The 144,179-nt window shown below is 47.5% G+C and overlaps 1 protein-coding gene across 1 annotated transcript; it reads left to right on the top strand.

Annotated features, from left to right (window-relative positions):
- The first annotated feature begins 36,117 nt into the window (after positions 1–36,117).
- Positions 36,118–108,236, top strand: LOC146813535 (uncharacterized). Its single transcript, XM_085620306.1, has 8 exons — positions 36,118–36,301; positions 43,550–43,676; positions 44,288–44,398; positions 49,642–49,734; positions 66,889–66,999; positions 75,936–76,046; positions 77,328–77,414; positions 104,712–108,236. The coding sequence occupies exons 1-8, from the start codon at positions 36,260–36,262 to the stop codon at positions 105,485–105,487; spliced, it is 1,458 nt and encodes a 485-aa protein (XP_085476432.1). The 5' UTR covers positions 36,118–36,259; the 3' UTR covers positions 105,488–108,236.
- Positions 108,237–144,179: the final 35,943 nt, after the last annotated feature.

Below are 144,179 nucleotides of genomic sequence, written 5' to 3'. Positions count from 1 at the left end.
GGGTATGCTAAACTGCTGCATGTGTGTGACTGCAGCCAATCAAGTGTCACAATCCAATCAGGGTATGCTAAACTGCTGCATGCGTGTGACTGCAGCCAATTAAATGTCACAATCCAATCAGGGTATGCTAAACTGCTGCATGCGTGTGACTGCGGCCAATCAAATGTCACAATCCAATCAGGGTATGCTAAACTGCTGCATGCGTGTGACGCTGAGATGGAGAGGAAAGGAGAATGTGCTTATAATGCAATGGGGCTGGAAAGGGGCGAAAGTGGCGTTTTGGTGAATAAACCGGCCCCATCAACTGCGGGGACAAAGCCTGCGGGCAGCCCGTTCCACAGAGTCGCCGTTCTCACTGGAAACAGGAATATGCTCTCCTTACAGTAAGCGTTAGAACAGCAACTGTGCTTTGTTTTTATTACACCAAGAAGTTTTTTTAGTATCGTATGTCGAACGGGTGATGTTTTTCCTACTTCACTGCTCTTTATGCTGGTGTGAACCAAACACTGGAAATATGTGTTCTGTGTGTTTTGTATCAGTATTTACAACAGAGGGTGCTTTAAGCTGAGCTTTAGATAAGACAGTTTGAAAGTAAGGTTGAAATGTACACATTTTCTTTTTATTGATGTATTGAAGCCACATAAAGCTGGGCAGGCGGTCTATAGGTCAGGTTGCTGCCTACAGAGACATAATTTGGACCAGCTACTTTTCACGATTATGTCTCTGCTGGAATGTCTTTCATGAACTTCCCTTTTGAGTATTAGATTTCAGCTGTGGTTTATGTTGCACCAGCGTTTGTGTTCAAATTTGCAGCTCTTGATGCCACATCGCAAGAACCTTGAGTCTCACATGTCTGGAAGGAAGGTTGAGAATGAACTGGCTTGTGTCTCATGTGCCCTCGATCCATTTCTTGTTACAACCCGTGCTTGACGAAATTAAGATCTGTGTGGCAGTGCAGTGCAGAGACATGGGGTACAGGGCTACAGGGCTGTTCCCGTGAGCCCCGAGACCTGCTGCTGTGATTCGCCCCACAACTTTCAAATGTCACTAGCCGCCACTGAGTGGAAAGCCCCAAATTCCAACTGTAATTCCTCATTTATATGACGAAAACGCATAATTGGATTTGCCTCACCAGATAAATAACTCACTCACTTACTCACTCACTCACTCACTCCCTCTCAGTATTGGTATTCACTCGGTTTAGAAAAATCTCAACACACTTTACCCGATTTGTGGTCGATGCCAAAGTCATTAACTACATTTCCAGCAAAAAGAACTAAAAACACTGGCCGTGATTAACTACAAGGCTATCGAAAGGAAGTTTTCAACAACAATGCGCAATGACGATGCTTGTATTAACTGACATACATTGTTAAGTTTATTTTTCCCTAAAAAGTATACTATATATTATTGATGAAAAAAATGAATGTGTCCATCTGTAATGCAGCTGGTGCTCATGTAAAGCGCTCTGATACCTTTAGGTCCAGTTCGCGCTATATAAAACTACAATTAAAAAACAGAAAATGCAAGCGTTGCAGATGTAGCGCTCTTTCAGTGTTCGAGGCGCTTCTAGGTTCAAATGCATATACCTCAAGTGCTAACATTTCATCTCTGAAACACCTCTCCTGCTAAAAATAATAAACACCTGGCTCTTCTCTGCGTTATGATTTCAAGTGATTTCTGCTACAAAGTGTACTGGTTTCTTTAAGCAAATTGAGACTCTGCCTCTCACACTCCTTCACAGTTCACCTTATGCAATAGTGTTGGAGCATACCTCCAGATCACACACACAAGACCAAAACTATTATTTATAGCTGAACCTCAGCCCACAGATGTAGTAGCTTAAACTAAATAATTTAAAGCAAGACAGAGTGTCACAAAGTAGCCAGATTGGTTTTATTCACACCCAAAAACATTAGCGCCACTTTACAGACTTTCCCAGTGAAGCACTACTTTCATTTTTCCTCATCCTTGAGTAGCATTTTTTCCTCAGGTGAGGAAGTTCACCATTCCTGGAGGGACTGCGATATCTGGTTGATGCGTGGTGTAGAAAATGTTTCATGTGATCCTTATCAGCTGTTTTCCTTTTATTAGTTTATGAAATGTGTAGTGTACTGCAGCTTTGTGTTCATGGATGTGGTCTTTTAAAACCTTACTCCTTATGTCTTGTAAGGACTTAAGCAATAGACATTGAAACGAGTCCCTTCCGGGCCCTGTAGTCATGTCCTTAGCTTTTCAGGCAAAAACACTCATTGATTTCTGAATAACGCGTGCACAAGCATTAAGGCAAGCATGTTGTTCCTGCTTACATTTCACATACTTTGCTCAGTCCTGCATTCCCTGTGAGTGTTTGCTTTTTCCAGGAGGTTGTTTCTGTTTTTTCAGACAGAATCTTACTCTTGTCTAGTGCATAATTTGAATTGAGTTGTTTATAGCAGAACACAACTGGATTGCACCTAAAGGCAGTGCGAGTTTCTTTTAGTGGAAGAGTATGGTGTTCAGTAGGGGAGAAGATGTGGCACTGTGGCCAGAGCTGCCGAATTTGGAACTGGGGAACCAGGTTCAGCCTTCTCTCCTAAGGGACCACATTCCCATGCTAGACCTTAGAAGGCCCCGCTAGACCTTAGAAGCCCTGGTGTCTTAGCACCAGCATGTCCCTAGCTGCGGCAAGAGTGGGTTAACCTTGTAGGCCTGTCCACCATAATCAATACCGAAGTTCACCTTCAGTCTTGTGGGCAGCACATGCGAGAGCGACAGTGACTCTGTCACTGAGGTCACAGGACCCAGAGGCGAGTCCGCCTCACCCATTGGTACCTCCGTTGGCCTTGTTTCTGCAGAAGTAGTGCAACTCACCAGGGATCGCCAATGCAGGATTTGCACATACACCAAACTAAGTTTGCAAGCTTTAGGGTCTCTCTGCTTCATGCACAAGCACTTTTAACATGTGCTCTCTGCTTTGGTGCCACAGAATTATGCAGCAATGGAGGACAAAATGATGTCGCAGTGTTGACTAAATTATGCAGCAAAAAAGGGCTGCAGTGAAATGCGGTGCTGTTTCTGATACTTTATTAGTTTGACATTCTTTCTTACACATGCTAACAGTCTTTGCAAAGATTTAGCCTCAGTAGCGGTGTAACATACAAATGCAGCAGTGGGAAAGTTGACCAGTCAACCTTTGCAAAGGCCCTCCACTTCGCAGCAACACAAGTCACATTTTTTTGTAATTTCTGATGCATTTCAGCTACATACATTTTTTAGTAAGAAGTGCTGATGACAAATGGCTCGTGATTCCACTTTTAAGGGTATTTGGGACATTCTGTGATTGGAAACATATCCCACATTATGAATGTATTCTAATGTCAAGAACTCATATTAAACCTTAACGAAACCGGTGTATCCATTGGTTGAGTCAAATAACGTAATAAGCTGTAACTGGTCAGTGAAATGCCAAACAAATACTAAAGATTGAGATGTTTTGCTTTTCTAGCCTCACTTCTGACTCCGCCCACTGACCCAATCCTCTGCTTATTCACGCCCTCTGATGCTGCGCCCACAGTTCCCCTACTTCCCCCCCACTTCGACCACTGAGAACACTCTTCTGTCCGACAGAGTGTAGAGCCTGATCGTATTGTGTTTCTGTTGTTTCTGCAGCTAGTGCCACGAAGAGTCGGGGAGGTGCAGTGCTCCACAGATAGCCAGATGTAGGTACCTCGTCTGTAGTAGATACAGGGTACTCGTCTGGACACTGCGGCAGTGCTGCATGTTCTACAGCACAATGCAAAATGCTAATGCAGGAAGCAAATAGAGCCGTTGTCTGAGAGGAACATTTCTGGAGTGATGTTTTTCTTTTGCCGCCTTTGTCTGTATGGTATGGGAGTGCCTGCCCGCCTTGGGGTGGGGGGCAGACACAAGTGTGTGTTTCCTCCCACCTCCCTCAAGCTTCCATTTTTTAACTTGGTTCATTAGAATCCACTTTAGTGTGCCTTGTGCTACAGACAGTCTTTCAGTGGCACACAGCCAGCAATATCTGCAAAGAAGTCAGACCTGGCTGAGTCTAGGAAGATGGGAAATATATGTACAATTTAGAAGTGGCTTTTTAAAGTTTGCATAAATAAGTTAATACATGCATTTGGGTTGTGTGTGTGTGAGTGTGTGCAGAAGGAGGCCGGCATACATAACCATACATGTCCAAGCATGTATGGACATACATTTGTATGCATCGCAAATGGTAGATTTCAGTAAAAACACCAGAATCTTTGTGTGTACATCTCTTAAAATCTGCTGCCATTGTCTATATAGTGTGTGCACATATATCTACGCACACTTTCGTTTTTCAACTTTGTTTCTGCATACAGGGCTGTGTGTATTCAATAAATAGTGCATTTTAGGTGAGTTATTTAACGTTCACAGACCTCATCTTACCTATATAATTATTCATTATGCAAGGAAACCTGGTTCCCCTTGCTGGAGAAATTCAAAGGGAATTTTCAATGATCCCCATTTCGTTTTAGGAATGGATATCCGAAAAAAAATTCTAAATGAAAATTGGATGATGTAGAATCTGATATTACGGAAGCAAGAAAATAATCTAGCCATGATGAACAGGAGGAGACCGAAGAGCCAAGTGCAAGCCGTTCTGCAGGTCCACTTTCAGCTCCAACGGAATCTAGCCATGATGGACAGGAGGAGGCCGAAGAGCCAAGTGCAAGCCGTTCTGCAGGTCCACTCTCAGCTCCAACGGAACCTAGCCATGATTAACAGGAGGAGGCCAAAGAGCCAAGTGCAAGCCGTTCTGCAGGTCCACTTTCAGCTCCAACAGAACCTAGACCTGATGAACAGCAGGAGGCCGAAGAGCCAAGTGCAAGCCGTTCTGCAGGTCCACTTTCAGCTCCAACAGAACCTAGCCATGATGAACAGGAGGAGGCCGAAGAGCCAAGTGCAAGCCGTTCTGCAGGTCCACTTTCAGCTTCAATGGAATCTAGACCTGATGAACAGGAGGAGGCAGAAGAGCCAAGTGCAAGCCGTTCTGCAGGTCCACTTTCAGCTCCAACGGAATCTAGCCATGATGAACAGGAGGAGGCCGAAGAGCCAAGTGCAAGCCGTTCTGCAGGTCCACTTTCAGCTTCAATGGAATCTAGACCTGATGAACAGGAGGAGGCAGAAGAGCCAAGTGCAAGCCGTTCCGCAGGTCCACTTTCAGCTCCAACAGAATCTAGCCATGATGAACAGGAGGAGGCCGAAGAGCCAAGTGCAAGCCGTTCTGCAGGTCCTCTTTCAGCTCCAAAGGAATCTAGACCTGATGAACAGGAGGAGGCCGAAGAGCCAAGTGCAAGCCGTTCTGCAGGTCCACTTTCAGCTCCAATGGAATCTAGACCTGATGAACAGGAGGAGGCAGAAGAGCCAAGTGCAAGCCGTTCTGCAGGTCCACTTTCAGCTCCAACGGAATCTAGCCATGATGAACAGGAGGAGTCAGAAGAGCCAAGTGCAAGCCGTTCTGCAGGTCCACTTTCAGCTCCAATGGAATCTAGACCTGATGAACAGGAGGAGGCCGAAGAGCCAAGTGCAAGCCGTTCTGCAGGTCCACTTTCAGCTTCAATGGAATCTAGACCTGATGAACAGGAGGAGGCCGAAGAGCCAAGTGCAAGCCGTTCTGCAGGTCCACTTTCAGCTCCAACGGAATCTAGCCATGATGAACAGGAGGAGTCAGAAGAGCCAAGTGCAAGCCGTTCTGCAGGTCCACTTTCAGCTCCAATGGAATCTAGACCTGATGAACAGGAGGAGGCCGAAGAGCCAAGTGCAAGCCGTTCTGCAGGTCCACTTTCAGCTTCAATGGAATCTAGACCTGATGAACAGGAGGAGGCCGAAGAGCCAAGTGCAAGCCGTTCTGCAGGTCCACTTTCAGCTCCAACGGAATCTAGCCATGATGGACAGGAGGAGGCCGAAGAGCCAAGTGCAAGCCGTTCTGCAGGTCCACTCTCAGCTCCAACGGAACCTAGCCATGATTAACAGGAGGAGGCCGAAGAGCAAAGTGCAAGCCGTTCTGCAGGTCCACTTTCAGCTCCAATGGAATCTAGCCTGGATGAACAGGAGGAGGCCGAAGAGCCAAGTGCAAGCCGTTCTGCAGGTCCACTCTCAGCTCCAATGGAATCTAGCCATGATGAACAGGAGGAGGCGCTAGAGCCAAGTGCAAGCCGTTCTGCAGGTCCACTTTCAGTTCCAACGGAATCTAGCCATGATGACCAGGAGGAGGCCGAAGAGCCAAGTGCAAGCCGTTCTGCAGGTCCACTTTCAGCTCCAACAGAATCTAGCCATGATGAACAGGAGGAGACCGAAGAGCCAAGTGCAAGCCGTTCTGCAGGTCCACTTTCAGCTCCAACGGAACCTAGCCATGATGAACAGGAGGAGGCCGAAGAGCCAAGTGCAAGCCGTTCCGCAGGTCCACTTTGGTTGTTAATGACCTGAATGCGGTTCCTGATATACGGAATTCTATTGGCACAGTGAAAGCCATCATCAGGTTTTTCCGTGAGAGTCCAAAAAGAAGATCTCTTATTCCTAATCTGCCATTGCTGAGTGAAACACGATGGACAGTAAAATACAAGAGCATTCGAATGTTTAGCTCACCCTTTGAAGAGATTTTTAAGCAATTAAGCTTATTGGGCACCACAGCATCAGGGAAAACACGTCAGGATGCAGATCAGTTGCAATGTTCCTCCAGCACAGAGAGCTTTCTCGTTTGCTTGTCCATCATTTCAGATTACTCATCAAGACTGGAATCTGTAAGCCTGGGTCTCCACACTGTTCAGCTTCATATCCTCAAGGTGTGTAATCACGTGCAAGACCTTCTGACTGTGTTCCGTGATCACAGACAAAAAGGAGAAGAGCAATTTAAGAACATTTTTACAAACGGTCAAACTATGGCAGAAAAACTGAACATCGAACTTTGTGTTCCCAGACAGTGTGGCCGGAAAGTATTTTGTTCCAATTTTGGTTCCTCTTCTGTGGAAGAATACTATCGCCAGTCTATCTATGTGCCATAAATGGACTCTATCATCGCATCATTAGAAAGCCGGTTTGACAATGAAAACAAGAAAAATTGGAGTTTATTCTTACTTTACCCAAAACATATGGCAAAAATTACACTTGAGCCATACAAATGCTATATTGCAAACATCAGAGAAATTTACGACATTGAAACCTGGAGGCCGAAGCAGTCGCATGATTTCAGATCGGGTCAACGAAGGATGAGCAGTTAGACAATGGATTTCTGGATTTGCTAAACCACACAGATTTATTTCCATCAGTCCAGCAAGCAATTCTCATGGCTCTCACATTACCAGTGACCACTTGCACAGTGCAAAGGTCTTTCAGCACAATGAGAAGGGTGAAAACCTGGTTGAGGTCGACAATGGCAGATGATCGCTTATCGGGTTTGTGCATGAGGAGCATACATCGAGCAAAAATTGATGAAAACAAACAACAGCTGATTGACAAAGTAATTGATACATTTTCACAAGACTACATACGTTTACAGTTCCTTCTTCGAGATCAGTACACTATACAGCGAACAAAAACTGTATAAAACTACTACTCATTGAAAAATGTGACTGTTAAATTTCAGCACGACTGTACATGTTTGCAGTTCCTGCAACAGTTATCCGGGTTAAGTTTATATGTTCTATTTTTCAATTTGGAAGAGAATAGCTGATATTTTATTTATGCCTGTGCTTTTTCACATTTGGTCAAGAGCAACTCCTGTCTGCAGCTCTGCTTTTTTCATTGCCAATTGCTAGAAGGTGTGAATGATAGCTACCAAAGAACACAAAAGAAAAAGATGACTGTGGTACAACAAGCCTATTGTGTATGAGATCATATACGGCCTGCTTTCTGCCCCCCATGGCTCCTCCTGTTTCTTGTGCCCTACCTGGCACACATAATGTTGGAGGATGGTGAGGACATTAACATTTTGCCCCCCCCCCTGGAAAAATGTATGCGGACGCCCATGGGTTGGTGTAGCTGCTCAGGGATAATCCTTCTTTTGTCTTCAGTTTGGATTGGGGACCCAGGAGGGTAGCTAGCTAGGACATGCAAACTGTGGTGTGAGCATGCAAGCCAGCTGATGAGGCTCAGGCTCTAAAGCCCCCACTAGTCCACAGTGCTCAGCAGAGAATCAGTCCCCAGGGACTACCTGCAATCTTGAGTCAGAGAAGAACAAACTGTGCAAAAGACACAAACTGAAAAAAGCTTGCCAGGAAGACAAAGTCAATAGGCTTGGTGGTTGGCTCAACAAAAGCTGTCAGAGGCCAGCCCAGCACACTAATATTGCAGTTTCAGGCCTTTTTTGCAGAATCAGGTTGCACTGGCAAATTTACGTTCCTAAAGGGCACAGCAGCAGCTAGTTTCTCCACAACAAAACATATTGAGGGCTTGCCGAACCCCCTGACTCCCCAGAAATTGAAATCACTGGACTCTTCAACAATTCATACTGGACTGCACCAAAACTCTATAACAAAAGACGCCCCTAACAATAAAAGCTCAGAGGGGCTGCAGTGTTCCACCACGGGCGCAGGCCCACGCCCCAAACGGCAAATATTTAATGTGAGAATTGGAACAAAGACTTGCGCTAGCTCTCCGCGAACTGTCAAGGGGTATCATCGCCCAGACCCAGCCTCACTCACACGCCCTGAACTACCAGCACTCAACACCCAGAATGGATAAAAGGCCTGACCCAAACCATGCCCTTACACTTGGAAGCATTACCAGTGACCTACGAGAAGACCTGGAGTTCACCTGGCTCCATTCCTCATCAATAATGAAAAATGCAAACTCTGGGGGTTAAGACCATCGATCGGACAATCAATCATGAAGACTTTGCATTTCCACCAAGAACGAACCAGAGTTTACCGCTTCGACTACATCAAGCAGACCCAACCAAAATCTCTGAAACAAAACATGCTCTAGATCCTTCAATAATAGAAATTTCCAGTCATTTATATGTTGGCTCAACTAAATCTCCCAAGGCAACAAAATACGATACCCCGGGCCTAAAGCAGGACCAGTTGGGTGTGGCAGATGGGAACAACCATTACGCCCCGGACAACACCCAAGTAGTAATAACATAGACCCGTGCGTGGGCCCTGGTTCCGGTATGATCCATGAGCATATTTCGCACCTACACTCTTCCCTATTAAGCATCCTGCAAACTTCAATTCCAGCACTTAACATGCAGCCAGACAAACTGGACCTCCAGACGGATCTCATGAACATCAAGGCGTTGCGTGGCGCTGACATTATCATCAAACTAGAAAAGTTAACACAGTGGCCTACCAGTTCACAAACTCAATCAGCTCAAGAGGCAGCCTGCAGCTGCAGCCTCATCATCGACAGGCTCAGCTTCTGACCATTTATCTTCATTCTAAATGAATTAAGACATCATGGAAAGCCCAATACACCTACTAGGCGCACCCCAGAGGGTGTACCTCCCACCAAGCACCTACATCAGATAACCAGTTCAAAATAGAAGCAAACAATACACACAATATTTCTTCTACAACACCTGTGAACTCGAAAGCAATGAGCAGGGTCCCTTCTGCCTGAAAGTTCCTTTCCCAAGGTCACTGAACCAGGTGAAATCATGACAGTGCAGAGCAAAGACAAAGGAAGCGTGCTGGAAGGCAAGGAAGAATCCTCACTGGTCTGAGAAGAATGGTGCAGCCAGTAATCATCTATTTCCCATCTTTACTGCTAAGCAGAAAGAAAAAAACGTTGGCAACCCCAATGAGCCAACTAGGAGACACAGTACTTTATACAGTTGATGAACAAGATACGAAGCTAACATCCTGGGCCTTACTGGATCACTCACAGGCCACCCCGGGCTGGTCATCCCGGGCCTTACTGGATCACTCACAGGCTGGTCATCCCGGGCCTCACTGGATCACTCACAGGCCACCCCGGGCTGGTCATCCCGGGCCTCACTGGATCACTCACAGGCCACCCCGGGCTGGTCATCCCGGGCCTCACTGGATCACTCACAGGCCACTCTGGCTGGTCATCCCGAGCCTCACTGGATCACTCACAGTCCACCCTGGGCTGGTCATCCCGGGCCTCACTGGATCACTCACAGGCCACCCCGGGCTGGTAATCCCGGGCCTCACTGGATCACTCACAGGCCACCCTGAGCTGGTCAGGCACTCAGCAGGAGGTGCAGCCTCTCATTTCTCAACAACCTGGTGAAGGCGCATAAAGTTGATAAGACGAACAGCCTCCCCTGTCACCCCACCAAAACTAAGGACTCCCAGGATCGTGCTACCGAACAGGAAGCACGGACCAGGTCCGAGGACGGAAACAGAACATTTTTTCCCCTCAAGCAAGAGTAAAACCAGTGGGAGCATACATGCTTTATACACAGCAAAGGACCTGTTCACACGGTGATATCACAACTCGTAATCCTAAGACAGTTGTCATATATTTAGACAGTCTGTTGAGCCAGTGGTTGCACCATCTGTACTACTGAAGGAACGGATCACCAAAAAAGAAGAAAGATTTAGAAGAGTTAGAGTCTGTCTGTGAAAGAAGTGGCCTGTGTCTCCAAGTACCCTGAATGTAGTAAAAAGATGTGAAAAAGGAATGGTGGTGCCTCACGGTAGCAACACCAAGGAGGGTAAAGCAGGAAGGTACTCGTCTGGTACTTCAAGGTCTCATCATCAGCTACCACCACTCCAAAGCAAATAGGTGTAGAGAAAAGTAAGAAAAAGTAAGAAAAACCAACCCAAAGAGACAAGGTGCTAGGGTGTGAAACAAAGATGATCTGTGCATCGGTTCATGGAACAGGTTCAACCCCACAGTTAGGACCTGGGAATCAGAATATTGCTCCCCTTGTCCCAATCTAAAAACTGAGCTAGATCACACTTGCTAACAATCTTTATTCTGTGCTGTGTGTCTGCTCATTAAAAAGCCGACATGTTTCATTGCCACAGGAGAAACTCACAGCAATTTCTTCAGGGCGTGGGTCAGTCACTCCACCCTGCACCAACACTTGTCTATTTAAAAAAAAATTCTATAGGAGACACAGGGAAACAAAAGACAGACAAACAACACATAACATAATTAGTTGGCATCTGGTCACAATTAAAAACGTGATGCAATATGAGAGACTTCCCTCACTGATTTTATCATGAGATTTACCGGGATGTAGCCCACCATGGGCATACCTTTACCGTCGAGCACTTGTGTATGTGTATTCAATCACTCCTTCACTGGCTCTCCCAGTCACTTCCTATCGTGAATCTGTAAAACATGGCAGAGTATCGTGAGACAATAGGTGCTTAGCACTGCACGATTTCAAACACATATGCTCTTCTATTATGCCCTTAATCTCAAGTGGCAGCGCGCGTGCGGGTATTTATTGCGTGTGTCCCCCTGTCTCAAACACATACTCTCACTATAGCATTTAAGAACAGGAAGGTGGGATCTACCCCTTGCTATGTTGCTGCTTAGCGAGACAAATTCCCCAGTATTCATCATTATTTATCTTAGTCATTGCCCCCGCCTAGCCTGTTTGCAAAGGGGCCATACCTAAGGCAAACTTACCGTGACCGTAACAGTGTCCGGTGTCAACTCAGCACCGCATCGGCCCGGCAGTTGCCTGGACTTATTATTAACGCGCTACAGCGCGGCGCGTCACCGCGCCTAATAGGCCCCGCCTTAACAACGGGGTTCACTATACACGCCCTGCTAACGTCGACGCCATTATTAAACAGTGGAAATGTTGTTAAAATACTGATTTCTTAGTTGTTTTAACGGAAATCAGATATTTCACTATCAGTATTGGAAACATGGGAAGTGTTTTGTATCGGTACAAATTATGTAAGCTTTTTCATCTAATCATCAATACTTTTTATTTTTTTTAAAAACAAAAACAAAACATATATGCACTGCAGTATGCACCCCTGTGCAGATCCCAGTGTTCATATTTTAGATAGCTTTAACTTTTTGTATTTATAAAGCTGAAAACGGGTTCAAATATCAGAGCCCGTACTCGAGACATGGTTTTTTTTAAATTGAACATTTGGTAGCTTTATTTAGCCCGTGATGAACAATATGGCCATAGATATATTCCTCATGCGATTTATAACGTAGAGATATCTTCAATATTACGTGTAAATCAGCAACAATTAGCTCCTCCCCTCGCATGAGAAATAAATAGAATAAAGGGTGTTGAGCACGCTGCCATGGATGGATATTTAACAAACCGTGCTCAATATCACTTATAGTAACATCATTTCTTTATACATGACTTCGTAGGGTTCATGGGGGAGTCATAGGTGACTGAGAGAGTGTGTATGCGCACTGCTAGGGGACCATAGTTGGATTTGTGAATTATACACTGACCTTGTTCCATTCAATAAGGTCGTTCAATCCAGACTGATCTACACCCTCCTGATAGATCCACCGTGCCTCTCTGATGCTGAGTCTGGTTTCCATATTGTATTGGTCCCCCATTACCCTCTCAAGGACAACCCAGCGAACATCCTTAGGGGCATGTTTGTAGGTTTGAAAATGCTGCACCAATTTGGTGCTAAGTTTTCCTGCACGCAATGTGCTCAAATGTTCTTGTATCCTTATTTTGACCTTCCTTGTCGTAAGGCCAATATAGTGTAAATCACACGGACATGTCAGTCTGTAAATGACGTTGGTTGTGTTACGGGGAACAACCTTTACAACGCAACTTTTACAACGCACTACACTTACAACGCATTTTTTACAACGCAACATCCACTACAACGCATTCCATTACATAGCATGACACTACAACGCATTTTTAAAAACTACCTTTACTACGCATTCCATTACATCGCATACTACCTTTACAACGCATACCATTACAACGCATAGTATTACACTACACTATCCAACACTTACCCTACTGTTGCACCCCCTGGAGTTAGAATAGTAATTTTTACCCCTATACTATCCAACACTTACCCTACTGTTGCACCCCCTGGAGTTAGAATAGTAATTTTTACCCCTATACTATCCAACACTTACCCTACTGTTGCACCCCCTGGAGTTAGAATAGTAATTTTTACCCCTATACTATCCAACACTTACCCTACTGTTGCACCCCCTGGAGTTAGAATAGTAATTTTTACCCCTATACTATCCAACACTTACCCTACTGTTGCACCCCCTGGAGTTAGAATAGTAATTTTTACCCCTATACTATCCAACACTTACCCTACTGTTGCACCCCCTGGAGTTAGAATAGTAATTTTTACCCCTATACTATCCAACACTTACCCTACTGTTGCACCCCCTGGAGTTAGAATAGTAATTTTTACCCCTATACTATCCAACACTTACCCTACTGTTGCACCCCCTGGAGTTAGAATAGCAATTTTTACCCCTATACTATCCAACACTTACCCTACTGTTGCACCCCCTGGAGTTAGAATAGTAATTTTTACCCCTATACTATCCAACACTTACCCTACTGTTGCACCCCCTGGAGTTAGAATAGTAATTTTTACCCCTATACTATCCAATACTTACCTTAAATGCAATTTAATATTATGCGTTGTAATGGTATGCGTTGTAAAGGTAGTATGCGATGTAATGGAATGCGTTGTAAAGGTAGTTTTTAAAAATGCGTTGTAGTGTCATGCTATGTAATGGAATGCGTTGTAGTGGATGTTGCGTTGTAAAAAATGCGTTGTAAGTGCATGCGTTGTAAAAGTGTGCGTTGTAACGACATACATCCTTGTGTTACAGTTGCTAAATTTATTTAAAAACCAAGTTTTGTTGCTGGCAAGTGTAACACTCTTTGTGGGAGATGTATATTCACACACAGAACAACTCCCGCATGGGTAATGTCCCTGCGGGACACTGGTCTCTCTCAGTTCTTGTTTGGGTCTGGTGTGCACCAATCGATCGCGGATGTTGGCTGATCGTACTGGATCAGCCAACATCCGCGATCTAAATATATGACAACTGTTTTAGGATTACGAGTTGTGATATCACCGTGTGAACTGGTCCTTTGCTGTGTATAATTCTCTGAGTGGGTGAAGACCTGTTCTCTGCCCCTATAGCTCCTTATTGTGTTTGGAGCATACATGCAGCCAGATCACATTGTTACATTTGTGCACACCTGAGCAGAAGGGGATCCCACTAAGATGGTACAGCAGGAACGCCAAGCTGAAAACCCCCCATGCAAGTGACAAGGTTATGATAAAAGTTACCACACGTGCAGGGGGAGTAAACAACAGAATGCAGCGACATAACGCCAGTCCGGATTGGTCACTGAGTCCCTCAGTTTCAAGTGCTCCATCTCGGGATTTAGACCGGGACAGTGAGTCAGCAAATTGTTCTAACACCTCAATATGTGTTGCATGGCCAGCAGGACATTCTACATAGGGGAAACATCTTGAAGCTGTTTGCAGTGATACCAACACACTGCGGCACATAAAGTCAGTTAGATTTCTACCCAATGAATATCCCAGCCGCCTGAAGCAAACTCTCCCAACATGGAGATCAGAGGACACAGCCCACCTACCTATCAAGCCAAATCAAGAGTTTGAATCCTGGGGCGGAGTTTTCTCAAAGCCCATTAAACAATGATATCCATCACCTTTGCCCAGAGGCCAAGCCCCGGCTCGGGACCCTATACTGTCTATTCTGTTTTACAAAAAGCGTGCGGCTCAAACGGAACTGGCACTCAAAGGAAGAAACGAATAGCAGATGAGTCACAAGTGCAATGGTACTGGCTAGCATTGGCCTTAAATGCCCCAAGAAAGGAATGACTTTCAAACCAAGTGCAAACAATTTAGCGGATACTTCCACAAGTTTTCTCTCCTGGAACTTCGCTGGAGCAAAGCACAGACTCACTGATGGCGCGTTACTTGCAAATTGGGGGAAGTACAAAATGATATTCCTGCAAGAGACCTGGCTGACCAATCCAGTGCCGTTGGCTGGTTATGCCACCATCATGTTGGCGCAAACAAGCTACATCGACCTGGGAGGCCCAGAGGGGTGACTTGCGGTCTACATATCAACGGCAACTACCCACCTCAACTCTGGATCTACAAGTAATTAAACTGTGATTCCGCAACGAACATCTGGCAACACCGCTAATACTATAATATCTATGCACATCCCAAAACAGAAAAAAGTTCATTATTTAAGAAACTAATGCATGAGATAGCAGAAAGAAGATTCACAAACCCTCCATGGCAAATATTGGTAACAGGTCATTTCAGCACCAGCCTTATGTACACACTGGATGAAGATGACCACCTGGCAGCAGAAAATGCAATGTGGGCACTTCACCCTCAGGCCAACCATCCTCAAAAATGATCCGATCGTATTGGGAAAGAATCGGTCACCGCTCTTGAACACCTAGGCTCAAGTGTATTTAGCGGGAGAACCCCAGACGATAACTCACCCAATGTCACATACTATGGAGCAACTTCAGGGTCAATAATCGACTGTACTATTTTATCCTTGCCAGTACTTCAGCTGGTAAAGAAATATAAAATCTAAAGCCCCACCCAAAGCGACCACTCGTATCCACATTTGGCGCGAAGATTAAACCCTCTTAGACATCTTCCAGCACCAGTGGTAAATGGGTGTCTAGAAACGACTCACCTGAAGCGCCTAAAATGGCCACCAAGACGAAAGCTACATTGGAGTCCAGTATGACACCTCATGTCACTCCAATAAAAATAAGGACATTGTTTTCAACAAAACTGTTACTGCGCTGCTCAGTAGCCCAATCCCCCCCACCCCTATCAACAGGCATACAGCCTGGCAACCTCAACGTTTGATGAAGAAAACCTTAAACCTGAGAAAAGAATTGAGATGAGCAGTCAAGAAGGCCAGGAAATCCATTGTTACAGCATACACATGGGAGTAAATAAAACCTGAAAAAGTAATATAAAGAAACATCTAGACAGAGCGGAAAGCAAAATCTGATGAGCTTTGGGCAAAGCTCTTATTTAACTCCAAACAAACCAATACAGGAGTCTTCTGGGCAAGCATTAACGGCATTAGCAAAGAGGCAAGAATAATAAACAGTTCAAGTGTCACCCAAAATGTCTGGGTAGCCCATCTGACGAAGAACTTCGCTATACAAAAATGTTTCTTAGTGCAAGAGCAAAGTTAATGATGCAAAAGCCCTGGTCACATCTAGAACACGAGCCAATATTGTACAACGACAACAGTGATTATGGCAGGACGAAAAGATGGGGTGCCAGGCCCAAATGGCATTCCGCAAGCCATCGATAAATTGGATCCAGATTATTGGGCCACGTTACTAGCTGCACTATACAACGAGGTGGAGTAAACTGGTTTGATTCCCAGTAGCTGGAGAGAGTCGATAATAAACCCAATCCTTAAGCGAAGGGACCGATCCAACCCAGCGAACTGTAGGTTAATTGCGCTTATCGACTCAGAAGTCAAATACTATGCCTCATTAATCCCGGAAGATCTAGTTGAGTGGTCCAACTCCAATAATCTGGTCCCTCTCAACCAGCTAGGGTTTCAGAAAGGCTACAGAAGCACCATCAAAACATTAGCGGTAACAACAATCGCTGACAAAATGCAAGCATCTAAAGAAAAAACGATATATGTGCTTCATAGATTTTAAAGTCGCATTTGATTGGGTGGATAGAGCTCTCTTGTGGGGACGGCTACAGCGGTGGGTCCTCCGTGACAAAACCCTGCAAGCTATTGGGCAGCTCTATACACACACCTGGGTCACGACCTCCTGTAAGAATGGAGTGTTCTAATCTTAACCCACTCCCACCCGAGTGTTAACACCCCTTGGCTTAGAGTGTCTGTATCGCTTGGTGTATGTTTTTAGTTTGTTTCCTTGTAGCACTTAATGCAGGGAGGTGCCTGGCTCCCTTTAAACCTTTTACCCTTTGTAGTTTTCTTTCCATGTAGCACCTCAGTGCCGGAGTTGCCTGGCTCCTTTTTCAGACCTATGCCCACGTTCTTACCTGATCCAGCTCACAAGAGGAGGGCGTGGTGAGTGCTTTCGCCGCCCGCCCTGCTCTCTGCGGACTGGTGGGGATTGGGCCATGCCTCTGGAAGCGTCTACTTTTGAATGGATGAGGCGCGGATACGCAGTGGGTGCGCCAAAGGCAAGCCTGTCTGCGCCTGGCTGGGTCCAGGGGCCAGAACCCCTGCCAGTTTTACTATCCATTCTAGGATAACATATTCTTCTGACCAACTCAAAAGTCTAGTGCCTACAACCGCTGCAGGGGGCATGCGTCGTCCAATGTCCCAACCAAAATGTCCTCACTGTGACTTCAACATCTTACACACTGAGCCCCCTAGGTTTAAGGATAATGATACCCGCTTCCTATTGTTCAACTGTCGGTCAATGAGCAAACATAAAAACGACATTTTGAACTCATCATAGAGAAGCAACCCGATGCCCTTTTTCTGACGGAAACCTGGCTCAATGAAACCTCAGCACCTGATATTTAGATGCAATCCCGGTAGAATATGGGATTTCGAGGCAAGTCCGCCTCTGATAAAGAGGTAATCACCAAGGTGAGAACAACCAAATTAATGTCACCATCATTCAAAATTATTCCAAAATATATTTTTAATTTCAAGAGTATTTTACACACATCTTTTCACGTGTAAGTTGTATCACAATTAAAGATTGTGCAACTACACCACAAACCAATTTTTGACAAAACAAAACTTAATGACTCTGAGTCATTACAACATCAATGGACAACATCAAAAACAACTCTCTTACAGACAACACATATAACACACAAAATCATCTTTATGTTCCACAATTTTTACATAAAAAAAAAGTGTGAATTCTTAAAAATGAAGGAAAAATGTCTGCACTGCACCAATTAAGGGACATCATTTTTTCAATGTTTTCTTAACCAGGCAGAAGAAATCATATTATTGACCACACTTGTTTTTCCAAAACAACAGACAGGTCGACGCGTTTCGAACCCTACTGATTGTTGACTAGGGGTCCTCTTCAGGACCAAACACTCTTTGGCAAACTCAGGACTCAAGCAAGTACTGTCTTATAAATATTTAATGTCTACAAATCTTTGATTGTGATACATGTTACACGTGATAAGATGTATGTAAAATACTCTTGAAATTAAAAATATATTTTGGAATAATTTTGAATGAGGGTGACATTAATTTGGTTGTTGTCACCTTGGTGATTGTTTCTTCAAATAATTATCAGTATAGGCAAGATGTTTGTTGAATTTTGATAGAGGCTCAGCCTTGCTGATTAGAGCCAGACCCTCTGTTGTTTAGACTGAACGATCTGAAAAAGAGGTGGCGAGATAGCATTGTTCATAAGTTAGCTATAAAATGCACCATTAAAGATGCCAAGATTGAGAACTATGAAGCCATTTCCTTATCCCTTGCATTAGCAGGAAATGCCGCCCTCATGCAATTCTTGATTTATCATCCGCCTGGCCCCGCATCTCAATTTATCTCGAGTTTGGCGGAGAGCATAGTACAACCGGCTCTATGCCACAAAAATGTGTTAGTCCTAGGCGATCTGAATATGCACTTTGACAAAGAAGCTAACCCGCATGCTCTAGCTCTCTGTAGAGAGATGGTTATTGTGAATTTAATCCAAAGAGTAGTTACCCGACTCATCAACTAGGCCATACACTAGATCCTAATTTTGCCAACTTCCATACAATTAAAGTTATGGAACCATTGATAGTTTCCTGGTGAGACCATTATGGGGTGCCATTTACTATGCCGCTGCACAGGACAACCTCAAATAACATAGTGAATCAAATGCTTAGAAGAAGGAAATGGAATTTACTTAATCCTAAAACATTTGTCTCTTACGCAATGCTCCCCAGCTGGGGGATAATGTCCCTCTGGCTAACTCCTAGATTGAAAACTGGATATCGACAACCCTTCATGATGCTATGCCATGGACATCGGTTATAGAAATCCCAGGGCACAGAATTCTACGCCTTGGTTTACTGAAGAACTTAGCTTAGCCCAAAAAGCCGGTAAGCCCTTAAAATGCATCTGAAGGAAAGACTGTAGCCCTAGCAGTAGAGACAATTATAAAGTGGACCTTAAAACATATCACACGCTGATTAGAAGACCTAGATGTAGTTTCTACACTGATAAAATAGAAACAGCAAGTAATTCATCCAAAGAACTCTTGTCGATCCTTAAATCTTTGTTATCAGTGGACCGCACCACAGCACCCGCTCTAGCATCGGTGGAGAACTGCAACATGTTTGCACATTGCTTCTCATCTAAAGTAACTAAAGTTTATGACACTTTCCCACTAGAAGCCTGTAGTCCCATCAATCTCGATGCCTTCTGAACTGAACCAGCCAAAGAGAATGGCCTTAAGGAATTTAAAGTCCCTAATCTGGAAAAGCTAAAGAGCATAGTGTCCGGCTTCAAATCAGGATCCCCGTCAGACCCTGCCCCTCCTAAGATTCTGATGCAGGTGTTGGAGATTATCACTCCTTAAATCCAACAACTCCTCACACTCTCCTACGGCACTGGAGAAGTCCCTCGGAAATGGAAGCAGGTGATTGTCCTGCCACTTCAGAAGAAACCTTCCGCCGATCAAATGGCCCTGGAGAACCTGCGCCTCATCTCTCTACTACTGATATATTATATCAGAGAAAGGGGTAAATAGTCAACTCACTTCATATATCACCACGAATTACCTCTACCATCCTACTCAGTCGGGCTTCAGAGCCTCATATTCCACGGAATCTGCTCTCTTTCTGGCCTATGAAACCGTAAGGAAATATGCAGATGCTGGCCAAACGGCTGCTCTCGTTCTACTAGACCTAAGTGCAGCCTTCGACAGCACCTCGCACAGCCTACTCCTTTATAGGCTTAGTCAATGCGGCTTCGATGGCTATGCTTTTTTCTCCATGAGCGAAGCTTTCAGGTCTCCCAGAACCCTTTTCTATCAGAAAATCTGCCTCAAGCACAAAGGGTGCAGCTGGGCTCTATCCTAAGCCCCACTCTGTCAAACTATTCAATGGCCTTCTTGCGGTCCTTGCAGAAAGACATAATGTGACAATTGTGTCCTATGCCGATGACACACAGCTTATTGTCACTCTATTCATAGGTTCTGCTGTGCCGCAACAGGCTGCAGTGACTAGTATCTCACCCTCTGAGCATGCGCAGCACTGTCCGTAGGCCACGCTTTGCTGGGGTAGGTCGTAGTGTCTAGTATCTCACCCTCTGATCATGCGCAGCACTGTCGGTAGGCCACGCTTTGCTGGGGCAGGTCGCAGTGTCTAGTATCTCACCCTCTGAGCATGCGCAGCACTGTCCGTAGGCCACGCTGTGCTGTGTTAAACCTGGCCGAGCTCGAGAAGAGATTGGCCTGCTTACAAGATACAGGGGATTCAAGCACCCAGCTGGTCTTAATGGGGGATTTTAATTGTCACCAGTGCCCTTATCTGAAATGGGAAAGAGGAACTTGGGACGCATGCCCCTCCTCCAAGGGTTGGCACCTAGTGCACTCTAGAGAGGGCATGGAATTAAGTAAAATCCTGGGTAAGTTCGCCTTAACCCACACGATGGATCTGATCGATTGCGGGTTGTCCAATATAATAAACCCCTCCTTTAAGGGAAGGGGAAGTTATTCAATTATTGACTACATCTTTGTAACAAATGTATTAAAATGTAGGGTTACCCAATTTAAGATAGTGGTCAGTGCCTTTAGTGACCATAACCCCCTGGTATTGTCATTGAGGGACAATAATTTAATCGCCAAGGTGGGTAAAAGGACCACCGTGGGCCAATATAAGGCAACGGATCAGGGCAGGAGAATCAGATGGAGCAACATTGACGGGGTTGCATTCCATAGAGCGCTCCTTGCCAACACTGATAATCAGATATGGAGGTGCCTAGATCCTACTGTGGAGGGGAGTGATCTGATCAAAGCTTTCGAGGGCACTGCCCAGCATATAGATAGTCTTTTGAGGAGTAAAACAAAGACGCAGGCTGACTTTTGCCCCAGATGGTTTGATAAGGATTGCTCAAGGGCCCATAGGGACCTGAAGCTGGCACTTAAAACAGTCCCAAAGGATAGAGGCAAGATTGTCGCTTGCAGGACTCGTTATAAAACGGCCACCAAACTGCGAAAAATTTCCCTACAAATCCAGGCTTGGGAGTCACTGAGAGAGGCTGCCGAGCGTCGGGACATGAATAGCTTCTGGAGGGTAATAAATGACCCTTGCTTTCAGCCATCAAATAAACCGCAAGTGGAGTCCCATATCTTGCCAGAAGCATGGGTGGCGCACTTCACAAGCTTATATAACCGTGGTGAACTAGAGGAGCAACCAATTCTAGCTATAGGATTCCCAGTATGTACTCGGACGTATTTTACGGTATCCGAGGTTAAATCAGGAATAGATGGCCTGGTAGTGAGAAAGGCGCCAGGACCAGACGGGATTCCCCCTGATCTATTTAAAAGCCAGGCAGATCTTTGGGCTCCCATACTCACCAGGGTATTCAATACAGCCACTGAAGTAGGTATGCCTAGATCTTGGTCCACGGCCGCCATTGTACCCGTGTTTAAAAAGGGAAACAGGAATGACCCGCAATGCTATCGTCCAATATCCCTTATAGATGTCACGGCGAAAGTTTTGGGGAGAGTCATCCCAAACCGCTTAATGGTCTGGGCTGACGAAAATGACATTATCACAGACGTACAGTATGGGTTCCACAATGGTCGTTCAACGACAGACCAGTGTCTCAATCTCTATCACTTGGTGGCAAAGTACACTCAGGCCAGGGAGGGCACTGTGTACCTGGCTTTTATGGATCTCTCAGCAGCATTCGACTGTGTCAACAGAAGAAAGCTGTGGGAAATCTTGGGAGCCATGGGCGTGGATCCAGGACTGATATATGTCTTACGAATGCTTCATCAAAACACAACGACACAGGTCAGGTTTAGTGATGAGGGGGACCTCACGGAAGATTTCTTGTGCAGGGGTGGGGTGAGGCAAGGTTGTATCCTCGCGCCTTTTCTGTTCACGCTTTATATAAACGGTTTAGACAAGGCACTCAGAGTATTGGGGGCTGACTGCCCTCGCATTGGGAGGAGAAGTAGACCTGTCCTCCTATATGCGGATGATGCGGTCCTCCTGGCGCGCACGGGAAGGGGCCTACAGGCTCTTATCAGTGGATTTGTTAGCTTTATGGCGGACCTAGATCTAGTCCCCAACCTCTCCAAGTCATATGTCATGGAAGCTGGTAAAACGCCTTCCAAGAAATGTACCTTCACAATAGGGGCACATAAACTTGAAAAAGTAAAAGTTTTTAATTACTTGGGGATCCTATTTGACAAGGATCTTAACTTTAAACCACTAGTTAGGCACAAATGCAGCCAACATCCCAGTTCGGAGGGCTCAATTATGAATTATGCCACTAGACTTGGCCGTTGGTCACCTAACAAAATAGTGCAACTATATAGCTCGGTATGTTGTGCCAAGACTCTGTATGGGAGCGAGGTGTGGGGTTTTACAGATTTAGTAAAAATCCAACTGGAGGAAAACAAGTTCCTAAGAAGGCTTTTGCAAGTGCCCCAATGCATCCCTTCTTTTATTGTTCATGAGGAGTTGGGTATTACGTATCTTAGTGAGAGGGCATGCCTCAAACCCATTATCTGCTGGATAAAAATTTTGACAAATCCAGAGGCAAGTCTAAGCAGACATATTCTGGAGGATTGTATGAGGGGGGATAAAGGGCTTCGAATACCCTGGCTCAAAATCTGATGAGCTTTGGGCAAAGCTCTTCTTTAACAAACAAACCAATACAGGAGCCTTCTGGGCAACCATTAACGGCATTAGCAAAGAGGCAAGAATAATAAACAGTTCAAGTGTCACCCAAAATGTCTGGGTAGCCCATCTGACGAAGAACTTCGCTATACAAAAATGTTTCTTAGTGCAAGAGCAAAGTTAATGATGCAAAAGCCCTGGTCACATCTAGAACACGAGCCAATATTGTACAACGACAACAGTGATTATGGCAGGACGTAAAGATGGGGTGCCAGGCCCAAATATCATTCCGCAGGCCATCGATAAATCGAATCCAGATTATTGGGCCACATTACTAGCTGCACTATACAACGAGGTGGAGTAAACTGGTTTGATTCCCAGTAGCTGGAGAGAGTCGATAATAAACCCAATCCTTAAGCGAAGGGACCGATCCAACCCAGCGAACTGTAGGTTAATTGCGCTTATCGACTCAGAAGTCAAATACTATGCCTCATTAATCCCGGAAGATCTAGTTGAGTGGTCCAACTCCAATAATCTGGTCCCTCTCAACCAGCTAGGGTTTCAGAAAGGCTACAGAAGCACCATCAACACATTAGCGGTAACAACAATCGCTGACAAAATGCAAGCATCTAAAGAAAAAACGATATATGTGCTTCATAGATTTTAAAGTCGCATTTGATTGGGTGGATAGAGCTCTCTTGTGGGGACGGCTACAGCGGTGGGTCCTCCGTGACAAAACCCTGCGAGCTATTGGGCAGCTCTATACACACACCTGGGTCACGACCTCCTGTAAGAATGGAGTGTTCTAATCTTAACCCACTCCCACCCGAGTGTTAACACCACTTGGCTTAGAGTGTCTGTATCGCTTGGTGTATGTTTTTAGTTTGTTTCCTTGTAGCACTTAATGCAGGGAGGTGCCTGGCTCCCTTTTAACCTTTTACCCTTTGTAGTTTTCTTTCCATGTAGCACCTTAGTGCCTGAGTTGCCTGGCTCCTTTTTCAGACCTTTGCCCACGTTCTTACCTGATCCAGCTCACAAGAGGAGGGCGTGGTGATTGCTTTCGCCGCCCGCCCTGCTCTCTGCGGACTGGTGGGGATTGGGCCATGCCTCTGGAAGCGTCTACTTTTGAATGGATGAGGCGCGGATACGCAGTGGGTGCGCCAAAGGCAAGCCTGTCTGCGCCTGGCTGGGGCCAGGGGCCAGAACCCCTGCCAGTTTTACTATCCATTCTAGGATAACATATTCTTCTGACCAACTCAAAAGTCTAGTGCCTACAACCGCTGCAGGGGGCATGCGTCGTCCAATGTCCCAACCAAAATGTCCTCACTGTGACTTCAACATCTTACACACTGAGCCCCCTAGGTTTAAGGATAATGATACCCGCTTCCTATTGTTCAACTGTCGGTCAATGAGCAAACATAAAAACGACATTTTGAACTCATCATAGAGAAGCAACCTGATGCCCTTTTTCTGACGGAAACCTGGCTCAATGAAACCTCAGCACCTGATATTTAGATGCAATCCCGGTAGAATATGGGATTTCGAGGCAAGTCCGCCTCTGATAAAGGGGTAATCACCAAGGTGAGAACAACCAAATTAATGTCACCATCATTCAAAATTATTCCAAAATATATTTTTAATTTCAAGAGTATTTTACACACATCTTTTCACGTTTAAGATGTATCACAATTAAAGATTGTGCAACTACACCACAAACCAATTTTTGACAAAACAAAACTTAATGACTCTGAGTCATTACAACATCAATGGACAACATCAAAAACAACTCTCTTACAGACAACACATATAACACACAAAATCATCTTTATGTTCCACAATTTTTACATAAAAAAAAAAGTGTGAATTCTTAAAAATGAAGGAAAAATGTCTGCACTGCACCAATTAAGGGACATCATTTTTTCAATGTTTTCTTAACCAGGCAGAAGAAATCATATTATTGACCACACTTGTTTTTCCAAAACAACAGACAGGCCGACGCGTTTCGAACCCTACTGATTGTTGACTAGGGGTCCTCTTCAGGACCAAACACTCTTTGGCAAACTCAGGACTCAAGCAAGTACTGTCTTATAAATATTTAATGTCTACAAATCTTTGATTGTGATACATGTTACACGTGATAAGATGTATGTAAAATACTCTTGAAATTAAAAATATATTTTGGAATAATTTTGAATGAGGGTGACATTAATTTGGTTGTTGTCACCTTGGTGATTGTTTTTTCAAATAATTATCAGTATAGGCAAGATGTTTGTTGCATTTTGATAGAGGCTCAGCCTTGCTGATTAGAGCCAGACCCTCTGTTGTTTAGACTGAACGATCTGAAAAAGAGGTGGCGAGATAGCCATTGTTCATAAGTTAGCTATAAAATGCACCCTTAAAGATGCCAAGATTGAGAACTATGAAGCCATTTCCTTATCCCTTGCATTAGCAGGAAATGCCGCCCTCATGCGATTCTTGATTTATCATCCGCCTGGCCCCGCATCTCAATTTATCTCGAGTTTGGCGGAGAGCATAGTACAACCGGCTCTATGCCACAAAAATGTGTTAGTCCTAGGCGATCTGAATATGCACTTTGACAAAGAAGCTAACCCGCATGCTCTAACTCTCTGTAGAGAGATGGATATTGTGAATTTAATCCAAAGAGTAGTTACCCGACTCATCAACTAGGCCATACACTAGATCCTAATTTTGCCAACTTCCATACAATTAAAGTTATGGAACCATTGATAGTTTCCTGGTGAGACCATTATGGGGTGCCATTTACTATGCCGCTGCACAGGACAACCTCAAATAACATAGTGAATCAAATGCTTAGAAGAAGGAAATGGAATTTACTTAATCCTAAAACATTTGCCTCTTACGCAATGCTCCCCAGCTGGGGGATAATGACCCTCTGGCTAACTCCTAGATTGAAAACTGGATATCGACAGCCCTTCATGATGCTATGCCATGGACATCGGTTATAGAAATCCCAGGGCACAGAATTCTACGCCTTGGTTTACTGAAGAACTTAGCTTAGCCCAAAAAGCCGGTAAGCCCTTAAAATGCATCTGAAGGAAAGACTGTAGCCCTAGCAGTAGAGACAATTATAAAGTGGACCTTAAAACATATCACACGCTGATTAGAAGACCTAGATGTAGTTTCTACACTGATAAAATAGAAACAGCAAGTAATTCATCCAAAGAACTCTTGTCGATCCTTAAATCTTTGTTATCAGTGGACCGCACCACGGCACCCGCTCTAGCATCGGTGGAGAACTGCAACATGTTTGCACACTGCTTCTCATCTAAAGTAGCTAAAGTTTATGACACTTTCCCACTAGAAGCCTGTAGTCCCATCAATCTCGATGCCTTCTGAACTGAACCAGCCAAAGAGAATGGCCTTAAGGAATTTACAGTCCCTAATCTGGAAAAGCTAAAGAGCATAGTGTCCGGCTTCAAATCAGGAACCCCGTCAGACCCTGCCCCTCCTAAGGTTCTGATGCAGGTGTTGGAGATTATCACTCCTTAAATCCAACAACTCCTCACACTCTCCTACGGCACTGGAGAAGACCTTCGGAAATGGAAGCAGGTGATTTTCCTGCCACTTCAGAAGAAACCTTCCGCCGATCAAATGGCCCTGAAGAACCTGCGCCTCATCTCTCTACTACTGATATATTATATCAGAGAAAGGGGTAAATAGTCAACTCACTTCATATATCACCACAAATTACCTCTACCATCCTACTCAGTCGGGCTTCAGAGCCTCATATTCCACGGAATCTGCTCTCTTTCTGGCCTATGAAACCGTAAGGAAATATGCAGATGCTGGCCAAACGGCTGCTCTCGTTCTACTAGACCTAAGTGCAGCCTTCGACAGCACCTCGCAAAGCCTACTCCTTTATAGGCTTAGTCAATGCGGCTTCGATGGCTATGCTTTTTTCTCCATGAGCGAAGCTTTCAGGTCTCCCAGAACCCTTTTCTATCAGAAAATCTGCCTCAAGCACAAAGGGTGCAGCTGGGCTCTATCCTAAGCCCCACTCTGTCAAACTATTCAATGGCCTTCTTGCGGTCCTTGCAGAAAGACATAATGTGACAATTGTGTCCTATGCCGATGACACACAGCTTATTGTCACTCTATTCATAGGTTCTGCTGTGCCGCAACAGGCTGCAGTGACTAGTATCTCACCCTCTGAGCATGCGCAGCACTGTCCGTAGGCCACGCTTTGCTGGGGCAGGTCGCAGTGTCTAGTATCTCACCCTCTGAGCATGCGCAGCACTGTCCGTAGGCCACGCTGTGCTGTGTTAAACCTGGCCGAGCTCGAGAAGAGATTGGCCTGCTTACATGATACAGGGGATTCAAGCACCCAGCTGGTCTTAATGGGGGATTTTAATTGTCACCAGTGCCCTTATCTGAAATGGGAAAGAGGAACTTGGGATGCATGCCCCTCCTCCAAGGGTTGGCACCTAGTGCACTCTAGAGAGGGCATGGAATTAAGTAAAATCCTGGGTAAGTTCGCCTTAACCCACACAATGGATCTGATCGATTGCGGGTTGTCCAATATAATAAACCCCTCCTTTAAGGGAAGGGGAAGTGATTCAATTATTGACTACATCTTTGTAACAAATGTATTAAAATGTAGGGTTACCCAATTTAAGATAGTGGTCAGTGCCTTTAGTGACCATAACCCCCTGGTATTGTCATTGAGGGACAATAATTTAATCGCCAAGGTGGATAAAAGGACCACCGTAGGCCAATATAAGGCAACGGATCAGGGCAGGAGAATCAGATGGAGCAACTTTGACGGGGTTGCATTCCATAGAGCGCTCCTTGCCAACACTAATAATCAGATATGGAGATGCCTAGATTCTACTGTAGAGGGGAGCGACTTGATTAAAGCTTTCGAGGGCACTGCCCAGCATATAGATAGTCTTTTGAGGAGTAAAACAAAGACGCAGGCTGACTTTTGCCCCAGATGGTTGGATAAGGATTGCTCAAGTGCCCATAGGGACCTGAAGCTGGCACTTAAAACAGTCCCAAAGGATATAGGCAAGATTGTCGCTTGCAGGACTCGTTATAAAACGGCCACCAAACTGCGAAAAATGTCCCTACAAATCCAGGCGTGGGAGTCACTGAGAGAGGCTGCCGAGCGTCGGGACATGAATAGCTTCTGGAGGGTAATAAATGACCCTTGCATTCATTCATCAAATAAACCGCAAGTGGCGTCCCATATCTTGCCAGAAGCATGGGTGGCGCACTTCACAAGCTTATATAACCGTGGTGAACTAGAGGAGCAACCAATTCTAGCTATAGGATTCCCAGTATGTACTTGGACGTATTTTACGGTATCCGAGGTTAAATCAGGAATAGATGGCCTGGTAGTGAGAAAGGCGCCAGGACCAGACGGGATTCCCCCTGATCTATTTAAAAGCCAGGCAGATCTTTGGGCTCCCATACTCACCAGGGTATTCAATATAGCCACTGAAGTAGGTATGCCTAGATCTTGGTCCACGGCCGCCATTGTACCCGTGTTTTAAAAGGGAAACAGGAATGACCCGCAATGCTATCGTCCAATATCCCTTATAGATGTCACGGCGAAAGTTTTGGGGAGAGTCATCCCAACCGCTTAATGATCTGGGCTGACGAAAACGACATTATCACAGACGTACAGTATGGGTTCCGCAACGGTCGTTCAACGACAGACCAGTGTCTCAATCTCTATCACTTGGTGGCAAAGTACACTCAGGCCAGGGAGGGCACTGTGTACCTGGCTTTTATGGATCTCTCAGCAGCATTCGACTGTGTCAACAGAAGAAAGCTGTGGGAAATCTTGGGAGCCATGGGCGTGGATCCAGGACTGATATATGTCTTACGAATGCTTCATCAAAACACAACGGCACAGGTCAGGTTTAGTGATGAGGGGGACCTCACGGAAGATTTCCTGTGCAGGGGTGGGGTGAGGCAAGGTTGTATCCTCGCGCCTTTCCTGTTCACGCTTTATATAAACGGTTTAGACAAGGCGCTCAGAGTCTTGGGGGCTGACTGCCCTCCCATTGGGAGGAGAAGTATACCTGTCCTCCTATATGCGGATGATGCGGTCCTCCTGGCGCGCACGGGAAGGGGCCTACAGGCTCTTATCAGTGGATTTGTTAGCTTTATGGCAGACCTAGATCTAGTCCCCAACCTCTCCAAGTCATATGTCATGGAAGCTGGTAAAACGCCTTCCAAGAAATGTACCTTCACAATAGGGGCACATAAACTTGAAAAAGTAAAAGTTTTTAATTACTTGGGGATCCTATTTGACAAGGATCTTAACTTTAAACCACTAGTTAGGCACAAATGCAGCCAACATCCCAGTTCGGTGGGCTCAATTATGTATTATGCGACTAGACTTGGCCGTTGGTCACCTAACGAAATAGTGCAACTATATAGCTCGGTATGTTGTGCCAAGACTCTGTATGGGAGCGAGGTGTGGGGCTTTACAGATCTAGTAAAAATCCAACTGGAGGAAAACAAGTTCCTAAGAAGGCTTTTGCAAGTGCCCCAATGCATCCCTTCTTTTATTGTTCATGAGGAGCTGGGTATTACGTATCTTAGTGAGAGGGCATGCCTCAAACCCATTATCTGCTGGATAAAAATTTTGACAAATCCAGAGGCAAGTCTAAGCAGACATATTCTGGAGGATTGTATGAGGGGGGATAAAGGGCTCCGAATACCCTGGCTCAAATATGTAAGGGACGCTTTGAGCAGATTGGGCTACGCAAACTTTTTTAATGAACCACTTACACTATCTATTAGAGACAAGGGTGTTATAAAGGCAGAATTTTTGCGATATATAGCTAGGGACAGAGAGGACAGAGAAGGGCGAAAAATCACAGTAAGATCCTACCTGCTTACAAAATCATGCCCGGGCATGGAATTTTATCTTTCTAACATGTACAATAGACAGGACAGATTTTTGATGACCAGATTTAGGTTAAACCTTCTGCATCATATTTTATCAGTTCCAGCCGGGTTTGTAATTGATATAAATACAAAAGGGTGTTGCGGCTGCGATCTAAGATCTCCGCATGATACCCTTCACTTCGTTCTAATTTGCCCTTTCTATGCTCATCCTAGGTCCCTGTTTTTAAAAACCATTTTAAGACGGTCCAAAATCAGACAGGCTAAAGTGGCTCTTTTATTTCTCAAACTCTCCTCCGATCCTTTTACCTTATTCAGCACTGTACATTTTTTAAGACTGGCGGTAAAATTAAGGAACACCAGAGGAGAGGACTAGCTCCTTGGATTCATTGAGGCATGGAAGGGTCTAAGGACATCATCTAGGCTTGTCTTGTAATTTCTTTTTGTAGTCATGAGTATGATGAAGGGCTTCCCCTCTCACACCATTGGGGAAATTTTACATTGCTGAATTAGCTTGGGCCTACACATAATTGTCCCGTTTTTAAATTGTTAATATTGTTGGGTTTTTATCATTTTTTGTATATATGTGTACATGTGTACATTTGTCTAATTTATAATGGAATTTGGACTGTTTATAACATGCTTCTTTTATGGATATTTCTAAATACCCGAATAAAGATCATTGATTGATTGATTGATTGACTAGTATGTCACCAACTGAGCATGCGCAGCACTGTCCGTAGGCCACGCTTGACTGGAGCAGGCTGACGTGACCCGTATCTCTGTAATGTACTTAATGGGTGTTTACATGTGTAACGAGCTCGTGTTACCTGTAGAGCTCGTGGTTTATACTCGAATGCGCGTGATGAGTTTACACGCGCACGCATGCTATTTGATGTTATTTAAATAGGCATCTCTCGAAGATGCATCCCCGTGCGTCCAACCTCCTTTCTGAAGTATGAACGGTGTCAGTGGACAGTTGCCGTTCGTACTTCAGATGGGGAGGACGCACTCCAGTGATGTGTTGGTGTTAACTTGAATAAAGCTTCAAGATCTTCTTTCTTCGATCTCCATTGGATTTATTTAAACACTTTAATGCCTTGAATACCTGCTTTACATTTGGCGACGAGTTATTTCAACATAAATACCAACATCACAACGATTTGTGCTTCTTACCAGCTGTGTGATCTTTACGCTTATCCTCTCGCAAAGGAAACCTTCGTGCAACTTCAGGCTAATAACAGAGGAGTTTCCGGATTAGCGAGAGAACAGCCAATCAAAGGACGCCTCTCGTTTTCACTCAAGTACAAATCCCCTAACACGGAAGAGGTCCGTTTTCATTGGCTAAAGAGGCAAAAGAGAAATTTATCATAGCCGCACTCTCATTGGTTGGAAGAGTGTAGAGTTATATTCTCAGTTTTCAAACGTGCAGCGCTATTGGTTACACGTGTGGGTTGTATTTCACACTCTGAAAAGGAGAAAATTAAGGACACCTCAGCAGGAACTCGCAATTAAACTTAAGTAAGTCGAATTTGATGTGTTCAACATGCCTACAACCTTGGTTTTACTAATAAAAAAAAAATAGAAAATTAACAATTGATGCTTTGTTACATCGTTTTACAGAACTACCTTGCTAAAAGTTAAATTAAAATCAGTTGTAATGTCCTCTCAGCAAATATGTCAGCTAGAGCAGTTTCTTCCAAGACCAGGAAAGCCGAAGGAGCCCTGGAAATTATGGTTTAAATCCTTTGAGAATTACCTGGTGGCAATAGATGCAGAGGAGTATTCACCCAAACGCAGACTCGCAATTCTTTACAGTTTTTTGGGCAGTGCAGGGCGAGAAACTTTTGACAACTTACCTGTCACCATTCCACCACCAGATGAAGGAGATGGATGGAACGTTTACACTGATGCCGTTAACAGGTTAAATAAAAAGTTTTTAGAGCAGCCAAGCGTTTTGCTTGAAAGATTTAACTTTATGAAGAGGAAATAAGGTTCTGATGAATCCATTGAAGACTATATTTCAGTTTTAAGGAACCTGGCGGTGAATTGTAACTTTGGAGCTTACCTTGACTCGTACATAAGGGATCAGTTCGTGTACAGCTGTTTTCACAAAAAAATTCAAGAACGTCTTCTCAGCTGCAGAGATCCTTCCCTCGCTGAGGTTATAGATATCGCAAAAGGGATTGAGAGATCTATTATAACATCAAAATGTTTAACTGAGGTCAACCCTTCACCTGTGAACATGATTCAAAATGATCCTCACATTAACCATGTTTCTTTCAGGCCAAAATTTGTAAAACCTTTCTTTCAAAAACAGGCAAAAACTAACTCTTTTTGTTTTAGGTGTGGTTCAAAATCACATTTAGGTGATAGCCCTATCTGTATGGCACTAGGTAAGAAATGTACAAAATGTGGGAAAATGGGTCATTTTTATACTGTGTGCAGAAGCAAGAAAATGGTCAGAGTTAGCAATTTAGACACTGATAATGCTCATGGAAATACTAATGTTGAAGTTGTTCAGTCACTTGATGATAGCCTTGAAAGACTCATGCTTTCTATTGACTCTTTAGATATGTCCTCGGTCGTTCAGAAATTTAAGGAACCATTATGTGTTGTTATTGTTGGGAATGTTAAGGTGGACATGATGGCTGACTCTGGAGCACCAGTTACTATTGTGTCAGACACATTATTTGAAGAGTGTTGGTCTTTTAAGAAGCCCTTACTACCCTTGGATATCATTCCAAAAGCATATGGTGGTCACATAATTGATATGCATGGTTATTTCATGGAGTCTATTACTTGTTTAAATCGTAAAATTTTAACAAAGATTTATGTAGCTCTTAAAGGAAAGAACATTATTGGATGGCAGGATTTAGCCAGAATGGGGTTGAAACTGGTTCCTGGTTCTGAAAATCCTATTCAAATTAATGAGGAGTATACAATCACTTCCATCAATGATGACAGTCATAATAATTCCTATGATTGTACAGATATTGGTCATACCATGTTTACAGAATATCCTGAAGTTTTTACAACAAACATTGGTAATGTAAAAAAAGTAGAACATGTCATCAAACTAAAAGAAAATGCTATCCCAGTTTCTCATAAAGCGATACCAGTTCCGTTGAGCGTCAGAAATGACCTTAAAATTCTGCTTGATAAGTTGGTCAAAGAGGGTATTATTCAGTCCACAGAGTCTTCAGAATGGGTTAGTCCCATTGTAATAGTAAGAAAAAAGGACAATTCTATTCGTTTGTGTGCTGACTTACGCACACTTAACAAAAGTATTATAGTGGATTGTCACCCCCTACCAAAAATTCAAGATTTGTTATGTAACATTGCAGGTGCGACATGTTTCACCATGTTGGACCTAAGGTCCGCGTATCATCAGATACCATTATCCAAATCTTCCACTGACCTAACTACGTTTGTAACACCTTTTGGTGCATATAAATATTTAAGACTTCCGTTTGGTCTAGCATCTGCGGCAAGCGTATTTCAAAGGTTTATGGATCACATGTTAAAAGGCATTAATTCTGTTCAAGCTTATCAGGATGATGTCTTAATATTTTCAAAAAACAAAATTGAGCACTTGTCTACTCTCAGGAGGGTACTGGACAAATTTAAAGAATTTGGGGTAACCTTGGGTACAGAAAAATGTAAATTTATGGCGGATTCCATTGACTACCTAGGGCACACCATCTCTGCCTCAGGAATCAGGCCTAAGTTTTCACTCACAAGAGCGATTGATGAAGTCAGTATGCCCAAAAATAAAGATCTGTTAAGATCATTTTTGGGGATGACAGAATATTACTCAAAGTTTATATCCAATTATGCTCAAGTGGTTCAACCTCTACGTGTTTTATTAAAGAAAAATGCATGCTTCACATGGGGAATTGAAGCACAACAAGCTTTTGACTTAATAAAAAAACTCATCATTCAAGCCCCCGCTCTTTCTCCATTTTCACCTGGTGAAAAGTGCATTTTGTCGGTTGATGCAAGTCAAAATGGATTAGGGGCCGTCCTCTGCCAATGGGTCAATGGAAAGGAAAATACAATAGCTTTTTCCTCAAGATCTCTCTCTAATGCAGAGTCAAATTACAGTACCATTGAGAGGGAAGCTCTTGCTTGTACATGGGCTGTGGAAAAATTTAAGACTTTCATTTGGGGTACTCAATTTGAAATCTTTTCTGATCATAAGCCATTAATACATTTGTTAAATGGGAATGGTACAGGAAAAGCTTCCTCCAGGCTGGTTCGTTTATTGTCACGATTACATGAATACAATTTTGTTATAAAACACGTACCTGGGGGCCGAAATTCAAGAGCAGATTGCCTCTCTAGGTTATCATTAAAAGATAACTCCTCATGTTCAAGATTTGATGACGTGGAATGTGTGGTGGCGTCTATTGATGATCTTGTCAATGACTTGCCTCATGTCACACAGGATGATTGGGTGAGAGCGTCTGAAGAAGATTCCACTCTTGTTGCAGTAAAAAACATGATTGTTTCGGGATGGCCCAAAGAACGCTCACTTCCCTCTCCCTTAAAATCATTTGCACAAATCAATCAGGAACTTACCCTAGTTGAAGGTTTGATCTTGCGCGGTGATCTTGCAGTTCCCCCAACTTCACTGCGTAAGAAAATTTTTGATATAGCGCATGAAGGGCATCTGGGCATAGGTGCAACCTCAAGGAGGTTGAAAGAAAATTTTTGGTGGCCTGGTTTAGATGCAGATGTTGCCAAGTGGGTAAATTCATGTGCAACTTGTCTAGTATCTGACAAGCATTGGAAAACGGTAAAGACACCTTTGCATAATGTTCCAGTTCCGGAAGAAGCATGGTCCAAATTAGCATTGGATTTTGCAGGCCCATTTGATTTGCTTTCTCATGAAAAAAGATACATCTTAGTATTAATAGATTACTATTCAAAATGGGTGGAGTTTGAATTTTGTTCTGTACCTTCCACATTGTCTGTGATTAACTTCCTTTCTAGAATTTTTCTTTCTGAAGGATATCCGAGAGAGTTAGTTACAGACAATGGTTCTCACTTTACCTCAAATGTGATGGAAAATTATTTGAAATCTCATGCTATTAAACATTTAAAGGTGGCATTGTATTCCCCGTCAGCTAATGGTTTAGTTGAAAGAATGAATAGATTTATAAAGGAGGGAATACAGTCAGCTTTATCCACTAGTGTACCTGTGAATATGTTCTTAAAAAAAAAGATTTGGTCATATCTTACAACTCCTCATTCGTCAACTGGGGTCTCACCATTTAGATTACTCAAGAAAAGAGATCCTAATGGTACCCTTTGTCCATCATGGATTAGAACATTGTTGAAGAATGAGGATTCATGCTTGGCTTGCAAAGACAAGAAGGACATGATTAAGAAAGTTGCAGTTCAACAAGCTATACAAAAGAAAAACTTTGATAGTAGGAGTTGCAATTATGCAAATGAGTTTACAATTGGAGACTGGGTGATGATCAAGTCTCCCAAGAAAGTTAAGAAGGGTCTTTCGAAACTGTCTCTTCCTGTACAAGTGTTAAAAGTATCTAAAGGTTCTGTTTTTCTTGGCCAGAAAGGTTGGTGGAGTAAGAGAATGTTAATTAAATTGACCTCACATCAAGCAAATGAAATTGTAAAAAAAAAAAATGTTTTTAATGATGATTTACATTTTTCATACTTTGGCTCTACTTCACCAGACTCTTCAAGGTCAATTAACAATGGTGATGCAGGAGATTACTCTCCGAGATCATCATTGTCTGCTGTAGCTCAAGTTGTTGGTAATAATAATTCTCCTGTAATTGGTTCATCAAGACCTGTTCGCAATTGTACGTTTTCTTCAAGATACAAAGATTTTTATTTTCATTAAATTCAATTTTGTTTTATTTGTGAAAGGAGAAGGGTGATGTAATGTACTTAATGGGTGTTTACATGTGTAACGAGCTCGTGTTACCTGTAGAGCTCGTGGTTTATACTCGAATGCGCGTGATGAGTTTACACGCGCACGCATGCTATTTGATGTTATTTAAATAGGCATCTCTCGAAGATGCATCCCCGTGCGTCCAACCTCCTTTCTGAAGTATGAACGGTGTCAGTGGACAGTTGCCGTTCGTACTTCAGATGGGGAGGACGCACTCCAGTGATGTGTTGGTGTTAACTTGAATAAAGCTTCAAGATCTTCTTTCTTCGATCTCCATTGGATTTATTTAAATACTTTAATGCCTTGAGCGTGGCCGGGCGTCCCTGTCCCCAGGCAGGCCTCAGTGCAGAGCATTTCTCTGCGCAGGCGCGTAGCAGTAGTGTCTTTACTCTGCGCACGCTCTGTCGGGAGCGTGGCCGGGCGTCCCTGTCCCCAGGCAGGCCTCAGTGCAGAGCATTTCTCTGCGCAGGCGCGTAGCAGTAGTGTCTTTACTCTGCGCACGCTCTGTCGGGAGCGCGGCCGGGCGTCCCTGTCCCCAGGCAGGCCACAACACAGTGCACTTCCTCGGCTGCTCCTGTAGCTTCCACCCCGGGGCCCTCACGAGAGGACCGTTGTCACCCGAGCGCCGCGTCCGCAGGGAGGAGACGCCATGAAGCCCAGCGGAGCGGCGCCGCGGAGGGCAGCGGGCCAGGTGAGGCGGGGGTGCAGGGCGGGCCTGGTGCGGCGGGTGTGCAGGGCGGCCTGGGGCGGCGGGGGTCGGGCTGTGACGGGGCCGCTGCCTCGCGTTCCTGCTGTGTGCACCGGCCGCTCCTGAGCTGGGCAGAGATGATACAGGGGCATCTTCGGGCCCCGTCGAGCACAATTTAGGATTGTATCACCATGTCTCCTGCTGAATCCCATCAACGCGCGCTCATTCACTGAGCGCTCAGTGCAAGGGCCCCGCGCCTGCGGCGGGGGGGGGGGGGGGGGGCACAGATCCTTAATGTCAGACGGGGCGGAGAAAGGCCGGGTCAGAGGTAACGGGAAGCAGGGAAGAGGGGGAGCTGGTGAGCTAAGGGAAAGGGGAAAAAGGGGCAACGTTTATGTAGTAAAGGAAGATACAGAGTCCATCTGTATAATTGAATAATCCTTTACAGTACTGGGCTCATTGACCGGGTTCAGAACTATCTGTTCCTGGTATTGGGCTCCTTTGGACTCGTTGACCCAGTTCTGCGAGTCGTTCTCAGATGTTGTTGTGAGTGACGTGATTTACAGTAGCGGGTGTGGGAATAAATGAAATTCGACCAGCAACATCTAACGGACTCTGCAGATTGATAAGAATGACGCTTGTCTGTCTTGATTCCTGTCACTGTGGTCAGAACTAGATCTGATAGATTCATGCATATTGACATGTATTTTGTTGGAAAGAGTATTATATTGCGCACCTGGATCCCTGGTGCACCAGATTATTTATTACTTATTGGACTGCTACCTTTGCTTTCTGTTCGTTCTGGTGCACTCAATCCACTATCTTCCGTGTTTTTTCAAGCTCTCTTTACAATAAGAGATTGCTGTTTGATCTTCAAGAAACAACTTTAATGCACTTTGGCAGAGTTTTCCATGTTCTGCTTTAAATTTCTCCAAACTTAGATCACCAGTGGGTACATTGAGGACATACTTGTCTCTTGTCTTGTCTCGATTTTACTCGTCTGTTGTGATTGCTCTGTCCTTGGCGTTAATCGCTACCCTTTTAAAGTGCACTTATTGTCTCTTCGGCTTATGAGTAAGCCGCCCGCTCAAGTCCCCTTTGGATAGGTAAGCAAACAACTCTTGAAAGAAGAAAAAAAAACACAAAAAAAACCAACGAGGCTAGTTTTAATGGTTGGCACGAGACTAGCACTGGATGCATGTTCTTACCTTCCTGAACAGTCGCGCATCTGTCCCGATTGCACCTCAGCTTCATTCAGCGTGATCACTCACTAAAATTCAGCTGCAACGAATGATATCAGTGCAGTGAAAGTTGACACTTACGTTGACGGGCCCACGCTGCATCAACGTCGCTCCATGGCAACGCCGCTTTTGACAACACCAGAGCGTGCAGGAGTGACGCAAGGGAGCGTGTGACACCACTGTCTGGCAACGTTTCAAACATGCCGAGATCGCGCATGCAAGAGAAAGCACGCGCACCCGGCAACCGACTCACGATTTTGGTGGTGAGGTCAGGAGTGCCTCTTGAGGATTTCCGCTCTTCTCTCGACATACGCCAAAATTGCCAAACCGTCTCAAACACCACCAGGGCTCGAATTTTGCCCGCGATCCATAAATTTCAGGAGCAAGTTTTCACGAAGTTTGACCTTCACACTGGGGCCCGAACTTAGCTCCAAATTTACTCCTTTAATAATGTCAATGTCACTGCAACCACGATTATTTAGCGTCGGGGTAGACTTTGCTCTCGCTCGATACTTACACAGTGTAGGTACACCATCTTGTGGGCAACATTTCATATGACGCATGCAGTGAGGAACACAGACAGACCAGCAGTTGACTCACAGTTGTGGCGAGTTACTTGTAGAGTACTTGCTCCTTCATTTCTTTTCTTAGTTTCTTTCTTTAGTTTCTTAGTTACACCACAGTAGACAAACGCCCAGGCTACAGGCTGTCCGGATGGTACAGGACACTGGTGGGGCTGTTCAGGGCGTTTTACAGGTTGACACAGATGAATTCTCAAGTTTCAATTGACGTGTTGAAAGTCTTTGATGTCCTTGGCTACTTGTCCTTCAGTTCCACAGTTGTCCTTACTCAATACTCCATACACCATGCGTAGGTTCAAAATCGTCGCCAAATTGTAGTAAAGGAAGATACAGAGGCCATCTGTATAATTGAATAATCCTTTATTGTAGCTTGGTTCTAAGATAGGTGAGTAGGAGAGGATAGAAGGTACAGATGCAGCCCCACCAGGAGCAGGCTCCTAGCAGCTCAGCCTGAGATGATCAACTGACACTCTAAACACAGATAGACACTCTGGCATTCTATGATGTCATGATACATTCCAACAGAGCAATACAGTGGGAATAGCAGAGAAGTAGTTTACTACAGTTTACTGTCCAGGGGGTCTGTTGCCTCCTTTGCCCGATGCCCTAACACGTCTCTGAGGGAATATCCACATGTTGTATGTAATTAGTGTCAGAAATCGAATAGGTGGACCCCAGGAGGCCACACGCTATTCTAGTATTGGTGTAAGATAAAGGGAGCAGCCAGAAACGGCAGGGCCCTGAGAGTCGATGAACAAGAGTGTGCTACTGCACAGCTTCCTCTTCAGTGGTTTAATAGAGATACAATCACAGAGTATATCCTCAGACAGGGCCCATCATGATGGCAGGAAACAGCAGCTGCTGAGATAACGTTCAACAGTCCCCTCCCCAGCACTCTTTGATGATATCTCACAATCCCAGTCCCGTAGCCAACATGACAAAAATATCCTAACATTATTATTGATCGATTAATTGAAATCATTATCAAATATAATGCATACAACAGTATTCATGGTTTTAAATACAACATCTACATATGCTAATCGTAGGCAGTAATTCTGGCCTAAAACAACAATAAATATGCATGATGACATCAACCACCTAGTAGATCAGATAGTCTCTTACGATTGTATGTCGTTACAACGCATTCCGTTGCAACGCATGCCTTTACCACGCATGTGTTACAACGCGAATGTCATTACCACGAATAACATTTACCACGAAAATGCCTTTACCACGCATATCTGTAAAGGCATTTTCGTGATAAATGTTCTTTTTTTTTTTTTTTTTTTTTTTTTTTATAATACCCCTTCCCTGTGCGACCCCCCGCCCCCATTCCTTCTAATTATTTCCCCTGCCCTTAAAAGGAAAAATGTTTCCCTGTGCGATTCCCCCACCCACAAACCGTTAAATGTATCCCTTCGCTACACATCCCCCTCATTATTTTCTTAAACTAAATTCCCCCTTACCTCTCTACGTCCTCTCTTCTCTGTTAGCTCTTCCGATCTGCCTCCCACGTCGTAAAGAGGAAGCAGAAGTGTCTTTCCATTTCCTCTAACGACGCCGATTGCCTCCACATCGCAACAGAATCAGGTGTGTTTTTTTTGGGGGGGGGGGGGAGACCCCCTCAACCCCCCTTTTTGTTTTGCATGCTTTTTTGGGGGGGTGACCCCCCCCAAGCCCCCCTTTTTAATATTACCTTTAGCACACATGCCTTTACTATATATCTCGTAGTAAAGGTATGCATGGTAAAGGCTTTTCGTGGTAACCACGCATGCGTTGTAATGCATGCGTGGTTATGGTTATTCGTGGAAACGGCTGCGTTGTAGTGGCCGTTTCCCGTCTCTTACAGACATCTATGAGTTGAGCCATTTTGCGTAACGTTTTGTTGACCTTCACAGATGAACAATCACAGACTGCATCATTGCACCTTCTAGTTCCAGATTGGAAATGTAAAGGATGCAACTAAAACATGCTTTCAGTAGCTAACTTCAGGCAAGAACTTAAAAGATGCAGTAATAATTCTTTCTTATAAGAACATGGCCTACAGACTGGATTGTTTTTTAAAGGAGGCTACTTTGCTCTAAAGTCCCTTGCAGTGAACGAAGAGTAAGCGGTTTGCGAATATTTTATACCGAACTATGTAAGAAATGTGTACAGATTCCCTTGATTGGGGAAGGAGAGATAACAATCAATGCCATAAATAACGTGTTACTTTAATTCAAAGACAGCCCAGTCTATACATCTGGATACAAGTTTCAATTGCCTATTGATTGGTACCTTGAATTGAACATCAGTGGACTGATGTGCCTCTCTCTATCTGCAACATTTCGAGTTCTCCCCAGAGCATGGGTCCTCGCAAATTTTTTCTCGTGGGATAAATGTACAGTGTGGTTTGTGGCCAAGGGTGGCACCAATGGGCCTGCGGGTGGGGGCGGGGCTACTAGAGTTAAAAAAAAAAATCACCATCTTTTTAAAACATTAACTGGATATGGGAGGGAGGATGATTTCATCCTTTAAAAAGAGACGTGCAGTGACATAGGAGCATTAGGGACGGGGTCAAACTGGGACACAAAATAGAGCCCAGTACCAAAATAAAAGTGTCCCCTTTGGTAAATTAGAAAACTAAAGACGTGGCCCATGTCAACAAATTGAGACCATTTTTATTTCATAAAGACATGGTGTATACATGTTTTTAGCAAGGTATGGAAGACTGCATGGATGTGAGCTTGCTGCACACAACGTTACTTTTAATTCTGGGAAAGCAACAGAAAAACCGAAGCACAAGAAAACCTCCCCAAAAAAGGCGCAAAACGTGAAAAGGGGGCAGGGTAGAAACACCCTGACCCCCTAGGCCTGCTCAAGGGGGGTCCCACATGGACCTCCAAGGCCAAAACAATTGTAATTTATTTTTTTTTAAACGGGAGGATGCGTGCTGGATCTGCGCATCCTGCCGATACAAAAAAAAAATCAACGCGGGCTCCCGTGCTACATATGGTAATATGCCCCCGGGGGGGCCAAATCCCGGGGGCATATTTGAAAAATGAAGTGTGGGGGGGTCCCAATCCCCCCACACTGCCCCGGGTACCACCACCCCCGGGGCACGCACATAAAATAGGCGGGGGGGCACATGACCCCCCCTGCAGCCCCACGGACCGCCACCCCCAGGAGCTTCTTAACAATGGGTGGGGGGGCTCTCAGGCCCCCCCAGCCCCAGGGACCGCCACCCCCCCAGGGCAGCTTTAAAATGGTTGGGGGGGCTCTCAGGGCCCCCCCAGCCCCGGGGACCGCCACCCCCCCGGGACAGCTTTAAAATAGGTGGGGGGGTCTCAGGTCCCCCCAGCCCTGGGGACCGCCACCCCCCCCGAGGCAACTTTAACATGTGGGATGGGGGCTTCGCGGCCCCCTTCCTGGAGCCTTGTACAGGCCCTGGGGACCACCACCCCCCAGGGCCAGCTCCTGCAGTGTCCTGGGGTGCCCACCCCCGGGACACTGCTGTTTGCAATGACAGGGCGGGAGCCTCGCGGCTCCCACCCAGCCCCTTTCCTTTTCCTTTTCTACATTAATTCACTGGAATCTGTTTCACAGAGTATGGGAAGGGATTTACCCCAAGGATAGGGGAGCAGTGGGGCCCATGTATGCCGATGATGCTGTGCTGCTGTTGCTCACAGCCAATGGACTCCAACACTTGCTGGATACTTTTAATGACCTCATACTAGATCTAAAACTAATAATCGGGCATAAAAATCTTTTATAATGTAATTAGCCGGTAGAAATATGCACATTCACAGATTTAGCATTGATGGTGTGGTCATCAAAAAATTGTCCTACGTTAAGTACTTGGGTATTTTACTGAATGTTAATTTTAATTGGGCAAAACTTGTGGAACAGAGAGGGACCAAAATGAACTGTGTGGCTGAGGCGTTTATTTGGTTTCTCCAGGAAAATCAAGCAGACGCCATTGAAGGATCTGCTGTCCCTTTTACAAAGCACAATGCATTTCAGTAGGCACCTGTGGGCGGGGTTTTTGGGCTATGCTGGGTGTGACCCTCTGTAAGTAGGTGAGAACAAATTTTTTGCAAGATTGCTGGCTGTTCCAAACAGCACTGCTGTGTCTTTTATTACTCACTCGGAGGATGATCTCACTTATATCAAAGAAACAGTTGACTGGCTCCACTTCTTCTATGGGTTAAAATTTGGAGTCCCATCTTCACAACATTTTCACGTAGTGTATTAGCTGATTGTATGAAATTGGATAACAGTAACCATATTTCCTGGTTGTCATGTGCCTGAAAAACCTTTACGGAATTTGGAGCTCTACACCTGTTCCATTCCCCCAATATGATCACCGGAAATAACACAAAAGGCCACGTTCTGGACACTGTCCGCTATCATATGGATATCTTACCATCAGCCCAGGTTGAGCCTTACTTAGTCTGGATTCTGTCCCAAGAACACAGGTTTCACCTTACACATTTCAGGCTGCGCTCTGTCTGTTTCCTGGCCGCTTTGCCCTTGAAGGTAGCTGGTTTTCGTTTTTACCTCCTTGTTGTTATGATAATGTTAGTAAACACTCCACAATTCATTTCATGTTTCCCTGTAGTCTTTTTTCAGTACCCAGAGCTAAATTTCTACAAAGTCTTTTATGTTCTTTTAACTGTAGATCAGCTTGTCCGACGTAACACGGAAAATTGATTTTGAAACTGTTCTGCCTACTTTAATGGTCCGGGACGGATGCAGATACAAGTCAAATGATATCCAGAAAGTCTAGCGGTACAATACTGGCTAGATGCTTCAGGTGGTTCAGGTTCATCACACACATCCGTGTTCAGTCTCTAGTTACAGGTTTGATTTGCCCTAAAATACCGTAGAGGACTAACATACCAGGTGCATAGCTGTGCGTGCAACTAGAGTGTTCAGGCTAGTATTCATAAGAAGGTTCAGCGGGTCAATGTATTTTGTGCAGAGACGTGTAATATGAAAGGCAGAAGGTTTACTCCTGGTAAAATAGCATCTCAGTGGGTTATGCCCTCGCTGCACACTGCTAGGTATAACATGCATAACATACATTTTAATCTTTCTCAGTTTTAAGTTTTTTCCTAGGGTAGAACAATATTTTTTTTTTTTAGTTAGGTCGATGTGCTAAACATTTATTAAACAATTGTTTGTATTGTTAACTTTATACATGGTCGTTCTTAACACACACAGACCCACATACCTTTCATTTATCAAGACATCGACAAAGCAACCCACTGGCTTATCTCTTCGCCAAATTTTGAAGCATCATTCCACACAGGCTATCTTTTGTCACTTGCTGGGCTGTGGTGTCTGGCGGCCGATGTAAGTAAGCACTGATGATAAATCTCCTCTCTGTTTCTCACAAAATGTAAGCAGGTGGTAGATTTGTAATGCACAATTTGCCGTTTTAGGTCCCACAGACGTTTTGTGACGTTGCTGCTTGTTTCTCTGAAGAGGAGTGGAACCTTTTACATGAGTGGCAGCAGGAACTGTACAAGAATGTGATGAAGGAAATCCACCAAGTTTTGGCTTCTTTGGGTGATGTTATACCATTTCTTTTTTTGGGATGTGAAGTGTATGAATTGCCAACATTATATTTCTTGAAGGCTGTGTTAAACTGGGGTATTGTTGCAGTGCACTTTAGTTTTCTGATCCACTACAACTATATTACGCATTTGCTAACTTGCATGTTCATGTTTATGGAAATCTTTGATTAAAAATTCATTGTTGTGGAACTATTTCAGACATTTGAGCTGCTGTTTATAACGTGGCTAGTAAGAGGCTCTAAGGAATGAGCTAAACAAAGCCTAGAACTGCTTGCTTGGTTATTTTGATCATCTCAACTGTCCCTTTAAGAGTTGGGTGGTGCTTTGAGATCAGGTGGTCAGTTCTCCCACTATTAGGAAAGAACATTTCAAGCATTTTAATTAAAAGAACACCTTCAGGAGGTTAGAAGTGCCATAGTGCAGGTTTCACAGCCAGCAGTTTTAATGTTTATCCTGTTCTTGCTTCCACCTTCTTACATTTTTCTCTTGGTATTCCTGTTAAAAACCAGTGATTACAGAGATCAGTTGACTATTTCACGCTTTTTGTCATTTGATTGATTTATTTTCTCTTAAATACATTGCATTAATTATTTTTTGCAATAGGTCCCCTGATTGCCACCTCGGTCTTTTCACTGAGACCCAAAGAAAGGGACGAGGAACACTCTGTGGACTTTCAAGACCTAGAGATAAGGGGCAGTATGACCTCTTCCTTAAGTGAGTAGGAACCGCACAAAGAGTGTGTTAAGATCTAAGACTAGTTGTTCATTTTTCATGGTTTGCTTTGTTTCAAACTGTATTTTGTATTTTTAATTGCTTATACTGTTGTATCATAAAAGAACTGTCCCAGTGGAAGATATTGAATTCAACATTTTAGTATAAATGTGAATGCAAAATTGGTTTTTTCTTTTCCGTTCCTACAAAGGCAGCCTTTTGTGTTGTTTTAAACAGTTTTTATTGACATTTAAGAAAGAGTTATATGAAATCAAATGAATGATCTAGTAGCTATTGCAGGATCTATCAACTGAAGTTAACTGCTGTAATATCAATCATTAAATGGTGGTAGGGTGGATTAGGAAAATCCCCACTCTCGGTCTATGGTTCATGCAGATTGGTTCATGGAGATATAACAGCCTTCGTTATACCTTAGATACCAGGGTACAATTCCAGAACATTCCCCCACTGTGCTACATTTTCTTGTTTAATAGAACAAATTCTCTAGCAAAGCTAGTAACATTTTTTAAATCCAGAGTTTCTCTTTCATCTCTCCTCCATCTTTGGAGTGGAAGGCTTTACTCATGGAAATAATACACCTTTTTCTTAATTTAACCTGCTGATTTGCCGTCTCTCATGCCGTTCACTTCACTGTATGCAAGGCCTGGCAATAAATGGCCTGATTTAGAATGCGGTTTGTACTGCATCAGGATAGTGGAGTAAAATACTCCATCACCATGACAGAGTGCCTCCTTTGCATTTCAGAGATGTCCCAACGGCCCATGGACATTTCTAGTCATTGGCAAGAACCACCGTCATGGCATTTCCGGTCAATGTGTGAAAAGTTTGGACAGCTGGTACCGTCAAATTGACAAATGTTTCTTAAACTTTTAACATGTTTTTATTTTTTCAAAAACAAACTTTCAGATTGAGAGTTTAGTTTTGAAAAGTCAAAAACTAATAATGCCCTAGCCATGGGAATTTTCTCTCATAGTGTGGGGATTCATTTGAACATTTTCACTGTCCCTTACTGCCTGTTTTACCTGGCGATGAGGGAGAGTGAAAACTGGCCACTCAATCTCCCAACCTAAATAAGGCAGGCTGTCAAATCACCAAAAGTCAGATGGCCTGTACTTCATCTGGACTTCGGATCACTATCTCTGCGACAGGCTACGTTATCGAGATACTGAAGGTTCACGCGCCTTTGAATTAAGTGGGCAGACCGAATGTTTGGCAGAGTACCTGCTAGACTCTAAATCATGCCCAAAAACAATATACAGTCGCAACTTTGATTCTCAAACACATCAAAAAGTTTGCGATGTAGCCCTCAGACTATCTACCACCCAAGAACTCTTGTGGAATAGCATACCACTTTCCTGAAAATGCACTTCAGTGCCGCGTCTGGAGCATGCAGCTCTGAATAAATGTAATTTTAACTTGGTACAGCCCTATGTGTTCTTCTCTGTCCTTCCCCTGCAGAGCCTCATGTTGCCCCAACAAATCGACCATCTAAGTAACACTTCTTGTTCCCTGTGTCCAGTGGCAGCTCGCCGAGGTAGTACTGCGGGGAGGTGGGGAGGGGCAGGGTGGTGTCTAGTAAACTCCGGCATACGGCGGAACAGAGGTAAGTAAATAAATAAATAAAACAACTTACATTGCGCACTCTGCATCGCCGAGTTGGCGTTGCAGCACGCGCAATGTAAATTGTTCTATTGATTTATTTACTCACCTCTGTTCCGCCGTATGCCGTAGTTTACTACCCCCCACCCTGCCTCTCCGTCCCGCAGTACTCCCTCGGTGAGCCACCATTGCCTGTGTCAGATCTTGGGCTTTTCGTACACATAGTCAGGCATCAGTTTGCTCATAAGTTATTCCCCACAAACACCGCAAGGGTGTGACGAAAAGGTAAATGCAGAAGGTAGCAATGGGAAAATTAACTGGAATTGTCTATGTGGTTGCAAGTTTCTCACTTCCTAATTAAAAACAAGATATTTGGTGGTTGTAGGAGAGTAGGATCTGCTTCACATGTTTACCCCCACTTTTAGCTGGTGTTTCACTGTTTTTCGACTTTAGTCTGGCTGGGACCCTGCTATTCAGGGCACCAGCCTAGCTGCTTCCTCTCTAAAATGATTCCATGTACTTTAGGTACATTACAGATTGAATCTGAGGTGCCTTTTATGTCCCTAGTATATGGTATACTATGTACCCAGGGCATAGGTACCCCAGAGGCCTACCAGGGGCTGAAGCATGTATTATGCCACCCCTGGAAAGCCACCCAAAATGACACCACAGGTCTGCTACTGCAGCCTGAGTAAGGTGGAGCATGCACCCCTTACTGAGATATAGGTTCACTGCACATCCAAACCTATCAGTCACCCCTATGGCAGGCCTTATCAATCCTGAAGGCTGGGTGCTTGGTTATATGTGAGAGGGTGCCCAGGCATGAGCTGCGCCCCTCTGCAGCCTTCGGAATCTCTTCTCCGGTGTTGTCCGTAGTGCAGCCTGACCGTATACTCTTAAGTGCATTATAACCCAACGGTAAATTCTAACTTTGGACTGGCTGCACGGAAACATGTTGTGTTTGGTGTCAAACACCTTGGAATCATACCCCCACACCAGTAACTGGTGTGGGAGTATGATCCCCCCCTTCTAGAGGGAGAGACATGACAGCACTGGTATACCCAGTAGAAACTTAATAGAGCCTTGGCATCACAAAATGGATGCTGCAGCCACAGACAGGGGTCTGGCCTCCTGCTGCTGACCGAAACTCAGGCAGGGGAGGCCTGGACAAAAGGTTTCCTGTCACAGGGAGGTGTAACCACCTCCCAGACAGGCTTATGTGTATTGGGGCTGGGTGGGAGCACTCTCTGAGTGCTTCGAAGTCCTGCACTGGGGCAAATTTGGTGTCCCTGTGCATAGTCCAGCGCAAACTGGTTCAGGGGCTTCCAGCCCCTGCTCCGGCGCGAAACTGGACAAAGGAAATGGGTGTAGCCACCCCTCTTTCCAAACCCTCCCATAGGTGGGTCCCCAGAGTATGTCCAACCCCCTACCTTAGTATAAGTATGGGACCCCAGTCCTTAGGACTTTAGATTACCGTGGACGAAACTCTGAAGACGAATACTGGACCTTCGACGCTCTGCTCAAGACCAGAGGACTGAAGAAATCTCCCTTGGGGTCAAGGAGTGACTCCCCTGCTTGGCAGGCACCAACGAAGCAATTTGCCGGTCTGCATTATCGAAGCTCCCGCCGGACTCCGAAGTATTTGCAGCCCAGGAAGAGGATTTCCAGACATCTCAGAGGCCGACCCGAGTCCCCAGCAAAGCTGAGACCCGCAGCCCTCGTGAGTACCGTGGAACCGGAACTCCTGGCAACCGTGCACTTTTGCAAGTGCATTGACTTCTCGACGTCTCCTGAAGTCGTGCTTGGGCTGACTTGTAGCCCCCACCTCGAGCACTGAATCCACCGAAGATTGTCGGCCTGGTCATTCCGAGTGGGCCGCCATTTTGTGTTTCGTCTCGAGGTCCCTTCGCGATCCCTGGTCCGTTGACTGGTGGGTCCCTGAGGGGGTAACTTTGTATTTCCTTGGGCTTTCCTGGTTGCTCCAGACGTGCCCCGACTCCCTACCAAGTGGTGAGTCCCACAGACCTTGCTGGTCTGCACCAAAGCATCTTTCTCGTTTCTGCGTGGGTTGCTGTTGCCAAGGCTTGTTGTGTCCAATCCGGGCATCAACGCTGCCGCACTCTTCATCTTTCGTGGGACAGCTCGAATCCAGCTCCTGGTCATCCTCGACGCCTCCTGGTCCTCGTGGCTGAAGAGTCAAGCTTCACCTCTTTCACCTGAAATCACCCGAAATCGGTGGGCATCTGCTCATCGCCTTCCTGGTCACTGGCTAGTGACCCAGACTCTGTCCCCTCTGCTTTCAGGTTCTTCTCATCTTCGATCCAGGCTTGGATCTCTTCGGACACTTAGCATCTTCACGGCAGCAGCGCTTCTTCGCCAGCTCCCATTGAAATTGACGACGCGACCCGACACCTATGCACCCGGCTTCCCTGGGTGAGGTAACACGAGTACTCCGGTGCTCCCGTGGGTGCTAGCCCTAGAACTTCCTAAGTCCAAAAGGGTTTGGTCCTGACTCATTTCTAAGTGTCCCTAATCGTTAAAAATCTAACTGCGACTTTCCCCATAGAAGCTAACGGGAGCTCGCGGCTGTGTTCACACACTGCACACAGCCCCCGTGGGTCACCTGTGTCACCACCTTGGGTGGTTCCTTGGGGCCCCAGCGATTCTACAGGCTCTAGGCCTTGTGTCTAGTTAAGTTGTGGTTCTTATACCACTTTTTTAGTATATGATTTGGCTCGCCCCTAGGGCCTGACGTGTATTTGTGCTATTTTACAGTGATTATTGAAGTGTAATTTATGTGTTTTGACCTGTAGCCTCATAAAGAGACTAGGCGGGTGTGATATATATATATATATATATATATCTGGTGTGGATATCTTTCATTTAGTGACTCAAGAGATTATAGACTGGTATAACAAACTGCTTTACATTCCTTCAAGACTTAGCCTGAAGGCTGCTCTCCATAGCTACAACTAGGATAGCTTTCAATAAAGGTTGTCTTTAACCTATAACCAATATGGGGTTGTTTGGACTGATACAAGGTACCCACTATAACTAGTGGACAGCATATATCAGGCCAACTTCTCACAGTGGTTAAAAAGTATCCCTTATGTTTAATTTTTTTCTTTTTGATCGTTTTTTTATAGCTCCCACATGACCCATGTGGGAATCAGAGCGCTTTACAAATTTACAAAGGGCTCTTGCACCCCCAGCATTGCGTTGAGATTACATGCAGCACACACATGCAATAACTAGACATAATTGATACTGGATCATACGCTTGCAGATGCCCTTCACGTTGACTTGATGTGTTATTGAGGTCCGTAGTAAAGGAGAACTTTTATAGAATGTTCCCTTGAAATGTATGTTCTGTCTTTTATTGGTAAATGAAGACCGTGCAGTACACGCTCCTCCAGGTGCCTGTTGCCCTTTCATGTCATGAAATTATCAACATATACGAGTCTCTTTAAGGCAGTCTTTTATTTCAGCATATGTTGTTCTCCCCTTCCCTCCCATCCTGCCCATCTGCTTATTTATTATGGGTTCTGTGCGTAGGCACCGACTATCCTAGCTGTGCCAAAATACTTACATGAGTGTAAATCATGGTTTCTCGCTTTGTTTGATAGGATGTGGGACTGGAGCCTTCTTCAGAGCGAGGCAATACCTGAAGCAGTCTCCGGATATGGCTGAAGAGGAGAGCAGGGATGATCCCAGCAGAGGTCAGCAACAACGGGTGGGATAAGTGTGTGTTTGTGTGTGTGTGTGTTTGCGTCTGTGTGTGTATGCAATAACAAAACATACAGTAGAAATTATAAACTATGGACGTTTCAGTGTGAAACAGTGACCCTTTTTTGCACCACACATAGTAAAAATAAGTTGATCATAATAACTGAGTCCAAAGTTGTCGATTTACTGAACAGCTGCACAACCAAATTTTACGTTTTGGTGATATGAGCCGGGGACAGCCGGACATTTTCAAGAAATGTGAAATCGTTGGGATCCCTTGACAATCTAATAATGATTTCTAGGAGAAGATATGTCACGGTCTAAGCTGACATTAGCAGTGTGTTTAAAGGGATAACAGCGGAAACTGTTAGAATGAAGATCTGATAAAGTGTAAGGGGGAGGGGAGCAGAATGGGAGCCAGGGTCCAGACACACAGAGAGTAGAAGACGAAACACCAGAGGCAGTGATGTACAATGTAGACGAAAGGGAAGGAGAGGAGGAGATATAAGGAATGGAGGCAGGGAGGTTCCGGGTGAACGGGTGTACGTTTTTAAAGAGTTTTTTCTTGAACAGAATAGTCACTTTCAGGAGCTGGATGTCATTTCAAAATAAGAATGAAAATGGCAAAAGTCTTTGTTTTGGAGTTTTTTCTATCCAAACATTCTGGACATCCAGATCTGAATGACGGAGAGACAAAGTTTAAAGCAGTGGATGTCTTCAGATGACAGACTTTGAGGGTAGAGTTGTGTACTAGTGAATTGTTTTGTCAGATAGAAGGATCAACAGGTGTTCCGATATAATGCGTGACCACCACGGAAGGAGAGAACGAAGCACTGTGGGACCCTGCAGGTGGTGGATGTGGGTCTCCCTTAAGGAACACATCTGGACAATGAGTTAAAGACCTGTGACGAATGAGCTGAACTCATTCTCCGTCTGGATTTGAGTATTGCGATTGAGTTTTGGCTCTGCAGTGTCGATGCTGTGAAGGGGCCACAGTGGAGTAGAAGGCAGAGGACACTATTGTCAATGATGCAGGGGGAGCTTCCACCACTTTTGGTGACTTCTGCTGAGTATGAAGCAAAATGGGTAGAGAGCAGATGTGTGTCATGCAGTTGAGATGAGCTATCTTACAAATAAGTGGCTTTGGGTAAAAGCACTCGTAGTTGTGAGAAATCACGGCTCAACCATCATGGAGTCACGCCAATAATGCATCCTAGCCGGAAACTCTCTAACAAGTGTGGAGAGCGAATTCTGAAACATGGACATGATAACTGGATAATTAGCCAGATTTCCTAGGATCTGTGAAAGGATGAGGAGGAAAACAGAATGCACAACGTTTTGAGTAATTGGGGTCTTTACTGAAATACGTTTTTAGAAAAAGCATTAATTGTCTTCAGTAGTCTTGGTAAGTATCTACTTTGGTCGTGATTGTCGGATCTTGCAAGAATGTTATATACACAGGAAAGCACAGGTAAGAGTGAGAACAAGGAGACCATGATGGTCACCGTACATTGGGGCATGAATGAAAAACAACAAACCGTTAACAGCACAATGTTCTGTGGTGTGCGAGGATAAGAGGAGGTTGTGGGTGACACGTTGAACCATTTATTGCTAACAGCAATCATTTCTTCACCGTTCCAATTGGACGCGCAGTGATCTCAGCGTTCGACATTGTTAAGAAATCACTGGAGATAAATAATGTTAGAAGTCTACAGAATGTGAAATATGCTTTCAGCACTTCTATTACACAGGGCTGTCCTTCATTACTGAATAGTTACCATTATGTTTCGAACTATTGCTCCTTGCACCCCATCTATTTCTTGTACAAACCGAAACTGGAGCCTTAATGGTGCTGGCTTCTTACTTCTAGACCTCTGCCTACACGTTCAAGATTGATAGAGAACCTCGGAGCTGAGGGCGAAGCTGCAGACCCGGCTTCTTACTTCTAGACCTCTGCCTACAGGTTCAAGATTGATAGAGAACCTCAGAGCTGAGAGGGAAGCTGCAGACCCGGCTTCTTACTTCTAGACCTCAGCCTACACGTTCAAGATTGATAGAGAACCTCACAGAGCTGAGAGCGAAGCTGAAGACCCGGCTTCTTACTTCTAGACCTCTGCCTACAGGTTCAAGATTGATAGAGAACTTCACAGAGCTAAGAGCGAAGCTGCAGACCCGGCTTCTTACTTCTAGACCTCTGCCTACAGGTTCAAGATTGATAGAGAACCTCAGAGCTGAGAGGGAAGCTGCAGACCCGGCTTCTTACTTCTAGACCTCTGCCTACACGTTCAAGATTGATAGAGAACCTCGGAGCTGAGAGCGCAGCTGCAGACCCGGCTTCTTACTTCTAGACCTCTGCCAACACGTTCAAGATTGATAGAGAACCTCAGAGCTGAGAGGGAAGCTGCAGACCCGGCTTCTTACTTCTAGACCTCTGCCTACACGTTCACGATTGATAGAGAACCTCAGAGCTGAGAGCGAAGTTGAAGTCCCTGTTTCTTACTTCTAGACCTCTGCCTACACGTTTAAGATTGATAGAGAACCTCAGAGCTGAGAGGGAAGCTGCAGACCCGGCTTCTTACTTCTAGACCTCTGCCTACAGGTTTAAGATTGATAGAGAACCTCAGAGCTGAGAGCGAAGTTGAAGTCCCTGTTTCTTACTTCTAGACCTCTGCCTACACGTTTAAGATTGATAGAGAACCTCAGAGCTGAGAGGGAAGCTGCAGACCCGGCTTCTTACTTCTAGACCTCTGCCAACACGTTCAAGATTGATAGAGAACCTCAGAGCTGAGAGGGAAGCTGCAGACCCGGCTTCTTACTTCTAGACCTCTGCCTACAGGTTTAAGATTGATAGAGAACCTCAGAGCTGAGAGGGAAGCTGCAGACCCGGCTTCTTACTTCTAGACCTCTGCATACAGGTTTAAGATTGATAGAGAACCTCAGAGCTGAGAGCGAAGTTGAAGTCCCTGTTTCTTACTTCTAGACCTCTGCCTACACGTTTAAGATTGATCGAGAACCTCAGAGCTGAGATCGAAGCTGCAGACCCGGCTTCTTACTTCTAGACCTCTGCCTACACGTTCAAGATTGATCGAGAACCTCAGAGCTGAGAGAGAAGCTGCAGACCCGGCTTCTTACTTCTAGACCTCTGCCTACACGTTCAAGATTGATAGAGAACCTCAGAGCTGAGAGCGAAGCTGCAGACCCGGCTTCTTACTTCTAGACCTCTGCCTACACGTTCAAGATTGATAGAGAACTTCACAGAGCTGAGAGCGAAGCTGCAGACCCGGCTTCTTACTTCTAGACTTCTGCCTACACGTTCAAGATTGATAAGAGAACCTCAGAGCTGAGAGCGAAGCTGCAGACCCGGCTTCTACTTCTAGACCTCTGCCTACACGTTCAAGATTGATAGAGAACCTCAGAGCTGAGAGCGAAGCTGCAGACCCGGCTTCTACTTCTAGACCTCTGCCTACAGATTCAAGATTGATAGAGAACCTCGCAGCTGAGAGGGAAACTGCAGACCCGGCTTCTTACTTCGAGACCTCTGCTTACACATTCAAGATTGATAGAGAACCTCGGAGCTGAGAGCGAAGCTGCAGACCCGGCTTCTTACTTCGAGACCTCTGCCTACACGTTCAAGATTGATAGAGAACCTCACAGAGCTGAGAGCGAAGCTGCAGACCCGGCTTCTTACTTCTAGACCTCTGCCTACACGTTCACGATTGATAGAGAACCGTAGAGCTGAGAAGGAAGCTGCACACCCGGCTTCTTACTTCTAGACCTCTGCCTACAGGTTTAAGATTGATAGAGAACCTCAGAGCTGAGAGCAAAGCTAAAGACCCGACTTCTTACTTCTAGACCTCTGCCTACACGTTCAAGATTGATAGAGAACCTCGGAGCTGAGAGCGAAGCTGGAGACCCGGCTTCTTACTTCTAGACCTCTGCCTACACGCTCAAGATTGATAGAGAACCTCGGAGCTGAGAGGGAAGCTGCAGACCCGGCTTCTTACTTCTAGACCTCTGCCTACTCGTTAAAGATTGATAGAGAACTTCACAGTGCTGAGAGGGAAGCTGCAGACCTGGCTTCTTAATTCTAGACCTCTGCCTACACGTTTCAGATTGATAGAGAACCTCAGAGCTGAGAGCGAAGCTGCAGACCCGGCTTCTTACTTCGATACCTCTGCCTACAGGTTCAAGATTGATAGAGAACCTTAGAGCTGAGAGGGAAGCTGCAGACCCGGCTTCTTACTTCTAGACCTCTGCCTACACGTTCAAGATTGATAGAGAACCTCAGAGCTGAGAGGGAAGCTTTAGACCCGGCTTCTTACTTCTAGACCTCTGCCTACAGGTTCAAGATTGATAGAGAACCTCAGAGCTGAGAGAGAAGCTGCAGACCCGGCTTCTTACTTCTAGACCTCTGCCTACATGTTCAAGATTGATAAAGAACCTCAGAGCTGAGAGCGAAGCTGCAGACCAGCCTTCTTACTTCTAGACCTCTGCCTACACGTTCAAGAATGATAGAGAATTTTCAACGAGCCGCGAGCGAAGCTGCAGACCTGGCTTCTTACTTCTAGACTTCTGCCTACACGTTCAAGATTGATTGAGAACCTCAGAGCTGAGTGCGAAGCTGCAGACCCGGCTTCTACTTCTAGACCTCTGCCTACAGATTCAAGATTGATAGAGAACCTCGGAGCTGAGAGCGAAGCTGCAGACCCGGCTTCTTACTTGGATACCTCTGCCTACACGTTTAAGATTGATAGAGAACCTCACAGAGCTGAGAGCGAAGCTGCAGACCCGGCTTCTTACTTCGATACCTCTGCCTACAGGTTCAAGATTGATCGAGAACCTTAGAGCTGAGAGGGAAGCTGCAGACCCGGCTTCTTACTTCTAGACCTCTGCCTACACGTTCAAGATTGATAGAGAACCTCAGAGCTGAGAGGGAAGCTTTAGACCCGGCTTCTTACTTCTAGACCTCTGCCTACAGGTTCAAGATTGATAGAGAACCTCAGAGCTGAGAGAGAAGCTGCAGACCCGGCTTCTTACTTCTAGACCTCTGCCTACATGTTCAAGATTGATAAAGAACCTCAGAGCTGAGAGCGAAGCTGCAGACCAGCCTTCTTACTTCTAGACCTCTGCCTACACGTTCAAGATGGATAGAGAACCTCAGAGCGAATCTGCAGACCCGGCTTCTTACTTCTAGACCTCTGCCTACAGGTTCAAGATTGATAGAGAAGGGGGGCGTGGCCTAGCTTCGAAGCAAGATGGCTGCGTAACTCTTCAGCTCTGCCGAAAACCTCCTCCCCGGTATAAATCCTGTCATCTATCCTGACTTCTGGCAACGGAATCGGAATACCTGGAGTGAGCGGTGCATGTGTGTGTCTTTCTGAGCCCCGGCGCTGCCTCCAAACGTTCCAAACAGGTCCCGTCGTCTGGGGCCTAGAGACACTCCTTACGCCTGGGGCTAAAGTGATCCTGTGAGCCGGCGCAGCGCAACAGCGACGGCGGCGGCCTCGTACCGGAAGTCGCCGGTCGGCGGAGCGCCCTGTGGCAACGAGCAGCATTGCGGCGTCTGGTGTTGCGGCTGCCGATCGCGGGACGGGACACACCGCACATATCCTTGACCCCCCGCCAGGAGGCTTCGACAACGGAGGATCGGGCGCGGACTCAACTGGGACGCCTCAAGAGCTGCACTGCTTCCTGGGTGTTGATGTGCCCTTCTGGGACCCTCGGCTTCGCTTGGCAAGTGGACGGCGGGGCTCCATCGGCGGCCCACATCCACAACGGACCCCCCTCTGCAGCGGGCGTTGGTGCGTGTCCGCCGTGCTGGGGTTGCGAGGGGAAGAGCACCCATTTATTTCCATCTGAGAGTCAGGTGACTCCAGCCGCTGCGGAGTGGCCCTGCGACGGGGCGCACGTGGAGCCCTGTTGCCTATGGTAGGAGAGTGAGACGCGCCGCGGCGGGACAGGAACACGCGGCTGGGCCGTGCTGAATGCCGTGGGAGTGTGCCCTTGTGTGGTGGGTCGGAGCAACACCAGCGAAGCTCGGCTCTGTGCGCTCGAACCGACCCTGGCCTCTGTGTTTGCGGCAGCGCTCCGCCTCGAGGGGGCCACTACTGCTTCCCTTTGTGACTCCCCCATGGGTCCATATTAGCACACAATAGGAAGTAGACTGCCACGCAGTGGACACGCACCAGGAGACTTGAGATCGACTGCTGGGCCCTGGGTGCTAGTGTGCTGGGCCTCTCTGCGGTGGGACGGCGGAAGAGAGACGGGGGGATCCGCTTGACCTGCTGAGTGGGCAGACAGTTGCGGGACCCCGCTGCGTGGCGATCCAGTCGCGCGCTCTGTACTGGGTGACCTGCCTTGAGGGACTCTTTCCACAACCACCCCGCTCTGGTGCCTTGCTTTGGAGGGGCTAGCTCTGTGTCTTCGTTGGCCGGGCCAGGGGCCCCACCATGCCCAATTCGAAGGCCGCAAAAACGTCCCAACGGAGCAGACTGGACCGTTACACCTGCCCGAGGGTGGACCTACCTGAGCGGAAGGGAGTAGGCGACAAACAACAAAGTGGTGCGGAACAGGACCCTTCTGAACCCACCATGAAGGACCAACTGGCGGCAATTACTGGGTTTGAACGTCCATTGATGCCCTGTCCTCTGAAGTGTCGTTAATCAGGGCGGACCTCGCCAAATATAGGGAAAAGGTAAAGCAACTCGAGACCACCACTGCAGGTCTAGTAGCGGACACCTCGCAAGTACAAACCGATGTTAACGAACTCTAAGCGTTCCGCAAATTCACGGACGATAAACTCGATGACTATGAGGGGAGATTAAGGCGTAACAACATACGAGTGCTGGGGGTGCCAGAGAAATTGGAGGGCCCTGCTGTAGACCTGTTCGAGGACCTTATCGTAACGAAACTACAACCAAAGGGTCTCTTCAAGCTGTTTGTGGTCGAAAGGGCACACAGAGTGCCTGGGGTCGCCCGCGGTCGGGAGCTCCACCCCGCCCGATACTGGCCCGATTATTGAACTTTCGAGACAGAGATACAATTCTCCAAGCCGCCAGAGTCGCCCCCCACTTCGCCTGGATAATGCGGTTGTTACTTTCTTTCCCGATTTTACTCGCACAGTGCGGATGCGTTGGCGCTCATTCCTGGATGTTAAGCGAAGACTGCGGGCCAGAGATCTGAAATACGCCATGCTCTTCCCCGCGCGTCTGCGTGTCGAGGCAGATGGGCAAACCTACTTTTTCGATCTTCCAGAGGCCGCCTCTGACTGGTTGGATAGCCGGAGAGACCCGACGGAAAGCGGCCCCAACGAAAGCTGAACTGGACGGGGTGCCTGCGTCGGAGATCCTTGAATGACTTCGAAGTCACCGTCTCCTGTCATGGGCTGGAACCTGACCATGACTTCGTGATACTCGCAGGTGCTGAACTATACACTCTGTTCTGGCATAAAACTCTGTTCCTTATTTTGACTTTCCTTATGCAATGCACCAATACCTTGCTATGATAGGGGGGAGGGTTGGCGGGGCACCACAGCCCCCCTCTACATTATTCTTGTTAGCTTTTTTCTTTTTTTGGGGCGACAGGCACTCTGCATTTTTTAAGATGGGTAGTTTCGAGCCCAGAGCGCAGGGAAGCAGGGCGGGGGGTTGTTGGGTGTGATTGTTTTTTCTTGTTATTTGTTGTTTGCATTTACTCGACGGCATAGTCCTCCTCTGTGAAACACAGTGTCACACTTCCTTTACACGCAAATGGGTACGCAACGGAACAAAGAAGTCAAAATCTTAAGTTGGAATGTTAACGGTTTAGGGGACAAAATTAAGAGAAGCGTGGTGTTGCAACACATTAAAAGACTGTCACCTGACATCGTCCTGAATGAATGAATGAAGTTATATTTGTATAGCGCGTAGCTACCCGGAGGCCTCCTAGCGCTTGCGGACACGGAGAGCACAAAAGAGGAAGGGTATCACTGAAATGCTGAGAGGAACAGATGAGTCTTGAGGTGTTTACGGAAGATCGAAATGTTGGGTTCACTACGGAGCGTGTGCAGGAGGGTATTCCATAGGTCGGAGGCATTTAGAGTGAAGGAGCGTCCGCCCCACCTAGCCCTCCGGACTTTCAAAGGCATAGCAAGGAAAGCGGCACTGGACCGAAGAATCCTGGTGGGTTGATAGGGCATGACTAAAGATTGAATAATATGGGAGCCGTACTTCCAAATGGCCTTATGAGTGAGGCACATGGCTTTGAACTGGACCCTGGCTCGGATGGGCAACCAGTGTAGATTTATTAAGGCAGGCTTAGCTGACTGTCTACGGGGGATCTGTAACAGGTGGCGCGCTGTGCAGTTTTGAATCACCTGAAGTCTATTTAGGGTGGACTGAGGGGCGCCCAGGTATAGTGCGTTCCCGTAATCCAGGCGGGATAGAATCATGGCTTGTACCATGATTCTCCTGGCTTGAAAAGGGAGTAGGGGTAGGATTTTCCTGAGCATTCGCAACAGACCAAAACATGTGGCCAAGAGCTTAGTGGTTTGATGATTAAAACAGAGGGAGCTATCAAGCCACACGCCTAGACTTTTGATCTGTTGCTTGGGAATGGGCATAGGACCAAGACATGGTGGCCAGACAAAAGAGGAGGAGGGCGAAGGGGTCTTCCCTTGGAACATAAGCTCTGTCTTCTCCCCATTTAATTTGAGGTGAGAATGGCTCATCCATTGGGCAACTGCCTCGAGACATAAGCCTAGGACCCCAGATGAGCCTTCAGGGTTGTTAAGTGCCACCACCAATTGGGTGTCGTCTGCGTAAGTGATAATTTTAATGCCGAAAGGAAGCACTATCTCGGCTAGAGGGGCCATGTAGGCATTAAAAAGGGTGGGGCTCAACGAGGATCCCTGCGGGACCCCGCAGTTAAGAGGCCACTGATTGGACCTAGATGTTCCCTGAAAAACTTGGTAGAAACGGTCCTTCAGGAAGGACTGAAACCAAGTGAGTGCCATCTTTCCTAACCCCATGTTAGTCAGCCGTTCAAGTAGAATGTTGTGGTTTACCGTGTCGAAGGCGGCACTGAGGTCAAGTAGGATGATGGCTGCCGAGCCGCCCTGGTCTAGAAGTCTTCTGGCTTCTTCCGTAACGGCGAGCAGGGCCGTCTCAGTGCCTAACTGTGGGCGGAAGCCTGTTTGAGAGACGTGGAGTAAATTATTGGATTCAAAGTAATTGATTAAAATAGAGTTAATATGACGTTCAATCAGTTTACTTAGCCAAGGGAGGAGAGAGATGGGGCGATAATTTGCCAAGTTGGAGCGGTCCAGGTTGTTTTTTTTTAAAAGGGCTCTGACCTGGGCACACTTCCATGCCTGGGGTACACTGCCAGAGGTGATGGAGTAGTTGAGTATGTCTATGATGACTGGGCCTAAGATATGAAAGACCAGGGAAAGATGATGAGGAGGGGCCGGATCTGTAGGAGAACCAGACGTTACCCTGGAGAGGAGATTACCCAGGACTTTTCCGTCTAGCAAGGGGAATTCTTCTAGAGAGTTTGTCGTAATGATTCTGGAATTGGAGTTGGAGGGATCAGGTGTGTGAGGAGAAAAGGACTGACATATTAGATGAATTTTTTGGTGGAAGTATTCAGCTAATTTGTTGCAGTGCTGAGAGGTATCCTCCGTCCTGGGTGGTTCCTGGGGGAGGGAGGACAGGGATTTAGCTATTCGGAATATTTCTTTAGGGGTAGAAGCGGCGGCAATGATCTTATCCTCAGAAGTGTATTTGCGCTGATTTAATCTCAGCTTTGTAGGACCTTAAAGCTTCTTTGTATTCAGATTTCCTACATTCCTCGTAGTTCTGTCTCCATCTTCTTTCTAGTTGTCTACAGGATTGTTTAATTTTCCTTAAATTAGGGGTATACCAAGGGGCTGCTTTCTCTCTACATTTCTTGTAGGTCGGTACTTTAGGCAGGAGCCTGCTTCAGGAAACGCATCTAATCGGCAATACGTGTAAAGCGATGTACAGGTGGGGATACTCCATGGTGGCACACGCGGGCTTTACATCTAACTCAAGAGGGGTGGGCATTATGCAAAAAAAATCATTTCCATTATCTGTTACATCCACACATATGGATGACCGTGGGAGATATGTTGGGGTCACGGGCATGTGGGAGGGCCAATGCATCACTTTCCGGTCTGTTTATGCGCCCCCTGGACTACAGCCGGCCACATTCACTGACCTCAGTGCTCTGCTGCTAACGCTGCCTGATGGGCACCTCGTCCTCGGCGGCGACTTCAACTCTGTCGTATCGGGGAGATAGATAGACACCCGCCTCGTGCACTACCCCCCACTGCACACTCTTTTTCTAGCTTTCTGGAGGCAATGGGCTTTGTAGACGTATGGAGAACTTATAACCCGGACAAAATTCAACACCCATTTCACACTGGTGCGCATAACAGTCTCTCCCGTCTGGATTACATAATTGTCCCCGCTTCCCAGGTCGCTAACATCCACGAGATCCGGCACCTTGCCAGAGGCATATCCGATCACTCTCCCCTATGGGTTCACATAGTATTAGACCACACACGCATAGGACGCATTGCCCCTATAAACCCCTGGCACCTTGAAAACCCAAAAATACGTAAAAGATTGACCAAGTCCATTGACTACTTTGTGGAGAATGAACATACTGTTGAATCCCCACAAACGCTTTGGGAATCCTTTAAAACTGTAGTCCGGGGCCAGGCCTTATCCCTCATAGCAGGAGCCAAGAAAGAACGGTTAAAGGACATCTCGGACGCTGAGCAGGAGATCTATCGACTAGAACAAGACGCTAACGCTGGTGCCGCGCCTGAAACGCTTCATGCACTCCGGCTGCGCCAAGACGAATATAGGACTCTGGTCACTGACAGGGCCAAATTAATGGGGCAAGAAAGACTGGGCCGGATCTACGACTGGGGAGACAAAGCAGGGAAACTGATTGCTTGGCTTGATAAAAAGGAGCATGCTAGTCGGCTTGTCCCAGAGCTCAGAGGAACTGACGGCAACCCCATAATAGATCCCCAAGAGATAGCTAACCGATTTGCAGCCCATTTTCACACAGTATACAGCTCGGTGGCCTCATACACAAACGCAGATTCCTTAGAACTTCTAAAAGACATCTCTCTCCCTACTCTCCCAGATACTGACCGCCTATTTCTTGATAGTGCCCTCTCCACTGAAGAAATTGCATTAGCGATACGTGCGCTACGCCCGGGTAAAGCCCTCGGCCCAAACGGTATTCCAATTGAGCTGTACAAGCTTCGCCCTGACAAACTAGGCCACTATTTGAAATCCATGTATACCAACAGTCTGGAAAAGGGAATACTGCCCCTAGACCAAAGAATGGCGACCATTGTCACGATATACAAAGACGGGAAACCCAAAACTGACTGTGCCTCTTATCGGCCCATTTCATTGCTGAACGCCAAGCCTAAAATCATAGCTAAAGTACTCGCCAACAGATTAGTTAAAGTCATAGGAGACCTAGTGCATCCTGATCAATCAGGATTCATGCCTCCGAGGAACACTGCCTTAAACCTGCGCAGAGTGCACGGGGTACTGGGTAGGGCATCGACCATTCGCGAAGATGCAGTCGTGGTGTCCTTGGATGCTACGATGGCATTCGACACCCTTGAATGGCCATATCTCTTCGCAGTACTTACAAAATTAGGATTTGGCCCGATATTCATCAGATGGGTGAAGTTGCTTTACAGCGCACCTATGGCGCAAGTGGTTGTGAACAACAAAAAATCCGAAACCTTCACACTCAGTCGCGGCACCCGCCAGGGCTGTCCCCTCTCTCCCTTACTGTTTGCCCTAGCCCTCGAGCCTCTTGCAGCATGGATCCGTAAAGATGCAGTAATCTAAGGGATGCGGTGGTCCTCAGACTGGGAGGACCGTATTTCCCTGTATGCGGATGACATCCTCCTTTATCTCACCTCCCCCAAGAGATCCTTGATTGTGGTATTCGACATCTTAGACGTTTTTGGGAGATATTCTGGATTTCGAGTTAATTGGCAAAAATCACTCGTATATGTTCTCCGTGGAAACTCTCCCCAACTGCCCCGGGACTGCCCCATTTCAATAGTTACTGAAGGCTTTAAATATCTAGGCATATACATCTCTCTTGACCCAGCGATCAGATATGCCTGCAACCTGGTCCCTCCCCTGCAGAGGCTTAAAAGCGACATCATTAACTGGAAATTACTCCCGATCTCTCTATTAGGTAAGGCAGCCCTCTTTAAAATGATGTCCCTGCCCCGTTTCCTCTATGCATTACAAAACTCGGCTGACCCCGTCCCAAACTCCTATTTTAAGGAAATTGAAGGACTCCAGAGGGACCTTCTTTGGAGTGGGAGACCGCGCATTGCTTTACCAAAACTCACACTCAGCTGGTATGACGGTGGAATCGGGCTACCAGACATAAGGAAATACTACTGGGCGGCACACCTCACAGCAATAAACCACGGCACCTACGGTCGCCCTGACGCTCCGGGGTTCCGTATGGACCGTTGGATCCTTCCTAGCGGGGCCTACACCCGAGCACTGTATTCCAAACCTGACAGATACCCACTGACTGGGCATACCAAGCACACAGTTAAGATCTGGCATGCCGCAACCCAATCCTTGGGCTGGAACAACAGATTAACACTTGCCACCCCACTGTGGGATTCCCAAAAACTAGGGCACTTGGGTAACTCCAAAGTCTTCGACAAATGGGACCTGATTGGAATCTCCACTATTGGAGACCTATGGGAGGCAGGGGGGGGGTAAAACCTTTTAGCACTCTCCAAAATCAATACGCGCTGGCGGACTCTGAGTTTTTCAGATATCTTCAGGTCCGCCACGCATTACAATCCGCACTGCCTTGTGATGCCTCCCCACCGGATAGCTCCCCATTAGAGGACAGACTGCTAGATGGACATCTGCCCGAAAGGGCTATATCCTTAACTTACAGAACTTATCAACAACATGAGCGATCCCCTAACTCTACTGCGGGAGAAATGGACGGGAGATGGCATCGAACTAGATGACGAAAGTTGGCAGACGGCGATCTCATCCCCTAAAACAGTTGCAATATCAGCACGGCTCCGGCTTGTGCAGCTGAACATCCTACATAGAATATATGTAACAGGTCCCCAACTGGTGCATATGGGGGGTCAGACGGATGGGTCCTGTAGACAGGGATGCGCTCAACCGGGCACTTTCATGCACACTATATGGCACTGCAGACCAATCCAGGAATTCTGGCGTAAGACACATGCAATCATGAGCGAAATACTGGAGGCTGAGCTCCAGCCGGAAGCGCCCAGATGCCTCCCAAATATCTGGGAACCAACAGACCTCACCACCTATGCCACACAGTGGGTCACACTCGGTTGTATGATAGCCAAAAGGAACATTGCGCAGCTCTGGGGGGCCTCACATGCACCCACAATTACGAACTGGAAAAAAGACCTTGACTGGTGTATGCAAAGAGAGAAGTTTGTGTATACGGCCCGTGACTGTCCCCATAAATGGTCCCAGATATGGTCCCCTTGGAACTTATTCCGTGAAAACATTTGTACCCCTCCTCGCATACACGATGATGATGTCTCCCCTTCCCCGTGATTTCCACTGCATAAGCTTACTGTATTATTAGGTATATTGATTTATGCGGTACCCTCCATATTGACTTTGTGATACTATGCCTTGTTGTCGAGTCTGTTTAATAAAAAGATTTATAAAAAAAAAAAGATTGATAGAGAACCTCAGAGCTGAGAGCGAAGCTGCAGACCCGGCTTCTTACTTATAGACCTCTGCCTACAGGTCCAAGATTGATAGAGAACCTCAGAGCTGAGAGCGAAGCTGTAGACCTGGCTTCTTACTTCGAGACCTCTGCCTAGAGGTTCAAGATTGATAGAGAACCTCAGAGCTGAGAGAGAAGCTGCAGACCCGGCTTCTTACTTCTAGACCCCTGCCTACACGTTCAAGATTGATAGAGAACCTCAGAGCTGAGAGCGAAGCTGAAGACTCGGCTTCTTACTTCTAGACCTCTGCCTAGAGGTTCAAGATTGATAGAGAACCTCGGAGCTGAGAGCGAAGCTGCAGACCCGGCTTCTTACTTCTAGACCTCTGCCTACAGGTTTAAGATTGATAGAGAACCTCAGAGCTGAGAGCGAAGCTGCAGACCCGGCTTCTTACTTCTAGACCTCTGCCTACACGTTCAAGATTGATAGAGAACCTCAGAGCTGAGAGCGAAGCTGAAGACTCGGCTTCTTACTTCTAGACCTCTGCCTAGAGGTTCAAGATTGATAGAGAACCTCAGAGCTGAGAGAGAAGCTGCAGACCCGGCTTCTTACTTCTAGACCTCTGCCTACAGGTTCAAGATGGATAGAGAACCTCAGAGCTGAGAGCGAAGCTGCAGACCCGGCTTCTTACTTCTAGACTTCTGCCTACACGTTCAAGATTGATAGAGAACCTCGGAGCTGAGAGAGAAGCTGCAGACCCGGCTTCTTACTTCTAGACCCCTGCCTACAGGTTTAAGATTGATAGAGAACCTCAGAGCTGAGAGCGAAGCTGCAGACCCGGCTTCTTACTTCTAGACCCCTGCCTACACGTTCAAGATTGATAGAGAACCTCGGAGCTGAGAGGGAAGCTGCAGATCCGGCTTCTTACTTCTAGACCTCTGCCTACAGGTTCACGATTGATAGAGAACCTCAGAGCTGAGAGCGAAGCTGAAGACTCAGCTTCTTACTTCTAGACCTCTGCCTAGAGGTTCAAGATTGATCGAGATCCTCAGAGCTGAGAGCGAAGATGCAGACCCGGCTTCTTACTTCTAGACCTCTGCCTACAGGTTCAAGATTGATAGAGAACATCAGAGCTGAGAGGGAAGCTGAAGACTCGGCTTCTTACTTCTAGACCTCTGCCTACACGTTCAAGATTGATAGAGAACCTCGGAGCTGAGAGCGCAGCTGCAGACCCGGCTTCTTACTTTTAGACGTCTGCCTACAGGTTCAAGATGGATAGAGAACCTCAGAGCTGAGAGCGAAGCTGCAGACCCGGCTTCTTACTTCTAGACTTCTGCCTACACGTTCAAGATTGATAGAGAACCTCGGAGCTGAGAGCGAAGCTGCAGACCCGGCTTCTTACTTCTAGACCTCTGCCTACACGTTCAAGATTGACAGAGAACCTCACAGAGCTGAGAGCGAAGCTGCAGACCCGGCTTCTTACTTCTAGACCTCTGCCTACACGTTCAAGATTGATAGAGAACCTCAGAGCTGAGAGCGAAGCTGAAGACTCGGCTTATTACTTCTAGACCTCTGCCTAGAGGTTCAAGATTGATAGAGATCCTCAGAGCTGAGAGCGAAGCTGCAGACCCGGCTTCTTACTTCTAGACCTCTGCCTACATGTTCAAGATGGATAGAGAACCTCAGAGCTGAGAGCGAAGCTGCAGACCCGGCTTCTTACTTCTACACCTCTGCCTACAGGGTCAAGATTGATAGAGAACCTCAGAGCTGAGAGCGAAGCTGCAGACCCGGCTTCTTACTTCTAGACCTCTGCCTACACGTTCAAGATTGATAGAGAACCTCAGAGCTGAGAGCGAAGCTGCAGACCCGGCTTCTTACTTCGAGACCTCTGCCTACACGTTCAAGATTGATAGAGAACCTCGGAGCTGAGAGCGAAGCTGCAGACCCGGCTTCTTACTTCTAGATCTCTGCCTACACGTTCAAGATTGATAGAGAACCTCAGAGCTGAGAGCGAAGCTGAAGACCCGGCTTCTTGCCAAATAAGTCCATTCAGCTGTTGTAGTCAAGCTGCTCAGGCGGCACTTGACACCACACCAGAGCAATACTCTCATGCTATAAGCAAATAACACATCAAAGACAACACAGCAAGTAATAACACAACAGCACAACAACAACTTAACAACTGAGCAAGAAGCATGTCATGGATATCTAACAAGATCAAGCTTGCTCTCACAATATATTCAGGTATTACTTGGTATCATGCATGAAAGCTTGAGTGTGGGTGTGTGTGTACTGCTCTTCTTCTCCGAGCTGCACACAGACTGACCAGCCTGTTGGGTAACCCTGGGCCGAATGTGCTATTTATGGCTTCCCCAGTCTGGCAAACCATGCTCTCCTCAGACCAGTAAGTGTGGTTAATCATTGCCACAATAGGATATGCACCGTCCTACCTGTGATACACATCAGATGTACGAGGACCAACATATGCTCAACCTATTTAATTTTTTTTAGATTTTGATTTTTTGCATAATTGGGAAAGTAATCTCAAGTACATCCTACTTATGCCTGTTCCTTGTGGTATTCAGACTCGATGTGGGCACAAGCAGCTGTCACCTAGACCAGCAATGATTCCTGCCTTTCGTCATCACCAGGTGATTAATGACCACGACTTTATGCTGTTTAGGAGCATTGTCTTCTATTGTCAGCATTGATTTCTGTCTTTTCTCCTCACCATCAGGCCAATGATTGGGGCTAGACGCGTTTAGAAGTTTTCTTTCCTGGCCAGCATTGAACTTTGTCTCTCCTACTCACCTCCAGGCCAGTTTCTGGGCTAGCCGGTTTTTAGGAGTTTTCTCTTCTCTGGCCGGCATTGATTCTTACCTTCCTGTTCAGATTCAGGCCAGAGACTCCAGCTCCACAGGTGGAGGAGTGGATTTCCACCGCTACCCTATGCCTACTGCCAATGACCATGAAAATGTTAAACAAGATCCATCCTCTGCACTTCCCCCAGAATACACCCCCCCCCGGCACGCCTGATTCCCCCACACTGCCTGATTGTAAATGTGTCATGTATATTGGTTGGGGCGCTGCGTGGTGGATTTAATCTATTTAATGCCATGGAAATAAAAGACTGTCGCTCATCACTTGGGTCAGATCGACTCGTAACTTGATCCACTGTAAACTGCTTTGAAAGTATTCTCCAGTCTTCATGTGTGAAAATATACAATACTGTCTTATAATGATCTAAACAGCTCGTGCCTCCCGTTGGTCTCAAAATCTTGAATTCAGGTTAGCTTCTGTCTTTCTATGAATGGAATACTTCTGTGCTGCATTTACTTATAAGAGTTTTGAGACAGTTATTCGAATCTGACTGACCTGCTTTTGTTTTTTATGGTAGGATGTCAAATTTTCAAAGATGGAAAAGGTATCCTCAGGGAAGAAGAAGAGCTGGAGCCTGGTTGCACAGGTGGTGCAGAAGGAAGAGAAAGCACTGTGGGTCTTTGCTCAGGTATGGCTCCTATTCACACGATTTTAATATATACGTATGGTTTGCGCTGCTGGCGTCCACTGCATTGGAGAGATGATTCCAGCTACAGGAGCGAGTGAATATAAATGTGTGCGCTTCTGTCTGTCTCCTGCCTGAACACAATCCTACAATGCTGCTGCCTTTGGATCGCTGTTAGCTGTTTGAGTGTAAGGATGGTGTAAGAAAGTGGGTTTCAGTTGCAGGAATCCCCCCCCCCTTTTTTTGCCTAATAGCTGATGCACTTTTCCTTGTTGTGCCCTGGGCTCCTGCCAATCAGGTGCCCAGGGCCTGTGTTCCTTCCCTAAAAACCTGCCTACCAGCCCAAACCCAAATTGGCAAAACCCTAGCCACATGCCAGCCCCTGGTAAATGGTACCCTAGGTACCCAGGGCCTTGTGACCAGGGAAGACCTCTAAGGGCTGCAGCACTCATTGTGCCACCCTTAGAGGCCCTGTACCCTAACACACACACACACTGCTCTTGCAGGCTGAGTGTCTGGGTACAAGACAAAACAGAGAGTCGACATGGCACACATCCCTGTGTGCCATGCCCACAACCTACTCTGCCCTGGCATACATCAGCCACCCCTCTAGCTGGGTGCCCTATGCCAGTGGTGTGGGCACAGAGGCAGGAGCCCTGTGCCCCTACAGTTCCCAGGTCCATTCCTGGGTCCTGTAAGTGCAGTGCTGTTATCTAAGAGTACATGGTGCTTGGAGCTTGTCAAACACGAACTCCACAGCACCATAATGGCAGCTCTGAAGACTGAGAAGTTTGGTATCAAACTGCTCAGCAGATTAAACCCACACTGATGCCAGTGTGGGATTTAATGTACCAAGCACCCCAGAGGGCATCTTAGAGAGGCCCCCTGAAACCTAACTTACAATCCACGTCTGTTCTGAGGCTGCCTAGGCTGCCACACAGCAGACATGTTGCTGGACCCCTGGGTAGGAGAGCCCCTGCTCTCCTAGGCCTGCAACAATGCACATCCTGGGCGAGGTGCTAAATCTCCTCCCCCAGGATGGGCAGGGGGGAAGCTTCAAAGGCATGCTGCCTCTGTGAGCTTCCCCAGGCCACTGCAACCCCCCACTCTGGCGGGAAGCTTGGCCGGAAACCCCAAATAAGGACAGGGGATGTGCCAGCCTGCCAACCCCACCCCTCAGGTGGGGGAGGCGAGGTGAAGCACATCTCCAGGCTCTCGCCATCTTGAAGATGGGAAGCCCAACCCAATCAGGACTAGGCTACTGCCACCCTCCCACAGGAGAGAGGCAGGATAGGGGTGTACCCACCCCAGGACAGGGACCCATTGGTCCCTGCCCTTCACCTACCTGTAACACCCCTAAATCTAGTATTTAGGGGCACCCTGAACCTTCCTTCCCCAGATTCCAGATTCCGAAATACAAAGAAGAGCAAGAAGAAAGAAGACCTGCCCTGCAGCTGCTAAGGAGAGGAAGACACCAACTGCTTTGGCCCCAGCCCTACCGGCCTGTCGACCCTCGAACCTGCTCCTGCCCCATCTCTTGTGGCCAGCAACCTCACAAACCCCGGAGGACATGGCTACCTTTTGGCTCTAAGCCCCTGGGACTCTCATGAGTAGAGGCTCTACTCAAAACCTACTTCTAATCCCTGGCATCAGCCCCGATCCGCGATTCCAGCACACTCTGCACCAGCCAAGCCTGGCCGGTACCAGAGTGGACAAAGACCACGAGGACGACCCCACGGAGACTGTGAACCCGAGTCTGGCACCCAAGGCCCTCCCTCGACACTCCTGAAGAAGCCTGCAGCCTCAGAACAAGGTGCCCCCTACCGCGATCAACAGAGGGTAAGATTTCCCGACACCAAAAGGAACCCCTGCACGCGGCGCCCCGCGGCCCCCTGTGCCCAATCCCGGGGTACCTACCTATCCTCAAACTACCCAACTTACCTCTCGAAGTGGTGGTGGCACCTGAAGAATCCTCGTCCCCGAGCTTGCAGTCTTTTTCTAAACCGAAGATTTCCCATTGAAACCAATTGAGCGCCTGAAGGCTCAAAAGCACCCTGCACCCAGCCGCCCGAGTGGCCCTGGCAGTGCAACCTCTACACCTACATACTTCCCCACTTGCCCTGAGTAAGTGACCAGGAGCCCAGCTCCCACAGCCGCGTGGCTTGATAGTCAGCAGCCACCAACCAAGGACTCATAGGATAACATTGGGCCTAACTCTCTCTGCATCTGCACCCGATCACCCTAGAGTCGCTGAGGGTGAACCAACTGTACCTACCTGACCCTGGGGGACCCCTGAGTCTATGCCCAGAACCTCAACTCTGCCAGTCGAGTACTCACCTTTAAACCGATAACTTCATTTTCTTCATAGGGTAACATTGACTGGCTTTTTCCTGAAATTTCTTCTAAGTGTTGATTTTTCAAATCTTAAAATATTCACCAAAAATCAGCCGAATAACGAAAACGAAAATACTCACCTTCTCATAGTTGAGCTCCCAGTGCTGTATCTTGGTGCCCAGCACTGACTCTGAAAAATACTTACAACTGTACCAGTAACCCAATTTTCTTCCATAGGAAACCATTGACTGTTTTTCTTTGAAATTTCTTCTAAGTGTCAATTTCTGCAATCTTTAAATATTCTTTTTAAAAATCGTATAATATCTGAAAACGTAATTACTTACCTGTTTTGGATAAAGGTCCCAGTACTGAGTCTAGGCACCCAGTACTGGATTACAAAAGTAACGAGAACATACTGTACCTGCAACTTGAATTTTCTTCCGTAGGGAATCATTGACTGTTTTCTCTGAAATATTTTCTGTCAACTTTTAAAATAGCTAAATATTGTTTAAAAATCATCACAGTAATTAAGTCGACTTTTATCACTTGATTCTAAGTACTGACCCAGGCCTGAATCTAGGATCTAGTCCTGGAATTCTAAAAGTAATCCTAAAAGTAATCTGTTACAAATAACTTGAAACTTCCATTGAGCTCAATGCATTATTGTGTTTAAAATAGTGTTGCCTATTGCAACCACTTGTAACTATTTACAAAAGTCAATTGCATATTTCAAAAGTATTTATATAAAGCATCTCATGCTGAGAAAGTATATTTTAATGCCAATTGTTGGTTCTGAAATAAATAAAGCATATATTTTTTATATCTAAACCATTGGCCTAGAGTTCAGTTATTGAGTGTGTGAGACCATTTGCTGAATGAGTGTGTACAACAAATGCTTTACACTGTCCTCTGATACTGCCTTACTGCTCGACCAAGCTACCACTTTAGAGAGTAAGGTTATATCTAACTTTAGCCTCTGCCAAACCCTTGGGGACTGTGGACTCTGTACACCCTGTACCTATTAGGGAACAGTATATACAGAGCCACTTTCTCACAGTTGGCGCTTGGACAGGAGTGTTATAGAGGCAACAGTTTTATTGTTGTTTGTCTTCAAGAAAACTATGGACTAGAGCCTCCTGGATCTGGTGAAGGACGGTGACAAAGTAAATTGACACAGTGAGCGGATACGTGGTCTTTAATTGCGGGGATCTTACCTACCCAAGTACAGAATTTAAAACTCTCTTGAAATGGGAAGCAAGGGCACTGGGAATACCCTCCTGGAAGAAGAGCATCTTCAGATAAAGAGCTCGCAGTAGATGGACCTCAGAATCGTCCTCCTTCACTATAAACAATTTAATTTTTACGACTAACTGATTTCCCCTTAAAAGGAGACCGCTTATATTGGTGGGGTGTGGCCCTTCCCATCTTAAGTGACGGGATGTGATCCCCAGCACTCCTGCGTTTGTGCAATCTGTGGCACACTGAAATGTAAAGGGTTGAAAATGGACTTCTAGAATGTGGTAAGGTAAGTAGAATAAGTGTGATATACATGAATTGTATGTCACCTGGATTGAGAAATGGGAATTAAATAGTTAATTTATCGTATTAAGTGGCGTCATAAGAACTGTATTAGCATGTTGCATTTTGTGACAAAGGATCAATTACTATTAAATTTTGGCTGTTACCACTTGAAAATGTTGCTTTGTGTATAATACGAATACTTTTTGTAACCAAGTAAATCTAATTGAACTTGGAAAAAAGTCATCCCAGTTGAGTGGTCATTTAAGAAATGAGCTACCACCAGAAAGGAATCTCTGTTTGGAGAACTGGGTAGAAAAAAGGTATTATAAGAATATAACCCGGAATAGGAATACCATTGAGCGAAAGTGAGAGATGGTTAGGGAGACCATTGAGCGATGGTCATGTAAGGCTAGGAAGACCATTGAGCGATGGTCATGTAAGGCTAGGGAGACCATTGAGCGATGGTCATGTAAGGCTAGGGAGACCATTGAGCGATGGTCATGTAAGGCTAGGGAGACCATTGAGCGATGGTCATGTAAGGCTAGGGAGACCATTGAGCGATGGTCATGTAAGGCTAGGGAGACCATTGAGCGATGGTCATGTAAGGCTAGGGAGACCATTGAGCGATGGTCATGTAAGGCTAGGGAGACCATTGAGCGATGGTCATGTAAGGCTAGGGAGACCATTGAGCGATGGTCATATAAGGCTAGGGAGACCATTGAGCGATAGTGAGAGATGGTTAGGGAGACCATTGAGCAATGGTCATGCAAGGCTAGGGAGGCCATTGAACGATGTTAATAAAAGGCTAGGGAGACCATTGAGCAATGGTAATAAAAGGCTTAGGAGACCATTGAGCAATAGTAATAAAAGGCTTAGGAGACCATTGAGCGATGGTAATAAAAGGCTTAGGAGACCATTGAGCAATAGTAATAAAAGGCTTAGGAGACCATTGAGCGATGGTAATAAAAGGCTTAGGAGACCATTGAGCGATGATAATAAAAGGCTTAGGAGACCATTGAGCAATGGTAATAAAAGGCTAGGGAGACCATTGAGCGATGGTAATAAAAGGCTAGGGAGACCATTGAGCGATGGTAATAAAAGGCTAGGTAGACCATTGAGCGGTAGTAATAAAAGGGTAAGGAGACCCTTTAGCGATGGTCATAAAAGGATATGGCGACCACAGATCAGCTTTTGTAGGTATATGAGAACTTCATAGTGTCGGTGCCGATGCTGGTAGTTAACCACAATAAGACTGTTGATGAAGAAATTGGTGTCATTTTTTCAGTACCCATTCATATGGTGCAGAGCTGGCAAGTTGCAAATGGAGATGTAGTTGACCTCATACCTTGAACATTGCAAGAAATAAAAGGAGATGCAATTGAAATTGAAAAGCTAATCCATGCTTTTAAGAATTTGATTTGTGCAAGACAAACATGGATAATCTATACAAATTTAATTAAGCTTTCTTACTGGCAGACAAGACGACTAGGGAGTTAACTGTGTCTTGTAGCTTTATTTCAGAAGACGCACCATGTAAGCAAATAGAGATTCAGTCTGCAGCTCTAGGAATAGAGCGAATAGGCATATTATAAGTGAGGCTCCGTGTTTTTCGTTTTGATGGATTTTTACAGATAAATACAGACAGAAAACAATGTGTTTTCTGTCTGCATGTATTTTTAAAAGTGGATAAATACAGAAAATTGTGCTTCTTTTAAGTGGCTCTCCATGCTGTCTTTCATGAATTGTAGACCAACAGCTGAGCAGATGGACAGCCTGGGAAATAACAAAACAGGATGACATTTCGTTAAATAATGGCATATGTCGGCATGCATTTGTGGTATAATGCTAATATTTAGTGGATGTATTGTTTCGTAATATTTGGCAGCTTAAATAGCTAAATCACGACAGACATCAAAGTGTGAGTGTGTGTCTATCAGTTAAATAAATATGGAAATTTACAGTTTTACAAATTCATTTATACACAAAAAACAAAATAAATATGGAAAAATACAAATAAAATGTCCCAAAAATAAATATGGATAAATACAAAAGGGAATGTTGAAAAAATAAATACCATAAAACCACCAGCCCTATTTATGAGTTAATGCTCTGCTGGGCCAGTTCTGATTGTAATGTGAGTGAGGCTGTGAGGCCACTAGTGGGAAATTCACGGACAGGAAGTGATACATTTGTATGCTCCCTCTGCTCTTCGAGGAGTGCACCACGAACACCCAGATTCATATCCATCTGGAGAACAGCCCAGAGAAGCTTCCCAGCAATGGATTACCTTCATCAAATCCATCATGGGATGGATAAAGTGTTGGCTGTTTGATCAGAGCAAATACTGAAGTCCGACGGTCCATTATGGCTTGGCAGAGCGGGGCCTGTAAATCGACGCTCCTAGAATATCAGTAAATTCAAACAGCACTTTAACATACATAGTTGTGAGCATGTTGACTCCTTGTTTTGATCTAGAACTTCAAAAGTGAAAGAAAAACTAGAAGGAGCAGGCATTGGTGAGCCATGGTTTACATTTGCGCTTGTCTCTGATTTCTCACCACCCCTGCCCGTGGCTGTCGGTGCCCAGTGAATGGCCCCACCGTTGGACCGCCATAATGCTGACAGCTTCGGATGTTTCTGTCTCTGGTCGGTACATCACTGAGAGCATCTGCCTGGATTCACTTAACCCCTTCGGTGCTCATGACGGAATGGTTCCGTCATGACCCACGGTTGAGCTGTGCTCATGACGGAACCATTCCGTCATGACCACGCCCGCGCAAGATTCCGCCAGCACAGCGGCGGAATCTGCGCAGCATCGAAGGGGTTAAGACAAAGGCGATTTTTGCTAGTTAAACCTACATGACAACAACGTCAGCTTGGGCCTTAAGCTGATTGTGACCTGTGCTGTATGCACATCAGAAAGCAGATTGTGACATTTCTCATGCACATTTCTCGAATACACGTATGTTTTTCGAACAATCTCGGGGACCTGGCAGTATTGATTTTAACATCCTGTAGCAGAATAAATAAACTCTGGCCCCACACAATATTTCCTCTAGGTAATTAAAGGCCTCACTGCCTGTACCATTGTGGCACGCCCTAGCTAGATTCTGGTGTGGTGTCCATACACGCTGCTGTGAGCACAGAATGCGAATGGCAGATGCCACATTAGAGTTTGTCAGGAACCCCCAACAACAGTGAATAAACATGGAATGATATCTGTTGACTTTCTACAAAGAAAAGTAAATGCATGTAATTTGGTAATTGTTACAAAGTTTGAACCCTGATAGGCAAGTTTAACTGTTGAAAAATTCAGCGGGAATCTATTTCCTGTCTGATTTGGGTAAAATAGACTATTTTAACAAAGAGTGCCGCTCCACAGAGCTCCCTCCACAACACACCAGCCGTGGCCCCTTTCCAAAGTGGTGCTGGATAAGTATGTTTGTGCTGCTAGGTCTTCATGGTGCATTGCTGCTAGGTCTTCATGGTGCATTGCTGCTAGGTCTTCATGGTGCATTGCTGCTAGGTCTTCATGGTGCATTGCTGCTAGGTCTTCATGGTGCATTGCTGCTAGGTCTTCATGGTGCATTGCTGCTAGGTCTTCATGGTGCATTGCTGCTAGGTCTTCATGGTGCATTGCTGCTTGGTCTTCACGGTGCATTGCTGCTTGGTCTTCACGGTGCATTGCTGCTTGGTCTTCACAGTGCATTGCTGCTAGGTCTCAATGGTGCATTGCTGCTAGATCTCAATGGTGCATTGCTGCTAGATCTCAATGGTGCATTGCTGCTAGGTCTTCATGGTGCATTGCTGCTAGGTCTTCATGGTGCATCACCGTGCCTCTGACGTCCCTCTTTCTTTAGAATGTATTTTCCCCATCGAGTTCTATTGAAGCAGAGGCAATTTTCAACAGGAGACAGCTAAAATAAGCCTTTAAAACTGATTGATTAAAACATCAGGAGTCGCCCAGCTGAATCGGGTCTTTTGGAATGTATGATAGTCCCTGACGGCTGCTTCTGTTTCAGTACCTATGGCTGGTAGCATGATGTTGTGATAGAAATGCTCCTCTAACTTGATCTGTAATGTGGATGGTACTTTTCCAAAGCAGTGGCGGAAGGAGTCGACCTAAATAAAGCAGAGGTTGATTGGGGCTGACCTATAGCTCCTCTCAGTGTATATTAATACCATGAGCTCACCAAACAGCCGTCGTCGTCTGTGGCTAGACCTAAAAAGCAGTGCTTATCATGCTCTACCTAATCTCTGCGATGTGCAAAACAATAAAGTGCAAAACATGCTACCTCCTATGTGTGTAGAGCCCGCAAGGATGAGCCCCCCAAAGATGAAATACCAGCTGTAGAGTCAGGCTGGGACTCCGCAGCTGGAATTAGACAAATATTGCTCCTTGAGTTAGCAATTAGGGGTGTTTTGAACGGCTCTCTGCATTGTGTGCCCCTGCAACCTTTAACAACTCGCTGACCTGCCAGCTTGACACATTGCAATTCGGCTACACCACGTTTTAAATGGCCAGTCAGGTGTTCACCCCACATACCGATGACAAGATGTTTTGAACTTGATTCAGAGGAACATTTAAATGGGCAACTGAGCCTTCTTGTAGTCGGGATAGAACGCAGACTTGATTTTGCGTCTGTACAGTGATGTTGTTAACTCTTTAACACTGAAATGTTTTTCGTTTACATCTCAAGCCTGATCTTTCCTCAAGTGTGGGCTGAAGATTCGTGTTAGTATCATGCTAAGCCAAACTGGGAGAGAAGGACACGCCCCAGACACGGGTGCAGCGTATCACTTCTGATTCTTTAGGAGGAAATGTTTTATTTTGTATTTCACATCATGTCTACATAAATATACACACAGTTATTCACTAGCTTTATTGGTGAACGTATAATGGTTAAGATGCTAGCTCCTTTATGCTTACCCCCTTTATGGTCATTTTCTCTAACCCCTCTTTCTGCCCCATGCATAATAAGACATTGTGTTCCTTTAAAACATTCTCTAACACATTATTTTCCTTGTACTTTCTTTGTAGTCTCTTTACGCAATAACACAATCATCATATTTTGTAATTGCAGGACATGCAGATATTACACCTGTCATTGCGTTAAACATTAAAATAGAGGAAGACTTGTGTTCCGCGGATCTCCTTGACTCAGAACAGAGAAAGAACATCGACAGTACCACGGGTGAGGAAAGCAGTGCATATCAGCTCTGCCCATTACACAGATCTGTGTGCTTCAGGGACTGTTCGACTCTCGCCAAGGGCGAACACAACTCAATGCCTTCGATGGCACGAGCGAGTATTCCAGACTCGCGAGACAAAAATGTATTGAAACACTGTGCCTGTCTTGGCTGCAACACTGTCCCTCCCTCCCTCCGTCTGATGTAAGCAAGCAGTAAATATGTTCATATTGGAATATAGGGTTATATTTTTCTGGGTATTTACGTTTTAGACCAGCATCCCCCCAGCAGTGCTAACATGCGTGTTACCCCTTACATTATTGACAAGTGTAAGCACACTGCGGCCTAGGTCTTTTTTTTATACTATTTTTTGCATAGAGAAAGCAGTGCAGCTTCCACTACGGTTTTACATGTTGGACCAGTAGCATTGTGCAGCTTGGATCATATACAAACTAATGTACAGTTACACCATGTATAGCATTAACTATAGGAGAGCTTCAAGCCTGTCCTTAATCTATACAAGTTTGGGCAAAGCTGTTTTCCGTCTACCAGTGCTCTGTTTCATTCTTGAATCTTTCTGCTCCATTCTCTCTAACTCACAATTCCTTGTTGCTGATCAACACCTCACATCAAGCACCATTACTTAATTCTTCTGATCATAGCTACCCTGTTTTGTTTTCTTTGTGAGCACCTCTCTACAGTTTTATAGGACACTTAACAGACATACATCTCTTTGGTTTTATTAAAAGGAAATTAGACTCTTCTGAAGACACAAATGTTTTTACTTCCAAAAAGAAGCAATGGTTTGTGTAATGTCTAGAAACTTACTCCGCACGATTCACGAAGCTGTTGCTTTGAGTAGTTGTGTCTTGCCCCAAATTTAAGTAATAATATAATAATATAGCCAGTTGTAAAGTTTATGACTACTTCTGATGAAGTGTCCAAGCGCTTGGAAGCTTGTTTCATATACACGTGACTTACTCTTGTATTTCTAGTAGTAAGATATATTCACTCCTGGCAAAAAGCCTTTTTGAATCGTTAAAATGTTTCTGTTCTCCCAGTAAGGTTGTCTTATTCCTCGGAATGAGCAAGTAGGTACATTTCTCAGTATGAAAAGTAATGTGAATTCACATCTGAGACTGAAGGAAATTCCAGCAACATATAGAAAATGTGTTGTAAATCAGGCCGCCTGTGTTGTAACACAATGTCAGATCTGATTTGATGTTCTGTTGATAATAATAAATATTTTATGGATAATTATAATGCTGCTATATTTTGTACAACAGGAGCTCCATTTCAGAGCATTAAGGTAGATGGAAGTTTGGGAGATTATCAAGGAGAAAGAGAAGAAAGCGGCATGTGTCTCGACTCAGGTGAGCTCCAAATGGGGAAAAGAAGGGCTACTAGGAGAGAAAGAGTGTTTAATGCAGGTAGAATAGGAGAGTGATAAAAAGAAAATGAGTGAAGGGGGAGATTCAAAAAGAGTAAAAAGATTAATCATTGAAACATACCCTTTAAAATTCTGTTAACCGTATTAAGAGTTGCGATCAGATTCGTGTGTAAATAAAGAACTCAGTAAATATCAATATCGGCGAGTGCAGCATTTACAGGTGCGGTTTTACACACTTCAGAGTGGGCATAAGGCTGTAATACGCCTTTTTTTCTGAGCTGCAACACTAGGAATGTGTGCTATTTTCCCCAAAAGACAAAATTTGCGTGTTGAGAAAAAACTAAGCGTGCACTAATATTGGCTCATCTTTTAATTCTAGTTCTGGCACAGATTTTGTTTTGCACCTGAATCAGGTTTCCCTTGGGAGGACAAGTGAGGGTCATTGTACATTAACACACGTTTCACTGCCATAAGAGGCTAAAAAGAAGGTTGGCGCAGTACTTGCAAGAGGCACATCCTAGAATACCAATCACAAGGTGTTCTGGATGATTTTTAGGTCTCGTAGCGAACAAAGCGCATGCGCTGCTTCGCCTTGGCGAGACTCTATTGTCATCGCTTTCGTTCGCGAAGGGAGACAAACCATGTGTGAGCCCGGACAGGCGATTTGTACGCGCATGGCATCTCCCACCGCGCGCTTGATTTATTACGGCTCGAACGCTCGCTCCCTCTCTGCGCGCACGCTGTTTGCCTGCTCGCGGTTGCTTTCGTGATCTAGAAAAGTTAAAATCTCCTACATTTTGCATAAATATGTTTAACGTGTGAGCTACTGAGGTTCAAATGTGCAGAAATATTTAACATGCTTTATTTTCCAGAGGCAAGGACAAAATACTCAGCGAATGTCCACGGACTAGTGAGGAATGGGAGGCTGCACAAGAAAGTTTTGAGGGCAGTTATGTAGGTCCAGGGAACCGGTGCACATGTGCTCTGCTGTACCACGTCATGCGAGTTACCTTTACGGGATATAATGCAGGAGTCAGAACATTTAAGTTTACACACTTAGGAGATCACTGACGTTAACCACAATTCGATGTACTTGATGAACCACCTTAATTTGTTTACAATGTAAAAAACAACCACAGTGAGCCCTAAAAAAGGGAAGAATAATCGTATGTTCTCAGATCAGAAGTAACAGCAGATACTGCAGTGAAACAGCAGGAGATTCCACTGATGGGCAAGAGAAAACATGTGGCTTCCTGCCATCTTTTTTTACAAATAACATGGTTTTCTCTTGCACTAGGTTGCTACTTGGATCAGATACACTGTACAAGGGGTCCCTCCAATTCTTCGGAAAAGACGAGATGTATGTGCTACCTTCTTCTCTTGAAGCTGTACCATGCCAGCTCCACTGGGGGCCATGATTACGGCTCGGCTGTCATCTGTTCCTTTCACCGAGGGCAGTCTCAACAGTATTCACAAATGCTGCCAGCCCAGGCACTGGAATTTTTTGCCACTCACAGTAGACAAGTGCAATTTATCTGCAAATACCCCTTTTGATTCTGAGGACTACAATGGGCAGTGCACGACCTGAGGCACTGCTAGGGATGTATACCATATCTATGGAATTTCCTCTGTATCTTGCTTTATGGACTTATCTTCTGTCTTTGATAAAGTTAATCGTAGCAAATTATGGACGGCCATGCTGGTGATGGCGGTAGATGTCACTTTATGTGCACTTCTACATCGAGATACAAGGGCCTAAGTACGGTTACTGTTGTACACCGATGAGGCTGTGCTTATAGTAGGGACGCCAAGTGCCCTGAGGTGCCCGTTACAAGCTTTCACAGAGCGTATGCTTGATTAACACCTGCTCACTAATTACACTAAATTGCAGACCATGGCTTGTGGCCCAAGCGCTATTCGCTGCACATTTTACGGGTTAATGAGAACTGTATGGAAAGTGTTCTTAAGTTACTACATCTTGGTTTAGTATTTAATTCTAATGTTTCTTGGGCGGAGAATGTGCGTTTTGGAAACACTAAATTTAAGCAAGCTATGTGTTCACTTTAGAACTTTTTTAAATCAGTTGGGGGTAAGCCTATTGCTTCTCTACATGACATCTATTCTAAGCAACGTGTACTTGTTGCAAGTTACGGGCGCGGAATTTCAGGCTATAGGGATTACATTATGTTGCAAGTTGAAAAAAATCGATTTTGCAGACGTCTTCTCTCTCTTCCACATTCAATACCCCATCATATCTGTCAAGAAGACATGGCTGTGCCGTCCCTGGACTCCATTAAGGTGGGAGCCCTTTTGTTGTGGCTCTCAAGTTGGAATAAGGCCTCTTTCCCTCACAGCAGTACTAACAATTGTATACGCTGCACACGGGGCCTGGATATCCCGTGACTTTCTTAAGTTAAACGAATTCTGGTTCAGCTGGATACATCCATTTTGTTTGACAAACCCTTATGTGCCTGCAAGGCTGATAAGATCATTGTGAAACATCTGTTTCTGGATAAATGCTGGGCTGAAGGGGAACGATTAGAATTGAGCAAACTACGTGTCCGAATTACTCTGCTTTGAAAATACGCTCCGGCCTTGAGCCTTATTTAACATATGTGATTAACAACTGGGGAAGAGTTTTATTGTTGAAAGAACTGGCACTCTATGTTGTGCTTTCCGCTGGGTCATTATGGGCGCTTAGCAGATAAGAAACGTCCCTATGATAAGGTCTCCACCCAATCTCTGCTGCACTTTATGAAATTTTGAACATTATATAAACCTTTTAGGATACAATATTTATTCGCTCTTTTCAACTCTCACAGTTAAAAACAATGTAGGGTTGCCCTCCGGTTTCACAACTGTTGCCAAGTACTGATGTTTGCTTCAGAGTGAGCAGCTTCTTCTGGCAGCCGTTTTATCTGAAAAGTCTTGATGGTTGTTCTGGATTCTCATGTATAATTTTATACTTTTAAGCTCATCTTTTATGATTGTCTTTGACATTCGAATAAAGAGATTTTGACCTGCGGCACTCAATCCCAGGCATGGAGGTGTAGAACATTTGCTCCCAACTATGCCAACCCAGCATGGCAAGATACTTGCGGGCACCACCCAAACCATGAGCTTGCAGAAGCAGGAAGAACAAGCATTTGCAATGCAATAGGTCTCGCATTTACGCAAGTTTAAGCTATTGGCATTGTAAATGACAATGCCTTTTATTTATGTTTTAAAAATGAAAACAAAAATAAAAGGCATTGTCATTTATAATGCTAATAGCTCAAACTCGCATAAATGCGAGACCTATTGCATTGCAAATGCTGGTTTCCCAAGAGTGTGCTACTGAAGGGTGTCACTTGGTGGGGAAATGAGAGACCTTGAACCCTTGAACTTTTAACAGCAGATCCTGAACACGTGATGTGATCTGTCTCCTATCTCCTCTCTCTGACTCCAGTCAGTACACATGACAGTGTTGTTAAATTATTCTCTGTATGTTAACCTGTATACAAACACAATGCAGAGTATATATCACAGGTCAACACGCAGTAGCACCAATGTAGGAAATATGAGCTATGCATTTCCTTATATTTTGAGTCAGATAATTAACAGCTATCACACAGCCGCTAATTTGCTTGTACTTGTGAAACACAACTCTAACTGCAGAGCAAGGGACACGCTAGCTGACAAAACTAGTAAAATAGTTGAGCTTAGACCTGAAAGCATTTTGCAACAAGGATGCATTTCTAGCTGGACAGGGGCCCTCTTCTGACCTCAATTCCACCCGTGGGCTTCCTTCAGCTCTGTGCCCCTTCCTCATCCAACTTCAGAAATACAATGTTTTACTTCACACCCAGGGTATCTCATCCAAATATACCAGCATTGGTTGCTAGGCTAACCTCTCCCACCATGAGGAGCCATTTTGTATAATCTATATTTGGATTTCAATTTGAAATTGATAGTGGTAAACTGAACGTTTGATAAAAGTCTGTCCCTGATACACGTGGATATCTGGGATAATGTAATTGCAGAATATGCTATTACCCCTCCTTTTTCTTTGTTCCATGCATTTATTAGTTTCCATCTTGTCTTTTCAAGTCTACTTCTGGTCAGGTACTCTACTTAGCATCACGACGCTCGCGCTGCTGTTAGCGTCCGATTTTTAATCATTCCTGTTTTGTATTTGTTTTCTGTTGTGTTATTATTTTCCCCTGTTTTTAAACAGGCGCTCAGGGTGCTAGTGGGCTGCTAATCTCCCCCCTCCTCTCACCGCATGTAATTTGGTTTTATCACCGCCGCTTTGGTGGGTCCGGTTCACGGGGATTCTTGGGGTGGACGCCATTTTGGCTTGGGCTGTGGATCTTTGTGGCGGGCGCCATTTTGAGCGCTACAGTGCTCCGGTTTGCCTCGCGGGATGCCTATTTAAGGCGGATTTCTCTTCTGGCCCGCCAGACAAGGTACTCTACTTAGTATCACGACGCTCGCGCTGCTGTTAGCGTCCGATTTTTAATCATTCCTGTTTTGTATTTGTTTTCTGTTGTGTTATTATTTTCCCCTGTTTTTAAACAGGCGCTCAGGGTGCTAGTGGGCTGCTAATCTCCCCCCTCCTCTCACCGCATGTAATTTGGTTTTATCACCGCCGCTTTGGTGGGTCCGGTTCACGGGGATTCCCGGGGTGGACGCCATTTTGGCTTGGGCTGTGGATCTTTGTGGCGGGCGCCATTTTGAGCGCGACAGCGCTCCGGTTTGCCTCGCGGGACGCCTATTTAAAGCTGCTTCCTCCCGCGCAGCGGTACCGCGCAGTGGGACGCCGTCGCTTAGCCGGAGTCGTGCCTGAGTCCTGCCCGTCTGCGCTCGTCCGCGCTAGGGACGTCCAGGGCGCGCGGGGCTTAGCAGGTGAGTGCGTTCGTATTGCTAGTCAATGGTGACAAGATGATCACATATTCGAACGAAACACTACGGTCTATTGGTCTGACCATTACTAAATGTACCCAGGCCATCCACCCCTTACGCGGCCCGTTTTGCTGTGCCTGCAAAGGTTTCGCTCTGCCTTCTCCGACTACTATTCGGCAGACGGCTGATGCTGCTATATGCCCTAGTACCAGGGTTGGCTCGCCGAACGCTCTCCGGATATTTAGCCTTAATGCTAGGTCACTGGTATCGCATCATCAAAACGTTTTTGATCTTCTGTATGATGAGTCTCCAGATATTCTCGTTATTACTGAAACTTGGCTGCAGGAGGACGATGCAGCAATAATCAATCTTGCCTTTCCATCGGAATACTCTACCTTTACCCTCAATCGCCCTACTAGAGGGGGGGGTATCGCACTCGCAGTGAAATCTAACTATTCCTGCATTTGGAATGCCGTGCACATTGCTGGGTGCGAGAGTGCATCCTTTAAGATTGGGATTAATCCCCAGTATTCGATCTCGGGGATGGTGGTCTACCACCCCCCAGGTAATGATGTCGCATTTAGGGAGGCTTTCCCTGACGCCGTCAGTGCTCTGGCAATGGGGTGCGCCAATTTCTCCATATTGGGAGATCTGAATCTCCATTTTGATAACCAGAAGACCCCGGCTGTAGGTAATTTTCTTGCGGACCTTGAGGCCCTTCAACTGTCCCAAAGAGTCTCCCAACCAACGCACTCTGGAGGGCATATATTGGATCCTTTTTTTACAAATCTCACGGAAGCTTCAATACGCTCCGTGTCGCCCCTCGGATGGACAGATCATTTTCTAGTGGATATTCAGGTTCCTCTACCTGATACTATTCCAACTCCTTTAGCTCGATCTATCCCTAGAAGACATTGGGGCAAGCTTAGGTTAGAGGATCTTCATCTCGCTCTAACTGCTGATCCGCTCGAACTCTCGAGTGATGTTGAATTGGGCTATGATCAGTTCTGTAATTGGATTACCAGGGCGCTGGACTTTTTGATTCCCATTCGGACTAGTAAGATCAGTCCAAAAAAGTCTAACCCCTGGTATGACAGTGCTCTACGTGCACTGAAAGGGAACTGCAGGCGTGCCGAGAGAGAATGGCGGAGATCCTACGATACGGCGAAGAAAGCGCTGTACTTGGCCTCTATTAAAATCTACCACCGTGCCATCTGTAGGGCTCGCGCGACCTTCTACTCTCTGGAATTTCGGAATAGCCCTAACCCATCTAAGACTATTTTTAAAGCTCTTAAGGATCTGCTGTCTAAGCGCTCCATTCCTACAGTCACGGCCTCTACTTCGCACTGTGAAGCCCTAGCTTCTTTTTTTCTGGAAAAAGTGCAGAACATCTACCGTGCCTTTCCAAGTTCTGGGCTCGCTCAGAAGACCGCGGTGACTGCCCCTGCCTGTTCCATGCTGGCATCTTTTTCGCAACTCTCATCCGAGGATTTTGATATTTTGGCTCAGAAGGTCAAATCTGGTTCGCCTCTCGATCCGGTATGTCCTGCCCTGTTTAGGAACCAGTGTTTTGTGGGGTCTTCTACGGTTTGTTCCTTGATTAATACTTCATTGGCTACGGGCACGGTTCCATCCAAATGGAAGTGTGCTGTGGTTTCTCCTATTCTGAAGAAGCCAAACTTGGACGCTTCGGGACCGGAGAACTACCGGCCCATTTCCTTGCTCCCATGGCCGGCCAAACTGATGGAAGCCCATGTCAATCAGGCGCTTACTGACCATCTTACTCAAGCTAACATTCTGGACGAGACCCAGCATGGGTTCCGAGCTGGGCATAGCACGGAGACTGCCCTTCTCGCCATGGTAAAACACCTCCGGTCGGTGCTAGATCAGGGACAGACGGCGGCGCTAGTTTTATTAGATCTGAGCGCCGCCTTCGACACGGTCTCGCACCGTATCCTTCTACACCGCCTGGAAGAGATCGGCGTTACGGGGCTTGCCCTTCAGTGGTTCCGCTCCTTTCTCGTGGACCGGTCTTTCTGCGTTGCCATACCCCCCCATCAGTCCAAATTCCATCCTCTGGACTTGGGAGTACCGCAAGGTTCCTCACTGAGTCCCACTTTATTCAATCTCTATGTGAGACCGCTGGCTGATGTCGTCAAGCAATGGGGCATGTACATGGTCTCTTATGCCGACGACACTCAGCTGGCGGTTACCATCAGTGGGGATACCGATGTGGATGCTCCCAAGTTCCAGAACGGGCTAAGGGCGGTGGCTAGTTGGATGACGGCCAACTGTCTCCAGCTGAACGCAAAGAAGACCGAGGTCATGATCGTCGGGAAGGGTAGGGACCTCTGGGGTGACAGATGGTGGCCGCCGGAACTTGGTGTGGCTCCAACCCCAGTTATGGAGTTGAGAAACTTGGGAGTTTGGCTGGATTCTACTCTCAGCTTTGTGGGGCACACCAAGAAAACCGCGGCGTGTTGCTTTGGTGTCCTTCGGGGCTTAAGACCTGTCCTTAAGTTTTTTGATCCCTCTACCAGGCAGATGGTAGTGCAGGCAACAGTTTTATCTCGCCTGGACTATGCCAGCTCGCTCCTGTTAGGGAGCAATCAGGCAGAAATTGTGCGGCTGCAACGCGTTCAAAATGCCGCTGCCAGAGCAATTGTCGGCTTGCCTAGGTCTTGCTCGGCCTTTAGCACTCTTCGAGCACTGCATTGGCTGCCGATTAGGTCGCGAATTCATTTTAAAGTTTTATGTCTGGTTTTTAAAATTTTGAAAGGATCTGCTCCCCAGATTCTCTCCAATCTTATTTCCGGTTATGTACCAACCCGTGCATTAAGATCTTCGGAGCAGGCGCTTGCAGTAGTCCCGAGGTTCAGGCTTTGCCGAGCTGGTGGGCGCTCTTTCCGGGCGAAGGCTGCAGCGTTATGGAATTCGCTCCCGCTTCAGCTCCGCACAATTAACAATCTTTTGTTATTCCGGAAATCCTTAAAAACCTTCTTGTTTTAAATCTGTGGCTTTCCTGTGGTCTTGTGTTGGTTGTGTTGTACCTTGTCGCGCGCCAGGACGCCCCTTAGCTGGGGCAGCTGTGCGCGTAATAAATGCTATTAACATAACATAACATAACATAGCCTAACCCCTTGTTACACTTATAGTGAATGTTATGTGGCTTTGGGGACATAGTTTTATTTATTTTCTCTATTACTTTTAATAATTACTTGCTCTCACAGTTGTTGAAGTTAATTTATTTAGTGATGTTATGCACTGTGTATGTTGAACGCAATTTGGATAATGCCGACCTCCCACTTACTGCTGACTGCATCATGAGATTGATTTATTGGCGTGCATTCAAAAACAATTAAAAATTAAAATTCAAAAGAAAATAATGTATGCAAATGAAAACGTAACCAGAGATCCAGTATTTACAGTGTTTTCATTCTAAACATTTCCTCTAGCCAGTCTGTTTGTCAATCCGTCTTGCCTCTTGAGTCTGAGCAAATCATACCTCATGAATTGCTCCGAAGAAAGCAGATGATCTTCAATACCCAGAATGTTATGCGAGAAACGAGTAGAAAAGAGGCCACACTTGCCAAGCTGTACCAGGGACTCACACTTAAGAACAGAGAAGGTTACAAAGAAGAGAGAACGTTACAGATCTGTTCCTATGCAGCCACACATCCATATACCTCTCTGAGTTTGTTGGAGCCAATCACTCAAAGGATGTGCCAAGCTGCAAGCATCACTCCTTTCCAGCCATCATGCCCCATGTTGTCAGTGCTTGGCTTTCTTAGCATCCACTGCACCAACCCCTTCTATCCCTTGTATCCAAGCAGACAGTGTAAATGGGCTTTCCAGCCCTGCTGTGGAGCCTGAGATGTGTGGTTGTGCATCTGCGAAACTAGCCAGCAGACTCCTGATTGAGCGGGCTACTTCCAGTGCTTCTGTCAACAGCCATAGCTGAATGTAGCAGTTCCAAGATGGTCACGGGTGGTTGCCTCACTGCCCCTTTTATATGTAGCTGATTCCTGTTATTTAATTTGTAAACTGTTATAAAACCCTTGTGTAACCAGAGAGGTTTCTTATGCACACGTGCCCAGACTCTGCTGACATTCAGGGTGGCTACACCACGCTGTGAACTAAGGAAGGAGTTGGAGCAGGTACTGAATCACAGCTTTACACCACTTCTGTTTGGACTTGTGCATCCTTTGCATGTTGTAGATGGTAGATTGAACGGTGTGTGCAGATGATAGCCCACCGATGCCGTAGACCTCTAAGGGTATCTCGGCTCTGCTGAATTTGTCAAAGTTCAGGACACACTCCTGGTAGACCTTCAAGCACATGCTTTCCATCCGGGGCCAGTGGTGGAAAGAGCTGTGCTTGGTTGAAGGTTAACACTACCCTTCCCTCAACCCTAAAATATCCTCACTGCTCCTTAAAACTACTCTTCTCTGGACCATTGAGGCTCCTTCCTGCCCCTGAACGCTACCCTCTTCTAAACCCTACAAACTCCTTGCAATCCCTTAACGGTCACTTGGTCTCTGAGGGGAAAAGCACAGGGAACCTAAGGGTGAAATACTGGAAGGAATTGGGAATCCATTTACTGGTTTCCCCGTTATTCCTTATTTCTAAGGCAACTCTCAGATTCCCATTTATTACCCCCATTATGTGTGCTACTACCTCCCTCCTTGCAGTCATTACACCTCCAGTATCGGGACATCTGGGGAGGAGTTACCCCGTAATATTAGGGACGTCATTATAAGACCCATTGCAGCAGGGAGCAACACTGAAAAGCTTACACTTTAAAGAGTTGGAATAAGGTTTTTGTGGCGTCATCGGATGCACTTTCACGACTATAACCTGTTGCTTAGGTACAGCGGAGCAGTGCTGGTTTGTACACAACCAGTTATCCTGCCACGACCACAGTTAGAGGTAAACGTGCAAGCATTGCTTCTGTCTCTTTTTCCGCATCTATAGGTGTAAAATCAGCAACAGGTTTTTTGCCTGTGCGCAGGTACTAATAGGCACGGAATGCAGTACTTGTCTCTTAATGCAAAAATAATTTTAAAGGTATTGAAAACCACTTTCCACAATTTTCAACTGATAGTTTACATATTCCCATTACTCCAAATCACCCCCAAAGTAGCATGTGCATGAAGGGCAAAGCCCCCCAAACCTTAGTGCATAACTGTTCTAAATTATTCATAATAATGACCTATCTAGGCAAGATAAACTTCCCTTTTTAGGTCTGGTTTGGCAGCACAGCTGTCTGGACGGCATATTTTTTAGCAATTCCTGAAAACATACATAGAGTGGGATTTTGCCTTACTCCACCCACAGGAGTATTACCTTTTTACCTCATACTATGGGATGGTTATGTATCATTTCGCCTTTAAGGAAGTGTTTCAAGGGATTATTCTAAACCGAAAAAATACACACAAGCATGCTGTTTGTCACATTCAGTTATTTTTTTCCAATATGCATTCAACTTCTACACAGAAAGCAATATTCTTGCTACATTTTCCCTAGCATTGGCAAAGCCACTAAGGCAGGCTTTAATGTAATAAACCACATTTGTGCATGCTATCAGAAGTCGTGAATGCCTGGGTTTAAATTATTTGGATTTGCCAGTGTTTGTTTTATTCTGTTGATTGCAGCTATCTCAGGAGCCCCCTTTTTCTTACTGACATCCATCCTTGTAGGGGATAGCACTTGGTTTGACAAAGTGTTGGTGTTGAACATTTGTACACCAATTATATAAAAGAAAAACTGCACAGGTATAAAAAGTAGTCCTTGTTGTGTTTATACAAGATGTTTCACCGTCAGTTCATTCATAATTTATTAAGACTTTTATTGCCACTTGTTACTAATTTAAACGTTGTCCCTTCTGTCACCACTCACAACATAGAATGGTCTTTACTGAGGCCATATATGAGCTTTTGTCTGACGACATGAATGCTCAATAGATTACAAGCTCACTGCGAAGGACTTTGTTCATCTGAAAGTCATGAGTCTGAACCCAGCCGTCCATCCTTCCAGCATCCGTCCATTGCTGCCGTTCATCCTTCCGGCATCCGTCCATTGCTGCCGTTCATCCTTCCAGCATCCGTCCATTGCAGCCTTGCATCCTTCCAGCATGCGTCCATTGCAGCCTTCCATCCTTCCAGCATCCGTCCATTGCAGCCATTCATCCTTCCGGCATCCGTCCATTGCAGCCATTCATCCTTCCGGCATCCGTCCATTGCTGCCGTTCATCCTTCCAGCATCCGTCCATTGCAGCCATTCATCCTTCCAGCATCCGTCCATTGCAGCCTTCCATCCTTCCAGCATCCGTCCATTGCAGCCAGCCATCCTTCCAGCATCCGTCCATTGCAGCCAGCCATCCTTCCAGCATCCGTCCATTGCAGCCCTTCATCCTTCCGGCATCCGTCCATTGCAGCCATTCATCCTTCCAGCATCCGTCCATTGCAGCCATTCATCCTTCCGGCATCCGTCCATTGCAGCCAGCCATCCTTCCAGCATCCGTCCATTGCAGCCTTCCATCCTTCCAGCATCCGTCCATTGCAGCCGTTCATCCTTCCAGCATCCTTCCACTGCTGTCGTTCATCCTTCCAGCATCCGTCCATTGCAGCCGTTCATCCTTCCAGCATCTGTCCATTGCTGCCTTCCATCCTTCCAGCATCCGTCCATTGCAGCCTGCCATCCTTCCAGCATCCGTCCATTGCAGCCTTCCATCCTTCCAGCATCCGTCCATTGCAGCCATTCATCCTTCCGGCATCCGTCCATTGCAGCCATTCATCCTTCCGGCATCCGTCCATTGCTGCCGTTCATCCTTCCAGCATCCGTCCATTGCAGCCATTCATCCTTCCTGCATCCGTCCATTGCAGCCTTCCATCCTTCCAGCATCCGTCCATTGCAGCCAGCCATCCTTCCAGCATCCGTCCATTGCAGCCAGCCATCCTTCCAGCATCCGTCCATTGCAGCCATTCATCCTTCCGGCATCCGTCCATTGCAGCCATTCATCCTTCCAGCATCTGTCCATTGCAGCCATTCATCCTTCCGGCATCCGTCCATTGCAGCCAGCCATCCTTCCAGCATCCGTCCATTGCAGCCTTCCATCCTTCCAGCATCCGTCCATTGCAGCCGTTCATCCTTCCAGCATCCTTCCACTGCTGTCGTTCATCCTTCCAGCATCCGTCCATTGCAGCCGTTCATCCTTCCAGCATCCGTCCATTGCTGCCTTCCATCCTTCCAGCATCCGTCCATTGCAGCCTGCCATCCTTCCAGCATCCGTCCATTGCAGCCATTCATCCTTCCAGCATCCGTCCATTGCAGCCATTCATCCTTCCAGCATCCATCAATTGCAGCCATTCATCCTTCCGGCATCCGTCCATTGCAGCCTTCCATCCTTCCAGCATCCGTCCATTGCAGCCAGCCATCCTTCCAGCATCCGTCCATTGCAGCCAGCCATCCTTCCAGCATCCGTCCATTGCAGCCATTCATCCTTCCGGCATCCGTCCATTGCAGCCATTCATCCTTCCAGCATCCGTCCATTGCAGCCATTCATCCTTCCGGCATCCGTCCATTGCAGCCAGCCATCCTTCCAGCATCCATCCATTGCAGCCTTCCATCCTTCCAGCATCCGTCCATTGCAGCCGTTCATCCTTCCAGCATCCTTCCACTGCTGTCGGTCATCCTTCCAGCATCCGTCCATTGCAGCCGTTCATCCTTCCAGCATCCGTCCATTGCTGCCTTCCATCCTTCCAGCATCCGTCCATTGCAGCCTGCCATCCTTCCAGCATCCGTCCATTGCAGCCTGCCATCCTTCCAGCATCCGTCCATTGCAGCCGTTCATCCTTCCAGCATCCGTCCATTGCAGCCTTCCATCCTTCCAGCATCCGTCCATTGCAGCCAGCCATCCTTCCAGCATCCATCCATTGCAGCCTTCCATCCTTCCAGCATCCGTCCATTGCAGCCGTTCATCCTTCCAGCATCCGTCCACTGCTGCCGTTCATCCTTCCAGCATCCGTCCATTGCAGCCATTCATCCTTCCAGCATCCGTCCACTGCTGCCGTTCATCCTTCCAGCATCCGTCCATTGCAGCCTTGCATCCTTCCAGCATCCGTCCTTTGCAGCCATTCATCCTTCCGGCATCCGTCCATTGCAGCCATTCATCCTTCCGGCATCCGTCCATTGCAGCCATTCATCCTTCCAGCATCCGTCCTTTGCAGCCTTCCATCCTTCCAGCATCCGTCCATTGCAGCCATTCATCCTTCCGGCATCCGTCCATTGCAGCCATTCATCCTTCCGGCATCCGTCCATTGCAGCCATTCATCCTTCCAGCATCCGTCCATTGCAGCCTTCCATCCTTACAACATCCGTCCATTGCAGCCATTCATCCTTCCAGCATCCGTCCATTGCAGCCTTCCATCCTTACAACATCCGTCCATTGCAGCCATTCATCCTTTCAGCATCCGTCCATTGCAGCCATCCATCCTTCCAGCATCCGTCCATTGGAGCCTTTCATCCTTCCAGTATCCGTCCATTGCAGCCTTCCATCCTTACAACATCCGTCCATTGCAGCCATTCATCCTTCCAGCATCCATCCATTGCAGCCATTCATCCTTCCGGCATCCGTCCATTGCAGCCTTCCATCCTTCCGGCATCCGTCCATTGCAGCCTTCCATCCTTCCAGCATCCGTCCATTGCAGCCAGCCATCCTTCCAGCATCCGTCCATTGCAGCCAGCCATCCTTCCAGCATCCGTCCATTGCAGCCAGCCATCCTTCCAGCATCCATCCATTGCAGCCTTCCATCCTTCCAGCATCCGTCCATTGCAGCCGTTCATCCTTCCAGCATCCGTCCACTGCTGCCGTTCATCCTTCCAGCATCCGTCCATTGCAGCCATTCATCCTTCCAGCATCCGTCCACTGCTGCCGTTCATCCTTCCAGCATCCGTCCATTGCAGCCTTGCATCCTTCCAGCATCCGTCCTTTGCAGCCATTCATCCTTCCGGCATCCGTCCATTGCAGCCATTCATCCTTCCGGCATCCGTCCATTGCAGCCATTCATCCTTCCAGCATCCGTCCTTTGCAGCCTTCCATCCTTCCAGCATCCGTCCATTGCAGCCATTCATCCTTCCGGCATCCGTCCATTGCAGCCATTCATCCTTCCGGCATCCGTCCATTGCAGCCATTCATCCTTCCAGCATCCGTCCATTGCAGCCTTCCATCCTTACAACATCCGTCCATTGCAGCCATTCATCCTTCCAGCATCCGTCCATTGCAGCCTTCCATCCTTACAACATCCGTCCATTGCAGCCATTCATCCTTTCAGCATCCGTCCATTGCAGCCATCCATCCTTCCAGCATCCGTCCATTGGAGCCTTTCATCCTTCCAGTATCCGTCCATTGCAGCCTTCCATCCTTACAACATCCGTCCATTGCAGCCATTCATCCTTCCAGCATCCATCCATTGCAGCCATTCATCCTTCCGGCATCCGTCCATTGCAGCCTTCCATCCTTCCGGCATCCGTCCATTGCAGCCTTCCATCCTTCCAGCATCCGTCCATTGCAGCCAGCCATCCTTCCAGCATCCGTCCATTGCAGCCAGCCATCCTTCCAGCATCCGTCCATTGCAGCCATTCATCCTTCCGGCATCCGTCCATTGCAGCCATTCATCCTTCCAGCATCCGTCCATTGCAGCCATTCATCATTCCGGCATCCGTCCATTGCAGCCTTCCATCCTTCCAGCATCCGTCCATTGCAGCCAGCCATCCTTCCAGCATCCATCCATTGCAGCCTTCCATCCTTCCAGCATCCGTCCATTGCAGCCGTTCATCCTTCCAGCATCCTTCCACTGCTGTCGTTCATCCTTCCAGCATCCGTCCATTGCAGCCGTTCATCCTTCTAGCATCCGTCCATTGCTGCCTTCCATCCTTCCAGCATCCGTCCATTGCAGCCTGCCATCCTTCCAGCATCCGTCCATTGCAGCCTGCCATCCTTCCAGCATCCGTCCATTGCAGCCGTTCATCCTTCCAGCATCCGTCCATTGCTGCCTTCCATCCTTCCAGCATCCGTCCGTTGCAGCCAGCCATCCTTCCAGCATCCATCCATTGCAGCCTTCCATCCTTCCAGCATCCGTCCATTGCAGCCGTTCATCCTTCCAGCATCCGTCCATTGCAGCCATTCATCCTTCCGGCATCCGTCCATTGCTGCCTTCCATCCTTCCAGCATCCGTCCATTGCAGCCTTGCATCCTTCCAGCATCCGTCCTTTGCAGCCTTCCATCCTTCCAGCATGCGTCCATTGCAGCCATTCATCCTTCCGGCATCCGTCCATTGCAGCCATTCATCCTTCCGGCATCCGTCCATTGCAGCCATTCATCCTTCCAGCATCCGTCCATTGCATCCTTCCATCCTTAGAACATCCGTCCATTGCAGCCATTCATCCTTCCAGCATCCGTCCATTGCAGCCTGCCATCCTTTCAGCATCCGTCCATTGCAGCCTTCCATCCTTCCAGCATCCGTCCATTGGAGCCTTTCATCCTTCCAGTATCCGTCCATTGCAGCCTTCCATCCTTACAACATCCGTCCATTGCAGCCATTCATCCTTCCAGCATCCGTCCATTGCAGCCATTCATCCTTCCGGCATCCGTCCATTGCAGCCTTCCATCCTTCCAGCATCCGTCCATTGCAGCCAGCCATCCTTCCAGCATCCGTCCATTGCAGCCAGCCATCCTTCCAGCATCCGTCCTTTGCAGCCTTCCATCCTTACAACATCCGTCCATTGCAGCCATTCATCCTTCCAGCATCCGTCCATTGCAGCCTGCCATCCTTTCAGCATCCGTCCATTGCAGCCATCCATCCTTCCAGCATCCGTCCATTGGAGCCTTTCATCCTTCCAGCATCCGTCCATTGCAGCCGTTCATCCTTCCAGCATCCGTCCACTGCTGCCGTTCATCCTTCCAGCATCCGTCCATTGCAGCCGTTCATCCTTCCAGCATCCGTCCATTGCTGCCTTCCATCCTTCGAGCATCCGTCCATTGCAGCCTGCCATCCTTCCAGCATCCGTCCATTGCAGCCTGCCATCCTTCCAGCATCCGTCCATTGCAGCCGTTCATCCTTCCAGCATCCGTCCATTGCTGCCTTCCATCCTTCCAGCATCCGTCCACTGCAGCCAGCCATCCTTCCAGCATCCGTCCATTGCAGCCAGCCATCCTTCCAGCATCCGTCCATTGCAGCCAGCCATCCTTCCAGCATCCGTCCATTGCAGCCAGCCATCCTTCCAGCATCCGTCCATTGCAGCCAGCCATCCTTCCAGCATCCCTCCATTGCAGCCTTCCATCCTTCCAGCATCCGTCCGTTGCAGCCAGCCATCCTTCCAGCATCCATCCATTGGAGCCTTCCATCCTTCCAGCATCCGTCCATTGCAGCCGTTCATCCTTCCAGCATCCGTCCATTGCAGCCGTTCATCCTTCCAGCATCCGTCCATTGCTGCCTTCCATCCTTCCAGCATCCGTCCATTGCAGCCGTTCATCCTTCCAGCATCCGTCCATTGCAGCCGTTCATCCTTCCAGCATCCGTCCATTGCTGCCTTCCATCCTTCCAGCATCCGTCCATTGCAGCCAGCCATCCTTCCAGCATCCGTCCATTGCAGCCTTCCATCCTTCCAGCATCCGTCCATTGCAGCCTTCCATCCTTCCAGCATCCGTCCATTGCAGCCTTCCATCCTTCCAGCATCCGTCCATTGCAGCCGTTCATCCTTCCAGCATCCGTCCATTGCAGCCTTCCATCCTTCCAGCATCCGTCCATTGCAGCCTTCCATCCTTCCAGCATCCGTCCATTGCAGCCAGCCAGCCATCCTTCCAGCATCCGTCCATTGCAGCCTTCCATCCTTCCAGCATCCATCCATTGCAGCCTTCCAGCATCCGTCCATTGCAGCCTTCCATCCTTCCAGCATCCGTCCATTGCAGCCAGCCATCCTTCCAGCATCCCTCCATTGCAGCCTTCCATCCTTCCAGCATCCCTCCATTGCAGCCTTCCATCCTTCCAGCATCCATCCATTGCAGCCTTCCATCCTTCCAGCATCCCTCCATTGCAGCCTTCCATCCCTCCATTGCAGCCTTCCATCCCTCCAGCATCCCTCCATTGCAGCCTTCCATCCTTCCAGCATCCCTCCATTGCAGCCTTCCATCCATTGCAGCCTTCCATCCTTCCAGCATCCGTCCATTGCAGCCTCCCATCCTTCCAGCATCCCTCCATTGCAGCCTTCCATCCTTCCAGCATCCCTCCATTGCAGTCTTCCATCCTTCCGGCATCCGTCCATTGCAGCCTTCGATCCTTCCGGCATCCGTCCATTGCAGCCTTCCATCCTTCCAGCATCCATCCATTGCAGCCATTCATCCTTCCAGCATCCGTCCTTTGCAGCCTTCCATCATCCGTCCATTGCAGCCTTCCAGCATCCATCCATTGCAGCCATTCATCCTTCCAGCATCCATCCATTGCAGCCATTCATCCTTCCAGCATCCGTCCATTGCAGCCGTTCATCCTTCCGGCATCCGTCTATTGCAGCCTGCCATCCTTCCAGCATCCGTCCATTGCAGCCTTCCATTCTTCCAGCATCCATCTATTGCAGCCTTCCGGCATCATTCCAGTGCCTCCTGTTACAAGAGTGCTTAGAAAAGGCAGATGTTCTGCACAAAGTTCTGTATAAAAAACAAGATGTTAACTATTATATTGTTATTACAATCATTATTACTATTACAGCATGCCTCAGCCTAACATTTGAGGGAAGAGGTGGTTGAAGAATGTGGATATTTGTGACAGCACCGAAAGCAAGTGAACATGTGGGTATGGGAGACACGCCTCTCTATCTCCAACGTCTGGCAAAGCAACTCCATTCACAGTTTGATTCTTAGGTGTGGCCCAACCTTTACCCAGCACAGTCCTTAGAGTCCACTTTTCAAACTCTGTCAACAGGCAGCTACTGCAAGATAACAATAGCTCTTGAAATGTCAATACTACCACGAACCCTGCATGACCTTTCACTGGTCCCCGTTATGAGTTGTATGTGGCATTTCTGTGGTACACCAGCTGAAGGAGGGTTGCAGTTGTCAGGAAGTCCTATTCTGGCTGAAAAGTCATACTCCTCGAGTAGTACCTGGTCCTGGTATTACCAAGGCCCATGTATCTCTAATTCTCAAGCCAGTAGCACCACCAGGAAACAATCGCAATGGACCGCACTCCGCTAGGGCCATAATGGCGCACATTTCAGTAAATTAAACATGTTAAAATTGGCATGTTCGAGGCATGTGAGCTGTAGATCACATGCTGTGCATAGCTCGCCATCTAGTGTTGGGTCCATATGTTTGCACTTTGTTTTTGTTCGAAGAAGTCTTTTCAGTAGGGGTGGGCGGAATTTGCGAAAGCGACTTTTGCAAATTATCGCGAAAATGTTACAAATCTCCGCAAACACGCGGAAATATCGCGAAGATGCAGAAGTTTTTTTCCCGCCCGTTCGCGGTATTTTCTGCGTGGACGCGGCTCGCCTACTTACCCAAGCGGTTGCTCGCGGGCGCGGCCATCTTGTTTTCACTCTTCTCGCGGTGCATGATCGCGAGAAGAAAGACGTGATCGCGCGACGCATGAGGTTACTGCGGGCGCGAACTGTCGCAAGACAGCGCAAATGGCTACCAACAATCCAACATCTCGTGGAGAACGCGACCGGATCGGGAAAAGTTGTCGGCGAACGCGGGGATTCAGGTAAGGCGATCGCGCGCGAGAATGTATAATTTTACAGCGCGAGCAAGAAACAAATTATCGCTAAGCTGCGGAATGCGGAAATTTTGACATTTTTGCGCTCTCCGCGGAACGCGAAAATATCAAATTATCGCAATTTCCGCAAGCGGAATGGAAATTTAGCCCAGGCCTACTTTTCAGTCATGAGGTAGGCGACTCCTCCTTTCAGTGATAGTGCGCATGGGCATCAGCTTCATCGTTAGATTGTTTTTTTTCCGCCATCGGGTTCAGATGTGTATTGCTGCCCTCCATTTGGCACCATTTCTCGTACCCCTTCGACGCGCAATCCACTACCCTCGATAGTATTATTGTTATCGAACGCAGCTTCCCATTCTTCGTGTATCGCCTCAACTCAAAACAACTTTGATCTAAAAGCTCATGGTGGGCCGTCTGGCCTTCTCGCGTCAACAGTGCCTGCAGTCTTTGGAACGGACTCCTTTCAAGTACTGCCCTGGGTGTTGTGCTAAGTTTCCACGCACCAACTTGCATGAAGAGTTCTACCTCTGCCTGTCCCCAGAACACAACGAGAAAGACTGCGGCGCGTGGCAATCGTTTTGATCAAAGAAAAGGCTTCGTGACCGCCAGGCTTGATGTCACGAAATGCAACACCAAAGCTGCTCCGCACCGAACATCTTCCGCGAAGATTCCGACACAGAATATCACACACAAGGAGCTAAGGCACGAGAACAACATGTCTCCGTGTCCGAAACAGACACCAGCATGGAAGAGGAGGAGCAGGTTACTCCGTGTCAGCGTACTGTGAGTAAAGATACCCCCTTGCCCCTCCAACAGACAAAGGAAAAGGCTCCGGTCCCTCCTCCGCCTTCGGGCCAAGGTCGGCACCGACAAAAAGTTTGCGATGCCACACCCTCTGGTCCGGCTCCAGAACACAAAGACAAGCCTTCTGGCTCGGGCTTGAGCCGCCCCATATCAGTGCCGAACTAACAACTTTGGCACCAAAATCGAAACAGCTCCTGGTAACAATTCCACCGTTACAGAAGAATCCACCTTCCGCACCGAAAGACTCTGAGGCGAAACCTTTGACACCGAAACCAGTGAGTAAGGAAAAAGAAACTCCATCTAAAGAGCCTCGGCCCGATGCTCCGCCTTAGGATCCGAAGCAGAAAAACTGGTTATACACCCTGATAAAGGACATATCCAGGCCACCCTTCCAAAGAAACATAAATTAGACCAGCCAGAGGATTATTACATTCCTCTCGAAAGGAAAAGTGTGGGTACTAACCCTTCTCCCCCTTACATTCCACCTCCTTCTCACACTGATCCCAATTTACTTATTACACCATCAAATTCACCACCACCACCACGATCAGCTGACCCACTGGATGACTGGGATGAGTATCAGTATAAGCTACAGGACATCGACCCTTGGGAGGACTATACTGACCCCAATACAGATTATGACCCTGATCTGTATCCGTCTAGACCATCCCCACCTGATGATAACATTGGATATGTTGAGCTTCTTAACAGAGCTGCTCAATATTATGAGGTGGAGCTCCATAAAGAGACGTTAGAAGAGGATTTCCTCTTTGAGACCCTTACTTCCTCTCAAAGAGCCACTCGTACATTGCCAATGCTGAAAGGCATGCTAAAACATACAGATGACATATTTAAAGTTTGAGGGCACCTCCACTGAGTGTGGAGAAAAAATATAAGCCTGTGCCTACTGACCCTGCTTATATCAGAGGTCAGTTGCCCTTAGATTCGCTTGTGGTTTCCAACGCTCGTAAGAGAGCCAACTCACAGACCACAGGTGAGGCTCCTCCTCCCAATAAGGAGCCTAAGCTCATTGATACCTCTGGCAAGAGAGTGGCTTCACAAGCTGCCAATCATTGGAGCACTGCCAATGCTCAAGCTTTGCTGGCTTGCTACGATAGGGCTCATTACGATGAGTTGGAAAAACTCATGCAACTTCTGCCTGATGAACAGAAAACTAGGGCTAATGATCTTATCCAGGAAGGTAAACTCATCACCAATACATCTATCAGGTGTGCCCTAGATGCAGCTGACACCGCAGCCCATGCAGTAAATACTAGCGTACTCCTACGCAGGCATGCTTGGTTGGGAATCTCAGGATTCAAGCCTGAAGTGCAAACCTGCATTCTCAACCAACCATTTGATAAGGAACACCTCTTTGGTCTAGCGGTTGATACCTCGCTAGAGAAAACGATGAAAGACACGGAGGTTGCAAAGTTCATGGGGCTTTGCAGTTACCTACCAATAGGGGTTCCTTTTGCCGCTCCTTTTACAGGGGTGGTTCCAAAAATGTATCCCTTGAAAATCCCTCCTCCTCTTATAAGGGCAATAACCAATCCCCCTCATCACGAGGTTATTTCAGAGGAGGGTTTAGAGGAAACAACGCTAAGGGAGAAGGCAGAGGCAACTCCACTCGCACGTTCCCCGCAAACAAACAGTGACTTCCTTCCGTTACCCCCTGATCATTCCACTCCACTCCTGTTGGGGGACGTCTCTACCCAATTCCTACCTGTCTGGAATTCAATCACCTCAGACAAGTGGGTACTACAAATTATCCAGTATGGTTACAGCCTGGAGCTTACAGACACTCCGTCAAATATTCCTCCAAGATCACATGCAGTGTCACAGGAGCATCGTACCCTTCTATGGCAAGAGTTTCTAGGTCTGTTGGAAAAACACGCTATAGAGCCAGTCTCATTACAATACCAAGGGACCTGAGTATAACTTCCTGTACTTCATAATTCCCAAAAAGGACAGCTCTCTCTCAGGCCTTTATTAGACCTCTGAAAACTAAATCTATACATTCAGTCGGACCATTTTCACATGGTCACACTCCAACAAGTACTTCCACTCCTTCAGCAAGGCACCTTTCTGTCCACTCTGGACTTAAAGGACGCCTATTTCCATATTCCCATTGACTCTGCTCATCGCAAATACCTGATGTTTGTGGTAGAGGGCCAGCATTATCAGTTAAAGGTCCTCCCACTCGGAGTAACTACTGCACCCAGGGTTTGCACAAAATGCCTGGCAGTAGTCGCAGCTCATCTAAGAAGGCAGCACATCCATGTCTTCCCTTATCTAGACGACTGGCTCATAAAAGCCAGCTCGCAGCAAAGCTACCTACACCACACTCGAAAAACAGTGCAACTACTTTACCACCTTGGGTTCACTGTAAACCTTGCCAAGTCTCCTCTCCAACCGTCCAACATACAAGTGTATTTAGGAGCCGCAATAGACGCTCACAAAGCTCTAGCGTGTCCCAACCCAGACAGACTCTAATCTCTCAGTTTCAGCCCCAACACTGATTATCAACTTGAGTGTTTATGCAATTGCTAGGAATGATGGCGTCTTGCATCTTAATCATTCCTTACGCAATACTCCAATTGCGCCCCCTTCAGGAGTGCTTAGCACGCCGGTGGAACCAGGCTCAAGGTCAGTTATGAGATCTAGTTTTGTTGGACAGCCGCACCCATCGCTCTCTGCATTGGTGGAATACACAAAACCTTTCAAAGGGACGGCCCTTCATCGACCCGGTTCCACAGATAGTGCTAACAGCAGACTCATCGCTCACTGGTTGGGGAGCACACCTCCAAAATCATACCATTCAGGGCATATGGACTCTGCAACAAAAGCAACTCCACATAAACCATCTCAAACTGCTAGCAATTTTGCTAGTGCTCAAACCATTTCAATCAATCAATCAGGAGTTTATAAAGCGTGCTACTCACCCTTGAGGGTCTCAAGGCGCTTGGGGGGGGGTAGGGGGGGAGCAGCTCCAGATCAGTCGAGGACCTGGCTCCTGAACATGTGCAGGGTCGGGGAGCGTCTGATGTTCACAGGGAGATCGTTCCAGGTCTTGGCCGCGATGTAGGAGAAGGCTCTCCCGCCAGTTCTGTTTCTGCGGATGCTGGTGACCTCTGCCAGGGTGAAATTGGCGGAATGGAGGTTCCTCTTGGGCATGTGGAAGGATACTCTCTCGTTGACATATTTGGGCCCGATTTTGAGGGATTTGTAGGCGTGGGTGAGGAGTTTGAAGGCGATCCGCTTCTCCATGGGGTGCCAGTGGAGGTCTCATAGGTGTTTGGTCATGTGTTTGTGACGCGGAGTCCCGAGGATGAGTCTGGCTGCGCCGTTCAGGATGGTTTGGAGTCTGTGTAGAAGGGTTCTGTTGATTCCGGGGTATAGGGCGTTGCCTTAGTCGAGTCTGCTGGTTATGAGTGCGTGGGTGACGGTCCTTCTGCATTCGGGGGGATCCATTTGAAGGTCTTGCAGAGGATGCAGAGGCAGTTTAACTGGTGGAGGTGATGGCGTTGATCTGGCGGTTCATGGAGTAGGCAAAGCTGTCCTGATTCGCACAGACAACATGACAACAATGTACTACATACAAAAACGGGGGGTGACACTCTCTCATGCTGTCACTATTTGCTTAGAACATCTGGAGATGGGCTATAACTCACAAAGTATATCTCCTTGCTGAACACCTTCCAGGAGTAAACAACCAGATTGAAGATCTGCTCAGTCGTCAACGACTACAGATCCACAAATGGGAACTCCACCCTCAAGTTTTCCTCCCACTCTTTCAAATGTGGGGCTACCCGGAGATAGATCTGGTCGCCACACATCTAAACGCAAAATGCCCAAGCTTTGCGTCCAGGTATCCACACCCATTGTCCAAAGGCAATGCACTATGGTTGAACTGTTCAGGGATATTTGCTTACGCTTTTCTGCCTCTCCCACTCATTCCATTAGTTGTTCGGAAGCTCAGACAGCAGTCCATGACACTAATCCTGGTTGCTCCCACATGGACCCGTCAACCATGGTCCACAACCCTGCTGGAGTTCTCAGTAGTTCCACACCAAGAACTACATATTACTCCCAATCTTCTCACTCACAACGTGGAGAGATAAGGCATCCAGATCCCAGTCACCTCAACCTTGCGATCTGGCACCTGAAATCTTAGAGTTCGCTACCTCAATCTTCCCCCAGACTGCATGAATATCATCAAAGACTCTAGACGCCCTACCACAAGAGCATGCTATGCAGCAAATGGAAGAGGTTTGTGATATACTGCAATAACAATCAAATTAATCTGCTGGACCCTTCAATCCAAAACATAATTTGCTACCTGTTACATCTACAGCGTTCCAATTTAACGTACACATCCATACGCTTACATCTTGCTGCAATAGCTGCATACCTGCAGAACAGACAACATTTGTCTGTTTTCTGGGTGCCTGCTACTAAGGCATTTATGGAAGGACTTAAAAGAGTCTTTCCCCCAACACTTCTGCCTGCTCCAATGTGGAACCTCAACATCGTCCTTACCAGACTCATGGGTCCACCTTTTGAGCCATTGCACAGACGTGAACTACAATTTCTCACTTGGAAGGTAGCTTTCCTCATAGTCATCACATCCCTGAGGAGTGTGGGTGAGCTTCAGGCACTAACCATAGAAGAACCATTTTTACAAATACATCAAAACAAAGTGGTCCTTAGGACTAACCCCAAATTCCTACCTAAAATAATGTCTGGCTTTCATATCAACCAATCTGTTGAGTTGCCTGTGTTCTTCCCTCAACCAGATTCAGTGGCAGAATGCACTCTTCACACTCTAGATGTGAAAAGAGCATTACTGTACTACATTGAAAGGACAAAACCTTTCCGTAAGACCAAGCAGCTTTTGCTCCACCACATAAAGGCAATCCTATATCACAATCAGGTATTGCACGGTGGATAGTCAAGTGCATTCAAACATGTTACATTAAAGCAAAACTCACTTTCACAATTCCCCCAGAGCGCCCTCCACTTGCAAACTAGGGGCCTCTATGGCATTTTTAGGAAATATACCCATAGGTCATATCTGCAAAGCTGCAACATGGTCCACACCACACACTTTCATAAAACACTATTGTGTAGATGTATTAGCTAGATAACAAGCTAGTGTGGGCCAAGCAGTTTTACGTACGCTAGTTCAGACGGCTGCAACAGCTACAGGTTAGCCACCGCTTTGGGAGTTACTGCTATATAGTCTATGCACAGCATGTGATCTACAGCTCACATGCCTGGAACGGAAAATGATACTTACCACAATATACATCTGTTCTTACCATGTAGAACTGTAGAGTCACATGCACCCACCCACCTCTTCTGGTACCTGTACCTGTTGCAGTAATATCTTACTTAGATACAATCTACATGGACATTTCTCTTTACTACTCTTAATAATTCCATCATCACCCTCTGCGGCAAAACAATCTAACGATGAAGCCGGTACCCGTGTGCACTGTCACCAAAAGGAGGAGTCACCTACCTCGTGACTGGAAACACTTCTTCGAACAAAAACAAAGTGCAAACATCCAGACCCAACACTAGATGGCGGGCTATGCACAGTATGTGACTCTACAGCTCTACATGCCAAGAACAGATACATATTCAATGCCCCATCAGGGGTAACAAGCGCTATATATTCAAACCGTTTTCCCTTTTCTATCCCTCCGCTATCCTTCTGAAACCAAATAACTGACTAACCTATCCACCACTCAAATTACTTTCATATTTCACTATACTAATTCCCCACTGTACCTATCACAGAAAATCTCGATCTCTGGAGGAAAAAGACTCTCAGGGTGCGCCAACACTCTTCTAAAACCTCCACTCTTCCGTAAGAAAAGAACATACGACAGAGCCTTCTCCAGAGCTGCATCTAGAATATGGAACTCACTCCCACCAGGCATCAGGAAAATCTCTACTTCTACATTCAAACAAGCATTGGCATAGCCAATAGGTCTTGCCTTTGGGACCTTATAAGTGTTTAGCCATGCAACAGTTGCATAACTAAATACTTATAAGGTCCCAAAAGCGAGACCTATTGGCTATGCAAAGCGGGCGTGAAAGTGATCGCGATCAAACATCAAAGCGGCCGTGAAAGTAATCGCGGTAAAGCGCGGCGCGCGTGCCTGCGCACATGCACTGTAGCTCCAGGCTGGCCTGGTAGCACTTTTTGGAACCCTCTCAATAAGTCTCGCCAGACCAGCGCATTCCCTGGGTCAGGCCAGACCTAAAAAGAAGCCAAGTCCTTCCTAATGAGCAAATTCCTCCCTTAATTCACAGTAACCCGCCCATTACATGTCCTTGAAGCATCATTCAGACACTTACTCTACCCACCCAAGCCGGGGGAGTACCTCTCTCTGTAAGCTCATCCATTACCAGACTATAGTGAAGTTCCTCACTCTCTCACTAGGCACATCGTGATGGTCCGTACTTGCACGGAAACCTCTGCATGAAGACTGCTTCCCCTACTGTCACACTGAGAATACCCAGAACAATCCCAAAAGTATTATAAGCTACAACCTACGCTACTCCTATTGTATTAATGATTGTACAAATGTTTCTCACTATTTTCCTTTGTTTTCTTTTTCCTTTTCTTTCGTGATCTTCTCGCCTCTCTTGCCATCGGGTTAACTACATCTATAGGTGCCTATTGCAATGCTCAGAACTTCAATGCTATATATATATATATATATATATATATATGTATATATTTCTGATCCGCTCTGGCACTGTTTTTAATGCGACATTTCTACGTATATGTGAAGCGCTCTGATACACTTTTCTGGGTCTTGTTTGCGCTATACAAAACACAAAATAAATAAATAAATATAAAACACTAATCCTTCTTGTGTTCTGGAGTAGCGTGCTACTCGCCGAAAAAGCGCTTCAACGCCTCGTCAGGGGTAGTAAGCGCTATATAAATGCAATACAAATACAATACAATACTGTGGTAAGTAGCATTTTCCTTTCCTTCAGTAACACCAAACACTTTCATAACAATTTTTCTACTTCGCCAAGTACATCTTTGTTCGTTTTGACTATGTGACCTAATGACTGAAGATCGCTAGCTCAGTAGCAGTATTTGAGGTTCAGATGCAATTTCCTAACTTCACAAATAGGAATAATGGTGCTCATAAAGACGACAATTATAAAAAAAATGTACTTGAAAATATACATAAATCTAATGAATGCCATTACTAAGTAAAAATAAATGAAAACACCAGGTTAATTGGAGCCGTATTCCAAGTGTGCAGGAATACCAAAGCTAAATTCCTACTTCCAAAATTGCCAACATTGTAAAAATCAGTAATGTCGAGAAGCTGGATTGCCCTGGGCAATGTTAGCCCTAAGCAGCCATTAAGAAATGTGGAATCACCTTGGAAATCAGGTTTTCTTCACCTGACTCCACGTTAATTCCCCATTTTTATTCAGCTTCTCATCCATATTTTACCGGGTGAAATGCCTGGAGGAGGAGGAAGAACAATCGGAGTGTGTTCTTGCAGGATGCGTTATTTCGATTCGGCTGGTAACTCTTATTACCGTTTGATTCAGAGTTACCCTGTAACTCTGATTAGAGGGCGAAGAGCTCAAAGAAACTGCGACTTTTAATTTGACCATTTTCTCCAGTTCTTTTATTTGTACTCTCGTTCTTTGCATTAATGTTTCGTAACTAATAATGTGTAGAAGTACATTCACCCCTATCTTCTGTACGACATGAAAATGTTGTTGCTCTCTTCATTGCAGACATCTAATAATGATTCATTGTATTTCAACAGGCAATGAAAACTTTGACAGAAGTCAAAACATCGTTAATTCTCTCCAATCTAACAGTGCATCAAGATTGTGTGAACCAAAGTTAAAAAAGCTTGACACAGCCCTGAATGTTTACGAAAGAATGCATTCAGTGAGCATTGAGTTTTCGGAAAATGATGATGTATTGAAAGGAGAGGAAAGTACGCCACAGCAGCAGTCTTTTAATCAAATACAACGTTTTGATTTTCATGAAATAACGCCCTTGGGTCATGGATCTAAAACATACAATAATCCTCTTAGTACATCAATAAATTACATTACTCCATGTAAATCAACCCTACAGCTGAGTTGCAAAGCAAGTGCGAGTCTTGAAAGTGGACAAACCAGGCACAAAAATACCCCTTCTAGACATCAACGAGCACATGACATAAAAGGAAGAAACACGTGCAAGGAATGCGGAAAAACCTTTTACTCGATATCAAACCTTAACAAGCATGTAAAAATACATACTGGAGAGAGACCTTATCGCTGCTTTATATGTGGAAAAAGCTTCAATCAGAACGGAATCCTGCAACGACACCATCAAATGCACACTGGTGCAAGACCATATCACTGCAATGTATGTGGCAAAAGCTTCACTCAAAAGCACCATTATTATAGGCACGAGAAAATACATAACAAGGCAGAAGACCATTGCGAGTTTGTTTTACTGGAAACTCTAAAAACACTAGAATATTGTAGTAAGCAGGACATAGCAGAGCCTGAGCAAAACACAATTAAGGAAATTACAAAGTGGTGATTCTGCTGCTAGAAGGGCTAACTTCTTTTGAAAAACAAAAAGGTTGGTCATACTCTTGCATTATAGGACACTTAATGGTGTTGTTGCTCCAGTGTGACTCCCCGTGTATTTTGGTACATCTAGGCTTCTTACTGACATTTTAGTATTTTCTGCACGGTTGCTGTGGAGAGTATTAATGAGCAATATTTGACACATTGCCAGTCATCACTGATCATCACAACGGCTGAAATCTACATTTGTCAATGTGTTCCCAAGCAGCTTAATGCTCAGGTTTGCTTACCATGCCGCTAGAAATGTGGTGAAGATGAACCAGCCTCAGAAAAGTTGAAAGAGTATCTTTTATTAAAGGTCCTATGTAAACTTTTTTCTGGTATACATAGAGGATGTAAAACAAGCTAAAAAACACTAGGGCCGGAAGCTTTACCTCCATCTGTGTACCCTAGACATGGGATATGAAATTAATTAAGCAGACAAAACATAGGGCTTGATTAAGATCTCGGCGGACGGATTACTCTGTCACAAAGGTGACAGATACCCTGACTTCCGAAATATAAATCCCATAGAAAATAAGGAGATTTAGATTTCCGCGGATGGGATATCCATTACTGTTACAATGGAGTAACCCGTCCACAGAGATCTAAATCAGGGCTGTCGTGAAATCACAAATGTACTGGTTGCATGTGCAAAAGGACATGGTAATATACATGTTAATATAAAACATCAGGCTCACCAGACCGTAAAGTGAGAGAATATGAACTTCAGAAAGAAGCTGTTTCACAAAACAAATGCATGTATGCGTGTATTTGGTATTTGTACAGCGGGAACCTAGCCAAAGACACCAAAAACACTACAGGTTAAAAGGCAAGAAAAAAGTAAAAGGATGGAAGGATTCTGAGCATTGGCATGGACTGTTAGTTCATTCTAATGGAGCGTTCTTTGAAGAGGTGTGCCATCGGCTTGTCCCTAAATTGGATCTTTATTGGGGCAGCACGGGTGGATACAGGCATGTCACTCCATATCCTGAGTGGCTAGATAGAGTAGGCAAGCCGCTTGGTTTTTATAGTGTTTGCACTTCGCCATTCTGACGGAGTGCCGGCTGCAGCTGTGCTAAGAGACCCTGCAGGCGGTGAGCTTGTCTGCCATGTGTGGGCTTGCTAGTTGTGATTGCTTCGTAGAGAACGCTGTTGGTATTGAAGGTAATGCAGAAGGCATGGGGATACGGTGGAGTTACATCATGATGGGAATATGTGGTTGTATTTCTTCAGCCCCTTGATACAGTGTATTGTGAGTTATAGGATGCCCTTGGGACGGGGCATGTATAGTCTGGGAGGCTGAGGAGCAGGACGTCCGTGCCATCCAGATTTGAAGGTACAAGAGCAAAATGGTAGTTGTGAAGTTGCTTCCTTGGGGGAACACTTCCTTTTTCTTCAGTCAAGAAAGCTGGCACCAGGCTGTTTTTACTTGGTGACGGGTCCTTTGAGGATGATGTTGGTGTCCATGATAAATCCCAGTGACTTGACATTGGATGAAAGTTGAAGTTCAAGGGCATCCAGGTTCACGTGATTGAACCAGTTCTAAATTGTTCCTTTTGATAAATGTTAGGAATGTTGTGTTGGTCGGCTTGAGCTTCTGGTAAGTGCTGGACATCCAAGTCTGGATAGGGTGCAGGAAGTGTTTGAGGCATTGGATGTTCAGGAGCAACGGAGCTTTAAGTAGAGTTGTGCATCATTGATGTATTGGTGGATTCTGAAGCTGTTATCAGATTAGAGTCCCAAGGGGCTCCATGTGAACGAACTGGTAACCATTGTGTAGGCAGGAGAACCAGCGATGAACATTGCATGGAATCCCATTCGATACTTAAGCCCTGATTATGAGTTGTCCAACACTGACCTGTAAACACTAATACCATGCAGTAATACTCCTCCACTACCACACAGTGTTGAGTTAATCCAGATGTTTTGGGGATTAACCATGTGGACCTGGTTTTACCCTAACAGATTATATATGGTATTTCCTCGTCCGTGTTACTTATGCTGCCATTTACCACTACCCAGCAAAGGAGGCAAATTGGAGCAGGGGTGGGAGGAAGGACATCGGGATGACAATAGCGGGAAGGGGAGAGCCGGGCAGCGGGGCCATCCATGCACATTGTACCATAGGAGGGGTCAGGCAGTGGCTGGACAGTGCTTGTGCATGCAGTCCCTGTACAATCATCCTGCAATTGTACCCGCTGGGTTTTCTGGCCGGTAAAGTAGGCCCTAGTGTTCCTGTACCCAGACAATGCAGTGTGAGGACACTGGATCAGCAGTGATTGGAAGGAGCCAGGATACAGCTTCTCATTAGTTGTAGTAGACCTTTGAAATATGTTTAGCACTTGCCAATAATTCGAGAGGAGTAGCAAACAAATCATCATCATTTTTAGTTGCCGTTTCTTCTGTCCTCATGTTGAAAAGTGTAACCCCTTCATGCTTCGCCCCGCTCCTCCATTCCGTGTGTACCTTGAACTTTCTCTGTTTTCACACACCAGTTCCATTGCTGTAAATATCTAAAACAGCCTATAAGGCAGCCATTGCCACTTATTTGCCCACCTCCCACTTCTTCTTATGTTTTTATGTACGATCCCAGCCTATTTGCTTTCTTGAAGAGTGCAGCTTGCACAGTGCAACACAGGTTTGTTTCTTACAGTCAATCAGTACTCTTTGTTTATTATATTTGTATTCCTTATATAATAAAATATTTATATAATGTTGATGGTATATTATTTCTATACTTTGCTATTCCGTGTTCCAGTTTTAGCCTTAATAGTGTGATTTTGCACGCACCATGACATAATCTCTGATTAGACATGTCCTTTGCCTGCTTTAATTTATGTGTGGACCTGTGGCCAAGCCCATGCACCGCCTTTTACCTTAACGGCTACTACTGTGATTCGGGAATGATTGAAGATCTGCACATGCTGCATTTGCATGCAACCACTGAGGTTACTCGCGCTTTGGTCACTGTAAAGCAGTGCAAAGGCAGCGTCTCACCAAGTCCTTGAGCCCTGACTCCTAAAGCGATTGGCCCACGGCTGAACATCAGTTGTTACCACGCATGCAGTAGTTTGACTTGCCTAGATCTACGGCGCAATCTTAATGTAATATTAAAAAAAAAATGTGTCCTGGTGATTCTTGTGCATGGAAAGTTTGGGGGTGATCTGTCAGGTGGGGGCCAAGAAAAATAGAGTGTCAAAAAAAGTGTTTTTCCTATGTTATTTTCCATTGGTAATTTTAAACGCGACTACAGCCTGAACTGTTGGACGGAACTACACCAAACTTGGCTGAAAGCTAGCTTTTGGTCCAGAAAGAATGTTTTTGTTATTTTGTGTAAATCCGTTCAGTAGTTTTGGAGAATAAAAAGAACAAACAAATTTGTATATCTAGGGACGCGGATCCTCCAAGGATCCAACAGTCCCTGTGCTCAAATGCGATTGACTGCCAACAATTCAGCTTCAGCTGAGTCTCACCCAAAAATAACTTTTTAAAAGAAAAGGAGGCAGTGTAAGGATACCCTGACCCCCTAGCTGTGGTGGTGGAAAAAAACAAAAGCACTGTGTCCCACGCTTCACTAATGTTTAGCCCCCAGGTGGGCTAGGTCCAGAGGACATTGGGAAATATATTCAGGTGGGGGGTGCACGGAGCCCCACTCCTATGGTTAGGAAAACCAAGCTGTAGACCGCTACCTCTCTTAGGCACAGATTTTAATGTTGCATGGCGGGCTCGCGCACCGCAACCTGCATCCTGGGGACCGCCACCTCCCCAGGGCAAATGTTAAATGCGGTGAGGCCCATACAGCCCCCCCTGCAGCCCTGGGACCGCCACTTCCCTGGGGGCTAAAGCTAAATTGAATGCTAGGAGCCTGTACAGCCGCCCCTGCAACCCCTGGGATGCCACCTCCCCGGAGATTAAATAAATTAATGTAGCGGGTCTGTTGCAGCCCAGAAGACCACCCCCTCCCCAGGACTAAATACCTCCCTGGAGTCATAGAAGGCCCTGGCAACGGCCACCCCCCCAGGTCCAGCTCCGTCACAGGGTGCCCACCCATCAGAGTAACAGCTCACAGCTCCCACCCAGCAAAAGCAAACATAACTCCACTTCCTGCAAGCTGAAGTTGTCAAAACAGCTCCAGTTTGCAGAAAGCATAATTTTCATTTTTTACCTGCATGCAAATGTGCTTGCACGGAAACATGAAAACATTTGCTATGACAGACAGGGAGCTGCTTTTCAGCAGTCCCCTGTCTGTCAGAGCAATGCCGGCTCCCGCAGGAGGCGGGGAGCCAGCTGGGACCGCAGGGGCCTTGAGGCTCCCAGCGGTCCCCGACAGAGGTAACAAACCCAGGATAAAGAGGTCTGGATATGAGATCCCTGGAGTCAAAATAAGCAATATATTGGCATATTCTGTGGAAGGAGAACCTCATAAAAATGTGGTGGATCAAAGTCCTAAAATAACCTCTAAGAAAACAAAATCCCTGGGAGACATCTTAACAAGAAGCCATTTGGAACCAATCGGAGATATTAACTGGCTAACAAGTAACAAAAGGGGTTTCACTAAATGTGGGTCTTACAGAGCATGTCAGTTTGGAATCAGTCGAAAGATTGTTAGAACACTGGATGGAGAAAGGACTATACTGGGCAGAATTACATGCAATACTGAGTTTATGGTATACGAATAAAAATGCAGCGCGGCAAATATGTGGGTAGTACCATCAACAAACTGACATTACAAATATTGCAACACATGCAAGCCATTAGAAATTGAGATATGAGCTACCGCATGGCTAGCCACTTTGAAAGTGAACACAACCGCTTCCTGAAAGGATTTGGGTACTGTGGGATTAAACATATCAAAACATGCGAGAGGGGGGAATAGGGAGAGAGAATTGAGAAGAGAGGAATTGAAATTGATCATCTCGATGGGCACAGAGGATGCTGAGCTACATACACATCTTTAATCATCGGCAGTAATCCCTATGGAGATAATTCCCCCTCTTGACATGTAATGAATCCCTTCATGCAAAGAGAATCTATAGAAAGCGGAGGTTGGAATCTTCGAGAAAACAGGCAGAGAAAAAGAAGTTTGGATAATGCCCGTTCTTTAGTCGTAACCACATGAAGTACTGTGAAAAAGCAAAGATTCCAACTCGCTCACAGATTATAGAGTGGAAAGATGAAATCCCCTTTGAGAAATTTGTATATTGTGTGGGACCCTCAATTTGGACCTTTGAAGGGATCGTAATTTGGATGGTTTTATGACCAGTATATGCACTCGCTCTTTATTCAAACTATTACATGGTGTGTCGGCATTAGCACTTTATTGAGGATTATTACATCAGGTTACATCAAGTTATGTGCAATAGATTGACAAGATATCTCGACAACTTGTGGAACTCTCAACCTGTACCTTTGACGTGATTGTAATTTGGATTCTTTCATGACCAGTGTATGCGTTACTGAAACCATTACTTTATGTGTAGGCATTAGCACTTAATGGAGGATTATTACATCTGAAAGAAACACGTTAGTTAGATTCCTCACCTTAGAATATCCCCAGGCGTCAGACTGGATCCGGAAGATTTTTCGTCAGCAATACCCCTTGCGCGTCGCTAGGCGTCGTCTGCGGCTCCACATCCGTCGTCGGCGTCGTGCGCTGGAATGACGTCGTCGGGGTACTTAGACGCCGCCCTCGCGCGCTGACTTCAGTTCTTCTTTTTTCCGCGCCAGTAAGCGCAGATCTGGGAGAGCTACCCATTTTAGTCTTTTTTGACTAAGTTTTTTGATCCTTTTTGATCTTGTCTCGACTCCGGTGCCGGTAGGATGCCTGGTTTTAAAGCCTGTGCTGACTGCAACCGCTTGATGTCGGTTACGGATCATCACCGCCGGTGCCTTTACTGTTTGGGCCTCCACCACGACGCGGAGTCGTGTTCGGACTGCAAGGCCCTGACCTCGAAGGCTAGACTGGAGCGGTCCCGTAAGCTTCTCGAGCTTCGCCACTCTGCTCCGCGCCCCTCTCGATCCCGGTCCAGGAGGAGGTCCAAGGATCGGTCGCGGAGCCGCAGCCGACGTCATCATCGATCGTCTGGCTCCAAGTCTTCAGGTAAGTCGAAGCACTCCAAGAAGTCCAAGAGGCGACACCGCTCTTCGGACTCCCCTCGCCGGTCGCGCGACTCGGCCGAGGGTCAGGGTGGTTCCACCCCTGCGGCTCCAGCGGAGCCGCAGGCGCCGCACAAGCCCCCATACCCGCCAGTCCCTGGGACTGACGCGACGCCGGCGGAAGTCAGTGCCTTCCTCTCGGCCATGAGGAACCTGGCTCCGCCGTCGACGCCCGCTGGCGCGCCTTCAGGCCCTGCGGACCCGACTGGGCAACCTTGCATGCCAGCGGCTCCGGCCCCGGTGCCGTCGCCGGCTCCGGCCTTGACGCCGCAAGTGCCCGAGGGACCCATCCCCGAGTCCCCGCCGACGCCAGTCGACCTCGTCACGCCTCCTCCGCCGGCGTCGACACCGGTTCCACCTCCGACACCAGCTCTGCTCGGCGTCGTGCCCCAGTTCAGCCCCGCTCCGGACCCGGCGCCGTTACGGCGTCGATCTACGCCGCGTTCGGCGCCGCTGGAGACACATTATGTCTATCGTCCGGCTCCGATCCTTCCTCCTATTTACCAGGAATCGGATGACGGGGGCGAATGGGAGGGGTCCGAGGATCCTATGGCCGTTCAGGCTCAGCTGTCACAGGACTGGGCAGATGAACTGGGGGAGGCCAGTGGTCTGGATACCTCTCCAGACACTGGATTCATCTCTCCTCCGACTGTGGCTTCGGAGGAGGGTGCTGCTTTCTCTGTGGTGCTGTGCAAGGCGGCCGCAGCCCTTGGGCTCGAGCTACCTGCCGTGGCTGTGAGAACTAACGTCCTCACTGAGGTGCTTCAGTCTGCAGCAACCTCCACTGAGCCTCTGCTGCAATTCAATGAGGCCCTCATTGACGTTCTGCAGGGCACCTGGTCCAAGCCCTCCACAGTCCCTCCTGTCGACAGGAACGTCGCCAGGCGCCACCGCCCTGCTCCGGGCGACCCCAGTTTTCTGTCCCAACACCCTACCCCCGAGAGCCTGGTTATCCAGGCTTCTACCTCCCAATCCTCCTTCCCGACCGCTCCGCCGGACCGGGATTCCAAGAGACTGAAACAGTTTGGCAAAAAGCTGTTCTCCTCCCTTAGTTTGGGCCTGCGGTCCTTGAACACCGCCTGTCTTTTGGACCGTTATTCCCACTCTCTGTGGGATACGGTGGAGGACGTGCTGCCCCTGTGTCCGGAGGAGGTCCAGACACGACTTACCCAGGCTCTGGCCGATGGGAGGGATGCAGCACGACATGCTATCAGATGTGGGCTTGACACTACGGACTCGCTGGGTAGGGCGATTTCTACCACGGTGGCGATTAGACGTCACGCCTGGCTGCGGTCCACGTCCTTTTCGGGTGATGTCCAGAGCACTCTCATGGACATGCCCTTTGATGGCACTCGCCTTTTTGGTGAGAAAGCGGACAGTGCGCTGAATCGCTTTAAGGACTCCCGGGCTACGGCCAAGTCCTTGGGCCTCTCGGCCCCGCGGTCGCAAACTTCCGCCTTTCGCCCCTTTCGTGGCCAAGGAAGGGGTGCCTCCTCACGTCTGCCTAGCCACCAGCCGCAGAACCAACCTGCGCGCGGTCGCGGACGTGGTTTCCGCCGAGGCGGTTCTGGAGGACGACGCGGTCAGCCCACATCCACCCCGGCAGCATCCGCCTCAAAGCCTTCCTAGTCCGAGCTTTCAGGCCCATTCCACGCCAGTGGGCGGCAGAGTTCGCCATCACCTGCTCCACTGGCGGTCCATCACATCGGACAGGTGGGTGCTACAAATCGTCCGAAGGGGCTACTCCCTCCCCTTCGAGACGACCCCTCCAGCCATGCCACCGCAGCACCACCGTATCTCGGGGGATCATTTGAATCTTCTCCACAAGGAAGTTTCGGCCCTCTTGGCCAAGGGGGCCGTCGAGCGCGTTCCGAGCCCAGAAGTAGGTCGTGGTTGTTATTCCCACTACTTTCTGGTTCCCAAGAAGGGCAAAGGGGGCCTATGCCCTATCTTGGACCTCTGGAATGTCAATGCCTTCCTCCAGAAGGAGAGGTTCAAGATGTTAACTTTGGCTCAGGTTCTAGCTGCCCTAGACCCTGGAGACTGGATGGTAGCGTTGGACTTGCAGGACGCATATTTCCACATCCCCGTCCTGCCGGCCCACCAGCGTTACCTGCGGTTCACGGTGGGTCAAGAGCACTTTCAGTTTACCGTGCTCCCCTTCGGCCTTACCAGTGCCCCTCGGGTGTTCACGAAAGTGATGGCGGTGGTCGCAGCTCATCTGCGCAGATCAGGGGTTCCAGTCTTCCCCTATCTCGACGACTGGTTGTTGAAGGCGGGTCGCTCCAGGCAGTCGTCTCCCACCTCCAGACTACGGCGGATCTCCTGCATTTGCTGGGGTTTTCCATCAACGTGCCGAAGTCACACCTGAGTCCCTCTCAGAAGCTCCTCTTCATCGGAGCGGTTCTCGATTCGGCGCAGTTCCGGGTCTATCCGCCGGAACAGCGGGTCCGGGATATTCAGGCCCTGATTCCCATCTTTCGGCCTCTATCCTGGGTTTCGGTCAGGCTAGTGTTGCGGCTTCTGGGGCTGATGGCCTCCTGCATCCTACTAGTGCATCACGCAAGGCGGCGCATGCGGGCTCTGCAGTGGGACCTGAAGTTTCAGTGGGCCCAGCATCACGGCAACCTGTCCGACCATGTCTTGATCTCGGAGGGCACTGCACAGCAGTTGCAGTGGTGGCTCACGGACCGCAATTGGGTCACGGGCAAGAGCCTCTCCCTTCCCCAACCGGAGCATGTCGTAGTGACGGATGCGTCCCTCCTGGGATGGGGTGGCCATATGGGAGAGGCGGAGATCAGAGGCCTCTGGTCTCCGGCGGAGTCTCGCCTCCACATCAACCTGTTGGAGTTGAGAGCGATCCGACTTGCACTGAAAGCCTTCCTTCCCTCTGTCAGGGGAAGTGTCGTGCAGGTGTTCACGGACAACACCACCGCCATGTGGTATTGCAACAAACCGGGCGGGGTGGGGTCGTGGACCCTTTGTCAGGAGGCTCTGCGCCTCTGGACGTGGCTGGAACACCAGGGCGTCACCCTAGTGGTTCAACATCTGGCGGGCTCTCTGAACGCCAGAGCAGACTAACTCAGCCGCCGGTGCATGATGGATCACGAATGGCGTCTGAACTCCGAAGTGGCGCAAGGTCTCTTTCAGCAGTGGGGAGAGCCTTGGTTAGATCTATTCGCCACCGAAGAGAACGCGCAATGTCAGCAGTTCTGCGCGTTGGAATTTCCAAGGCAGCACTCGCTCGGAGCCGCTTTTCGTCGCGAGTGGAAATGCGGTCTGTTGTACGCCTTTCCGCCTATACCACTTCTGCCCAGAGTGCTGAAGAAGATCAGGCACGACCGGGCCCAAGTCATCTTGGTGGCTCCGGATTGGGCACGAAGGTACTGGTATCCCGAGCTACTCAGTATGTTGACCGATCCTCCGATACGTCTGCCCCTTCGGGAGGATCTTCTGTCGCAGCAGCAGGGGACGGTCCTCCACCCGAACCTGTCCAGCCTCCACCTCCATGCGTGGAGATTGAGCGGCGGTAGTTGATGCCATTTGACTTGCCTCCTGAAGTCTGTGATATCATTCTGGCAGCCAGGCGTCCCTCCACAAAGACGGTATACGCCTGCCGGTGGAACAAATTTGTGGCATGGTGCACAGCAAAGGCTGTGGATCCCCTTTCCGCCCCTCTTTCTGAGGTCCTCCTCTTTCTTCTTTCTTTGGCCCGGCAGGGCTCTGCCCTGGGCACCTTGAAAGGTTATCTTGCTGCCATCTCTGCCTTATTGCGGCTTCCTGATCAGCCTTCTCTTTTCAAGTCCCCTGTCGTTACACGCTTTCTAAAAGGCATTACTCACACGTTCCCTCCTGTCCCTTTTGTAATGCCTCAGTGGGACTTGAATCTTGTTCTCACATTTCTAATGTGCGCTCCCTCTGAGCCTCTTCATAATTGTCCTCTTCGTCTGCTGACGCTTAAGACTGCTTTTCTGGTAGCCATCACCTCGGCTAGACGGGTGAGTGAGCTCCAGGCTTTATCATTAAAGCCTCCTTTTCTCTCTGTTCATCCGGACAAGGTTGTCCTCCGGCCTCGTCCCTCCTTTCTTCCGAAAGTGGTGACCCCCTTTCATCTTGGGCAGTCTGTCACCTTGCCCACCTTCTTTCCGCCTCCTTCCAAAGAGGAAGAGAGGCTCCACCGTCTGGACCCAAAACGTGCGCTCTCCTTTTATCTGGACCGCACGAAGCAGTTCTGGTTGGACGACCAACTTTTCGTTGGATACGTGGGTGCTAAGAAGGGGAAAGCTGTGCACAAACGGACCATCTCTCGGTGGGTCGATTTGTGCATCAAAATTTGTTATTCCTTGGCAAAAAAGGACCCTCCTGTTGGGCTGCGCGCCCATTCTACTCGGGCCACGGCGGCTACTACTGCTTTGGGACGGGGTGTCCCTTTGCAGGACATCTGTCAGGCGGCGACGTGGGCTTCGCTACACACGTTTGCCAGGCATTATTGTCTTGACGGCCAAGTCCGGAGGGATGGCTTCTTTGGCCGTTCTGTCCTCCAGGACTTTCTGGTGTGATCTTGGTTCGCAGACCCACCACCGGGGATGGTATTGCTTGGGTATCTATTCTAAGGTGAGGAATCTAACTAACGTGTTTCTTTCAGATGAACAAGTTACTTACCTTCGGTAACGATGTATCTGTAAGAAACATTAGTTAGTTAGATTCCTCACCGACTCACCCATCCTCCCCGTTCTGCGAACTGACATCTAGGGTTAAGGTTATCCTTTTCAGGCCCCTAGATTTTATTTTTGGCACCAGTGTCGGTCTTTTGCATGGCTCTGCGTTCCTGGCGCGGAAAGCTATGTACAAGAACTGACGTCAGCGCGCGAGGGCGGCGTCTAAGTACTCCGACGACGTCATTCCGGCGCACGACGCCGACGACGGACGCGGAGCCGCAGACGACGCCTAGCGACGCGCAAGGGGTATTGCTGACGAAAAATCTTCCGGATCCAGTCTGACGCCTGGGGATATTCTAAGGTGAGGAATCTAACTAACTAATGTTTCTTACAGATACATCGTTACCGAAGGTAAGTAACTTGTTCATTAGGTTAAGCGCAATAGATTGATAGGTAAAGAAAATAAATTGAAAATATGGAAACTCATTTAGAAAATATAAATGAGCACTGTAGCACGTCACCTTATAGAGAGTAGGGCAATGTCATATTTTGTTAGTGAATTGAATAAGTCCCTTTTTTTTTTACCTATTGCAAGCACTAGCACTTTATTAGGTGCTGCCTTTAGTATATATTATGTGCAATACATTTCTTTAAAAAAAATTTTTTTTTATTGATTTTCAAGAAACATGTACCATCTTGTACATGAAGCTGGGCGGTATACAATCAAGCAAAACAATCAACCAGATGTGATCGATACTATTCGTTCATTCACAGATAGAAGACGGGAGATCGCCCATTATCCACATGTCACAAAACAAGGAGTACAAGTTACATTGCAATGTCACCTAATTGGCGGGTGTAGGTTTGTGCTGATTATTCGTCAACAAATAGTGCCGTAGTGGCTCCCAAATGTCCTACGGTTTAGAGGATGATGGAAGTTCTTCCGCATACAACTCAAGAGATTCCTTACAATAAACCATGTCTTTTATCCAGTGGTCAGTGCCCGGGACCAAGGGACTCTCACAGGTCAACGCTATTCGACGTTTTGCTCTCAATAGAAAAATCTGCAAAAACTTCCCCAGGGTGCCTTTTACATGAGGCACGTAGCTTAATAAACACACTGCAGGCGTACATTGCAATTGTTGACTGGACATAACCTGTAGACATTGTATTACATCCACCCAGAACTTTGCGACAAGTGCACAGTGCCGCGCTAAATGCCAAAAGTCTGTGTCAGGTTGGCTACATCTTTTACAATCGCTGGTATCCCGGAGGCCTATTTTATACAGTTTCAGAGGCGTGTGATAGACCTGGTGAATATATTTAAAATGGATAATTCTAAAATTGCCATTCGGGGTCAGTTTACCAGTCAGCGTACATATGTGTTCCCAGTCTGATGGAGTCAGTGGAGGATCTAATTTGCTATTCCACCTATCCAGGCTATCATCCCCCACTCTCACCAGCTCAGAGCGCACCATCTTATATAATTTAGTGACCAATTTTCGCATCGAAGGCGCCACCAATAAAAGCTGTAAAGACTGAAATTGAGGTGGCTTCCTCTGGGAATGAACTATAATGTGCTTTAAGCGCCAGTTTCAGGCGATGAATAGTGAACTTAAATAACAGTGACTGATTGGTAATGTACTGAAGGTCTTCAGAGGTGAGAAACTGCCCTTCCACAATGATATTCTGCATGTGCTGTATACCCACCGGTTGCAATGAACGGATCGCTCTCGTTTCTTGTGTAACTGAGAGGGAAGCATGATGTGCAAGTGGCAGCGCTGGGGCGTATATTGGAAGCTTAGCCGTAATTGTACCAATAGTCTGCCAGGCAGCAATGGTGGTACCTATAGTGTTTATTTCAGTTCGTGGAGTGCCTCTGCGTGTATGTGTAAGAATCCCGGCCAACGAAATGGGGTCCGCATCACTGTCTTTCCCCGCAACATGGGGTGTGAAGACATGCGGGTTGTGCCAGTATTAGGCATATTGTGCCTGTGCACAGAGCGAATATAAGTATAAATCCGGTGCACAGAATCCACCTTGTGCATAATCCAGAGTGAGTGTGTGCCAGCTTACCCTAGCTTGTTTGCCATTCCTAATAAGCCGAAGTAAATGGGTGCGGATAGTGTGAAAGAGCTGCTTCGGTAATTTAATCGGTATATTATTGGAGAGATCCAGAAACCGTGGTAACACGATCATTTTGATAATGGGGATGCGATCGGCCAGGGAGAGATGCAGAGAGGACCATTTATCCACTTGAGATTCTAGTGCCGTACAAGCTGTGCCATAATTCTCCCCGATAACAGTCTCCAGGCCGCGATGCACCCATACTCCCAAGTATTTCACAGGATCTGCTGACCAGATCAACGGGTATTCCATCTGTGGAGACGTAGTGATCGTTGTTAGGGGGACCATCACTGAATTATCCCAGTTTATTAAAAGCCCAGAAAACAAGCCAAAGCGGATATATATTCCCATAAAATTGGGGATAGATATTTGTGTGTCTCTCTGATAAAAAGCACCATGTCATCAGCATATAAAGATATGCCGACGGGACGATGGTTGAAGTTGAGTGCCGATTCCCTGTGACGCTGCCGGATCACACAAGCCAGAGGCTCAAGCATAAGGGCAAATAATAGCATCGTGAGGGGACAGCCCTGTCGAGTGCCCCTGTTAATGGAGGAAGATTCGGAGGTGAGGCCTCCTACTCGGACCCTCGCCGACGGTCCAGTGTACAAAAGCTGCACCCATCTCATAAAAATGGGCAGAAACCCCATTTGCCTTAAAATATAAAACATATAGCGCCATTCAATAGAATCAAATGCTTTTGCTGCATTTAACATTACTGCAGCAGCCGGGAGATCTGGGGTTAAAACATGATACATGGCAAAAAGCGTTCTCAAATTGTGGGACATAGAACGCTCCGGTATAAAGTCGGATTGATCCGGAAGCACCAAACAGGTCATTTGAGGTTGAAGTCGAGTGACTAGTATTTTGGCTAATATTTTTGCATATAAATTAATTAGCGACAAATGTCGATAGGAGTCACATTGGCATGGGGATTTATGCTTTTTCAATAATGTGACAATTAAGGCCTGTCGAAGAGATGATGGCAAGATTCCAGTTCCATGGGCCTCTGCATACACCTCTAGCAGACAGGGTGTTAAAAGATCGGCGTACTCCTTGTAAAACTCAACTGTGAGTCCATCTGGACCAGGGGCCTTTTTGTTTGGCAAAGATTGGATCGCTGCTTTGATATCCTCCTCGCCAATCGGCTGACTGAGATACTCACGCTGACCATCCGCCAGCCAGGCGGAAGCAATATCGGAGAGATATTCAAGTGCCTCTTTATCCGCGCTCCCGCGCGAGGTATACAGGTCCGAATAACAGGACCTAAACTGTTCAACTATCCCCTGAGGTGTGCAGTTTTCCCCCCATGTGCATCCACTATTTTCGTGATGGGACAATGTTCAATTCTGAATTTGAGTCTGTTGGCCAACTGACGTCCAGGTGCGCCGCCTTCGCCATATGCACGCGCAACATGACAACGTGATAGATACCAGGTTTCTGTTTCCGCCATTGTGTTATATTTCATTATCTGTTCCTGAATACGCGCCAGTGTAGTGGTGTTAGGGTCTGCTGTGTAGTCTCGTTCCAAGCCTGCAAATGTAGTTTCTATTTTGGAGAGTTGGCCTCGTATATCTCAGAATATATCTGCTGTGGTGCTTATACAGACCCCTCTCACAGTGACGTTAAAGGCCTCCCATAAGGTGGCGGCACTGTCCACCGTGCCCACATTTATTTCAAAGAATTGTGCTATCGCTTGCCTTATGGTGTCATTGTAAATAGGATCTAGTAGTGCCTCAGCTCTAAAGTGCACAACTTCACCGGGCTATGATCTGATAAGGTGCATGGAAGCAGAACATCATCCGTAACCCAATTGTCGCAGTCTTCATTTAAAAGCCAGTTATCCAGTCTGGACCAAGTATTATGTGCAGGTGTAATGTGTGTGCCCGTCCTAATTTCTACATTGGGTAATCGCCAAGTGCGATACATTACTTTGAAGCAATATCTAGCACTTTAAAAAAAAAAACATATTTTTAAACAATAGTTAGCACTTTATTGAAATGATTACATCGTGTGTTGGCATTAGCGCTTTATTACGGATTATCACATCAGGTTATGTGCACTAGATTGAGAGACAAAGACAATTAATGGAAAATATGGAAACCCTGATTTAGAAAACATAAATGAGTGCTGTATCACACGTCACCTTACATTACTTTTCATTAGTGAATTGAATACGTTCTTTTTTTAATCTTTGTAAGCGCTAGCACTTTATGAGGTGCTACGTTTAGTATATTAGGTACAATACATTGATTTGAAAGAATTTTGAAGAAAAGGAGAACAGAATGTTTGGAAGAAGTGATTTATTAGGAGTAGTTAACCACGAGTCACGCCTGGACCGCGCCCAGCACCAGGACCCCTGGACCCCGTAAACACCACGACGCCATACTCCGATACAATGCCAGCACACTCCACGCACTCAACGCCGGCAGAGACCACACCTGCTTCCAAGCCGCCCCGAAACAGACCCACGGACCTCTCTCCTGCCACACCTGCAACTTCACCTGCAACAAGGACCGGACCCAACCACCTCCGCTGCATACTCCTGAACACCCTCTCCGCACGCAAACACGCCGTCGAGCTCTGGGACCTGCTCGACACCTCCGCACCAGACGTTGCCTTCCTGACCGAGATCTGGTGGAACGACTCCTCGGCACCCGACATCGCCATAGCCGTCCCGGACGGCTACAAGATCACCCGCAGGGACCGCGGCAACGGAATCGAAGGAGGAATTGCCATCATCCACAAGTCCTCCATCAAGGTCTCCACCCACAACCTCAACACCGCCGAACACCGGCACTTCCGGATCCACACCGACCCCAACACCCCCCTCAGAGGAACACTCGTCTACAGACCCCCCAGACCCCCCGGTCAGTGACTCCATCGCCGACCTCGCTAGCACCCACGCTCTAGCCTCCACAGACTACATCCTCCTCGGGGACCTGAACTTCCACCTCGAGAACAACAACGACGCCAACTCCACCTGCCTGATCGACAACTTTGCCAACTTCGGCCTCAGACAACTCGTCACAGCTCCCACCCACGCCGCCGGCCACACGCTTGACCCCATCTTCTCCACCAACACCCACGTCTCCTTCGACCACACCACCGAACTCCACTGGACCGACCACCGCTGCATCCATTTCACCTTCAACAATGCCACCATGCACCACTGCACCCAACAGCTGCCCCGCCGCTGCTGGAGCAAAGTCACAGAGGACCAGCTGACCACCACCCTCGCCCAGAACCCACCCACCGACTACACCGACCCAGACGTCGCCACCCGCAATCTCAGACAGTGGATCAACGACTGCGCCAACACCCTCATCCCGCTCAAGAAACCCTCCAACAGCCACACCAGCAAGAAAGCCACCTGGTTCACCGAAGAACTCCAGACCTCCAAACGAGCATGCCGAAAACTGGAGAAGAAATGGCTCCACGAAAAAACACCAGTCAGCCATGCAGCCCACAAGGACACCACCCGCAGACATCACCACCTCATCAGACTCGCCAAGAGATCTTCCTTCAAAGCCTGCCTAGACAACAAAGCCCACAACAGCAAAGAGCTCTTCAGCATCGTGAAGGAACTCTCCAACCCCAGCGCCAACGACATCCCGCCCTCACAAGAACTGTGCGACACACTGGCCACCTTCTTCCACCGCAAGATCGTGGACATCCACGACAGCTTCAACACCCTGACCGCCCCAACAACGACAGGCCGCACCCACCCGACGAACACCACCCACATCAACGGCCTGACCTCCTGGACCAACGTTGCCGACGACGAGACATGCAAGGTCATGAACTCCATCCACTCAGGATCACCATCAGACCCCTGCCCACACCACGTATTCAACAAAACAGACACAGCCATCGCACCCCAACTACGGAAAGTCATCAACATCTCCTTCGAGACATCTACATTCCCGGAAAGCTGGAAGCACGCTGAGATCAACGCCCTTCTCAAGAAGCCAAAGGCGGACCCCAAGGACCTCAAGAACTTCCGGCCCATCTCCCATCTCCCGTTCCCGGCGAAGGTCATTGAGAAAATCGTCAACATACAACTGACCCGCCACCTTGAGGACAACAACATCTTAGACCCGTCCCAGTCCGGATTTAGAAGAAACCACAGCCCCGAGACAGCCCTCATCGCCGCCACAGACGACATCAGGCGCCAACTAGACAACGGCGAAACATCAGCCCTCATCCTCCTGGACCTGTCAGCCGCCTTCGACACGGACTGCCACCACACACTAAAGACACACCTCCAAGAAGCCGGAATCCAAGAGAAGGCCCTCAACTGGACCACGTCCTTCCTCACTGGCAGAACCCAGAGCGTCCGCCTCCCACCTTTCCGTTCTGAAGCCACCGACATCATCTGGGCTTCTTCCCTCAGCCTGACACTGTTCAACGTCTACATGGCCCCCCTCGCACAAGTGGCCCGCCAGCACGACCTCAACATCATCTCCTACGCCGACGACACCCAGCTCATCCTCTCCCTCACCAAGGACCCGCACACCGCCAAAACCAACCTCCACAAGGGTATGAAGGCCGTCGCCGAATGGATGAGGAGCAGCCGACTGAAGCTGAACTCAGACAAGATGGAGATCCTCATCCTTGGACCAACCCCATCAGCCTGGGACGACTCCTGGTGGCCAACCACGCTGGGAGCACCACCAACACCCACTGACCACGCACGCAACCTAGGAATCATCCTCGACTCCTCCCTCTCCATGTCGAAGCAGGTCAACGCCGTCTCCTGCTACAACACCCTCCGCATGCTCTGCAGGATCTACAAGTGGATCCCTACCGAAACAAGAAGAACAGTGACACAGGCCCTCGTCAGCAGCAGACTGGACTACGGCAATGCACTCTATGCAGGAATCTCAGCCAAACACCTACGACGACTGCAACGCATCCAAAACGCCTCCGCCCGTCTGATCCTCAACAACCCTCGCCGCAGCCACATCACCCCCCACCTGAGAGACCTACACTGGCTCCCCGTCGACAAAAGGATCACCTTCAGACTCCTCGCCCACGCACACAAAGCACTCCACAACACCGGACCAGCCTACCTTAACAGCAGACTCAGCTTCTACACCCCCGCCCGACAACTCCGCTCTGTGAGCCTCGCCTTCGCCGCTGTTCCTCGCATCCAACGAGCGACCTCCGGCGGCAGATCCTTCTCCTTCCTCGCCGCCAAGACCTGGAACACCCTGCCTACCCTCCTGCGGCAGACCCAAGACCTACTCACCTTCAGAAGACTCCTCAAGACCTGGCTCTTCGAGAAGTAGCAGCACCTCCAGCCCCCCCCCCCCCCCCCCCAGCGCCTTGAGACCCTCACGGGTAAGTAGCGCACTTTACAAGTAGATTGATTGATTGATTGATTGACTGTAGCTTAGCAAAAAAGGAATTTAAAAATAACCTATTGTTTAGGTGTCATTTTCTAGGTCCACCATGCATCTATAAAATGGCATGGGCACTTTTTTATCTTTTTATTTACCGATCCAGGTTGGATTGGTTAGTAAAAAAAAAGTGAAAACAGCTCGGTTGTGGAAGCAGCACGGGGCTGGGGCTGAAGGAATATGGAGCGCAGGAGGGGAAAGCAACTCAGAGGGGGATGTAGAAAAGTGAACAGACGACAGAGAGAGCAGTGTAGAGCGCGGGGGAGAAGTGAGCGGGCAAGAAAGTGAGTAATGTGGAGCTGAAGGAAAAAGCACATGGACAAGAAAGCAAAATGGGGGAGAGCACTTGACAACAAGTGCATCACAGATGGAGGTGGGAATGAAGCACTTTGACAAGATGGATTAGGCTGCTGTTGTCATTCGCTGGCACAATGGCTATCCTGAAAATGGTGATACTCCCTTGCTTTCTTTATCTTTTTGTAAACATCCCAATCCCATTGACAATTTATTTTTACAAATCGCTTTGGAGTACAAAAATTAGTGATGGTAACTACATCTTTCTTTAAAACCTTTTTTACAATAAAATTTAACCCCTTCGCGCGGCGCAAATTCCGCCGTGGCGCTGGGGGGGTGTGGGGTGAGCGCGGCGCCGCCATGCTCGTGACGGAACCACGCCGTCATGAGTCACGGGCGAGCTGTGCTCATGACGGCGTGGTTCCGTCACGACTCCGCCCACTCTTCATTTCGCCCCCACAGGCGGGGAATTAGTGCCGCGTAGGCGGAGCGGCCGCAGCATGACGGAACCACGCCGTCATGAGCACAGCTCGCGCGTGACTCATGATGGCGTGGTTCCGTCATGCGCACGCAAGGGGTTAAGTTTTAAATGTTATTTATTCTAATATTGTTTATTCATTCTATGGTATTATGTTCTTATTTTATTATTTATATCAGTAGGAATTTTTGTAGTGGGTATTTTTGGAAATCATTACAGTAATGTGTATCTTATTAGGCAGTGGGGTGTATTGCAGGAGCGGATAGGAAGTGCTATTTTAACTTGCATATCAACTGATATTTGTTGACAACATGGTAATTTTTTTAATGTTAATTGTATTTATTTGTTTAAATGTTTATTTTTACATTATGTAATACATTTTAAGTTTGAGTTGTGGGGTTTATTGAGGGTTTGGTGTATAATGTTTGCATCATTACCTACTGGTGGTTGCCAGTAGGTAGTTATAATTAGGATGCAGTTTCCATAGGAAGAGTGTTTTTTCATTTGCCAATAATGTTGACCCCGTTTGATGAATCCTCATGAAATTTTCAAAACTTGTTTGCCAGTCACTTCAGCTGCTAGCAAGGACCCTCAGAAGTAAAGTGGACCTCATCCCCTTACCAGCCTACCAGTAGTGTGCCAGAAGACGCATTTACAGAGTGGTGTAAAACGTTGGTGTGGCCTCCAAAGACAGCTCAGCAATCCTGCTGTGTGGGTCTTACTGGAGGTAATTGGAGGGGTAGTTGATCCCCAAGGACCCTCTGGAGCCAGGGGTACTTCACCCCCCAGCCAGCAGTGCGGCAGGAGGCACATTTGCAGAATGGTAGAGAAAGGGGCATGGCCTTCGAAGACCTCTAAGCAATCACACTGAGTGGGACTTACTGGAGGTACCAAGAAGAGGAGTTGTTAGTCCACAAGGACGTCATTGTGGGCCAACTACTACTACTGTTACTTTCAGTAAGTCCCACACTGCAGGACTGCTGAGAGGTCTTCATGGCCCACCACCTTTCTCTAACACTCTGCAAACACCCCTCCTGGCAGACTACTAGGCGAGCCTGAGCCTAACTTTAACGTCCCTGTTGCCTTTGGTTTTTCTGTGAATTTCTAAGGTTTTTTCAATTTCATTTCCTACTGTTATGTCTCTGTAACCTTTGGTTTTTCAGTGATATATATAGATATATATAAATATATATATTTATATATATATCACAATAGGGAACATGAGCTGGGTTTAGACAGTCGTGAGGCAGGTTAGTTTTACCCTACTGATGATGTGTTGTTGCAATAGAGCACAAACAGAGAAGCTTTAGACTACAGTCAGCCACTCTTAGCTCTGCATACCGCTGTCCTGCCAGGTCCTGCCAGCCCCTACCCTGCTGCTCCCACACATCAGTCACACCACTAACGTGGAATATGTCAACATTAATGCAACATATATATCGCCAGTAGATAATTATAGTTAGGACCGAGTTTCCATAGGAAATCTGAAAATTCTATTTTGAATAACTTTGGCGCCGGTTGACGAATCCTCGCGAAATTTTCAAAACTAATGGGGCGCTCCGCTCAGCTCCTACCCTGAAAGTCTCGGGGTGATTCGTCAAGCGGGGGCTGAGAAAAAAGGGGGGTCCCAAAACGCGTTTTCCCCATGCATTTTCCCATAGGACTTTTAGTCGAAGGTACAGCCCGAACGGCTGAACAGAATTACTTTAAATTTGGCAAAGAGGTAGTCCTCAGGTCAGGGATGTGCCTTTTGCATATATGGTGTCAATCTGTTCAGTAGTTCCTGAGAAAATTGCAGTTAAAAGTACATAAATATCTATATGCGCGCACTGTGCGTGCACCGTGGCGTGCGCGAGCGTAATTGTGATTGGTGGTTAGATGTCAGTCAACATTCGAATCGGTCGAAATCAGGACGTGTCGGACGCCATTTTGTGTGTGGCAGTGAAAAAGAAAGGTGGAGAATGTGAAAAGGGGGCAGGGTACAGAGTTCCTGACCCCCTAGCCTTTGTCAGGGGGTTCCTGAAGGACCCCGAAGGGTGAAAAAAACATTGTATTTTTTTTCAAAACATCGCGAGGTGCGCGCACGGCAGAAAAAAATCATAAAAAAATAGAATTAAAAATCAAATTTAAGTGATTAGATGTTAGGTGGCTCTAAAAACAGGCGTTGTGTTAATTGAGGAACAGAGGAACAAAAAAAGGAAAAAAATTATGGTGTGCCGCATATGTGCTGCTGTATCTTGCTCTCTATTAGGTGAATGCTGGTGTCACCATAAGAGAGAAGAGCATTGCACCGTATATGCACCCTCTGGAACAGAGGGTGTATATCCAGAGGAACAGAAGCAGGTGAAGCTGCCGCCGCAGATGAAGTGCTCGGCTGAGCTGCCGATGATGTGCTCGGCTGAGCTGCTGCGGATGTGCTCGGCTGAGCTGCTGCAGGGTTGTCTCTAGCAGCTCGAGCATAAGCCACAGGATGTACTCTTTAACGTGCCTGATCATAGTGAAAATACTAAAAGAGTATTTCTTTTTAGGATCTCCTCTTGATAAGACAACACACACAAATAGTGTAGGTGACTTTCGGAGCATTCACCTTCTTCTGCCCATCTGGAAAAGTAAAAAATTGGCATACAAAAGAGTCTTTCTGTTTCCTCTGCCTCTGTGGCACAAGGGTCTCCTGCTCACTCCCAGAAGATGACTGCTGCTCTGCCATTCTCAAGTACTGGAGTATTGGAAAAGCTGCTCAGCTCCTTCTCCCAGGGAATCAGAAGAAATAATGAGGGGAGTGGGTGTGGTGTTGGAAGATTCTGGAACTGAAACTACTATGAACCAATCGAAAGTGTTGTTTCTTAATCACATGACTTGCCGCGCGTACGGAGCGCGCGCGCACGGAGCACGCACGACGTACGCATGCGCACGTGGAGCATGAATGCATGCGCACATGGAGCATGTACGCATGCGCGCACCGTGCGCGCACGGTCAAAAACCCTTAAAAAAAATAATAATTAAAGTGTTTATAAGTTTATAGAAGATATTAACTATGCTGTTCAACTTTATCCAAATAAAAAAAAAAAAAGAGCTGAGCCATTCCATATTACAGGATACAGTCAATCTATAACTATATACATAGGTAGCTTATTGTAAAATAAATATTTAAAAAATATAATAATACATTCATAAATTAGCATTTAAAAAAACGTGCAAATCCACTTAAAAAACCATAGGTTTCACACACATTATAGTTAGGAATTAGCATTTAAAAAACCTTGCAAATTCACAAAAAAAACCATAGGTTTCACACACGTTATAGTTAGGAATTAGCATTTAAAAAACCTTGCAAATTCACTGAAAACACCATAGGTTTCACACACGTTATAGTTAGGAATTAGCATTTAAAAAACCTTGCAAATTCACTGAAAAAACCATTGGTTTCACACATGTTATAGTTAGCTGGACATTTCACTCGAACAAAACCATTGAAATTCCCCCGTTATAGTTTGTTCAGCTAACTATAACTCGCGCGACCGCAATCCACTGCTGATACCTTTGTCCCCGCCGATAGGGAAACACCAGGAGAATTCTGGGATGCTCGTATTATTTATTCAAGCAGTGCTGTCTCACCAACGCGTTTCAGCCGTAGCCTTGCTCATGGTATGGAGACAGAGCCTGCATGACCATTTACATGGTCATTATCAATGACATTAAGATAGGACTTCCCAATGCACAGTGCAAAAATTCCAAAGAATGGTAGCCGCTTAACATGTATCACATTCATTGTAATACGTTAAGTAAATGTTTGAATGTGATAATGGCATTGGGATGTTTACATGTACTCACTCTAAGACGGCGGCTACATTTCCGTGGAATTTGTGCACTGTGCACGTGTAACTCCAGTCTTAGGGGCAGATGTACAAGGGAATTGGCGGAGAGAGGCATTAGCCTTCCTGGCTTAACGCCTCTCTCCACCACTTCAGAAACGAACGCAAGGCTGCACCATCTTTACAAGAATATGATGCAGCCTTGTGTTTTTCCCTGCGCTGGCGCTACACTTAGCAACCTACTGCTGATGCAGGCCCCTTTGCACCATAGTGCAAGGGTGTCTGCGGGCAGTTGAAGATTGTTTATGTGCAGGAAGGTGTCCCTTCCTGCACACAAACAATCTTTAAATGCCATTTTGTAACTTATATGTGTGCTGCTTAATGCAGCACACACAGAAGCTGCAAAAAACAAGGAGAAATGAAGCATTTCTCCTTGTTGCCCCAGGGTAAGACTAGGTTTTTCCTGGTCTTAATTTTGGCGCAGCCTCCTATTTACGCCTCCCTTGTAAATAGGGGGCAGGGACATAATCAATGGGTGCTACGGTGGAACGCCCACCACAACACCCACTGCAAGCCCCTTTGACGCTAAGCATAGGAGGCCAGGAAGGACCGCCCCACCCGCCCAGGAGGAGGAATCGCCATCGTCCACAAATCCACCCTCCGCCTGAGCACACTCCCCGACGAGCCCACAGACATGATGGAACACCTTCACTTCAAGATACTGGCCAGCCCTACCTCCACCCTCCGAGGAACCCTCATCTACCGACCCCCTGGACCCCGTGGTCTTTTCGCCAACTCCATCATGGACATCATCTCCCCGCATTCCATTGTGACCACCAACTACACCCTACTGGGAGACCTCAACTTCCACCTCGACAACCAACTGGACCCCAGCACGACATCCCTCCTGGACAACCTCCACAACATTGAACTCCGCCAGATGTGACCGAACCCACACACTCAGCAGGACACACCATCGACCCCCTCTTCACAACAGGAAACTCCATCACCTTCAACCACACCACTGAACTCCCATGGACTGACGTCCACTTCACCTTCAAAACACCCACCATCCACAGACACCAGCACCTGCTCCCACAAAGAAACTGGACCAGAATCACCTACGACCAGCTAACCTCATCACTCAGCAACTCCACCCCAACCATCGTGGAAAATGACGACGGAAATACAGCAGCCCGAACCATGCACAGATGGATCTCCGACAGCGCCAACACCATAGGCCCCCTCAAGAAAAACAACAACACCCACGCCAAGAAAGCTAGATGGTTCACCACCGAACTTCGAGAGTCCAGATGCACTTGCCGCCACCTCGAAAAGGCCTGGAAGAACACCAAATCCACAGAAGCCCACAACAACTTCAGAGCCGCCTTCAACGCCCACCACCAACTCATCAGAAAAACGAGGAAAAAAGTGATTGAAGACAGAATCTCCACTCATGCACACAACAGCAAAGAACTCTTCAACATCATCAAGGAGTTCGCCCAACCCACCCGCAAGTCTACCGACATCCCTCCCTCACAAGACTTCTGCGACAAACACCCCCCCAGCACCTTGAGACCCTTACGGGTGAGTAGTCGCGCTTAACAAACACCTTATTCACAAGGCAGCGTTAAGCCAGGTTAAGTGGTTTACGCTGCCTTGTAAATAAGGCAAAGCCCCTATAGCCACAACAATGTAGTTAAAAGTGACATTGTGGTGGCGATAGGGGCTTGTGCATATGCCCCTCAATGTCACTGACGAAGCCACCCTCCACCTCGCACCCACCCGTCGCATACAGTGAAGCCGCAGCGAGGCCATTTCTTGCAGCCAAGTCTTGGAAGGACCTCCCTCTCCACCTCGCTCCCACCCCTCGCATACAGTGAAGCCGCAGAGAGGCCATTTCTTGCAGCCAAGTCTTGGAAGGGCCTCCCTCTCCACCTCGCTCCCACTCCTCGCATACAGTGAAGCCGCAGCAAGGCCATTTCTTGCAGCTAAGTCTTGGAAGGACTTCCCTCTCCACCTCGCTCCCACCCCTCGCATACAGTGAAGCCGCAGCAAGGCCATTTCTTGCAGCCAAGTCTTGGAAGGGCATCTCTCTCCACCTCGCTCCCACCCCTCGCATACAGTGAAGCCGCAGCGAGGCCATTTCTTGCAGCCAAGTCTTGGAAGGACCTCCCTCTCCACCTCGCTACCACCCCTTCGCATACAGTGAAGCCGCAGCCAGGCCATTTCTTGCAGCCAAGTCTTGGAAGGACCTCCCTCTCCACCTCGCTCCCACCCCTCGCATACAGTGAAGCCGCAGCGAGGCCATTTCTTGCAGCCAAGTCTTGGAAGTACCTCCCTCTCCACCTCGCTCCCACCCCTCTCATACAGTGAAGCCGCAGCGAGGCCATTTTTTGCAGCCAAGTCTTGGAAGGACCTCCCTCTCCACCTCGCTACCACCCCTTCACATACAGTGAAGCCGCAGCCAGGCCATTTCTTGCAGCCAAGTCTTGGAAGGACCTCCCTCTCCACCTCGCTCCCACCCCTCGCATACAGTGAAGCCGCAGCGAGGCCATTTCTTGCAGCCAAGTCTTGGAAGGACCTCCCTCTCCACCTCGCTCCCACCCCTCACATACAGTGAAATTGCAGCGAGGCCATTTCTTGCAGCCAAGTCTTGGAAGGACCTCCCTCTTCACCTCGCTCCCACCCCTCGCATACAGTGAAGCCGCAGCGAGGCCATTTCTTGCAGCCAAGTCTTGGAAGGACCTCCCTCTCCACCTCGCTCCCACCCCTCACATACAGTGAAGCCGCAGCGAGGCCATTTCTTGCAGCCAAGTCTTGGAAGGACCTCCCTCTCCACCTCGCTCCCACCCCTCGCATACAGTGAAGCCACAGCGAGGCCATTTCTTGCAGCCAAGTCTTGGAAGGACCTCCCTCTCCACCTCGCTCCCACCCCTCGCATACAGTGAAGCCACAGCGAGGCCATTTCTTGCAGCCAAGTCTTGGAAGGACCTCCCTCTCCACCTCGGGCTTCACTCTTGCGACTGGAATTCAGAAAAGGACTGAAGACCTGGCTGTTCGACTGAGCCTCTGCAGCATGATCCTCAGCTTCTGGATACCCTCACGGGTGATTAGCTGTGCTTTACAAGTCATGATTGATCGACTGATTGATTGCTCCTCAGGGCGCATGTGTGCTCTTTAGTTTTCCTTGGGGATATTCTAAAGTGCAGAAATAGCTTTTGTTGCATCGCAATGTAATTTACTGCACATGCATTGCCGCTGGTATTGGGGGGCTTTTACATGCCCCTCTGTATGGTTTTGTCCCCCGACATGCATTAAAACAGCTCTGCATCTTGTGACTTCTGCTGCGCCACAGATGCTTCTGGCTGGCTGACAAAGCATGCATGCTTTAATGAAACAGCCATTTAAAACGTAATGTTTTGAATCCCCTGGAAGTTATCAGGGGCACCAGGGTGCTACTGCAAAGCATAATAGCGGGATAGTTATGAAAAGCTCTTAATTTGAAGCCTCCACATCACACACCATTCCGTGGTATTACACTGAACGAAACAATACAATTTCTCAATATACAAATTCTATTTAGAGATTTCCAGGTCTGGCACTGGTTCTTTTAATTTCTTGTTTTTGTCTCAGTAATGCAGGATTTTGCTGCCAGTGCTCTGGGATATGTCTTTTTTTTTCTTTTAGTTACAGCCCCGTCCGTCCCAGATCCAGGGTTGTTCCCCTATCCCCTCCCCCCATTTCCGTATTGCTGACACACCTCTGGGATTGATCGTCCCATTTCATGTTAATGGCCAGACCCATCTCCTTGCACCCCCGCCCTCCCTTGCTGCCCCCTCTCAGCAGCATTTACTTTCTAAGCTCCAGGGTTTTCACCCACACAGTTAGGGGGAGTCTTCAGCGAGGCCCTTGAACAGTGCTAAGCATGCTGGGAGGATGAGATACTAGTCACTGCGGCCTGCTCCAGCACAGCATTGTAGGAGAGTAGGATCTGCTTCACATGGGTACCCCCACTTTATGCTGGTGTTTCACTGTTTTTCGACCTTAGTCTGGCTGTGGCCCTGCTAATCAGGACCCCAGCCTAGCTGCTTCCTCTCTAAAATGGTTTCCATGTACAGTAGGTACATCTTTAATTGCATTCTGGAGTGCCTTATAAACCCCTAGTATATGGTATACTATGTACCCAGGGCATAGGTACCTCAGAGGCCTACCAGGGGCTGAAGCATGTATTATGCCACCCCTGGGAAGCACTCCAAAATGGCACCACAGGTCTGCTACTGCAGCCTGGGTAAGGTGGTGCATGCACCCCTTACTGTGGTATAGGCTACCTATATCACTACCATTGCACACACATATAAAACCTATAAGTCACTCCTATGGCAGGCCTTGACAATCCTGAAGGCAGAGTGCATGGTTTTTATGTGAGAGGGTGCCCCTGCATGAGCAGAGCCCCTCTGCAGCGTTCGGAGTACCTCCTCTGATGCTGTTTGTGGTGCAGCCTGACCATATACTCTCAAGTGCATTATAACCTCGCGGTAAATGCTAACTTTGGACTGGCTGCACGGAAACATGTCGTGTTTGGTGTCAACCGCTTTGGAATACCATCCCCCGCCAGTTCTGGCGGCGGGGGTAGCATTCCACCCTTCTAGAGGGAGAGACATGTTCACACTGGTCAAACCCGGTAGGACTTTCCTGAGCCCTGGCATCACAAGATGGATGCCACTGCCACAGACACGGGTCTGGCCTCCTGCAGCTGACCGAAACGCCAGCAGGGTAGGCCTGGACAATAGGTTTCCTGTCCCAGACAGGCAGATGTGTATTGGGGCTGGGTGGGAGCACTCTGGTGCTTTGAAGTCCTGCACTGGGGGCACACTTGGTGTCCCTGTGCATAGTCCAGTTCAAACCGGTTGCAGGGGCTACCTGCCCCTGCTCTGGCGTGAAACTGGACAAAGGAAATGGGTGTAACCAACCCTCTTTCCAAACCCTCCCATAGGTGGGTCCCTAGAGTATGTCCAACCCCCAAACTTAGTATAAGTATGGGAACCCAGTCCTTGAGACTTTAGATTAACCTGGACAAAACTCTGCAACATATATCCTGGACCTTTGACTTTCTATTTTCACTAGAATACTGAAGAAATCTCCCTTGGTGTCAAGGAGTGACTCCCCTGCTTGGCAGGCACCAAAGAGGCAACTGTCCGGTCTGCAACTCTGAAGCTCCCGCCGAAGTCTTTGCATCACCAGAGGTGGATTTCCAGACTTCCCCAAGGCTACCCTGAGTCCACAGCAAAGCTGAGGCCCATGGCTATCCTGGGTGACGTGGAACCATGACCCCTGGACACCGTGATCTTTTGCCGGTACATCATCTTCCTGGTCTTCCTCGAAGTTGTGCTTTGGGCTCCGAGTAACCCCAGCCTTGGGCATCTACAGCACTGAAGATCTCTGGCCTTCACTCCACGAGTGCCCCGTGGGCCAGTTTCCAGTGCGACTGCTTGAGGCTACTTCGCGATTGCTAGCCCGTTGGCTAAAGGGTCCCCACAAAGGCAACTCCTCTTCTGATTGGGCTTTCCTGGTTGCTCCAGACGTGCCCTGACTTACCCTCGCTGGGTGAGTCCCCCAGACCTTGCTGATCTGTACCGACGTCTTTCTACTATTTCCACTTGGTCGCCAACACCGCAGCACTCGACAGACTTCGTGGGACAGCTCGAATCCAGCTCCTGGTCATCGTCAACGCCTCCTGGACCTCGTGACTGAAGAGTCAAGACACCCGTCAACTCACCTTAAGCACCCGACATCTGTGGGCATTGGACTATCGTGCCCCTGGTCACTGGTAAGTGACCCAGACTTTGTCCCCTCTCCTTTCAGGTTCCTTCCATCCTCAATCCAGGCTTGGATCTCTTCGGACACTTCTCCTCTTCACGGCAGCAGCACTTCTTTGCCAGCTTCCATTGAAATCAACACCGCGACCCGACACCAAAAGACACCTATGCGCCCGGCTTCCCTGGGTGAGGTAACTCGAGGACTCCGGTGCTCCCGTGGGTGTTGGCCCTAGACACCTCTAAGTCCAAAAGGGTTTGCTTGTAGTCATCCTCTAAGTGTCCTTAAACTCTTAATTTCCAACCGCAACTTTCCCCATAGAAGTTAACGGTGATTGACTGTGTTCTCACACTGCACGCGTCCCCCGTGGGTCCCCTGTGTCACTGACTTGGGTGGTTCCTTGGGGTCCAAGCACTTCTACAGGCTCTAGGCCATGTGTCTAGTTCAGTCGTGGTTCTTATACCACTTTATTGGTATATGGTTTGGTACGCACCTAGGGCCCAAACGTGTATTTGTGCTTTTACTGTTGAATATTGACTTGTAACTTAAGTACTGTTAGAATTGGGGATCTCTGGTTGGCACAGGTAGGTACTTGTGACAAGCAGGGACCCTCTTCTCTAGTCAGGGTAAGGGGGTACACTCCTAAACTAACCCCTGCTCACCCTCTAGGTAGCTTGGCACGAGCAGACAAGGCTTATCTCAGAGCATTATAGGTTAAGCATTTGTGACCATATACAGTAACTCAGTGACAACACCACAAATGGACACCACACTAGATTTATCAAAAATAGTGATCTTTTATATAAGGACTTAGCACAAGACCAAATAACGACAAAAAGGACATACACAGTTCAAGAATATGCTTTCAGAAAGAGTTCTTAGGTTAGTGACAAAATCATTCACCTTAGCGTCAGTTTTAACCCACAGTACCTGGTGATGCGATAAAGTTCTTAGCGGCGCTCCAGCGTTGAAAATCAAGGCGTAGCTTATCCGGTAGAAATTTACTCGCTAAGGCACAATGCGACAAAATTCGGCCCGCTAACGAGCGGGGCGACAATTTTACCAGCGATTATCTTGGTTGGATCTGCGACGATTTTCGCAGCGTTAAAATTCCTCACGCTAACGAGCGGTGCGATGATCTTGGCTTGGTCTGCGACGATTCCACACAGCAGCGGCAGGCTCTGCGACGAAGTTCGCAGCAATAGAATTCTTCCCTCTAACAAGCGGAGCGGGGATCTGGGCTGGTAGCGATCAATTTCGGCCTGCTAACGAGCGGGGCGACGATTTTCCCAGCGCTGATCGGGCTCAGCGGCAGCAGGCTCTGCGACGATGTTCGCAGCGATAGAATTCTGCCTGCTAACAGGCGGAGCGGGGATCTGGGCTGGTAGCGATAAATTTCGGCCCGCCAACGAGCGGGGCAACGATTTTCCCAGCGCTGATCGGGCTCAGCGGCAGCAGGCTCTGCGACGATTTCCTGAGTGATAAAATTCTGCACGCTAACGAGCGGTGCGTCTGAAATTTTCTCGCTAAGCCGGCTGTGCGTGAAAAAGTGGAAATCTTTGGTTTCTTTCTTCTTGGCCAGCTTCCCAACAGCAGGCACAGCTCCCAGAGGCCCCACAACTGGTTCCAGCACTCTAGGAGGGGCAGAACTCATACAGCAGAGTTCAGGGGGAAGCTGGGGGTGAAGTCCCTTTGTTCCTGGGACTTCTTAACAGGAGGCCAGCTCTACTCAGGCCCTTGGAGATCTTTTAAGAACAAGTTGAAATAAAGTATTTTGTAGTCTTTCTCCTCTCCTTCAGCAGCAAGGCAACCACTGCAGGCCAATCCCCCAGATCAGGGGCAATACTCCTCCTTACAGCTTTCCCAGTTCCTTCTCCTCAGGCAGAGGTTCTTCTTGTCAAGCAGGATCTAATTTCTTGGGAGCAGGGTCCCAATACTTATACCCCTAATTCCTTTGTTCCTCTGGGGTAGGGGGGCCTTTGCCCAGCCAGAACAAGTTTCTGAGCACTTTGTTGACATGACTCTGACTTTCCATTCAGGGTGCAGGGCAGAGACATCAGACGCTCCACAGGTGGTGGAGCCAGCATTGTGGTGGCAGAGCACAGCCCTATTCAGAGTCCAGGTGTACTCCTCCCCATCTGGATGTAAATCTCTCTATTCACCACCGGCTGCCCCAGCCTGTCTCCTGGAATTCCCCAGCCCTGTCACTCACAGAAACCAGACAGCAGATACACATCCTAGCAGAGGCGGGCTGAAATGGTTAGGCAAGCAAATACCAGCTTTCTAAGAGTGGTATTTGCAAACACAGAATATTAAAATTAACTTTACTAAAAGATGTATTTTATTATTCTGAGTTCAGGCATACTAAACTCGAATTTCTACCATGTTCCCTGGGTCTGTTAGGATCATAGAATGTAACAATTCTAACAGCCCATTCTGGCCTATGAGAACAGGTAGCCTTGCAATAGTGAAAAACGAAAATGGCTGTAATTCACTATTAGGACATGCCACGCACATCAGGGCTTGTCCTACCTTATGCTTACAATGCACCCTGCCCCTGGGCTTACCATAGGGGTGACTCATATGAAGTAAAGGGAAGGTTTAGGGACTGGCAAGTGGGTGCACTTGCCCAGTCAGCATGACAGTACCAGACTGCACGCAGGTTCTGCAATGGCAGACCTTAGACACTCTTTACAGGGCTGCTTCTGTGGGTGGCACAACCAGTGCTGCAAGCCCACTAGCGGTAAAAAAGGGGGTGGTGATGGACGGAGCATCAGAACCAGTCAAAAGATCTGGGTTGGATCCATCACCGTTCTTTAGCCCACTCTGCCACCCCAGTTCAGACATGGCCATATGCAAATCAGTCTGACCCTGTGCCTCATGGGAACAGTCCAGCCCGAACTGCCAAGCCATGCCTTCCCTGGACCGGAAACAAGCTTCCTAGGACCGGTTTCTAGCATTTCAGCCGTCTTCAGCCAGGCTTGCTTGAATCCAGTGGCAAAGTGTGCAAAGGACTCAACGTCTGAGCATACCCTGCCAACTTATGGCGAACAAAGCGGTACAAAAGGGGGGGGTGATGGATGGAGCATCAGAACCAATCAAACACTCACACCCAGTCAAAAGATGTGGGTTGGGTCCATCACCGTTCTTTAGCCCACTCTGCCACCCCAGTTCCGACATGGCCATATGCAAATCGGTCTGACCCTGTGCCTCATGGGAACAGTCCAGCCCGAACTGCCAAGCCATGCCTTCCCTGGACCGGAAACAAGCTTCCTAGGACCGGTTTCTAGCATTTCAGCCGTCTTCAGCCAGGCTTGCTTGAATCCAGTGGCAAAGTGAGCAAGGGACTCAACGTCTGAGCATACCCTGCCAACTTATGGCGAACAAAGCGGTAAAAAAGGGGGTGGTGATGGACGGAGCATCAGAACCAATCAACACTCACACCCAGTCAAAAGATCTGGGTTGGATCCATCACCGTTCTTTAGCCCACTCTGCCACCCCAGTTCAGACATGGCCATATGCAAATCAGTCTGACCCTGTGCCTCATGGGAACAGTCCAGCCCGAACTGCCAAGCCATGCCTTCCCTGGACCGGAAACAAGCTTCCTAGGACCGGTTTCTAGCATTTCAGCCGTCTTCAGCCAGGCTTGCTTGAATCCAGTGGCAAAGTGAGCAAGGGACTCAACGTCTGAGCATACCCTGCCAACTTATGGCGAACAAAGTGGGCTAAAGATCAGTGATGGATCAAACCCAGATCTGTTGACTGGGTGTGAGTGTTTGATTGGTTCTGATGCTCCGTCCATCACCACCCCCTTTTGTACCGCTTTGTTCGCCATAAGTTGGCAGGGTATGCTCAGACGTGAGTCCCTTCCTCACTTTGCCACTGGATTCAAGCAAGCCTGGCTGAAGACGGCTGAAATGCCAGAAACCGGTCCTAGGAAGCTTGTTTCCGGTCCAGGGAAGGCATGTCTTGGCAGTTCGGGCTGGACTGTTCCCATGAGGCACAGGGTCATACTGATTTTCCATGTCTGAACTGGGGTGGCAGAGTGGGCTAAAGAATGGTGATGGATCAAACCGAGATCTGTTGACTGGGTGTGAGTGTTTGATTGGTTCTGATGCTCCGTCCATCACCACCCCCTTTTGTACCGCTTTGTTCACCATAAGTTGGCAGGGTATGCTCAGACGTGAGTCCCTTGCTCACTTTGCCACTGGATTCAAGCAAGCCTGGCTGAAGACGGCTGAAATGCCAGAAACTGGTCCTAGGAAGCTTGTTTCCGGTCCTAGGAAGCTTGTTTCCGGTCCAGGGAAGGCATGGCTTGGCAGTTCGGGCTGGACTGTTCCCATGAGGCACAGGGTCAGACTGATTTGCATATGGCCATGTCTGAACTGGGGTGGCAGAGTGGGCTAAAGAACGGTGATGGATCAAACCCAGATCTGTTGACTGGGTGTGAGTGGTTGATTGGTTCTGATGCTCCGTCCATCACCACCCCCTTTTGTACCGCTTTGTTCGCCATAAGTTGGCAGGGTATGCTCAGACGTGAGTCCCTTGCTCACTTTGCCACTGGATTCAAGCAAGCCTGGCTGAAGACGGCTGAAATGCCAGAAACCGGTCCTAGGAAGCTTGTTTCAGGTCCAGGGAAGGCATGGCTTGGCAGTTCGGGTTGGACTGTTCCCATGAGGCACAGGGTCAGACTGATTTGCATATGGCCATGTCTGAACTGGGGTGGCAGAGTGGGCTAAAGAACGGTGATGGATCAAACCCAGATCTGTTGACTGGGTGTGAGTGTTTGATTGGTTCTGATGCTCCGTCCATCACCACCCCCTTTTGTACCGCTTTGTTTGCTATAAGTTGGCAGGGTATGCTCAGACGTGAGTCCCTTGCTCACTTTGCCACTGGATTCAAGCAAGCCTGGCTGAAGACGGCTGAAATGCCAGAAACCGGTCCTAGGAATCTTGTTTCCGGTCCAGGGAAGGCATGGCTTGGCAGTTCGGGCTGGACTGTTCCCATGAGGCACAGGGTCAGACTGATTTGCATATGGTCATGTCTGAACTGGGGTGGCAGAGTGGGCTAAAGAACGGTGATGGATCAAACCCAGATCTGTTGACTGGGTGTGAGTGTTTGATTGGTTCTGATGCTCCGTCCATCACCACCCCCTTTTGTACCGCTTTGTTCGCCATAAGTTGGCAGGGTATGCTCAGACGTGAGTCCCTTGCTCACTTTGCCACTGGATTCAAGCAAGCCTGGCTGAAGACGGCTGAAATGCCAGAAACCGGTCCTAGGAATCTTGTTTCCGGTCCAGGGAAGGCATGGCTTGGCAGTTCGGGCTGGACTGTTCCCATGAGGCACAGGGTCAGACTGATTTGCATATGGTCATGTCTGAACTGGGGTGGCAGAGTGGGCTAAAGAACGGTGATGGATCAAACCCAGATCTGTTGACTGGGTGTGAGTGTTTGATTGGTTCTGATGCTCCGTCCATCACCACCCCCTTTTGTACCGCTTTGTTCGCCATAAGTTGGCAGGGTATGCTCAGACGTGAGTCCCTTGCTCACTTTGCCACTGGATTCAAGCAAGCCTGGCTAAAGACGGCTGAAATGCCAGAAACCGGTCCTAGGAAGCTTGTTTCCGGTCCAGGGAAGGCATGGCTTGGCAGTTCGGACTGGACTGTTCCCATGAGGCACAGGGTCAGACTGATTTGCATATGGCCATGTCTGAACTGGGGTGGCAGAGTGGGCTAAAGAACGGTGATGGATCAAACCCAGATTTGTTGACTGGGTGTGAGTGTTTGATTGGTTCTGATGCTCCGTCCATCACCACCCCCTTTTGTACCGCAAGCCCACTAGCAGCACTTGGATTTACAAGCCCTGGGCACTTCTGGTGCACTTTACTGGGGTCTGATAGTAAACCAAATAAGCCAATCATGGAATCCAACCAACATATACATTTTATACAGAGAGCACTTTCACTGTGGCACTGGTTGGCAGTGGCACAGTGCCCTGAGCAGCTAACACCAGCAAAACACATGAGGCACACCAACAAAAAGTGGAAGGGAGACTCACACCAAGGTGCCAGGTCTAACACGTGTCCCCTCCAGCTGAAATGTGGGGAGAACTACCCTACCCCAGGGAGTTCCTCATCACTAAGGCGGGAAAATCTGGACAGACCGTCAGCATTGGCGTGGTCTGTACCAGGGCGATGTTCCACCGTGAAATCCATCCCCTGTAGGGAAATGGACCACCTCAACAGCTTAGGATTCTCACCCCTCATATGCATCAACCATTGAGGGGCCTGTGGTCTGTCTGAACCCGGAAGTGAGGCCCAAACAGGTATGGTCTTAGCTTCTTCAGTGCCCAGACCACAGCAAATGCCTCACGCTCAATAGCACTCCATCCCTGTTCCAGTGGAAGTAACCTCCTGCTAAGGAAGGCTACAGGTTGATCTAGGCCCTCCTCATTAATCTGTGAAAGAACAGCCCCCACACCATGCTCTGAAGTGTCTGTCTGAACGATAAACTCTTTGGAGAAGTTGGGAGCCAAGAGCACGGGTGCCGTGCACATAGCAGCTTTCAGGGCCTCAAAAGCTTTCTGACAGGTGTCGGTGCAAATCACTTTCCTGGGCTGCTTCCTGGAAGTCAGCGCTGTCAAGGGGGCAACAATGTTGCCATACCCCTTGACAAACCTCCTGTAGTACCCGGTGAGACCTAGGAAGGCTCTCACCTCGGTTTGGGTTTTGGGCGACTCCCAATTCAGGATGGTTTCAATCTTGGGTTGTAGGGGTGCCACCTGGCCACTCCCGACTTGGTGCCCCAAGTACACCACGGAACCCTGCCCGATCTGGCACTTACTTGCCTTGATCGTGAGGCCTGCCCTCCTCAGCGCCATCAACACTTCCCAGAGGTGGCGCAGGTGTTCTTCCCAAGTGCAGCTGAACACTGCGATGTCATCCAGGTAGGCAGCACTGAACGTACCCAGTCCAGCCAACACCTGGTTGACCAACCTCTGGAAGGTGGCAGGGGCATTCTTCATCCCAAAGGGCATAACCCAGAACTGGTAGTGCCCATCTGGGGTTGAAAATGATGACCTCTCTTTGGCCCCATCGGTCAAGGCGATCTGCCAGTGGTACCCAGACGTTAAATCAAACGTGCTGAGGTCGTTGGCAGCCCCTAGCCGATCTATGAGCTCATCAGCTCTGGGGATGGGGTGTGCGTCAATCCTGGTGACTGCATTGAGTCCTCTGTAGTCCACACAGAACCGGAGTTCGGGTATGGCTCCCGGCGCTGCAGCCTTTGGGACCAAGACCACTGGGCTGGCCCAAGGACTGCTGGAGGACTCAACCACCCCAAGAGCAAACATCTTTGAGACCTCCTCCTTGATGCAGGCTCTGACCCTGTCAGTCACCCTGTAGGCCTTGTACCTCACGGGTGTACTATCCCCAGTGTCCACATCATGGACGCACCAATCAGTGACACCGGGAATCAGGGAAAACAGATCAGAAAATTGTCCCAGCAACTTGCGACAATCATTCTGTTGCTCAGGGGTGATGGTGGAAGAGAGGATGACACCATCCACTGACCCATCTTGCTCCTGGGCTGACAGGAGGTCAGGAAGAGGCTCGGTCTCCTCTTCCATCCCAGCATCTGTTGCCAAGAGCATGCCCGCTTGGGACCTCTCCAAGTGGGGCTTCAGGCGGTTGACATTTAGGACCCTCAAGGGGTTCCTGGGAGACTGCAAGTCCATCAAATAGGTAACTGGACTCTTGCGCGCCACAACCTCAAAGGGACCGGTCCACTTATCCTGGAACGCACAAGGCTCCACGGGGGCCAAGACCCACACCTTTTGTCCAGGCTGAAGCTCAACCAGAGTGGCATTCTGGTCGTACCACCGCTTCATCTCCTCCTGGCTGGCTTCCAGATTCGCCTCTGCGAGTTCTCTGGAACGCCTAGTCTGGTTCCTTAAGGCCAGCATGTATCTAAATACATCCTGGGGAGGTTTCCTGGTAGATTGCACCCAGCCTTCTTTGACCAGACTTAGAGGTCCTCTCACTGGGTGGCCATACAGAAGCTCAAAGGGGCTGAACCCTAGAGACTTCTGTGGCACCTCACGGTAAGCAAAGAGTAGGCATGGTAAGAAGACATACCACTTATGCCTCATAGGTTCCTCAAGACCCATTATCATGCCTTTAAGGGTTCGGTTGAATCTCTCAACCAACCCATTTCCTTGGGGGTGGTAAGGTGTGGTAAACTTGTATGTTACACCACACTCTTGCCAAAGGGACTTCATATACTTGGATATGAAGTTGATACCTCGGTCAGACACCACCTCTAGAGGGAATCCCACTCTGGATAAAATTCCCATCAGTGCACGTCCCACCACGGGGGCCGTCACTGTCCTCAGAGGGATGGCTTCCGGGTACCGGGTGGCTGGGTTCACCAGGACCAGGATAAACCTGTTGCCCATGGCTGTCCTGGTGTCCAGTGGCCCCACAATGTCAATCCCCACTCGCTCAAAAGGGGTACTGGCCACCGGGAATGGTTGGAGACGAGCCTCCTGCTTCCTCCCACTCTTTCCACTTGCCTGGCAAGTCTGACAGGTCCTGCAGTGAGTGTCTGAACTCCTGCGCATTTGAGGCCAATAAAAGTGGGTGACAAGTCTTTCAAAGGTCTTGTCCTGCCCCAAATGTCCTGCCAATGGCATATCATGAGCCAGCCCCAGTAGGAAGGCTCTGAAGCTCTGGGGTACCACCAGCACACAGGCTGACCCAGGCTCAGCAACCTTAGGCTCTGTATACAGGAGGTCGTTCTCCCAGTAAATGAAATGTGACCCAGACTGATCACCTGCGGCCTGGTCTGCAGCCTGCTGCCGCATACCCACGAGAGAAGGGCATTCTTTCTGCGCCTTACAAAAGTCTTCCCTGGAGGGGCCTCCTTCTTGCTGCCAATGGGTCAGCTCAGGCAGGTCCCCCAGTTCAGCTATCTGTTCCCCTGTAGGCTCCAGGGCATCCCCCTCAAGGTCTGCCTCCTCCTGGACCGTGGAAACTTCAGGGGCCGGTTTCCCGCGCCCCCTGCCTCTTCTCTCTAAGGCCGGTCCCTGGGCCTCCCTCTCAGGCTCCAGGACCTCTTGAGCACCTCTACTTGCCGCCATGGACCGTGTGGTGACACACGCCCAATCAGGCATACCCAACATCTCCAGGTGAGCACTCCGCTCCACCTTAGCCCAAGGTGAGCTCTCCAAATCGTTCCCTAAAAGACAGTCTGCAGGCATGGCGGGCGTCACAGCTACCTGAAGAGTACCAGCGACCCCCCCCCCACACTCAAAGGTAACCTGAGCCACCTTGCAGTGACTCTCTGTGTTGTCAGCGGCAACAACCGGATAAAATGCTCCTGAGACCACCTGCTCTTGAGACACCAGGTGACACTTGACAGCTGTCACACTGGCTCCAGTATCTCTCAGAGCTTCAACCCTACGGCCATTGATGGTCACCCACTGCCTGTATTTTTTAGTGTTATCAGGCAGCTGGGTCTGGGGGACCACCTCACAGTCTCCTAATGAGACAAGGGACATCTCTGCGGGACCCCACCCACCTTGGACTGCCCTCTCCTCCCCCAAGGCTACACTAGCCATCTGCCGGGGCAGAGCACCAGGGGGTGCTGGTTTACCAACTAGGGGACACTTGGGATCAGAGGCAAAATGACCCAGGTTACCACACTTGTAACATTTTAGGGGCCCCTTTTGAACAGGGGGACCTGTCGGGGCCCCGGTCGACTTCGGGGGTGGGGGAGGCTGAGAACCTTTCCCTTGGTTCCCTTGGGGATTACTTTGGGGCCTTTTTAGTCACTCCCTCTGGTTACCCCTGTCCCCCCCCACTCTTCTGCTGGGGACCCTGCCCACCTTTGGCGGAATCTCCCACGGGACCCTTG

This window comes from Triturus cristatus, chromosome 7, assembly GCF_964204655.1.
Source record: "Triturus cristatus chromosome 7, aTriCri1.1, whole genome shotgun sequence".
Classification (NCBI taxonomy): Eukaryota; Metazoa; Chordata; class Amphibia; order Caudata; family Salamandridae; genus Triturus; species Triturus cristatus.
The sequence above is the reverse complement of the archived record's forward strand: the minus strand, read 5'-3'. Positions and strand labels throughout refer to the sequence as shown.

Coding starts and splice junctions, on each gene's coding strand:
- LOC146813535 (XM_085620306.1), top strand. CDS start 36,260: ATGAAGCCCAGCGGAGCGGCGCCGCGGAGGGCAGCGGGCCAG. Junction 49,735..66,888: donor CAGGGATGATCCCAGCAGAG/GTCAGCAACAAC, acceptor TTTTTATGGTAG/GATGTCAAATTTTCAAAGAT. Junction 67,000..75,935: donor CACTGTGGGTCTTTGCTCAG/GTATGGCTCCTA, acceptor TTGTAATTGCAG/GACATGCAGATATTACACCT.